This window comes from Artemia sp. Qi Xiang Cuo, chromosome 17 (assembly GCF_049724085.1).
Source record: "Artemia sp. Qi Xiang Cuo chromosome 17, ASM4972408v1, whole genome shotgun sequence".
In the NCBI taxonomy this organism is placed as follows: Eukaryota; Metazoa; Arthropoda; class Branchiopoda; order Anostraca; family Artemiidae; genus Artemia; species Artemia sp. Qi Xiang Cuo.
This window is the reverse complement of record NC_142810.1, coordinates 27,344,324-27,488,502: the sequence shown is the minus strand read 5'-3', so window position 1 is coordinate 27,488,502 and position 144,179 is coordinate 27,344,324. Positions and strand designations below refer to the sequence as shown.

The following is a 144,179-nucleotide window of genomic DNA, read 5'->3' as shown; positions in this document are numbered from 1 at the left end:
TAAATTATCCTCCACCTGTAAACAATTCCGCCCCAGCAAAAAAAAAAAAAAAATAACTTGCTTATTGTCGGATGTAGGCCTTATGAATAAATTACAAGGGGCTTCAATGAAAAGTAAAGAACGACTTTCAAATTTAAAACGAGAAGAAACTAGTTTATATAAGATATTAAATAAAAAAAAAGTTTTTTTTTAACTGAGTAAGGAGCGACATTGAAACTTAAAACTAACAGAAATTATTCCGTATATGAAAGGGGCTGCCCCCTCCTCAACGCCTCACTCTTTACGCTAAAGTTTTTTTTTCTTTTAAAAGTAGAGTTGTAATAAAGAGTCAAACTTTAGTTCCAAGAGCGAGGCGTTGAGGAGGGGACAGCCCCTTTCATGTACGGAATAATTTCTGATCGTTTGAAGTTTTAATGTCGCTCCTTATTTCAGTTAAAAAAAAAACTTGTTTTTCTTTATTTAATTTCTGAACGGTTTTGAATTAATGCAGGTTTTTTTTTGGTTCGCCGTACATGAGTAATTAAAACGAAATTTTCATATTAATTTTACATTTTTTTCGCTAAATGGCTTTCTCGAAAGTTGTTTAATTTTATTTACTAACGTTTTTATTAGTAATAAATATACGTAATAAATAAACTTACGAATTAACTTACGTAACGAACTTCTATATTCGTATGTTTTTATTACGTATATTAGGGCGTTCGCCCCCTAGTCAATACCTCGCCCTTTACGCTAAAGTTTGAATTTCTTTCCAATTCTTTAAGAATGACCACTTAATCATATTGGCCCTTACAACGGTCTTTTACAGTTCTTAGTTTAATTGAGTTGCTAGTGTTTGTTGAGTTCTTTTTTGTTTTTGTTTTTTATTATTATGTTTATATTCCACTTGTACTACTTGTAGTCTAGTAGTTGTGGGTAATAAATAATAGATTGATTGATTGAAAGGTCGTTAATTAGAGTAAATAGCTCTTATGAAAGTACTCAAAAAAACTTTACCGTAAAGAGCGAGGTATTTACTAGGAGTCGAATCCAATCAATAGTTTCTGTTTGTTTTAAGTTTTGATGTTGAAAAGTTTTCAGTTGAAAACTTGTTTTTTTTTTTAATTCGTGATCGTTTTTTTTAAATAATGCTGGGAAATTCGGTACTTCCTTCATAGAAATGTTCCTTCCCCCATGAAAACTTCCTCCATGGAAAGATCCTCCCACATAACCCCCGACCCCCCCCCCCACTACCAGAAAAAATCCCCCCTGAAAACGTCTGTATACTTCCCAATAACCAATACTACATGTAAACATTGGACGAAGTTCATAACTTGCAGCCCTTCCGCCGGGGACTGTGGGGGATTAAGTCATTCTCAAAGGACCATGCTGAACAAAATGGCTATCTCAAAATTTTGATCGGGTGACTTTGGAGAAATAATGAGCGCGGCGGCCTAGTTGCCCTCCATTTTTTTGGAGTCTATGTCTAAAAGTCTATGACTTTTAGGAGGTGTTTCCCTCTTTTTCCGAAAATAAGGCAATTTTTTTCAGGCACGTAACTTTTGATGGGTAAGACTAAACTTGATGAAACTTACATATTTGAAATTAGCATAAAAATTTGATTATTTTGATATATCTATTGGTATCAAAATTCTGTTTTTTAGAGTTTCGGTTACTATTGAGCCGGGTCGCTCTTTACTTACAGTTCGTTACCACGAACTATTTGATTAAACGAAATGTAAACAGAACTTACGGTGAATAAATTCTATAACGAACAAAGGTGACAATGAGAAATGAATCCAAACTTAAAGCAAATAGAAATTACCACAGATAGGGGTGGTATTGCCGTTCCTGTATTCCCCCGAAATACTAGACTGAAAATAAATTAATATTTTTATGAAGTTTTTAGTTTTTCATTGTAGTGTTAAAAATTTAAATGTAGCTCCAACTCGAAGAAGCTCTTTTTTTATAATTTTTTTTTTCAATACTCTTTCATTAGTCCAATATGTAATAATTTTACTTTCGTCTATGGTTTGTTCCTTTCAAAACCAATCCTTCCAAATGTATACATAGTTCAATGCCTAAATTGAACTTTCAATGTAAGATATTCAGGGCCGTATCCAGGATGTTTTTCGTTTTTTCTTTTACTCAATTAATTTTTTCGGGGGGGGGGGGGCTACACAAAAAACCTCAAAATGCGCTAAAAAAATTTGTTCAAATTCATTTTTGTTACGTTTTTACGAGTCAGACAAACACTTTGGGGGGGGGGGGGGGTTAAGCCCCCTAACACCCCCCTGGAGACGGCCTTGAAGATACTTATTCAGTTTATTGTAAAAGTCAAATGACACTCTAGCCTTTCACAGGGTTTGAGGGATGCCAAAACCTCACTTATTTGGGATTAAAAGTTTCAAGATGTAAAACATTTGTAATGATTATCTTAATTCTACGTTTTAAAAGGATCTTATTTTGCATCCAACATAAAAAAAACTATTTTTTTACAAATAAAAATAAAGAGTGACGGTAAAACTTGAACGGATTGAAATTGTCCCCCTTTGAGGATAGCTGTCGTTCTTCTTTATTCTACACTCTGCGCTAAAGTGTCACCATATTATAGATATATTGTACTCTCAACAAACCTAGTTAATACTGTCGCAAGTTAAGAAACAGGAATTTGCTGAGTATATTTAGCTTTCAGTAAAGTGGAAATAATTCTAACCTTCTGGTTGCTTAAGGGAGCGGAAATATTACACATGTCTGTGATAGTATATAGTAGTTCTAGCTTTGGCTTCATTTTTCAAAGTAATCCCCGTCGGTTTTAGATTTCATTTCTGCATTCCTGGTAATTTTTGCTTGTTGTATTTAACGTCTTCTGTATAAGCAAATTGTTGCTCGTTTTAAGTTTTAAATGTGCTTTTTGCTTTTCATGGAAGTTTTTTCTTAATTTAATCAGTGAAATTAAAAGAAGAAAAGTCGGAATCAGTTGATTTTTCAACGAAGCGAGGGGTGACTCACTTCTCGCCATCCGATATACATCTTCGACACCTACGTGTGTGATATAGCTACGTCATGCATGGCAACCCCGCTACTCTCGGCAGAGTTCCGCCACACTTAGCCCATGCAAATCTGCCACGCTTGGCACGTGCCAAATGGTGCAAATGATTTTTGAGAGTGAGTGACCCCTCGCACTGATGGTTAAAACGGAAACATTGTCCTTTTTCTTTGTTGCAGACGGAGGGGACAATTATTCGATCTGCCATGTCCTTTGCGCATGCATTTTTTTCCTCGAATTGGTTTTTTTTTGCGTTGCTATTCTTTTTGAAAATTATATGAAAAATATTACTTTATTTCTAATCAGATATTTTTTGCATGCCAATGTAGCGTATATATTTATCATAAATTGTATAAAATTTAATGCTCCAAGAGTCTGTTTTAATACGAAATATCGCTTAAATACCTTTCTTTGCAAAACCGCCACAAAATGACCACCCCAATAGTGACCACCAACATATTAAACCGTCTAATTTACTAATATTATCACCACTATATTCCAGTCTGCACGATTAAGACAATCTCACAAAACACCAGGTAATGACAGTATCACAGGAGGGGGGTATACGGCCTTTTTTGCTGCGATGAACCCCACCATAATTTCGAATCGGCGGGGTTTACCTGAAGTGTTTTCGAAACAGAATTGAAGGGGTTGTGATAAACGCTTTTAAAATTCCTTTCATTAGTGCGAATGGTAATAGAGATAGAAGGAAGCTTGAGGGGGAGATGGATAGGGAACGTGATGGGAGGAGGAATATGGATATAGAAAAATAAATACTAAATTTTAGCATGAAATAAATCTTACTGCAATAACCATGTTTTAGTTAAACAGAAAATAACCAAACCTAATCGCTTAACCGAACTCTCAAACCAAGCATGGCAGAACTGCGATAAGTGTTGCGGGGACTCTGCCTCCTTAACGTACGCCCTAAAAATATACCAAGCGGCGGAGAGTAGACGACTCTTTGGCTCAAATTTTGCAAAGAAAGGAACATTTATTCTTCGTAGGTTGTATTCTGTCTAATTTCTCAAAAAACAAATCAGCCTACATGAAAAGCTGGAAAAATATGAAAAAATATAGAAATTTTGGAAGGGATTTAAGGCCTAAACTCCCCTCCTCTGGGTAAGTACATAATAGGTGATTTACCGGGTTTGTTTCTGATACATTAGAAAAACGCTGTGATAGCACAGCATATTGATACTCTGCTTGGCAATAAGGAGCCCGAGTTTCGATTCCCTCTACCGCGAAGTTGGGCGACAAGTTTCCTAGGTGTCCATATAAAGAAAAGACTCGGCAACTGAAATGTCGATTCGATGTACAATGCGCCATCACTAGCTCTGGAGGATCTTATTCCGTGTAAATCGGGATTTTATATGTCCCCCCCCCTTCACAGTTTATGTAGGTCGGACGTCCAGTCGCATAGTCGAACCAGTCGTGATGTTTACTTCGATATTAAAAACTGACTTTTTTATTCTTTGAATTGCCACCTTCCTCCCTTGCCTTTCTCATTTTACATAAAAAAAAAAATGGGAAAACAAAACAATGGGAAAATTTAATATAAAACAACCAGAAATTACAAAAATGAAGAAAATGCTAGTTAGAAAATGCAAATTAAAAAATGCTAAGAAAAATGAAGGCAGGCTTAAAAAAATTGCTAAAATCGACTATTGCCGCCTCCTGCAACGGCTCATGTTTTATTTATACTTCACTGAAAACTTAACAGGCATCTTGGATTAAAAATTAGCGTCAATTCGCGAATGTCCGAGGGAGGATCGTATTTTAAACCTAGTGGGCATTTTTTTATTTTCCAATGAAAATACCAAAAAGGTATTATTCAATGAAAATACCCGACAGTCAGGATTACGCAAAATCTAGGGGAGGGGGGACAAATGCCTCCCTCCAATTGACGCGATTGGTAGTAAAACTAAGTTGTTTCTTGCAAATATCCTGAACACTGACATCGAAAAAAAGTCTCCTGGAAGTTTGAGCAGTATTTAATGGTTGTTTTTTTTTATTGTAAAAAATGTCAGGAAATGCATTTTTCTCCTAGAAAACACTGCATACAATTTTAGAAAATTACATATAGTTTGGAGAGCCCTCTTATTTTATTGTTACCATGTTATGTGACTTAATGAAGTTCACCTTTATTTGAATTTTAAGATTCTTTGACAAGCAATTTGAATCAAAATCTATTGTTTTCCGGGCTGAATGGTAAGTATAAATTTCTACTTTTGTTCCAAGCATTTCTAAGAGGAAACGAAACCCCTTGTTCGCGGTATTGCATATTCATAGAGAGAAATTCCGCTGTTTGCCACCCAGAAAGTTTTTCTCTTGTTAAATTTCTTTGGTATATGGCTTATAGTAAATTCAAACGCGCCAGGGAAACTCGTCTTTCACGCTGTAGCTTTACCCAAGAAACAAATTCTCTTCGCCGTTTTTTGTTGCGTTTTTTTTTCCAATTAGAAATAGTTCTAGCTGAATGTTTTGCAGTATTAGTTTTACGTTCATCCCTTTTCTGCTCTAATATTTCTCCTTTCTGTATGTTTGAGCGAAAACCTGATATTCTGAGCACCCTTGAAGACAGCTCTAGATTTTGCACCAACATTGTGTTTATTTAAGTTTTTATTATCCCCTTTTTACGTTTCTCATAACTGAACAAAACTGTGCCCTCTTTCAGTATAATAGACAAACCGATTTGTAGTATTTTCATCCCAATTTTTAATCCTCATATTGCTTATAAACCTTTTTTTAACCGCATTTTATAAACTGCATTTCGCGTTTAAAAAAAATCTTCTGTCAATCCCTTACATGGTGTGTGGGGGATGGGGTATTGTCTCTTGAGATATGCCGGAAAAATTCCGGCTCGGTGAAACAGCGGCCTGAAAAATGAACCTACACTGCTTACGACACTTAGAGGCATATCACTTTTTTTCAGTTGAGTGGCAACGCTATATACTCTACGTACTGGGTGGCCCAGTAATAAACAAACGTTGTAAAAGCTAGTTTCATAAAAAAAAAGTTTGGTACTTGTCTATACATACTCGAGAAGTGAAGTTTGGTTAACGCTAATGAAAAAAAATATGATGAAAATAGAATACTTTATTGGCAAAATTGTCAACGCAGAAATGTCCTCAAGAATTGCGTTAAAATGAACACTTCATGGAGGTAGTTATTCCAATCGACAACTGTTTGTTTACAAATGCCTAGCTCTTGTTGACATCAGGCCACAGCAGTGGCGGTCCAGAGGTGGGAGGGGGGCGCGCGACCCCTAACGTCGTCTAAAGTAGAGTAATTTACTTAATTAACGCAAGTTTGCGTTAATTAAACTTGCTCCTAACGCAAGTTTATCGGATCAGCCTGTTTTGCGCCCCCCTCCTAAAAAAAATCCTGGATCCGCCCCTTGGCCACAGACGACAATTCGTTAACCCAGAAATAAATGAAACGAACTACATTAACAAATGATATTTTACTTTTAGAAAACCACGTACTGACACGCAAATTGACGGTTTTCAAACATGGCCTAGAGTTACAATTCCAAAAATGTTGCTTCTCGTAAGAGTACAAAGTCATGGTGTGTCCATTGACGCAATGTTTTGTTTTGGGCAACAATCCCTTATCCTGGAAAAATATAAATGCCTGTTCTTCAGTCCTTGGCAAACCCCAAATATTAATTTGAATATCTATGGCGATAGACTATATTATATCACGGTACTCTTTTACTAAACGGACTCTTTTGTATACGGCAATGCAAACAGTCACGAAATAGACCGAGACGCGTTATGAACAGCAGGTTTACGCTGCCTTCTGGATATAACAAGGCAAGAACTGTATTTAAATTATTGGTTTGGGGGGGGGGGGGGCGGGACCGAGGTTAGGTTACTTATATAATATATGCTATGCTTTGCCCCCCACCCCCCAAAAAAAAGTGCAAACATATAGCCCAAATTTGTTTCTAAACTATTATATATTCATCCTATTTTATTTTACTTCATTAGCAATAACCAAACTAGCACTATATAAAAGAGTCCGTTTAGTAAAAGAGTACCTTTATCACTGGTCAAAGCAAACTAACCGGTGTCCTGACGAATCGTGTTAATAATGAACTAAAATGAACTAGGTCAAGTATCGCGTAAAAATGAACTTTTCTTTCTCTTTGAGACGGTCAGCCGACGCCGAAGCTCCCAATTGAATAATTCCCAAATGACTTTCGCAGTTTTGTTAATAAAGTGTTCTATTTTCCTCATAGTTTAATGTCACCAAACTTCACTTCTCGAGTGTGTTTTATATAATATACAAGTACCAAAGGTTTTCGTTTTCGTGCTGCGTTCTCCTTCCGTATAAATTTTAACCTGTTATTAGTTTGTTGTCCTTTTTATGGCCATTTACGATTCTTTGGTATATCCTGGTTTGTTCATTTACGATTTTTTTCGTGTGTCCTTTTTACTCTAATCTCATTTTTTTTTTTTTTTTTTCAACAGGCTGTAAAGAAAAGGTAACAAACAACTTCCTAACTCGCTTAACTACTCTGTTACTCCTTTCCCTTATTTTTGTACTCTCTTTTTTGTCACTTTGAAATCTTATTATTTACTCCTGCTTCTTCTTTATCTTTACTAAATAATCTCACTACCTGTTTTGAGTGAAAGACATTGAGACATAAAAATACTCGGGATATGGGTTGACATTTTACAATCCTATAAATCAAGGTTACTTTATGAAATAAGTGAGTTTACCACAATAAAATTCAAGGGCTGGAGGAGGGGTAGTAAATCCTTAAAAGCTCTTTTCGGTTATGTAGATTGTTTAAATCCTAATTGATCTTGGGATAATGGTTTACTTTAACGGAATTCCGCTGGGGAATGCCTTGCAATCGTAAGCAAAGGACAGAATATTTACTGTATTCTAGAATATTCAAATGTAGCGTTGACTCTCGACAAATTTGACACTCGATAATTTCAATCTTGCAATAATTAGAACGTTTTTGCGGTCCCTTGCAAAACACTTGATAAATTTAAAAAGAAACACCTCTATGATTTGAATCTGTAACGTGGACATCTTGGTTGGCAATATTCAATAAAAATATATAAATTCTGCTGGATAGCATTGATAAAAGTGAGAATGTGAAAATAACAGTTTTGACCTCTATTATTATGATTGATACGGCCTGAAAAAGGTCAGTTCGGTACTCTCCCATTATGTGGACACCTCTAAAAAGTCAAGTTTGGTTAATGCTAATAAAATGAACCAGAATAGGATGAATATATAATAGTTTAGAAACAAATTTGGGCTATATATTTGCACATTAGGGGGGGGGGGGGGTAAAACATTGCATATATTAAATACGTAACAAAACCTAGGTACCTTTCCCCCTCTAAACCACAGAAAAACAACAGTTTAAATATAGTTACCAGAGTGAAAAACCCCTGAATAATTGTTTATACAACATCAGGTAGCGTCAAATCTTTGGGCACTTTCGTATTATATGGGCCTTTCTAAAAAGTCAAGTTTGGCTAATGCTAATGCTAATGAAATAAAATAGGATGACTATATAATAGTTTAGAAACAAATTTGGGCTATATATTTGCACATTAGGGGGAGTGGGGGGTAACGCATAGCATTTAATAAATACGTAACCTAACCTAAACTAGGTACCTTCCCCCCCCCCCTCAAAACACAAAAGAACAACACTTTAAATATCTTAAAACCCCGCTATACAATGTATTTCTCTACTGCGGTGCATTGAATCATTTTGTAAAAACAGGTTTTTCATTGTGTCTTTCCCGTTTGACTGTAGCATCTCTTGTTGGACTTCTTTAGAGGGGCCCATATAATGCGAAAGTACCAATCTTTGATTTTGTCGAGGTGATGCCTCAGGTTTTCGTGACTGTTTTTTGGAGGTGTCCACATAATGGGAAAGTACCGCCAATTCTATCACCCTACATAACTGGGGGGGGGGGGGTTGTTTTTTTTCAGTTATATCGTAACGATTCCCGAATCTGATGTACGAGCTCTATAAATGGGACGTTATGGGCTTGTATAGTATTAATCGGGATGGATTTGAATCGCTGGTAATGAATCTTAGAAATGGTTTAATCTAGAGAATAGTAGCATATGGCATTAACTTAGGATGCAGTTCATGGTGCTGCCCTTCCTCTATTTGAAGAGAAGCAAAAGCAGCTACGGTGTTACAGCTGACGTCTCATGCTTGGCGGCCAAGGCATCTGATACTATTGTGTCCAAAAAGGCCTTTTATTATAAACACTTTTATTATAGCCTACTTCGTCTGTCAAGGTAAATAATCTCAGACATTTAGCAATGCTTCGGTAATGTTTGGTCTAAAATTTGTTTTGTTTCATTACATTTTTCTTAATAGTATTTTTTAGTCCTTGTATATATCTGTATATATATATATATATATATATATATATATATATATATATATATATATATATATATATATATATATATATATATATATATCCGCGACCCTTGTTCGTAAGTAATACTAATAAAAAAAAACTATTTAAATGGCAGTGAATTCCTTTTTAATAATCTGTATGACTGTATTCGCTTTTGTAAAATACAGTCAATATCTTCGTTAAGAAACTGTCAAGCTTGTTGTTTTTGCTAAATTTTTCTAAACTTTTACTCAGATTTCCCAGACGCACAAAATCTCTAACAAGTTTAATTTTAGAGAATAGAAATTAGAATTATTTTAGAAATTGTATAGACAGACAGAGATAAGAAGTTCAGCCAAAACTAATCCTGTCATTCTAGTGGGGAATAGTCCCTGTGGAATTTATCATGGCGGATCTTATGGACGCATTTTTCTGGGTTCAGGAAAGCACGCGATGTAATAATTACTTTAAAATTATCCCTGTTTTTTTCAAGTGAGCATTCGACTATTAAAGAGTGAAATGAAACTGATGAATCCCATAAAAAAAAACAAAGAGCGGACAGAGATGAGTAGATTTATTGCTTATTTGAATTTAATGCAGCAATGATTCATTCGACAGATTTTTAAAAATCATTTTGTTTGCTTCTGAACTTGAGCACAGCTCAGTTCAAAACCGGTGCATTCAAAATTTTGTGGATTCTGGAGGTTTGTGAATAAGATAGGCTTTGTGCTGTTTTCTTATAGGTTACTCATATTCCAATTTACCCTCGAAGCTCGTAAATTTTTTGAGCTTGATGCAACTTCGAAATAATTTACATTTTTGCCGTATATAGGCCTATGGTGGGGAGGGGGGGGGGCAAAAAGTCACGATGCGGGATTTCCATGGGTGGAGAGTTGCGCGGGTCTTATGAATCCCTAGGGACCAATGTCTTCTGATGACTATAGCCAATTGGTGCTCACAAGGAGAAGGCCATACCGGTCACTCTCCTTCCTCCTCTTTCCTGGGCGAGACCAAAATGCGTGTAAGGTGCAAAATGCAGTATTATTTGGAGGAAGTGTAATACTTTTCCCGTATTTTTTATTTCCAATATTAGGCTAGTCTTTTTTGGTACTTATGCGCTATATATAACACTTCGCTATAGACTGTACAAGGAAAAATCAATGGAAACCCGTCAAACGAGTATTTGCAAGAGATAAATGGATTGCAAAGCGTGGTTTCTTATTGCGTTTACAATATTTAAACTTTTTTTTTTGGGGGGGGGGCGTTAGGGGGGAAAAGGTACCTAGGTTAGGTTACGTATTTAATATATGATATGCTTTACCCTTCACTCCCCTAATGTTAATGTGCAAATATATAGCCCAAATTTGTTTCTAAACTATCATATTTTCATCCTGTTTTATTAACTTCATATTAGTTCCATCACTTATCATTCCACACTAACAATTGTTTTAGTACCGGGTATCTGTCTCTCCCGTTTGACTAGTTTCCTTGATACAGTCTATAATGGTGTGTTGTATATAATACATAAGTAACTCTTTTTCTTCTTTGATGAGTTAAAGCAGAAATGAAGTAATCATGAATTAATTATGGTAATGAATAATTATAATTAATCAAACTAAATGAGACTGACTTGAAATTATATTAACGAAGTAGACAGAAGTGAAATAATTAAGAGAGTCAAACATGCAAGAAGATTGCGCAGGTGAATAAAGGCAGGTGGTACTGATAGCACGTGTCCAAATACCCAATTAACACTCCGGCTACCAACTGACATTAGCTGATAAAACAGCTGGTCATCGGAATTTTACCCCCCTTAACTTATGCTCCGGTTGAGGTGGCTACCCCGTCTACCAACAGATGATAAGCGGTGATTGGGCATAACCGTGTAATTATCCAACATGTTTTTTGTCATAAATACTTGTATTTTCAATAGAGTATGATGAAATGAAATAAACAAGAAGCAAAAGAAAAAATGTTTAAGGGTCCTACCGTGTGTTGAATAATGAAGATGATATATTTTACAAGTGGTTTTAGGCGTGGAACATCACTTACGTTAAGTCATCGAACACGATATTTAAGTTTCCATTCATTTGTTGTTGTTTTTTTTTTTTTTCAACTAACTTGTTTGTTAAAATATCATACAGCTCTCTTATTTTTTGTGGAGCTGGAACTATTTTATTTTGTACTGCTTTTATACACAGGTTGTTCAAGTCCTAAGATTGAAATGAGATCAGGCAAGAGCTCTTGGAAGGCATAGGGTTTGTTAGTTAGGAAGGTAGGCTTGTATGCAGGATTTATTGGGGTGTGTTTCGAAAGAGTACTTAAATTGGTCAAAATAGTAGAAAAAACTCTTTATGTATAAAATACGATGAAAACTGTAGAATCAAGATACCGCTAGGCACGGCCCAATACACCCTTTGTGTAATTTTCAAGGGTCTGGCTTAGGATTATTTTAGTCAAAGTACGCATATCTAATACAATACTCCTGGCTCTGATTTGTAAGCCTTCTGTAACAACGCGATCTTCTTTTTATTCTTGTTGCTTAAAACACAGTTTTCGAAATGTAGACGCAGATGGGAGAGGGGAGGCTCCGTTTTCTTGGGAATAGGGAATACAATAAGAAAATTCACTTTTGAAGCTGGACCACTGTGTACCCCCCCCCTTCGTCCTTGGATGCATTTAAAATTAAGTTATTTTCATTTATATTGTTATGTGCTATTAGCACATTTATTGTCATTTGATTTATTACTCTCACAACCAAGACCGTATCAGGAGCGGGGCTACCAGGTTTGACCCCCCGCCACGAAAATTTGTCTGATATTTAAAAAATTAAAAATGCATATAAACACATTTTTGACGTGTTTTATAAATTTTTGTACCCTCCCCCCCAAAAAAACACCCCGCGCCTGAACATATATCCTGGATATAGTGTTGCTCACACCTATTCGTTGCAATACAAACCGCATTGATGTGGTAGCTATTATTCGTTATTTGCTACAACGTAAAATTTTGAATAGCTTAGTTTTAATTGATTTTACTGTAACAAACTTTGGGGTTTTTGAATCTATTAGAAAAAGCCCGTTCCACCCACCGAAACAAGTTGAAAAGTCTCCAAAATGAAATTATATTTTGCCCTTGATACTCGTACCTCTGCGTCAACTGATATCGTTTTATTTGCCCCCTCCCCTTATATTTTTACAAATATTTTTTGATGGTATTTTCATTGAAAATGCCTTTTTTTGGTATTTTCTTTGAAGAATTGAATAAAACGATAAATTTGCCCCGCTCCTATATTCTGAAAGATACCCTCCCTTCCCTAAATCTTCGAGAATTGACGCCATTGGCAGACTTTTGAAAATGTGAGAAGGTTTTTCAATCGTTCGACTTATGCTAATGAATTCATCCGTTTTACTGCGCGTCAGCAAAAACTTAGGTTTTTTCACTAGTGCAGTAGTTGTAAACTGTGAAGTGTTATAATCGTGTTATTAATAAGTAAAAAAGTAAAATTCATCGGCAAATGAAATGAGAAGCATTGATGGCATTTGAAACGCAAAACGACGGGCAGTATTTTTAGGGCCAAACAACATAGCTGCAAACAGAGCAAGAGAAGAAATTCTGCCTTCGTAGACTCCTTTTCCGACTGAGATTCTTCTATTTTGATGCGTCTGGTCCCTAGGTATTGGCAGAGGGATCCCCAGATGGATTTGAAGGCAAGAATACATGGCACAGAAAGCTTTAATAATGTAACGATTTATACCATTTTTAGCAGAAGGAAGAAACGTTGCCGCATGATTTAGGGCGTCAAACGCCTGTCTGACATCAACTCCTCAAAAAAATAAGATAAAACCAGAAGCGTCTGGTTTAAGGAGCAAATTGGGAAGAGCACAAAGTGCCTTGGGACAACCAGATCCGCTATGGCCGAACTTATAGGTACATATAGCACTTGCTCTCAAACTCATCTGTGATAACAACTAAGGTCTATACATCTTACACACAGAGTTGCCACCCCTAGTGATTTATCACTATTTTTAGTGATTTTCTTATATTGCCCAAACAAAAAATAACTAATTCAGCACATGAATCACTAGATTGATGCAAATCACTAAATAAACCAAAAATCACTAAAACCTAGTGATTTTTTCCCACCGAGTGGCAACCCTGCTTACACACAGCAGTTGAAACGGTAACAGGCTTGAACGAAGTGAACTTACAGCACTCTTTCCATCTTGAGAACTGGTGTGACACCTCAGAATACAATGGCGAAAGAACATTCCGTGCTTGGGAAGGGTCCCCATGTTTGATACATGCAGACCGTTAATCCTATTAATACCGGGAAGTTGTTTTGACTTTAATCCCCCCCCCCTTCCCTCTCTCTTTGTCTTAGTCTGTATTGTACTATTTATTTTGTTTCTGTTCATTTTTTCTTCCGTATCAGCGAATCATGAATAGCATACATTGAATTACAAATTATACTCGAAAGAGATAAAATATTTTACAAAAATAAACCCGTGATAGTTAGCCTTGTTCGAATTTTGGTTCTTCCTCAGAAATATTTTGGAAAAGTATCGCAGGTAATGAATATAATTACGTAAAAGATAATGCTACAAGGTTCCCAACCTTTCCATAATTGTGACCCCTTTTAGATTTTTGAAAGGCGTTCGTGACCCCCCTCCTTTGTTTCTTATTCGCAATGCTTGGTAAATACAACACAACATAAAGGGTTTGACAATATATTGTGGGACTAAACAAAAGTAATGATATTTCCTTTGAAAACTTTTGGGAGATATTTTTGAATTAATCCATAAAAAAAAGCTTAAATCAAACAAAAATCAAACTAACTACACTGCAGGCAGTGTCCAAATCAATAGCAAAACTAGAGCTATTCAGAAATCAAGGAGAATCCCATTTTCTGTTTTTGCTTCAACTGCAATGTCAGGTTATTAAACTTCTCGAGATTTTCACTATTGTTTTGCTGTCAACATTGCATGTTGTTAATGAATTCCATAAAAATAATAATTGATTCACTAAAAAAGACCAATTATTTGGCCTTTGCCTTTTATTAGTAATTGTAAAGGATAAGCTGAATAGAACCCCCCCCCCCCACTACCCAAGAGATAGCCATTAGTTTAAATATGGGTTGGGTACATGTGCAAATATAGACCACCTCTTGGAGAAAGGTAGTTTCACTAAAAAAGTGAAACAGACTAAAAAAAAAAAAAAAATCGATGTGTCACATAAAAATATTGCCAACATCATGGGCAACGCTTTAGCATTGCCTATAGTAAAGAGTCATAAGGCTTCAATGTATTATTTATTATTCATCATTTTCTCCCCAGAGCCACCACATATGGAAGGGATGGTCGTAGAAACTTCAGGGGGGAGTCATTCGATTGGAAATTGAAAGTTCTAGAGTCCTATGGAAGAGTCAAACGTGATTGGGAAGCAACCATCCTCTTTCCAAGCCTTGTTTATCCTCCTCCTCCTCCTCCCCCCCCCGGACCGCCAACCTTCTAAAGCCTATTTGTCATTTGTGCTTTATCGAAAACAGAACTTATTTTATAAATATTTTATATATTTCAACATTGAAAAGTAAAAAATTACTGTTAAATAAAATCTTTCGTCTTGAATTGCTGGGATTTCTTGGAATTAATATCATTGTATATTAAAAAATTCAGTTTATTTTCATTATTTCTTTCCAGACATTTTGATTATTGTAATGATTTTTTTTTTAGATGTTTTTGAAAAATTAAAGCATACTGTTAAAACTCTGTAATTTTCACTAAAATACAAATGAAGCAGGCTTTAGAAGGTTTACGGATAGGAAGGGGGAGAGGGAGTAGCCAAACTCCTGTTTGTAGTAGTTTTTGTTCTTATAAGTTTGATTCGAATATTCAATTTCATTTTTGCACATTTAATAGTTATAAATTCATCTATGTCAGTTTACGTTATCTTTATGTTGATTATTTAATTTTAATTTCTATTCTTTTTGGGATTCATAATTAGGAGCCCTTTTCAATTAGAATTTTTACACAATTTCTGCTTATTTTAAGTTTTAGTAGGACTACTTTTCTTCGAACAACTTGTTTTCTTAATTTTTTTTTAAATAGTTATTTCATAAATCCTGATGTGTTGTAGCCACTCAATGCGTTTGTGTCTTGTCTTCATTATATTAAAACCAGAAATTTATCATATTTATTAGATTTTTTTCCAATGAGTGAAGAGCTTTGACGAAGGAGTCACTCATGTTATAACTGTCCGAATCAGTTTGTCCATCTTCCTACCAAAAATGTCTTTTATTGAGTTGCGTCACTTTCGAAAGAATATAACCTGTGTTATATTTGTTTCGTATATTTGTTTGCTTATGTATATCTTATGTCAAATATGAAATGTATATTAATTGCTTTAATTATTTGGCACGTGATGAGATCAATTGATGTCAAACTGTTCCCTCTTAGCTAAAATTTCAACCAATCAAAATTTGGCATTAAATTGGGATTAGCCAATCAGAATCAAGCATTTCGCTGAATCGGATCTCAATATTTTGCTACCAATTCAAGGTAGTAGTAATCCGGCTTTGAATGAGGAGATATATGTATCATTTAAGGATTTAATATGAAAACGAATTTGAGTTGAGAAAGATGATTGGTATTTACTTGCTATTTTCTTTACGTTTGACTTCACTGTTTGAATAGTTTCGTTGTATTCAGGGCTTCTTTATAAAAATCATAGCTAGTTTTTGGCAATTAATTTGCTAGTTTATTCATCTGTTATTTGGGTAATCAGTGCGATTGTGGTGAGATTTTAGATGATGGGCTTTTTTTTATCTTAAAAGAGTAGTTGAGGGAGGCTACCTCAGGAATAAACCTATAGCCTCAATGATCCCCCAAACAGGTATTTTGCGGTACCTATATCCATCCTTCCTCCTTCAAAACGCACTGACCCAGGGGCAGATCCAGGATTTATTTTAGGGGGGGGGGGGGGCCAAAATAGGTTGATCTGATAAACTTGCGTTAGGAGCAAGCTTATTTAACGCAAATTTGCGTTAATTAAGTAAATTAGACTACGTTAGGGGGTGCCCCCTCGCCCTCCCCGTGATCTGCCACTGCACTGACCTTTGGTAAACTTTCATGTTTTCCTTGAAATAGAATTGATACCTTGAGGAATAGATGCACTGTTCAAATGAGGCACCACGAAATTATCATGATCCTCATACCTTTGCTCAGTGCTTGTTTATAAGGTTTTAAAGATTTGTAAATTTATTTCTTAAATTTAGAAAAAAAAAACCTTGAAGTCCTGCTGCAACAAAAGCAATTGCAGTTTCAAGAACTAGAGGCAATGAAAAAGAGACTGAAAACCGAACATTAAGGCTAAATGTTTTTCGTGAAAAATTAGAGAGGTATAGACTCGTCATCTATGCGGAGCCGCTCTTAGGGGTTAGTGGTGCCCGGGGAAAAATTAATTAGATTGCCCCCCTCCCCACTCGACTCAAATATAAGGAAAAAACGAATAAAAAATATGATCAAAGTGGGCAATTCCCCAGCCCCCCCCCCAGCCGCATTGCCCTGGGTAACTGCTCCGGTTAATTTTAATTTCCCAAGGAATTTCTCCTGTGAGCTGTGTTAGTAGTGGTATCAACTGTAGAAAATGTGGCAGTTGGGCCAAATATATTTTTCAAATCAAAGGGGGCAAATGCGTTGTTTTTTTTTTTTTTTTTTCAATGAAAATCCACCGAAAAATATATTTTAATGAAAAATACTTTAAAAAATGGTATAGTTTAAAATATTTTGAGGAGGGTAGGACATTTTTGTGAATAACTTTCATAGAAGTTACGACTGAGTGGAGGTCTCGGCCGAAATGTTTCTCTTTTTCATTATCCTGTGTTTTCTCAAATTGTCGTCCGTAGTCAGTGTGGTCCTAAAACTTATTTATTAACCAATTGACGTTTTGCAATAAAAATGATTATGAACTTAGGTGTTTCTTGACACCTTGATTACCAACACTTTTTTGGGTTAATCACAATGTGAATCCTAAGAAGGCGTGTTGAATTTATTTTTATTGTGTATTTTTAGTAATTTACGACCTGTTTCTGAGTCACTCTTGCGTCAGTTGTCGTATTTGGTCATACCCCGTCGGGTTTTCTTAAAATACATTATTCGCCAAACGTAGTCTGTCTGTTACATATTTGTAAGAATAAATTTGTTAATATCCAAGAAATATTGTAATTTTCGTCTTGGATTGATGCCGATAAATTCACTGTTTCGCTATATTATCTTAATATAAAGCAGCTTTACGTAATTTGCATTAAAACTGGTTTGTCTAGAAATAGGCACATACACAAAAAAAATATTTTGAAGGGACACGGCATTGGGTTTGTTAAAACCGAGAATAAACCAGCAAAAACAGATGAATTATGTTTATGAAAAATATTGAGCAACATCATGAAAATCTTCAGATTTGCGGGAGAGGGCATGTGGCCGAATACCCTCTCCCCTCCTCTATGCGTGTCTGCCAGCAATGTTTAACGTATTTTGCTAGGTTGATGCCAGATAACCTATTTAAAAGCATAAAAAAATTGGGAATATGAATTGATTTTACTGGAAATAGCATTTGTTTGTAGCATTATCGTTACTTACGTGTTATAGCAACCACGCCAAAGAAGTGAAGTTAGGTTAATCCTAATGAAATATACTAAAATATGATGAAAATATAATGCTTTATTAACAAAATCATGGAAACTACGACAGAGAATTATGAAAGCAGGTCACCCAGAACGCATTATATTAACTACCTAACCGACTCTATTTATAAAATATTTAACTGTATATTAGTATTAGTTTATCTCACTGAGACGAAGCTAATTATCTCCGAATGCAAACAGAGAAACCGGTTTTACTCAGATCAATAGCTTGAGTGTGGTCGCTATAACACATAAGTACCGCATTATCTAGTAGGCTATGTTAAATTTTTTATACCTTTTATTAAAGAATTTATACTCTTCCCTGCGTGCTGGCCAAAAGCACTTTCCATTGGGATATGACCAACACAACATGTAATGACAAGCAATCATCTTGTATTTGGTTTGTTTAGACGTGATTTGGCAGCGGCTCGATCATGTCTCATCCAGAATTTGAACAAAACTGCTGAAAAAAAGGTTTTAAACCTGGATGTTTTTGTATTATGCACCTGAGACATTCTTCTAGGTAAATTTTAAAGTAATGATTGGTTATCCGTTGGACTGACCGTATCTCAAACAGTACGCTGTACGAAAAATGTGGTTCTGTCCGTCTTTCTAGGGCTATAATGAAAGAAAGGTTGGGATGGCTAGGATACCTTCTGCGGATGAAGCATGACAGATTGCCAAAGTCCTTGTCGGCCAACCGTCTAGGACCAAACGAAAAGCAGGTCGTCCCCGAATCGGGGGGGGGGGGGGCTATGAGATAACAGGGAAGGATTTAAGGGAAATGGGAATTTATTGCGATGGTGTAAAGAGGGGGGCTTTTAATAGATTGTGATGAAGGAGGAGCGTGCGTAACTGTGCTGGCCTGAGGTGGTTGGTGCTGCAGTGAGTTGTTAGTAGTAGTACTAACAGTAATGATAAATCCACGTAGAAGATTTCCCTCTTTGGATTAGTTCTAAAAGATCCGGTACTTGTCTAGTATATAAAATACTCGAGAACCTGCATCGCGAAGATGATACAATACCCGGTTTTGACGTTGTCTATACCAGACAATAACCTTCGGCTCGTTGGGAAACTAAATTATAACTATATTTTAATTAAATATTTAGTTGGCATTTGGTTAGGCTAGAATAGGTTTGTTTAGGGTACGTATTTCATATATGCTCTGCTTTACCCTCACCCCTCCCCCTAATGTGCAAATATATAGCCCAAATTCGTTTCTAAACTATTGCATTTCCATCATAATTTTGCTTTATTTAATTAGCATTCACCAAACTTCACTTCTCGAGTGTGTTTTATGTACTAGACAAGTACCAAAGATCCTCCTTTACGTGCGATTAAAAAAGTCGGCAACCTAATAGGGTTTCTGATGTTACTCTTAGTACTACTAAATTTTTGCTTAACCCCCCCCCCCCACCACCACCACCACCACCAACCCACCTTTAAAATAATTTAGAGTTCTAATCAAGTTTCAAGTTCATCGTAATTCATAGTCAGAATTCAAATGGCTGCTGATCAAGTATTTATGCGGGAAGGGGGAGGGTGGGCTTCGGACCTATAAGGTAGGATCAGTCACCACTTCGTTTTTCATAAATAATCTTAGATAAACTAGAAATAATCTAGATAAAATAGGCTCCTGAACGAAATAAAAAAAAGTTATTACCAGAAAAGAAATAAGCTAAACTAAAAATGGAAAAAAATAAATATATATTCATAATAAATTAAATACATGAACCTTATTACTTTGCTATTTCAATTTCTGTCATGTATGGTAACCATTTTTATTCATAATTGTCAGTTTTCTGTTTGGATAAAAAGGTTACCGGGTCTCCAAGGATTTTGTGTTTTCGTTGGCTTCTTAAATAGAAGTTCTGTCGCAAGAAATTCATCGATCTAACACATCTAAAAATGGAAGCAATAAAATGAGGATTGAATTGTTAAAAAAAGAATGAATGAACAGAGATACGAGTAGTAAGAAAGTCAGTTAAGGGGCTAGACCAGTGGTTCCCAACTGATTTTGGGCCATGCCCCATCTAGACATTTCTAAAATCCTGGTGCCCCCACCTTTTATCCTTTTATACAATTTATAACGTCATTGCAATAATATCATTTATCTTTTTGCTCTTTAAATACATGTGAATTTGACATCAGTCACATTAAAAATATTTTTTCAAAATTGAAGTTCTAAAATACAGTTAACCGAAGGGTCTCGTCCTGCCCATGGCCCACCAAAATATTGCCATGCCCCACTGGCTGGGCCTGCCCCCCCCCCCCCCCCGATGGGAATCACGGGGTTAGACAGACATAACATTTTCTCTGGTTAATTTAGCTTTTGGTACTCCCGTACAATCCAGAACGCACTCGAAAATTTTGCTTAGTTGAATTAGCGAAAACCTGGTTTATAGCTATCTGTATACGGAGACAATTAGCTTAGGTTCACTGAAATAAACTACGTTGTAGTTATTTCTTTAATTAAATATTTAATATATAGAGAATATGTTATTCTATTATATTTTCATCATGTTTTGGTATATTTCCTTATGATTAACCTAACTTCGCTTCTCGAGAGTGTTCTGGATTGTACCTAGCATTCTTTCCCTGAAAAGCCCGCGTGTTCTTAGAAAACATTTTAATTGTGCTAAAGCATAGATGCTCTGCAAGGGAAATGTGTGAAGTCAAGTCAGCTGTCCTCTGCTAAAACCAAATGGAAGACCTATTGACGAAGTTTTGTATCCTCATATATTTCTCCCGTTCCAAAAATTGAGGAAAAGAAATCCTTATTCTGTGGTTTTCTCCAAAATTTGGAAATACAGTTACTAGATTTTGGCAAAAAACGCTTGAATCATGCTTAAGCAGCATTAAGTAAGATTGAATGTGTTAAATAGAGAGCCGACCAAGAAGATTCCTATATTTAAAGTTACATATGATGTTTCCTGAATCAGTTCTCAATGCGACACGACTATTTATGTCCCATTGTATGATTCTAAAGTTCCATTTAAATCGGATTTTGAATGAAATAAAAATATATATATGAAAATCAATTCGTCGGCAAATGTGTGTGCTTTTACATTCTGGATAACCTTCTGCTAAAAATCCCAGAATTCAGCCCCCTCCCATTGCCGACCTAAAAAATATGCGTTTTTGCTGACTTGAACGTTGGCGTTCCATCCTTGTAGCAAAATCTCTGATTATCTTTTATTTTGGATAACAATTGCCATATTTACAGATGAGTGGTAAGCGTAGTCGAAGTTTTAAGTGTGCCGTTCATCATCGAGACAGAGAGATCAGCAGTGAGAAGGATTACCATTTGCTCGCTAAAAATCCTACTTTATTCCAAAAAATGGTGAAGCTCGTCGCTGATGAGTACCTTATTGAAGAAAGGGACAAAAAATATTATGCTGATAATTACCAGTGTTGTCCTCCCCCTTGGTTCATCATATTTATCACCATAGTAGAGGTTAGTAAATACAGTTTTTTTTGCTATTTCTTTTGTAATTTTGGAGGAATTATTGTTTTCGAGAACGGAAATGACATTTTCAAGTTTCGTCAGGGGGGGGGGGGGTTAAACTGCCAATTTGTTGGTGAGGATTAATGATAGTTCCGGAAGTATCAACGCTCGATTCCGATTTGTAGCAATGATTATACATTTTCAGTATGTGTTCTACGAAATTGATGTCATTGGGCTTGGAAGAAATGATACAAATCGTTTATATCCATGAAAGAAACTGCGGAGAAGGGTGAAAATGAATTTGCAGTGTTGGTTCTGTTTATAATGTATCGGTCATTCGATGGAAAAGAATTATTCTGTATTTTCCTTGTTTATAGTAACTGCATTTTAAGTCTTGTTCGAAGTTTTTTAAATTGATTTCTAACTTCTAAATAAATCCTCTTTATTTAGAGAATGTCCTTGTGAACGTTCAAAGTAAATAGTCAATCAACTGCATCGGTGCCAGAATCAAATTCTGTAAAAGCGAAATTAATATTTTTGACTTTTAAACTGCACAATGGCTCAACATTTTGTACAGTTTTGTTTCTTTCGAACAAAAAGTTTCAATTGGATCGCTGTACTGACAATCGAAGGTTTGCCCACTTTAAAAAATCGGGTGGCGGAATTGTGCGATGCTCGATGCGAGAAATTACTGCGTGGTAGAGGTGTACTATGCGTAGTTGAGCATATCACACTCCAAGATGTGCAATAGTTGGTAGCGAGTGGGCAATCCTTCTCTACCCACGCCCTGTACAATTTCCCATATCTTTGAGTTTCGAGCATGTGTACTCGTAAGTATAGACTAGGATATATGTACATAATGTCTTTAAAAAAGGGTTGAGATATTTAGGGGTTTCCAAAATCATTATCGCAAGCATCGACTGTGATCAGATTTCTTTTTTCTTCTTCCGATAAACGGGGGTGAAAAATAAGCCGACTAGACGCCCTTCCTTGTCGGATGGATGACATAAAATAACAAAGATGAAATGATGAACCATATCATCCAGAAATTGATACACATGCCCGATAATGACGTTTGGAAGGAGACACCACCTTGAAGTAAAATAATTTAAAATAGAAAGTGATGAAATGAAAGTCGTTAAGAGCTAAACATTTTAAGAAATCCCATAATTTGATTGAATCAGTTGAATAGTTAGAGGGAGGGAGGTGTTCTGAGGCTCTAGGTTTTCTGCCTGAATTGAATATAATGATTACCTTTGACACATTGGCTATATTTCCTATACATAATTACACAAAGATATGGATACGCACTTTCCTCAAAGACCAGAGTCGCACCAGACAACTAGGTTTGTGGGCTTCCTTGCCCATCCCCGCATCTCCAGGTGTTTATTGGTGCTTGCGTGGAGATCCCTATATCCTAGGATTTTTTGTAATTTTTAACTGCTGTCATATCCATTCGTCTATATCCAGTGCTTAAAAGGTGGTAAAAAAATTATGGCCTATGAAGAATTTTCATGAAATGATATCGGACTATGCTGTATAAACTTGATTTAAAAGGGTTTTACGAGATGCGTATAATGAAAATAAAAACATTGTTTATAATAAAGATATTTGGTTGTCTTATAAATTATCATTTACAGCGCGCAATTCATCTGTGATTTTTCGTCATCACCAAGAATTGATACGTGAGGTGCATATTAGTAGCTGGATTAATTTTTGTTATAATTTTTTTTTCTTTTTCGCTTATGAAAAGAAAAATTACAACATATGTTGCTTTTGCTGTGAATGTAGAATTTTCTGATCTTTCATAGCATTTACACCGAATTCCTCATGTCTTTGTCTCTGTTCAATAAGCTTTCTCTAATTTTTTTTTCAAGTCACTGAATAGCTGTTGAGGTGTAACTACTGTGGATGCCTCCGACACTGACTCTTTGTCTGTATCCAGTTTCATTAGTGCCCAAAGGGGATATAAAGGAGGGAACTTTCCCCCCTAGGAAGACAAAGAACTAAAAAAAAGTGTAAATGAAACTATTTAGTGGCATAATATGCCATCCGTTTAGATTTACTATTTCTAAAACTTGATTGATTGCTTGAGCTTAAATGACTAAAGAAGTCTTATTTATAATAATTATAATGTAAAATGTGTCTTATTTATAATGTAAAAATCTCGATATGCGGGTTATTTTTAAGGTTTATGTAAATTTCAGTGCTTTCATATAGTTTTCCTAGGGGGGGGGCGGGGTGCTCTTTGGGAGCTTATTTTTGCTTTGTGTAAGTTTATTTGTATTAGAAGTACCAATGTCAATTCTTGATTTTTTTTTTTTTTTGCAAACATTTTTGTTTTGTATGGTGATATTTTGTCCTGTGATATTTTGTGGTTTTTCTGGGGGTGGGTGTCTAGCAGGAAATACCCCCCCCCCACCCACTGAGGTAGCAGGCACTTTTATGACACAATATCGATGTTCATTATTGATAGCATAATATTCATCAAAGCTAAAAATGAATTAATCTCAAACAGGAAGTTTAAAATTTCAAATGGGTCTAGAAACGTGATAAAGTAGTTATAAACTAGCGCGTGCCCCTTCCCTACAAAGTGAAATTCTATCCGGACAAAGCCTTCCGGCTATTTTCTATTGTTCGTGGTCCACTTATATACCTGGACTTTCGGCTACAAGTAATTAACTTAAAGAGACTTTAAATTATTTCCGCATTTGAGAGCTGACGGAGATCTGGGAGGTCTAATTAATTAAGAAGAGAAAGATGATTAATAAATATTTATTTAATTTGTTAATTTACTTCTTAGGAGCAATGATATAGCTACCATCTTGGGGAATCAAGGAAAGAGAAGCTTGTTTAAACACTAAAACTGATGTTTAGCATAGACAAGGGCAAAAACGGATTTTTTTAGACAGTTTTTTGGTGTGTTTGTAACAAGGATGCACACACACACACACACATATATATATATATATATATATATATATATATATATATATATATATATATATATATATATATATATATATATATATATAACCAAATTGTTTCATGACAGGTGGTTTTTTTTGCGTTGTGTTCACTCACGTTTATGGAGATTTATTGGGCAAAGAAAATAAAAACACTTACTTAAATTTTCACTTTATAGCATTTCATTAGTCAGCAATAAAAACACAAAATTACAGTTTGTAAAATACGAAGTCTTTCTATAAAGTTAGGGGAAGTTTTCTAAGACATAAGTCTTCCAGGGGGGGGGGGCTGGTTACGCCTCTGGTTGCTAATAGGCTACTTAATATGATAGGTGGGTAAATGATGGGGCTTCATTGCTTTTCCAGTCAATAATCTAAAACAGGTCTAGAGACAAGATGTTAGGCCTAGATCAAATAGAAAACTTTGTGGACGTTGACAGGTGGGCTGCCCAATCCTTGATTTTTACAATCAATAATATTGTGATCTCTACAGCTTCCCCCATATCTTCTTGGAATTTCCCCACATGGCATCCACTTTGCCCTGATCTTTCTGTTTTGGCTAATTTGACCCCATTCCCTTTAGATAAGTTCCTGCTTACTTGCCTAATTTAGTTTTTAAAAATTGAAATAACAACTTGAAACATTTTGTTGGGCCTCTCGTAGCTATTGACTAAATTAGAGTTATAAAGTTTATGTAGAAAACGTAATTTTACAGTTAAAGTTTTGTAGTCCCAGGTAACAGATGGAGTCATATACCTTAAAACCGCAATTTTGATTATTTTTTTTTCGCTGCCTCCTCAAATAGAACAAACTGTCAATATAATTATAAATGATGACCTTATGATGAAATTCCACTTACAATCAGGGAATGACTTTCACTATTTTGTATATGTAGATGTAGGCGGCTGCGAACTCACAATAGTGTCTTTTGCAGAAAACAAAGTTTCTTTTCTGATCCATTGAACAAAAACCTTATTTTTATAACCTTTCAGGGATTTTATAGGATTGGTGGGCCCATTGTCCACTCCTCTGTCCCTATGACAGCTTTAGAGAGTCTTGTTTTGGATTAATTTTTTTTTGTGTTGATGGTGTATGTAATGATGATGGGTTTTCAAAAATTCTCAAAAATCAAAGGATATAGGGGGAAGGGGTGGCTGTACCCCTTGTCCTCTCTTTTAATTCACTACTTACAAGTGTTCTATCAAAAAAGTTACTGAAAGTTACTAGTTACTGAAAATACCTTTATTTGCCTACATTAGAAAAAATATATGACATGACTGACTGTTATAAAACTTTAAAAACAAAATGGTACTTAACGTTCTATCGCATTATCAAAGCGGAAACAGAAATTTTCCTTGAATATTTTCTTCCTCCCCAACCCAAATGATCTTTTAAGTGTCTGATAAAAACTTTTACCAATTTAATCTTTTATGTAAATTTCCTATGTAGATAAACACTATAGTAACTATATGTGTTGTATTTTATAAAATATATGCATCATATAGCCAATGGTAGATATACGTAATGCCACAATCAAGGACGTACACAGGAATTTGTTATGATTTTTTTTTTGTCAAGACAAATCGCGAAATAGGCAAATTGTATCAAAAATATAAGCTACTAATACCCACCCTTAGTACATATCTATGTAAGATATAGTTTTCGGGGGTGAGGTCTCACTTTTTTGGTTTATCTGTCTTATTTGTTCATAACGTAAATTTTTAATCCCTAGGCTTCGGGATTAAAATTGCCTTGCACCTTCTTAGGTTAAGTGTTAGAAGAATCTTGACCATCTTGAAGAATGAATAGATTTGAAGAGGCATCTGCAAAGCTGGTGCTTTTATGGCTGGTGCCTACCTCATCGTCCAATGCCTATTAAACGAAAATCTTGCTGATGATTTTTTTCGTGCCCAAATTAATCATTTCAGTTTTTCCACACTTTTAATTTTAGTGTTAGATACGACTAAGGTCAGATTTTTATTATTTTAAACAGGTTCTAAGGAGAATTTGATGGTATAATTAAATAAATATCAGTAATAAGTTAAATTGAATAGGTTAACGCATAGATACCATTTTATTTTAAAGTCCAGAAAAGTATAGGAACCTTTGTTTTCTGTCTTTTTTATGATGGCAATCCTGTTCACAATGTCATAGTTTTATTGTGCTATCATAAATTCTTTAAGTTAACTGTGTATAAAACAAACACCCAATGCATTTTTGGGTTGATTAATATCTCGTGGATTCCCAGAATAGTTGTGTTTACGTATTCTTTTAGAAAATGGTAGCGGAAGCGTTGGAACGTTTTTAATCCCTGACTACTTTGAGATTTCCGCTAAAAGAAGCATTACTGGTTTTAGCTACGAAAACTTTGTTTAATTCAAAAGGGGATATTGTTACTACGGCAACTGGAAAGCATTTCCATGGGATTTGTTCCTCTCCATCGATTTTCTTTTTATTAATTTGGAATACGAAAATATTTCATGTTTAGATTTTATTTCCGAACAGATTGAGTTATTTATATAAAATTTAATCATTGCGCGATTGTTGTGATTTATTTGTTGTGATTTTGTAGGGGATGACTCAACCTCTAAGGACCACACCAGGTCCCGCAGACGCGCATTGGACACATTTTGGCGTCAAAGAACAAGCATTTGGGGGGGGGGGCAAACTACAGTTGTCAATGGAAAAATTTGTCGTTTTTTTTAATGATAGTATCCAAAAATCATTTTTCATTGAAAATACCACTAAAAGGTTATTTTTCATAGCTAGAAGAGGGGGGGGGGCAAAAATCTTGAGGAAACAGACCCCATAAAATTTTGATAATCAATTATAAAATATAATGTTTATATTTACCACCAGTCATTTTTACAGTCCTTCATAGTTTTTTACTCCACGTTTATTACACCCAACCGGCCTCTTTGTTTACCCATGTATTTACGCTGAACCGAAAGTTAATATAAAGCTATGTGTAGAAATTTATGTTTATTACTGACAACATATTTCAGAGTAGTTTTATCTTCATAAGTTTGAAAATAATGGGTATAATTAGTGGTTTCATACCATGCTAGGCAACACCGACAGTGAATTTCTCTCTTCATGGAATTTGTCAAGAAAGCAGCGTACCTTGTAGAACTAGCGTTTTCAAGAATCTGAAAAGTTTTTTTTTATGATTGTGAATATCAAGTGTATATATATATATATATATATATATATATATATATATATATATATATATATATATATATATATATATATATATATATAAAACATATAGGTTGTATATGGGATTAAATAACAAGAAAAAACCACACCTGGTTGTGAAAGGATTTTGTTTTATTTTGTTCATGGTACGTGGGATAGACCGTCATATTTATGCCAGAACAAGGAGGAAAGTGGGGGTAGGTTAGGTTAGGGTCAGCTCATCTAACCCTAAGGACTGTGGTCATCTTTTGAGGAAATAACTCTAATATTTGATATTGACCAAAAAAGGAAAGTTTGGGGTGGCTAAAATTTTGAGCGCTTATTAGGGAGTTTGGTTGACTATTATTCAATTAGCTTCGTTTGTTTGGCTCTCATTTTTGCCACATTTGAATCTAATTTTTCTATTATCAAAAACTATGCATAAGTTTAATTATTTTGCCTTTTCCCTAAATATTTTCTTTTATTTGGGAGCTTCTATCTCTTCACTCAGTGAGAAAGAATGCAACTTTTGAGTCATTTTATCTGTTTTATCCAAATCCATTGTCTAAGGGGGCTTTCGTATGTTTATCACTGAAACCTTTTTCCGAAGTCGTAAATTTTCGGGAAACGCGGAAGTACAACACCCGGAAAAGTAATCCCGGCGGATTGAATTTCCTTATCTAAACCCTCTTGTTTCAACCCTGTCAAAGATCACGAACTCTGGGACCATATGTCCAACTTGTATCTTTGTTTTAGAAAATTTCCAAGATAGCGTGATGGATTTTCATTCACCCCCCGATTTCATCTGGGATAAACTCCTAAATTCCTCGTTCCAAAATAGTTTTGTTGACGTCTAATCTGTTTCAAAGGTATTTGTTTTTAGTTAAAAGTAATTGATAAATAAAACATTTACATGAAAGCACAAAAGCCGCCATTTAATGGAAGGCCATGGGGCTCGTAACTAAAATTAAATCAAGCGTTCCAGGAAGAAAAATGTCCCTGAAATATGATAAATATTGATATCCTTTATTCTTGCCCCTCCCCAGGAATATTTCTGACTCCTACTAAAGAAGCCACAGGACTAAAATTTCTAATTATTATTATATACTATCAGTATTATTATTACTAATATTAAATTAGTGCTATTGTAGTAACAGTTCACTTTTAGTGTTGTCTATCTTTTCTTGTTCTCTTTACTTTGTGCTATATCTCTCTAAATTACATTTGCATGTCTAATTTAAAGTAAATTAAAATAAAAAAAGTAGATTTCCAATTGTTATTTAAGGTTGCTTATTGACTAAACGCCTCTTTTTTCTTTAACGAATAAAGAAAGTTTTACATGGGTGCTCTTACATCGTCTGGCACGCGAATTCGTCGACGAGACCATTGTAACAATGATTTTTTTTTTCCTGAAAATATATATATATTTTTTTTCTGAAGATGAAGAAAAATGTAGAAAAGACGAAACAAATTCAAAGAATTTAAATTGTTCCAGTGAGTGGGTTTAAGATTAGTTCTGCTTTTCTGTTTTTTCCTTTTTATGCATTGAAGTAGAAATTGCTGTGCAATTAGTTAAGGATTCCGAGTTTGAGCTTGTGTCGGTTCTACCTCGAGACTTTATGAAGCAGGTGCAGTTTTCGGTCCACGGCTTCTTCATTTACTTTGTGGTTACTATCAAACTGGTTTTTGGACATTCACTTTGAGTTATATTAAAGCTCAGTGTCCATGACATAAAATTAGGACTGTAAACTATAAAATACCGTATATAATGTTCACCAACACTTAAATATGACCCTAGTCCTAGGTCCAGAATCTGCTTCGGGACCGGGAATGCAAGGGCTTGACGTGAGCCCCCTAGAGGCTCCATGAGAAAGACTGAGATAAGGGGGAACCATATGAACTACAGAAACCACAATGTTCCCTGAAATATATAATTTATTTAAGAGTTCTTTAAAGACGAAAAAATGAACCACTGGTCTTGAATTCAGGCAAAAAAAGATTTGCTGATATGGAAGGCTTTCAACCTAAAACACAGAGATTTGGTGTAACATAACGTCTTGGCTTTTAATAGTAAGCCTACATCTGTAGGTTTTTGCTTGGAGCTCTGGGATACATGAAAATTTAAAATTTTAAGTGGAAAACAAGAAACTATATATATATATATATATATATATATATATATATATATATATATATATATATATATATATATATATATATATATATATATATATATATATATATATATATATATATAATATATATATATCCTTGTTACAAATACACCAATAAACTGTCAACCTGTTTTTGCCCTTGTCCTGTTTTATTGCTGACTAATGAAATGCTATAAAGTGAAAATTTAAGTAAGTGGTTTTGTTTTCTTTGCCCAATAAATCTCCATAAACGTGAGTGAACACAGCGCAAAAAAAAACCTGTCATGAAAAAATTATATATATATATATATATATATATATATATATATATATATATATATATATATATATATATATATATATATATATATATATATATATATATATATATATATATATATATATATATATATATATATATATATATATATATATATATATTATATATATACTATAAGTAGATGATTCGTGTTGACTATGGCACGACACGTTCAAAAGTGCCTTGGACTTTTAAAATACGTTATTTGCTTTTATCTTTGTTGTAGATCTCATTTTGGATACCATTTGATGTAACTTGAAAAACTGCTAACGTAAAAACCTTTTAGTATTTTTTTAAACCGGTTCATGCTAGGTGGGCTCCTGACAACCCTCTTAAAATGTTTTAGATCTCACCACCGTATAAGCTATCCTTGGACTTACAAATTTGTTAAATAATAAACGTTTCTTCGCTCACTTTTGTCTTTGCCGTTTTTTTTATGGTATAACATTTTTTCAAAAAAAAGGACATTAATAACCGAGAAAATTAACTCTTTTTGCGATCGTATAACTTCTTGACGGGTCGTGGACTTCAGGAATGGTATCAGCTGTAGGAAACGACTTAGCACCTGTTTCAGTGTGAATACTAAAACTTCGATATTCTCAGCCCTAGCAATAAATATTTTCTCTAACTGTTATTGCTGTGACAATTGTTAATTAGGCCCTTGCAGGGCAAAGCACTTGAAGTTTGACCCTTTCCCTACTTTTCGCTAAATGTATAATAAATTAAATACAAGTACGCACTCCTTAACATTCAATAGCTGAAATACCTTTTCAATTAAGAAATTCACTCTCCATCTGAAACGGAATTGTGGATACGGGTCCTTACCTTTAACTGCAAATTTTTATTTATTCTTGTGTTCAGCTACATAGTAATTTGGGAGGACTTGAGCTAAGGAATTGAAATAAATATTGCCCCATCGACGTGATCAAGAAAAATGCGTATATATATATATATATATATATATATATATATATATATATATATATATATATATATATATATATATATATATATATATATATATATATATATATATATATATATATATATATATATATATATATATATATATATATATATATATATTGCGAGTTGCCACGGGACCGGATTCTGCCGCAATTGGTTATGCTATTGACTGAAACTTATCCTTTGCGAGCAATCCATCTTAGCATATTTAGTAATAGATATTTTGAGCTTGAAGTTTTGAATGCACAAACAACAAATATTATGCATATGTGATTTAACTGTTCTAAAAGTGAAAGTGCTGAGGCTTATTACCCTAACATAAATGGAAAAATGTTGTCTTCGCCGCCTTTTACTTATACACGAAGAGAGATGGATGTATTTCTATGTTCAAAGGAAATTTGCGCGCAAGATTTTTGCAATACTCTGTTGCAATTCAGCTGCGGTAACTGATTTCAGGGAGACACACAAATACATACCAACTAACGGAAGTTTGGAAACAGGGGAGGAAGGGTCACTTACACCAGGTAGCCAACGGGACACATTCCCATGTGCTGGGAAACAAAAGGCCAAAGTGACTCATCTTAAAAACGTAGGACGCAAAAAAGGGCACATTTTGTATCCAGGTTTTGCCAGAGATATCGGCAAGACCCAAAAGATTTTCTCCAAAGTAAGCGATTTACATGTTTATACGAGTTTCGTTCTTTGAAACTAAGTTGATTTGTATGAACTTTTGGTATGGATTTTGGTACTTTTGTAGAAAGCGGCAAGTCTAATGCGAAAACAGATACGGATTACCCGGTACTTATATGAGACGCTGTATAAATATAGGCATTGCAAAAGGTTTCTCACTCTGGAACTATATTTAGAATTTAGTTTTTTGGGGGTTTAGAGGGACTAAAAGGTAACTAGGTTGGGTTATGTTAGGTTAGGTTACGTATTTAATATATGCTCTGCGATACCCCCCCCCCTAATGCGCAAATGTATTGCCCAAATTTGTTTACGAGCAATTTTATTTTTAACCTATTTAGTCTTCTTTCATTAGCATTAACGAAACTTCAATTTTCACGCACTTACCGCTTTCTGCAAAAGAACTTGGATTTTTTTTTTTTGCTTTTATTGTACTTGGTGGTAACTAGCCGCTATTAAAGAGGTTTACAAAGCGTCTTTTGGTCAATAATACAAATGGTAAAAAAAACAACCTCTAGTTTGTAAGATTTTAAGATGATCACGTTTTAGCTAAAAATGGCACATTTTTGGCTGCTCAGGGGACACATTCATGGACCAAAAAGGTGGCAACCCTGTAGGTGCATCATCAGAGGCACCAAGTTGTGTACACTTACAAGAGGTAGTGAGCAGCCCCTTCGCTTTAACACAATGTATGTTTCTCAAAATTAACAGTTCACTGGTTAGCATTTGGCTCTCTCAAAAATCTTGGCAAATGCTAGCTTCTTTTTTCCTTTTTTTTTTGACGGAAAAGATTTCGAGACAGGTGAAATGATAAAAATTCGGACTCCTAGACAGAGTTATGTCTAGTAGTATTTTCCTGTCTGTGATTCACGTTTTCTTCAAAGTCATTAACGGAAATGAAACGGAAACTATAATAGATTGAGGTATCTAGAAAAAACATCACTAAATCTATTTAAAACAAAGTAATGATGAAATAAATTCAGAATTAATAAGGATAAGGGGCTGAGAAACATTTCCACTTAATTTGCATTAGGTATCAACATCGATAATGTAAAAATATTTTTTCAAATGTTGATTCAAACAAATATTCCCAATAAAAGCAAATGGAATGTTGCCACAAAGAGATTTCTTTCCTAAATCTCTAAATACATTTTTACGGAGAATGAATTGTATATGGATTTTTTCGAAAAGAATAAAGCCCAATCTCATTCTCTATCTCCATCTCCCCCCGCCTCTATCTCTCTCTCTCTCTTTCTTTTTATATCTCTTTCCCCACACTAGACAAGGTCTTCTGTGTGGAAATTTGATTATCCAGCCCCTCTGATTTGCCTGGGCCTAGAGTTAGAGCCAAAGTTCCTTTGCCTTCTTATTAAGCATGACTGTTTACCTCATTGTCAGCAGTGTCATGCAAATAATTCGTTTAAACCCTGATAGAACGAACCATTTGCATCTTTTTTCAATGCTATCTTTTGCAATTTCACCGTAATCGAAAATAGCTTAGGTGCAGTTAGAGCAGATTCAACAAAAGACAATACCCTATTACTAAATCAATTCTTGGTTTTAATAATGGATTATTATTAAACTGACCTCGCTCTGACTGAAATATGATACTGATTTCATCAGTATCAATACTATTCATTGCGACTTGGACAGACAGATGGTTTAAATCTAGTATTGTAGTGTTTTCATGAATAGGTTGAGACTAGCCCTCTTGTTAGGAACTGAATTTTCTTAGCAAATATGGAAATTATTTCTTTGTCAGAATAGAAAAGATTTCTTCTGTACCGTGAAATTATTGCCCATTCTTGACAGATTTTACGGAAAAGAGATTGAATTAGGTTGAGTAGAACGAAAGTTGGCCACTGTAGCCGGGAATATTTCGTAGGAAGCCAGTAGAGATTAATTGTCAAAATGTATCGAACAAACTGTAAATTAAAAGAGATCATTGGAAGTTCTTACTGACTATAAGAAGCGGGAATTCCTCTCTTCCCCCTAACAAAAATAATCTTGAGTTTTCAGACAGGTAGCATAACGTGAGTCTTCCCGCCTCCCAGTCCTTCTTTTCATGAATGGTGTTTGCAAATTATAACCACTATGGAAGCAAAATTGAACATAGCTCAGTTCTTTTTCTATTAATAGGAATTGGTCCCAATAACTCTCCCACTTATTCTTGCATTAGCGCGTACAAACAGCTCCTCTCATTTGATATGCCATCAGCGGTCCAATTACCATGGAACACGTATTTTGGCAGAAACTTTCTCAAAATGCCTTTGAAACCAACTCGAGACTTCAAAACCTACTTGTAATTCCTAAAAACATCAAATAATAACATTTCACTTCTAATTACCGATTTTCATATATGTATTGAAATACATTAATTTAAAATTAGTTTCTTTAAAATTTAGTGTTTCAACGTTGAAGCCAAGTTTCGCGTTCAAGAGAAATCTGACTTGTCTACCCGTGAAAAGATCCAATGTCGCTTATGTTTTTACGTTCTCCGGAGCACTCGCACATCGGTCCGGGTTTTTATTATGGGTGAGATAGGGAACGATCATACTGTCTATTATTTATATACTGTGATGTAAACCTTGAGCACTTATTAAGGACATGACCCCGGGGTGCAAATAAATAATCTTGTGCGTTCTAAACCAAAATATATTCTGTATAATTTTCAGAATTTTGAGCTAAATAATATCTTCAGGCCTGCTTTATCGATTATTGACGCCTAAGGGACTTCTATATCAACCCTTTCCATCTTCCCTGGCTCTAATATATATTATGTGCCAGTATTTTCACATAATGTATCAACTTCACAATACTGTTGGTTGAATCTTTGCACTTGATATGTCTTTGGTCACTTACCTTACCACCAAAAAGGAGTTACTTACCAGCAGATTACTTGAAATTTTTAGCTGAGCGAAATCAAAGTAGCTAGACGAATTCAAAGGCATAAATCTATAAAATGATAGCCTTCATTCCGAGAGAAAGATGGTGTTTCAGACACTAGCCGGAAAAGTAGAAATTAAAAAAGCATAGGAATAATTATGACTCCATTTATTATATCGACAACCACCTGGCTACCTACCAACCCTCAAAAGAAAGAAAAAAACTTAATAATTAATTCTGAATTAACATCCAAGAGAGACCACACAGCACTAAGGGTTGTCCGAATCCGATAATTAGTCACAGATTTTTTTCTTCGTTTTCTCTGACCATATGGACCATGCCCCAGGATTAGGGTATACTAAATTTGGACTTATAATCATAAGTTTTCACCAAGGGTGAAAATTAGTGTAAGATTACACCCGAATGCCATTTTTTCCTTTAGTTGCTCTATTTTTTAGTTTTTGTAACACCAATAGTTATATTCCTGGGTTGTATAAAAACACTATAATTCAACAGTATGACAAATTGACTGCTTAAGCAAAATCATAACGCATTTTTTGCTGGAATTAAGTGTCGATATGTTAGTTATGGATTTGTGTGGAAACTAATAGAAGGATAAATAAACAAGTAAATGTCTAGCAGTTTCGTTAACTTTAATAATCGATACTGTAAGGACGATATACGTAGATGGTGAGCTTCACTCAAAACTGGTTTATTAAAGGGTGTGTGGTTTAATTTTGGCCATCGAAAGTACACTGCTCTTTATGCTCAGAAAGCGGAATTCAGATTTTTCTGCATAAGCAAATTTCACATAAGACATTTCGCTCTAATTAAACTGTATGGCTAATAAAACAACCCTCGAAGGAATGATACAGGGTTAAGAATCTCATGGGTATTGATAAGTGGATGACTTTCCTAAAATACTATGTATCCGAAATTTCTTAAGATACGTTTTCTAGGTCAGGGGTGTCGATTGGGGGAGGGGTGGCATTCGCACCCTATATTTCGCAAACTTTTTTGGGTGTTTTCATTAAAAATACTTTGTTTGGAATGTTCATTAAATTGCCCTTCCCTCCTGTATTTGGAAAATACAGTTGTATTTTGGAGTCGCACTTTTTTTTTCTCTGAGTCATTTTCCCATTCAATATTTTATTGGAAACTACTATTGCAGACTCTCTCAAATTCTATTCCAGGGCAAAAATGAATTTGTAAATAACAGCAAGCATAACAGATCAGGTACCAATGATAGGGGAGGGGTATTTTAGCCATATACCCCAAATGTCGAGATCTTAACAATTTTTCCAATAATCGCTTATATATTTCCATTCAATTCACACTCCGTTTGGCATTCGTTTGAGTTTTTGTTCTCTCTCAAAAAGCCCTACTTTCGTGCCTGTTTCAGTTAAATAGGAGGCGCTGAAATAATTTTGATTTCAGTCTTGGTTGTCTTCCAGTGACTAGGCATCTTGAAAGGCAACCAACGGATACTGAATCACAAGAAGAATATGAATTTTCTTTAATTTTTTTCTGATAAGTATACTAAATTTGTATAGATATCATTAACTAGAAAATAACCAATAAGCCGTTTTTCCAGTTTGTTCGCAATCCAACAAAATATATGTTTTGTAACTTAACGTCTTTTGAATTTTCTATAGCCGAAGCAAAGGTGTCGGTGCTTTCAAATTATGGACATTTATAGCCAGCTTACATTTCATAAATGGGTAGTTTTATACCCGATTTGTGTATGCCATATTTGGACCCTTTTGGGTTGCGGCCAATGTCCATCCTATATCTTTTGTTCTAGACTTAAAGACTTGCATCTTGTTTAGAAGATAAATGGATTAATGTAGATTCGATTATTGTCATTAATAGGTTTGTTTAATTGCCAGGGTAATTAATGTTCAAGTTAAGCTCTATAGCTTTATTTAGCGTATCTTTTAACATTTATTGTAAGGCCTGTTCAGATAGGGAGAGTTTCCATCTAACCCAGTGGTTTCCTTTGTGAGCATCACCAACATCTGGGCAGAGCCCTTCCTAGGGTTGGTGGTGTCCGGGGACAAATTAATTACAACGCCTCCCTCCCAACTCAAATGCAAGCAAAACAAGCCGAATGAAAGTGAAAATTTGATCAAAGTAGGCAGTCCTCCCGCCGGGGCACCCTGGGCGTCTGACCTGGTTGTCCTCCCCTCCCGCTTGGAACAGCTCTGCATCTGGGGCAGAAGGGCTTCCTTAGCTAATATTAATGTATCTTTGAAAGAACACATACCGTGCGTTTTTGTGTATTACTTCGTTTACCTATTATTAACTCTATTTCTAATTTATTAGCTATTTTATTTGTAACTTTATTACGTAGTTTATCTATTTTCAAGAAGTTAATATTTGAGACCTTGAACTTATAAGGGGTGGCTGGAGAATGGCCAATGATTTAGGCACACGCACGTGCACACAAGGCCGTACCCGGGGGGGGGAGGTTGGGCCCCCCCCCCCTGAAATTTTTGTCTGACTTGTAAAAACGTAACAAAAATGGATATAAAAAAAAATTTTATGCGGTTTTTTAGTTTTTTTTTGTGTTAGACCCCCCCCCCCCCCGAAAAAAATCCTGGGTACGGCCTTGCGTGCACACAAACTAAAACCTGATGGGGGTCAAAGAATTTTTGGTACTTATGTATTATATTAAACACACTCAAGAAGTGAAGTTATGTTAATCATAATGAGCGGTACTTGTGCATTATAATTAAACCAGCGCTATACACGAAAAAAGTCAAGTTTGGTTACTGCTAATGAAATAAAATAGAATGGAAATATAATAGTTTAGAAACAAATTTGGGCTATATATTTGCACATTCGGGGGGGGGGGGGTAAAGCATAGTATATATTAAATACGTAACCTAACCTAGGTACCACCCCCCCCTAAACCCCAAAACAATCATTTAAATATTGTAAACTCAATGAGAAACCACGCTTTGCAATCCATTTATCTCTTGCAGTAGTCGTTTGACGGGTTTCGTGTCTGGTTTCCTTGTACGGTCTATAAAGGTAAAGGTAAAGGATGCGGCACTAGACCCTTAAGGTCCAAACCGGCGGTGCTGATCTCCGTTTCGTGGCCCTTCAGCCAGGAAGTGCAATGGGGGGCTGGGGGCCAGCCAACCTATGCTACGGTCTATAGCGCTGGTTTAATTATAATGCACAAGTACCTAATGAAATATACTAAAACACGATGAAAATATAATACTTTAGTTTATATAATAATATAATTTTGGCTATAGGCTATGTTTGCACATTAGGGGGTGGGGTAAAGTAACCTAAAATTATCCCCACCCCACCCCCTAATGTGCAAATATATAGCCTAAATTATACAAGTCTTAATGCATTCTGTCACCCGCCATTTGTCTTTGGGGCTATGAAACCGGTTTTCTCAGATCTTAAATTCAGCAAACTTCTCGACTGTGTTTGGTATAGGCCTAATGTATAAGTGCCGAATTTTTAACTGACGGAGGGGGAAAAGGTTTACAAGTAACCAGATTTGATTCGCTTTTGTCTTCTTCTTCTTCTTCAAAACAGATTATGACATCCTTCAACCAATCTTAGGGAGAATCGGTCCATCGTACTCCCTAGAGGAACAATATGTATACAAAACTTGAACGGACTAGGATTTGTGTTATTATGTTTTACTTTTAAAAGTGTACGTTTTCAACATAATGATTTTTTAACTTATGCTTATATGCACTATTTATACTGCTTGTACTGTTTATATTTTTATGGATAGATAATACGTGAGCTGCTTCATCCATTCTTTGTAAGATTTATCTTTGCCGGGCAGGGTCCTTATCACCATATTTGTAGTCTAAATATCTGTATATGGTCAATGACTAATACTTCTACTATATCTGGATTAGATTTGCAGCATTACAAACAATTTTGAGCGAATGTCTGTGTGTCACAATGTACTGCTATAGTATTTAATTTCGTCCCATAGACGGATTTTGGCTGATGGAAATAGTTTTTAAATTGTAAATTCGAGGCGAGTAGAAAAAACCTGACTAGAAACTTATCTCATTTAATTGGTCTATTGAAACTGGACCTTTAATTTAGGAAATTTGAATTATGAAAGCAAATCCAAGGTTATTGCTTAGTTGAGAACCATTGAAGATTTCTTACCAGGCACCTATAGCCTACACAAATTTTTGTAACTCATCCTTTAATGAAATCTAAGAGACTGTATGCGATCCCTATGATGAGAAATACTCACCTGACTTAAGGCATCAAGCACAGCAAAAGCTTATGCTCTCTTGAGACAGTCGGAAACCCTTCACTCTGACTCTAAAACCCTTTACTCGTATAACATCACATGATTATTTTCATATTAATGTTTGGCTGGGAGTTATGGACGCTTAGCAATTATATAATGTAAGATTATAGTAAATTATTATGAATTACAATTTTTAAGGGTATGTGAGTGGTGTCCCTCCCACTCCGTGTAAGATGATAAGGTACTTAAGCATTAGATGGTTACTTTTATATATTGTGCAAGGAAAACCCGCCAGACGGGTTAATTGCAAGAGACCGCTATAAAGAAATGCAATGCAAAGCGTGGTTTTCATTGCGTTTACGATATTTAAACTGTTATTTTTTGGAGCTTAGGGGGGGGGGAGGTACCTAGGTTAGGTTAGATTACGTGTTTTATATATACTATGCTTTACCCCTCCCCCCTGAAGTGCAAATATATAGCCAAAATTTGTTTCTAAACTATTATATATTCATCCTATATTATTTTATTTCATTAGCATTAACCAAACTCGACTTCTTTAGCAGTATATAGAAGTGACCATCTAATGCTTAAGTACCAATAATAATAAAAAAATACGTGAAAGAAGAATTTCTAATTTCTAATTCTAGAACCCTAATTTCTGTGTACTTCGGTTTAAGTGTTATTTTTGTGCAATTTAGCATTAACCTTGGTATCTATTCAACTATTTTTCTATTTGTATACTTTTTTTTAGCTTGGATTTTTTACCTACTACACAATATTGAATGGTGAATTAAGTGCCTCTGGTCCCGTGCCTATTGACAGTATATTCTTATATAGGCCGGATAAACGATCTGAAATCTGGAGATTTGTATTCTATATGGTTTTACACTCGGGGTAAGCGTTTTTGATTTTGATGAAATATTAATATGTTAATTTGAGTTCTAGGGTTTTGATCCTGGCCATTTATTGTAGTAGTAGGGGGAATAAGCTATGTTTATTTCATGTTATAACGTAATACTCAAAGATGTATTTTACCCTTAAAATTAATTTGGCCTCTCCTTTTGAGCAAATCGTGTCAAGTTTTTGAAACCTGCCTATTAACAAACATTTTGTAATACCCCGTTCCTCACAATGGAGTCAATTGAGGGACAGGGGAGGTATTTGCCCCCTGCTTAGATCTTTCCCTTGATTTTGAGAAATCCGTTTTTGATGTTCTTATTGAAGAATGCTTTTTTTTTTGGTATTTTCATTGAATTGTATAAGATACCAAGATTTCTCTCCCCCCCCAGATTTTAAAAGTTACGCCCCCCCCCCTACACTTTGTGAATTGACGCTACTGCTTCTGCTAGGATTGAACCTGTGTGGACGTATCCCTAGACGATCAAGAGCCAACCATGACAATTTCGATAGTTTTATATTGTTTATCTTATCCATAGTTTCAATATGTTTTTACTTCACTATATTATTCCATTGTAAATGAAAATGCTCTTATTATTATTTTGTTTATCATCGGTAAGCCATGTTGAGATGACTTGGACAATACTTGGGTGACTTCTGATTCTCAGATTTCTTCAGTTAATTGAAAATCTAAGAATGGTGGAATTTGAACTCCAATTTAAACTGAATTAAAGCGTAACCAGTGGATATAATTGAGGGGTATTATGGGGTTAGATTAAAACTACCGACGTAGGCTACCCGTGTTTCTTAGGTAGGCACGATCCGAAATAAGATTTTTTCAATTCTCCCAAATTATATTGCTATTTAACGGTAAGTCTGGTTTTGTCTGTGGTGCGCTATATTGTTGATATCGACGTATTGACAATCGGGCTTTTTTTATCGATAATGACCATTAAAATGAAGTATACAATAAAAAACAACAAAGTGACTGTAAAGTTTTATGCATGCAATACAGCTTAATTACTTTTAACGAAACATCCCTTAAAGTTCCAAACTCGAGGTTTGCATACTTTCCACCCCTAGAGTACATTTCGGTGCGCAACATAGGGAGCACATTTTTGCCACGTGTGGGATGGTTTCTCCATGCTTGGCACAGTCCTTGCAATTCTTGATCCACTTCCACCACGTTTGGCACGCGCCGTTTGGTATACGTGGTGATTTCTGATAGTTGGAGACCGACTCTTTCTCCGTACCGAACTCATATGCTTGGGGAAGGGTGGGGGTTCAGGTCTTTTCAAAGGTTCATGATTGTTTCCCATGTTCTTTCTTGAGCGTTACTTACTTTGCTGACGGACCTAATTTCCACAACAAGTTTCTTCGTGGGGAGGAATGGGAAGGGGGTCAAATTTCGAGTCTAAATTTGTCAGCAAAGAGCGGGTGATTTGTATAGAAATTATTCAAAATTGCTAAACCAATCGTAAGGATGATGATATTTTCTCGGACACATATTGGCGAATGCCAAGTCTATTTATAAATGCATGTTATGCAAACAGTCGTTGCATGAAAATAGTGTTTGTGATGTAGCGCATGCAATATTGGGCAATGAATTCTTTGATGTCCCCTGCTGTCTTATACCTCTTAACCATTGGTGTACACCTGCTTAACTCTAGATAGCCAAAAGAGAATTTCTCGTGAGGAAAAGGGACGTGCCTCCAAATGGTGCTACGGGGTGGGGGTAATGTTTTTTCTTCATCATTTCAGCAGGTATGTCGGTAAATTGGGTATATAACCTTTAAATAATTAGGCTCTCCATATGAACTATCTGTTACTGTCTTATGCGCCCTTACTTTACTACATCAAATAAATGAGTCAAATAAAAAACACTAATGCACAAAGATCGATTTCTGAACCCCATCACTTGATTCCCATCCTCTCAAAGAGTATGGATACTCCCATTTATAAAGCCCTGCTGTAGATTCATTCGCTTTCTTAGAACGTTACTACAGACAATTTATTTCATTCTCCGCTAATGCTGAAAGATGCGGCATTTCTAAAAGTGCTTTATATGTTGTTTTCTTTTGTTTCAGATGGTTGCATTTAACATTTAATCTATCTGTTCAGTTGTTGGTTGGGTTGCCACTTGAAATGGTCCATGGATCCACTCGTATTGGAATTGTATATATGTCTGGTGTTTTAGCCGGTAATTGAGCTTTTTTAATTCCCATTATTTCATTACTCTTCTTATATATTTTTAATTCTTCTCACCACAAACATAATCAATTTTGCTTTTCTAATTTTCAAAGGAGAAAACAGAAAATATATGTATATAACTTATTTCCCCGTTATTGATTCCTCTAAATGTTAAGTTTACTTGAAATTTAAGAAAGAAAAATTATCACTCCAAAGTTGTCATTTAAAGAAATTTACTTTATGTAATTGGTAAGCGTTCGTAATTCCCACCAAATCACTAATCTTCAGCTTTAAAAGTAATCACATGATGTTATACAGCGGGCATCTGAACTCTAAAGGCGAGCTAATTGCCCATTATAGAGATTGCATAAAGTCAATGGATTTTCTATCCCCAAAAGGGCACCAGATTTCGTATCAGACAGGCTCTGTGACTTGTTGGAACTTTTTTGCCTAGTCGACTGTATGACATAATGTATGACGTTTTTGAGAAGGGAAAGGCGTATGTTATTATTATGCACTGATACCATCCTCTTGGTAAAATGTCCTTTTTATGTCATTTCCTATTTCCTAGAATCAAGAAGACCCCCCTCCCTTAAACAGTGTTGGGACATCAAGTGTTTTCTCATGGTTTCATCGCTAATTATTATTATCGAATCCAATCACTTGCATTAGCGATTGTTAATGACTTATTGAAATTTATTGATGCTGACGTTGAAATTCATATAATTTGGTCAGTTGATCTTGAATAAGTACTTATATGCATAAAATCCTAACATTAACTCAAATTTACATCTCTGATAGTATATTCTAGCGAGAATATATACTGAGATAATTTCGGAGACCACACTGCCTTTCCATGACGATAAATAAAAGTTCAAATAGGGATAAAATCCTTTTAATAGACAGTGTTTTTTATAACAGTGATAGAAATTCACAAAAATACCAGATATTTCGGTCACATATTCAGTGACCGTCATCAGTAGTAAAACTGATGACGGTCACTGTATATGTGACCGAAATATCTGGTATTTTTGTGAATTTCTATCACTGTTATAAAAAACACTGTCTATTAAAAGGATTTTATCCCTATTTGAACTTTTATTTATATACTGAGAATTATTTTCTTAATGGTGCACTAAGGGGGGAGAGGGATAAAAGAGCCCCAGCCTCTCTGGGCGGTGTAGAAAATCAATATCAAAGTGTTATTTCGATTCAGGTTTAGTTATTTGGTTTAGTGTTTTCTGCTCTCTTTGATGAGTCGAAAACCGCTTCTACTCCCTTCTCCTTTATTTCGCTACACCTAGAAATTTTTCCCTCAGGTTTTTCTATCTCAAATACCTCGAGGAGTCAATCATACTTGTTCTTATAACAGAAATACTCCGTTAAGATGATCTTGAAATCAGTGGCGTAATATCGTCCAAATCTTGAGGGTGGGGGGGGGAAAAGTTGGAGCCAATTTTCCCAAGTCAAGTGAAAATGACAGTGACTTTATTTAACATAATAAAAAAAATACAAACCATTAGAAATATAAATGACAGTGAAAAATGAAAATTGAGTCATATAGTAGACCTACCAAAAGGGCAAAGGTGTACTAAATAAAACTGACCTTTTTCTACTTATGCTTGAATTATGTTGGCCTGTCTTAGTTTAAGACCTATTATGTTTTGAAATTGGTCATCCGGCGAGCAGAAAGAGTTACTTGACATGCATTTTTTTTTTAAATTAATAACTAGAAAAGTTTCTAGCTGATTATTTTTCTTAGATTCATTTAAATAACTTTTTTTCAAGATATATAAATTTAGTAAAAATGAGACAGACTAAATGTAATTAATAAAAACATACCTGTAATGCAGAACATACCTGCGGAAAATCCCATTTTAATTTTGGATATCAGACCATTATAATGCGAACAATGCATTGTGTGTCTCCTTGACATTTCTACTGGCCATTTTGCCATTATCCCTAAGTTACCATAAATGCTTTTATTTTTACTTTCTATTATTTTATTGATTTTATTAGATGTGGATGGAAAATTTATTTTTCCCCTGTACTAATATTTCTCTCTCCATTTGTGTTTGTGCGGGGTTTTATTCCTCGGAAACCTCGTGATATAATCTGTCATATTATTTTATAATCAAGATATGATCAGAGATTCAAAAAGAAGAAACCAAAAATGGGGTTTTTTAAGGCCAAACGAAAATACTGGAAAAAAAACACGAATATTTTGAAAAGACAACCGCCTCTCTTCTTCAGTCCGAACAAAAAATATTTGAGGAAAATGCCAAAAAAGAGAAAGAAAATACCAAAAACCAAAACAAGCGTAAAAAGTCAAAGAGAAAAATGAACTAATAAAACCCAATGAAAAATCAAAATTAAAAGATAAATAAAATTAAATAAAACCCAAAATTAAAAGAATTAAAACCAAATACCTAAGACATTAATGTAGTTTAAAAGATTATCTTCGCCGTAATATTTCTTATATATTTTATATAATTTGTCTGTTTTTAGTTTTTTTTTCAATCTGATAATTTCGATGTTTTAAGCTTTTGATCTTTATAGTGAGTTTCAATATTCTGTTTAATTTTTCGTTAATAATCTTGAAATTATTTTTAGCTTATTTGGGCGAAAAGGTCTATTTTGCATCTGATTGTATTGGACAGCAGAAAAAGTTAAATTGAATAAATGATACATTTATTAAATGAGATATCTCGAACACTTATTAGAACTTAAATTAAAGAACTTGTTAGTGATTATCATTGACAAATAATCTACCTCCTCTAATTTGTCTAAAACTCCTTATTTTGCACCCCTTAGACTGGACATCTTAATATAACACCCTCATTATGTTCCAGGCTCCTTAGGAACATCAATTTTCGATAAAGATGTATATTTGGTTGGTGCTTCTGGTGGTGTTTACGCCCTTCTGGCAGCGCATCTGGCTAATGTATTACTTGTAAGTCCCCTTTTTTTATTTATATAGCTAATTAAAAGGAGTAGGTATCTCCATATTTGAAAATCTCCATATAGTTTTAAATTACTGCCCATTTGTCTGGAATCAGCTGAAACCACGGGAAGCGTCGGATGATTTGCCCCCAACCAATCATTGCACTCCCAGCCGAATGCATTGAATCCGAAGATCGGTACCTGCGCAACACAGACCATGGTCGGCAAGCGAAAAAAAGTAAAAAAAATCCCGAAAACCGTTATTTTTGTTTATATGAACAGGGGTGAATATCCTATTTTCTAAGATTTTAGAGGGTAGCAAATTGAAATGAATTGAACTGGCTTGAATCGACATTATGATTTGAAATTGCATCAGTTCTACATTATGGTTTAAACCAGACTTTTTTACTTTTTAATTCATATTAATAATGCTACTGCTACTTATGCTCATCTGCTCAAAATGTTTGCAAATCAAAAATGTATATTTTTTGAACACTATTAGTAATGTATTTTTGATACTTGGTGAAGTTTGGGGGGAAACGATATCTTGTTGTCATGGGGGAGGAAAGTCTTATATTTCAGGTCGGTTGGAGATTCTCTGAGTGCTCTTGTGTTTTTGACTATGCATTAGCATAGTCACAATCACAAATCAATGTATGCTATCACAAAATCACTTGAATGGTATGACAAGATATCTTTGGCGTTAAGCAAAATGGTCGTAAGTCCACTTATTATGATTTTACAGGCGATCAAAATGAAAATGAAAACGCACAATAAAAAAGTCTTTCTCACAAATCCGAATTTAAGAAACTTGAAACTTTAAAGGATGATTTCTAGTGAAATTTTTGCTTGTAATTTGCTAGAAATGTCCAAATTGCTGAATTATTCGTTACTTAGAAAACAAGAGATTTACACTCTTTGTTATGCCCTTTTGGAACAATTTATTACTTGGTCAGCATTGAAGATAAGCCCATTTTCAGTTGACCAATCAATAGATCTCTTCGAGCCCTACTAAACCATTTGCTTATTGCATTTTCGAAAAAAAGGGGACTTACGCCCATTTTGCTTAACGCCATAGATATTTTATCTGCAAATTAATATTAATCTGTTGAAGGAGCAAAGGATAAATTCCATTTCTTCTAAGGGTTTCAAGTGAATGTTCATTCAATCAAGGCTTACAAGAAATTTGAAGATTCTTTTAGTTAACTTAATCGGATCATATAAGCTCTGAAATTTTTTGAGTAGCATTTTTCTGTGGCATACAGTCTTAAAATAGCAACATTTGGGAAGAAACATAACATTTGAAAGTCTGAATCTAAAAACATATTGGAATTTTAACTTCTAGAGGAGATGAACCCCCCCCCCTCCCTCCATAAACAAAACAAATGCTTTTTGTAAGTATTCCAATTATTTAGAACTATTATATTGAGGACCCTCTTGTTGATATTCCGCTAACTGTTTTATTTGAAGATTTTTCGCTAATATTGAAAGCTTCGTCACTGAACTTCTCTCTAAGGCTTCTCCAAAAATGTATTTCCCGTGGTGACAGATTTCTAATGTATTTTGTAGGTTTCAAATGATGTTTTTACACTTGTTTTTTTTTTACACCCTTTCTCTAAAATCCTGCCCACAAGGAACAGCGCATTTCTCCCTTCAATCCAAAAAAGCAGCTTCCATGTCAATAATTTCGAAATTTCAGCCTAAAACGCTCTTTAATAATAATCAACCCTCAAAGGTCATTTTCACCCATGAGAATATATTTCGCATCTTTTAATTTTCTCTCTTTATTACTGTATGTATTTACACGTGGCTATTACTGATATTACGCTAATAAACTGCATGTTGAATTAAAAGGTAAAATTTGTTTTCTTTTCTTTACAGAATTATTATCACATGGAATTTGGTATCCTGCGATTAGTTGGCATCTTAATGGTAGCCAGTGCTGACGTTGGCTTTGCCATTTACGATCGCTATGCTGAGCAGCAGCTGCTGGGGCCATCTGTATCTTATGTGTCTCATTTAACTGGAGCATTAGCTGGTTTAACAATTGGTTATATTGTGTTAAAAAATTTTGAGCAAAAACTGCATGAACAATTAATTTGGTGGGTAGCTTTAGGTGTATACGCGGCTTGTACTATATTTGCAATTTTGTATAATGTTTTTACGCCTTATCCGGATTCGTAAAACCCAGCGTTAGGTCAGGTTGGTTTTCCAATCTTATTCTAGTTCAAAGCCACAGTTTGAACTTATTTCTGTGATGTATTTGTCATTACTATTTTCGATTATGAACCAAGAACTTATCAGAAAATGTTTTAGTGACATATCTGCCAACCAGTATTAAAATCCATCATGTATATTTTGCATGTTTTTTTTCTAGTACAAAATTAGCCCCCCCCCCCCAATTTTAGCCCAAAGAATTCCCCTCCATACTTAGGAAATATTTGGGAACTTTTTGTTCTTAACAGTACATTTTATTTTGTATCTCAGAATCCACCACCTGGAAAAATCACCTAGTCCCCCCCCCCTCTAAATAAGGGGTTACAGGTATGATCTAAAGATAAACTATGAGAAATATGGGCTACTGAAAATCAGGCACGCATGAAGGTATTTATTCTGGAGGTGATTCAACATTTTGCTCGAGGAGCTATTAAAAAAAAAACAAATTATGTAAAAAAACAAGAAATTATGGGGAAAATAGTAGAAATACTGAAAATTCAGAGGGATAAGGGGAGGGGATGCGATTTCGAAGGATGTCCTCCACCATTACGTGCATGTAGTTCTTATGTTACTAATTTACTATATCATTGTTCTTCGCATCTTAAACAGCGTATAAATCTATTATTTCTATTGTTAAGGAACTAGGAATTTAATAATTTGTTTTAATTCTTAAAATTAATTTTTGTCTATATTTTAAGCAAAATTTTATTTATTTTATGTTGCTGCACTCTCGAACAATGTTGTACTCATGAAATTACTCTCTGGCAGTCTCTCAGAAAAATGGGCATGGCACTCTTTATTTGCTTTCATTTCTAAAGTTAATTCTGCTTAATTTCAAGGATTTATAAAACTTTTTTTGTAGATTATAAAATCAACAGAAAGTATATTTCCGTCGAATTTTTTCTCTAGCCGTCCCTCTATCTTTTGAAATCTAGTCTTTTTTTAAGTAAGGTATTGTTATGTATTTTCGTGCTATTTTTCAAATTCTAGTCTAAGTTGTTGACTTTTATTACGTATTCTACCTCTGAAAATGTTTTAATGATGTACCCTCATTTTCCAATCGGCTTTTAAATGATTTGTAGCATATACAGTGGCCCTATATAGAATTTTTTTGAAGATCTCGAACACAAGCTGAGTGACGGGAGTGTAACTAGGAAAAGGATCGTATTACAACCATTATCTCATCAAGTATTTTTCTGTGATTTTCTAACATAATCTAGGGGTTCTTCTCTGGCTATGTCAATGAGCGGAAAATAATGTAAATTTGTAGTTTAAAGCCTTTTCTTCTTCTTTTGGTATTGTCAGCTAGCGAATAGCATGAAAAGTTTGCACAAGAGGTTTCGAAATGTATGGTTCTAGAATAATAAATACTAAGACATTATAAGCTGCAATTAAATTCAATCAAATTTCTGACAGAACTTTTGTTCAAAATGGGAAACGCCCTTAGCTTTCTGGATAAGTATTTTTTTTATTAACTGAAAATGAATATTTTTTATGATTTAATGTTTGTAGTTCTTTTCTCAGTAGTTCGTATCATTTAAAATATTTTTTTGCTTATTAGTATTGTGAGATTGGGATCTACGGGGGGGGGGGTGAGGCACATCTTCCTCTGAATTATAATTTTTTTTTGAATTCCTAGACAATTTTTATTTAAAATACTGTTTTGGTTATTGCTCCTCCCTCCCCCGCGTTCGAAAAATGAATCTTATATACGTGTCTGTCATGAGATAAAGGTTCTAGATATTACGTTATTTTAACTTATTAAAAGTTATAACTTGAAGAGTTAGTTTTAATTAAAAGGTTCTCAACCTTAAATAAAATTTTAATTTTCAATCTTAAATAGAAATTTATTTTTTTTTTATTTCTTAAAAAAGAGGTAATGTTACGTCCACAAAACGTGATTGAAGAATCCGAATCAGAAATCAGAGAAAAGAATTTTCTAGGATTTAAAGATTTTTTAAGAGACCAATTTACTTATGGATGGGGAAGGTCAGAATAAAGGAAGATGTTTTTCTTCTTATAAAAATAAAGTAAAATAAAATTTAAAAAATCTGCATGTTGGGTGGTAAGTACCGGGTCAATATTTATTCGTTTTGTAGAATTTAAACTAATAATAAATATTTTCAGTCTATGAAGAATTAGCGGACTGGTAAGCCTCATATTTTTTAATTTTGAATTATTTATTAATTTAAATATTTCAAAATTGATTTTAAACATTTCTTAGAATACCATAAAACAGAAAAATGAGAGCTGATTTCAACAAAAAAATTTAATCATAATATTTAATAAAATTAAAATTCACACTTCTTTTAGAATAAGTTGGTTTTCCCTTATCAAATTATTTGAATCTTGACCTTGAGAATTCCCTTGTGTCATAGAGTTGTAAAAGTATTTAGTTTCACTAAAAATTACCAAGAGTTCGTTTTTTTCAATTTTTTTAAATATAGTTTTTTTTCAATTTTTTTTTCAATAATTTTTTTAATTATTTAAATTTTTTTTTAGATATTTTTATCAATTTTTTAAATATAGGGGTCCACTGTATATCGTCATGTTGTCCATTAAGAGTCGATTAGATGTAGTTTGCTTATTATATTCTTATCAGTATTAAAACCTACTGTCTTGTCGAATTTTCAAAATTAGTTCGACGAAAAGTAAAACACGGTCTTCTTATAAGAGCTCTTTTTTGTAATCAAGGTATTATGAAATTTTGGTCTGAACTGGTTGCGTTTATTTTGTTCTTTATTTTAGTTTTCCGTCCTGTTTTGTTTTGTTACTTGTGAATTTTGTAAATACGGAAACATTTCGATGTCAATAAAAGTAATACACGGTTTTTTTTTTTATTTCTCTTGATGAATAGGACAGCTTTTTGCCAAAAATGTGTTGGAAAATAGATCCGTAAAATTTGTATTGATTTTTTCTATGCAGTAAGCATCCCAACATGAAAAAATATAGTATTGCACCCTCCCATTCCGTCCCGTTTTTGAATTGAGTCATTATATTCTTTTCTCCAGACACATAGCAAAGAAAGATGGAACTTTTATACAGCAAAAATAAGATCTTTATAAAATGTAATTCTCTATCTATGTAATTCTTACGGCGCTAGTAACTCTGTGGGATTTTTAAGCGAGTCAGCAGTGCTGTTAATATGCGTTTATGCTGCAGCGAACCATAGACTTATTACCTAAATAGATACTAGATAATATAGAATAAATATTGAAATGCGCGGGTGGGCAAAGAGCCATCGCGCATCCAGCCACTCACCATAAAATTAATCGAACCAATGACTTTAGATTATTTCAATTAAAGAACTTGCCATTTTACTACAGTGCACGCTGCTTCAACACCATAAGGCCTATCTACAATGAAATTTTACTAATACTGAAATTTAGCTTGTGCTAATTTGAACCAATCAGAATTTTTCGTATAATTTTTCAACCAACCGGGAAATAGTATGACAATTTGTTTAGCTCAAGCTGGAACTAGCTAAATCTTGGTATTGGTAAAATCTCAGAGCTCATGGGCCCTAAGAAAAATTCACTGGTGGGAAGGATTTAAAAGTGCAAGGAGGTTGGTAAAGCATGCTATCTGTAGTTAATTACAAATTAAAACGTCTACGTGGTCAATATGGACCACTGATGGTCAATGCAAATATATTACAAGATGATGAAAGTAACTAAACCAAATAAAATCTGGATAATTTTGATACGTCGGCATGCTCAAACGCTCAAACGACAGAGTCTCTGATACTTTGAAAAAGAAGTCCAAAGTGAGAAAGATTCCAATAGCTGGTTTTATCCATTATTTTTTTCTGTTCAAAATAGACCAAATTGATATGTTTAATTAATTAACTTTAACAAAAATCTACATACAAAAATCAATATGACCCACCCAAAACCAACAGGTTGACGTGGGGTGAAATAAGTGATTCGTATTCGTTCTTAAGAAGGTGTATTTACTTCGGGGTAGTTTGCATACATCAGACAATGAGATGAGAATGTATGGATACCTCTAGGACAATGGCTACCGGCCCTAATTTTATGTACCATAAAACTATATGAAGCCATATTTAGTTAAACACTTAACATATTTATTGAAATTCCCCACGGATCTGATTTCTTGAAAAGCTCTATTTTGCTTTCTTGTAAAATTATGAAAGTTTCTTCTTTCGATTTGATAAAACGACCTTAACTTTTCTGGAGATTCTTAGGTCTCGTTCATTAAGCCTTATATTTACTAGACTTCGTACGTTAACAAAAATATTCCATAAAAATAAGAATCGATAAAAAATCACACAATTTTGTTTTCATTACCATGGAACAGTTCTTTATAGAAGGCAATTTGACTAATCCTAGGCCGAAGGCACTTAAGGTCTTAAGAATGACGCTTAAAGTGTAATCTTCTAAGAATGCACTTAAGAATGATCAGCATCTCAACCATACATCTATCAATCTTGGCCATTTCACCCACCAAATGATTACTGCTTTACCAACCAGAAATGTATCTTTTCTCATTTTATTTTTTTACATTTTCTCAGCAGTCATTTTATGTACATGTACTCAACTGTTATTACTATTATTATTTAGTTAATTGCCTCAAAATCAAAGAGTCTGGGGAGCTTACGGTTAAACAAATTCCCACAAAGCATGTGAATTTCAGATGCCAGGTGAGGCAAAAACGTCTGGTCCTGCCGCCAGTACAAGTAAGTAAAGGAGATAAGTAAATAAAGTCACAAAAAAACCCAAAAATAAACAAAGCACTGGTTTATGAAAACAAAAAATAGTGTTAGCGGCAGAATATAATGATAATGACAAAGTTTCAATAGCCCTATGTTGTTCCTCAACGAGGTTAAGCACAGAAGCCAAGTCGACCAAGTGATTTTTTTTATGCTTCAGCGTCAAAGCGGTTGAATAACTCTCATATTTGTTGATATTCTCAAAATTAAGGATTAATGCTAAAAAATAACAGAGGTATTTTGGGTTTTTCATTTTCATCAGGAGATTGATAGGCTAAAGTCAAACCCGGAGACATGTCTGGTGATATTTTTTTTCGCTACCTTTATGGACCATTGATTTGATCGCTTAAACATTCGGTTAACAGTTACACAACCTCTCTGATATCTCTGTTCCTCTCGGCCATCCTGGTTTAAATGATATGCTCTATCGTTTATCAAGCTGTTCATAGACAATCCCTTAAATGGGTCATATTTTGCTGTCAATATCCACCGAATAGGTCAAAATCTAGGAGTCCACCCAACGATACAGTTTATGTTTTACAGAGTCAAGTTTATGGCATCATTCTTCACAGTTTGTGTTGCAACCAATGTTACTAGCAACTCGTCGGAGCTCAGAGTTGCCAGAAAAATTTATCTCAACACATCGATCATGTATGCCCCTTCTCTTAGCAATCTGGTTTGCAATTTGTGATCATCACTAACTCTTATGGAAAACTCAAGCTCTTTAATCGCTATAGGCCAAATTTTTCTGGGAAAGGTTAAGGGCTAAGTGACGGTGGTTGAGTCCCCTATACTTAAGATAAGATTCATTCATCATGAATTACACATATACTACTAGATTTTCCTATTCCCCTAAAGGCTCATTGGCCTGTAAAGAAGGGGGAAGACAAACGAGTCACTTACTCAGAAAAAAAGAAAATTAAACAATCACTTATTCACACAGTGAAGAGCGAAAAGGAGAAGAAAAAAATGTAAATAAAATAAAACTATAGAACACAAAACTAAATAGATTGAATAGACTAAACTAATTAAGTAGATTAAATGGATTCCAATAAAATAATAAAGACTAAAGAAATAGATAAAAATAACTTCTAAGAAGCCAAAGAATTTTTAACAATTTTTCGAACAAACCGAATGAATGGTACCTTCGAGCTGATTCAGGCAACTTAATCCATACAATATGACTCGCCATTAAATGATTAAAATCTGACCTTACACAAGGAGTAAAAGGAACAATAACAGAATTTTTTGTATTGTGAAGATTATTATTATTCGAATCAGAGGTAAAAGATGGCGGAACACTTAGGGGCCGGGGGAGGTCACCATGAAGCTGAGAAAAAGTAAAACATGCGCACGAAAGAATATAAAGTGACTCGAGATCAAGTAACGGGATAACTCCTGAACGATTAGTTCCCTGAATGAGGTTTCTTTTCTAGCTTTATTTTAAGCCTTAGAAAGTGGTTTCAACAGTGAACGAAAGGTTGCCATCCATACTATTGGACAGTAAGAAACGTAAAATTAGCTCAAGCAGTGAAAAGGGATTTTCAAATTGATCCAGGAAAAGTATGTAAGTTTCCTTATAATACCGAGACTTCTGCATATCTTCATTTTAACCAAATCAAAGTGACGCTTGAAAGATAGGTTTTCATGAACAAGAATTCCCAAAAAACGAACATATCGATCTTTAAATCTATGAATTATCTTATTTGGCTGGTGAATTTCGGAAAGCTGGATAAATCTGAGAAACAAGTGAAAAAATGAAAATAAACTGAACTTAAAAAATACAGGGTAAGATAATTAGCATCAAGCCATGAAATTACTCTCTCAAACAAATTTTCCAAATTTAATCCAAGCTCTGATTCACAATTTCCCGAAGTGCCAAGCGTGCTGTCATCAGCAAAACAAACAAGGACATCAGAAGAAGGCGAACTACAGTTGCTACTATGGGCAAGGGAAGGCTTAGGATGACAAAGTCTACAGCAGTTACAAAGTTTCTGTATTTTTACTATATAAAAAAGATCACTAAAATAGCACAAAACCAAAAATAGCACAGGCCCTGAAACTGATCCCTGTGGGACGCCGAAATTCACCTGTTAGGGTGAACGGAAAAGTGGATCAACAGAAATTAACCTATCATTCAAATAAGACTGAAACTAAGAAAATACATTTCACCTTATGCCAAAATGAGGCATATCCTATTTATCCTATTTATAGCTACTGGGAAGCTATAAATAGGAAAAGTTGTGTACTGATGGAAAGCTGTAATTTTAACTCACCGACTCTTTAGATATTACTACTATAACATTTTTCGTGGAGTCACTAACAGCTGAGCACATGTACCTACATGCACTGAAATTAATGGAACGTATTACCAGAATTAGTAGCATATTGAGAACAAAGAATAATCATTTAACCCTGTTCATTAATTTTTAATATTTTATTTTATCACTTGAAGTTATTTATACCTGGAAAACATGCACATTTTGTGCTTTGATATTATCGTATTATACTGGTGAATGTGTTCACCTTTAGAATATTGCATCCCATGGATAGAAATTTTTTGCCTAAAAGCGTAATAGCTTAAATATCTTTCTTTTTCCAAAAGTTTAGGAGACAAAAGCAGAAGGCTGATAGAAGAGCTTTGGCAAAGGTCCTATCCTTGTGTGGTATACCAGACAAAGACATTAAAGTGATTAGGGTTATGTACGAGAATAACATTACTTAGGAAATGAGGTAGGAAATGAGGTTAGCAGCTGGTTTCGTAAAAAATCAGGAGTTAAGCAGGGTTGCAATCTAGCTCCATTTATATGGGGCATATTGAACGACTATGTAGTAAGGAGCACAGCAAAGGCAATGGGAGAACAAGGAATCAAACGGGGAATTAGAACTTTCCTAGACTTAGATTATGCTGCTGATTTAGGCATCCCAAATGAAAATGTTTGCAAATGAATGAACTTCTAGAGGTTTTGCGAGTTCAGGGTGCAAGAATAGGCATGAAAATTAATGTCAAGAATACTTGGTCGCTAAGACTGGGAATAAGTAAAGGTGAAAAGGTGATGTTGGGTAACGAAAAGATCAATCAAGTGGATGGTTTCGCTTACCTAGGCAATATTATCAGGTAAAGACGGTGGGTGCAGTGAAGACCTTAAAAGTAGAATAGCCTAGGCCAGGGAGTGTTTTCACAGTTGGGAAAATAGGAAGGTAAGTCTGCGAACCAAGATCAGAACATTGGAAGCTACAGTAATGACATCGGTCAAGTATGGTTCTGAAGCGTTGGCGCTCCAAAACCGAAGGAGGATTTGCTAGATGTTTTCCAGAGAAATTGCCTACGGGTTGTTTTGGGCACCCGACTGACAGTATCTCAAACAGTAAGCTGCACGAAAAATATGGTCCAATCCCGCTTTCTAGGGTTATAATGGCAGAAAGGTTGAAATGGCTAGGAGACGTTCTGCAGATAAAGGATGACAGATTACCAAAGATTGTCCTTGTTGGTCAACCATGTAGGGCTAAACGATAAACAGATTTATACAGTATTTTCGATGGCGAACTGTCGAATCATATTTTATACAGTGACTTGTTTGCGGCAACAATTTGCTGACGAGTTTCTGAATTGTTCTTTATAAGCTCGAATAGAAAGCTCATGGTGCATTAGATGAGGCACATACACATGCATTTAGTTAGAAAAAAAAAAGGAGAGGTCAAGTCTTTCAAAACAGATAGAAAGGCAAATTATGGTGAAAATATTTAAAATATTACACGAAACAATAAAAGTTAGTTTCCTCACGTAAGTGTCAGTATTGGGTAATAAAGTTAATACTCCTGGCCATTATTCCCCAGGTAAGACTAAGTACAAGACGGGTATTTGTGTATAAGATGTCAGGAACGAGTTAAAAATACATGAGATACACTAGAAAAATATAAAGCCTCGTCTTGATCGACATCATTCACCCTTTCAGCAGTACTTTTGGAGGTGGATCATTTTTGGACAGCCGGCTATGATTGGACAGTCAGTATGATATGACAGCATTTAAAAATTTCAATGGCTTTGATTGGCTGTCCAATTCAGGATAAAAATTCAGGATATTGAAAATCAACTAATAAAGTCCCACTAATTTGAAGTAAGCCTAATCAAGGCAGTATTCAGAGGGGAGGGAGTTACCGGGTTTGACCCCCTACCCCCCAAAACAATGTCTGACCCCTAAAAAAGTAGCAAAAATACATTTAAACTAATTTTTGATGCGTTTTATAAAGATTTTTTTGCCCCCCCCCCCACCCCGAGCAAAAATATTGGAAACACCCTTGAGCCTAATACAGTTGATTAACTAAGAACCAGCTTGCCATTTTATCTTAAAATTAAGAACGTTTTGAAAAGAAAATCTATTTACATAGATGAAAAGGCACTAATCTGGTTATAAATAGAATTGATAATTAAGAAATCACACACACATCGTAGTGACGTAGTTTTACTGACGCAGGTATTGTCTTAACATTAAAAAAGAAGTAGCGTTGAAGACTACTTGGGTATTTTATAAATTTTTTTTTTATCCTTTCATAAGTTTTTGGCAAGACACTGATGTAATTGGATTTAATATAATGGTCACTAGCATGATTTTCTTCTTTTTTCTTGCACTTTCGTTTTATACCAATGAAAACAGAGGTGCACCCAGTGCTTTTTTTTTTTGGGGGGGGGGGAAGAAACTTCAAATACAAAAAGTAATTATTAATTCTTTTCAAACTGTTGAATTACATAAAATTACGAATTTTACCAATCCAAATTTGGGAGCAATTCAAACATTGAGCCACCCTAGTCCGATTGTTTTTACTCCATTATTCACAGTAACACTTCAACATCCGTGTGCGGAGCTTGTTTGTTAGTGCCATATAGTCAAAAACGCATTATACGTGCGTAATGTCAAGCCTGTAGCGTAGGGATAAAAATGCCTAAAATACCAACTATAAAATCGGACCTAGTGAAGAAGTATCTGCAGGAGTTCCCCGATGAAACATTTAAAAGCAATTCTTCCGTATTATATTGTTCGTGCTGTGATACAGCGGTATCTACTTCACAGCGTTTTCAAGTTATTCAACATATCGCTACAGCTAAAAATAAGGGGAACAAGGAAAGCCGATCAGACCCTCAACAGACTCTTATATCGGCTTCTCCATCTGGTGCAGCATGTGAGTCTTCATTTAATACAGATTTATGTTACGTATTGATGCAGTACGATATTAATTCTCAAGAGAACAAGTTGCTTTATTCAACAAATGGCTTCAATCTTAAAGGCAAAGTCGGTATGACATTATGGTATCCTCTTTATAAAGTGATACTGCCACTAAAGCCTAGTCTACTACTATTGATTAATATTTTAGCTACTATGAGCTAGCCTTTGTTGTTAATTATAAAACAAAACCAAAATTAATGTTTAAATTTTCGGGCGTTTTTCATGTTTGAATTAAAAATTGTTTATTGTAAAATTTCAGTTACTATGGGCTACAGTTCGTTCTTTATTGTAATACCAAAAACAGATATTGGAGAGGACTTTTAAGATTGTCAAGGGGGAGTTTTCGGAGTAAGGTTCTGAAGAAATGACCCACACCACTTGTCTCTGGTTAAGTAAAGATATGAATGCGGTTTTTTATTTTATGCTCAAAATATTTTCATAATAGAAACAGAGAGCTCTTTATTCACTCAGTGCCAATATTGCATTCTTATTATAAAATTATTCCTCTGTGGCAAGCTCCGTTCCATACTTATTTGAGGTCTTGTCACTGAAAGCTAGAGAATTCAGGCTTAATATTTGCATTTTATTAAGGTCTACCCCCTCCCCCCTCCCCCGAGAGACCCACTGACCTCTTTTCCAACGAATAGTAAGTAAAAATTCAGTGCTTTACAGACTTTAGTAATACTTAAATGAAACAACTCAGCAAATTAAAGCTTTCAAAACTATTTATAATACCGTACATTTTGAAAGGACTGTGTATGGTTATAGACGAATGTGCCGCTGACTGCGCGGTTTACTAAAAACCCGGATAATTCCTAGTTTCTGAATGGCTTCACTTGGACTGTTAAAGTTTACATTATCGAGTTTAATACAGTTCCACTGATACAGCCGGAGTAGTGCGTAACATGCTTTTTTACTGTACCTTTAAAACAAAAGGAAAGCTACCACAATAAAGCTGTTCGTATTTTATTTAGTTATGTAATTCTGGACAAGGCTGTTGTTGGGAAAGGGGGTACGAATGTAGAAATACCCACGTTCATGCTTCTGATGTGCAATGTGTGTTGGAAATTCTTTGAGTTCTAGTAACAGATTCACAGAAGTTCACTCATCTTACCCTTCATTAACACAAATGGTTTGATGTTTTACCTAATAATTTTGTCTTCTTTTCTGAGACTTAAAATCGGTACTTAAAATGAGAAGTTTTTTGAAAATAGTACGTCGCCATTTACTTAAAAATAGACATTGAAGCTGTGTTTAGTAGTCCGTCGCAATGAAAAATATATGGATTGTATATGGACAAAAGCAAAAGAGTCTATACGTATTTTTCGTTTGGATTGGAGCATAATGTGACAATAGAAAGTATACAATTCATGAGCACCATCAGGGTTTAACCGTACGCACGGTGGGGGGAGGGGGGAAAGCACTGCCGGTATTTTCGCGGAGGTTTTTATATAGTTGAATGTTAAAGGAGGTCTAGGCATTTACCTCTCCCCCCGAAAAATACCCCAAAGAAAATTTAGCAGGCAAAGAGAAAGTACAAAATAGGTACCTCAAAATGTCGATCATATTTTCGAAGGGGTTACAAAAGGACCAGATATCAAAAATAGCTTTGGGATAGGGGTTGGTTTGTCTCCAATCACTTTCTACTGATAAAAAAAAGGACTAGAATTCTCAATTTCTGTTTGAATTAACATCCTCCGAAGTTTCTACGACCATTAAGTGGAGGTGGGGATGAGGAAGGGGACCCCCCCCTATACGGAATAAATTCTGATCAATTCGGGGTATAAGGTTACTCTTTACTTTCATAATAATAGCGTAGACCAGAAATATTCCCAGAAATCAAGAGGGATTAAATATCAATTTTTACCTCCCACCCCTTCCTTAGAACTAATTCTGTATTTACCTGAAGGCTCAATGAGGATTGGCAATGTTTGTCCAACAAAGTAAAACTTAATGAAAATGCATAAAGCACAAATTTGGTGTATTTTAGAGTTTTTCACCCCCCTCCCCCGCAAACATACACCCTCCCTCAAACAAAAGTCCTGGATATGGCCCTCGGGATTATATATCAATTTCTACCTCCTCCTCCTTTCATCTCTCCCTTGGAAATATTAACTACTACTACTAACAACTCAGCGCAGCACCAAGTCGCCTGAGGCCAACAGAGCTACACACGCTCCTCCTCCATCCCAATCTATTCAATATCTCCCTCTTTACACCCTCCCAGGAAGTTCCCATTTCCTTTAAATCTTTCTATATGACATCCTCCCACCCCAACCGCAGACGACCTGCTTTCCGTTTAGCCCTAGACGGTTGGCCGAAAAGGACAATCTTCGGTAATCTGTCATCCACAGAACGTGCCCTAGTCATCTCAATCTTTCTCTCATTTTAGCCCTAGAAAGCGGGATTGAACCATTCGTACTGACTACTGTCTGAAATACGGTCAGTCAGCCGGGTACCTAGAACAATCCGCAGGCAATTTCTCTGGAAAACATCTAGCAAATCTTCCTCCGTTTTTCGGAGCGCCCATACATCAGAGCCATATTTGAACACTGTCATCACTATAGCTTCCGATATTCTAAACCTTGGTTTGCAGACTTATCTTCCTATTCTTCCAAAAAAATTTTAACTGTGAAAAAAGACCCTGAGCCTTGGCTATTCTACTTTTAACATTTTCACTGCTCCAACCGTCTCAACTAATAGCTTTTTCAAAATCTTTGTCTACCTTTAATGTGTGTGCTATTTTTTCAACAGATATTTTAGTTTCTCGGATGTAATGCATTTCTTGATTTTTCTTCCGTCTAGCTTGCTCTCTTAACACCATTACGAATTACCAACTTAAACTTGTCAAGGCAACATAACACCCTTTTATATACTTAATCAAAATTAAAAAATATCTTTAGAAAAACTGTCAATTGACAAAAAATTGCCATTTCTAGCTGATTAAGGAATGGTAACAATTTTCACCGTTGGTCTTAAAAGTAATCTTTCATCCACAGAACGTGCCGTAGCCATGTCAATGTCTCTCTCATTATTCCCTTCGCACAGCCTACTGTCTGAAACACGGTCAGTCAGTCGGGTACCCAAAAGCAGCGGTAGGCAATTTCTTTGGACAACTTCTAGCAAATTTCCCTCTGTTTTTCGAAGCACCCATGCTTCAGAACCATATTTGACCACTGGCGTCACTGTAGCTTCCAATAATATAATCTTGGATTGCAGAATTATCTCTCTATTCTTCTAAACTTTTTTCAACTGTGAAAAAAAAACACCCTGGGCCTCGGCTATTCTACTTTTTGGCTATTCTACAAGAAAATTGATCTTCGTTTAATCATAACATTTAAACACTGAGGTAGACTATTCAATACCTTCCCCTTCATATAATCTTTGAGAATCCTCAGTAATGCGTCCATGTTAGGAACGTAGCGATGATTCTGCTTTAAAAGGGGCCCAATCGATTTCAAATGGAGGGGGCAATTATTTGTAGAAAGGGTATTTGTAAAGCATCAGATTAAAGCTTGGTGAAACAAGTAAGCTTGATCAAATGTTAGCATCTGAGGTAAAATTTATATGCCTATGTTTCCTTATTTATATCGTTGGTTCTTCCTTACAGATGTAAGTTAGGACACAGCGATGGTTACAATAATTTTAATAATAGCAGGTATTGCCGCTCCAATGGCGCTCTTTGAGAATTGGAATAGTAAGAGACGACCTGGGTACAACCTACGATTATTACAGCATTGATCAGTCTTTAACATGAAATATGCAGTTTTTCGTAGAAAAATTAATTTTGTTTTAAAAATTGTTCGTTTTAATTACGAAAGGTAATTAAAACAAATAATTTAATTAATAATTTATTTTTTAAATGATTTCCCATTGATTTCCTTTAAAATGATCGATTGAACAACTCTCTACGATGTTCCAGTGCCATACTATCTGTGGAAGAAAAAAAAGATGCCGTTCAGGCAGAATGCTGTAGTAGCTGCCACTTTTCTTGATTTTCAAGTCAATATATTTCCCTTGTTGTTCAAGCCAAAGGACAGAAAGTTTCCTACATAGGGGTTTTAGACAAGGCGGTTCTAATCCTATACTGTTATTCTGATCTGATTCTATTTTTAGGAGTTATGTGTAATTGTATTTCTTAACATTGGACGTGATCGTCTCTTACTAGGTTGCTTTCTACCGCTGCAACCCGGATAACAACTTTTTTATTTCGTAGCAATAATAGGCGTTATGCTTAAAAAATCCCCTTATGAAAATACCATATTTCTACTTGAAATCACGTCTACAGTATGAATCTAGCTCCTGTACTGTGAAGACCAGAATATGAAATAGATAGCTATCCTAATCAAAAATCATTTGAGTGAATGAAAGGATTAAAATTGCGCAATTACTGGATACCTGAACTGTCATTCTGAAGAATTTATTCGACAGAATTTTTCTTTCAACAACACGTTTTTTGGATTTTTCAAGGGGTAGTCAATCACCCCCCTTGCGAGTAAGTCTTGTTTAATGATGTTTAAAAAAAATTGTGTTCAGGCATATCGCCAAATTATATAATGAATATTCCAATATCTCAAGACAAGTTCGACCAAGCTAATGAGCTCCAAAACAAAAAATTAGACCGACTACTTAGTAAGCAGGCTGATTTAATAACTGCAGTAAAAAATTTGTCTTCCGAAATACGGGAGTTAAAGAATGAGGCTTTAGAAAGAGATAGAAAAATAGCCGAACTAGAAAGGTCACTGGAAAAGCAAAAGCAGAAGAAATTGTTGCTCGAGCGTCAAATGCTACAAATTGAAGTAAAAGAAAGAAGTTCGAACTTGATCATACGCGGCTTACCGACAGATATTAATCCGAATCAATCCCTTGAAGCTCACGTGAAAGATCTACTTAAGAATACCTTAAAAATTGAGTCATCTGTGTCAATTAACAAATGTTACCGCTTAGGAGGAAAAACTGTCAATATAGCGAACAGACGCCGTAATCAAAGTCAGACACGTAAATCGGCAGTTAATCCAGTGCTAATTAGGCTCAGGAATGAGGCTGAAGCTTCTCAAATTATCAAAAACATATGCGAGCTTAAGGTCTTTAGAATAAAAATCTTCATAGACTTTCCTCCAGCACTTAACGCTTTGTGCATATGATTCCTCACTAGAGCAAAAGAAATGAAGGAGTCTGGATCGATTAGCCTATTACTTCTCGGGTGAAAAATAAAGGAACCCATGTATGACTTGAGATAAAAAAATGGTTCGGTGATATAGGAGAGAGCTGATCAATAACTGAATTAACTGAATAGGATAGTAGTAATCTTGGTTTAGATTTATAAGATATTGTGGAGTATTTTGTTTATTTTGTGTTTAGTGCTCAAGTTGTTAAGTTAGTTGATAATTTATGATTTTTTGAGGATTATGATTATTTTATTTTTGGAGGCCCATTTGCAAAAGTATCGTAAAGTGTATTATTTGGTTTTTTCTTACTTTGTTTTTTTTTTGTTATCAAAACTGTTATATTTAATTTCTTTACTTTGTGCCACACTGTTCCTGATTTTTTTTAGGTAAGGTTTTCATTCTATAAAGTTCTAGTTTTTTGTTTATGTTTGGCTCTTTCAGATGAAGTTCTGGTAACATTGTCGTCTTCTTTGACTCTCCGTATGGTCGGTAAGTCACCTCATGTCAACAAGCATACCGAGCATAGAGATATTGGATGATAGAATTCGCAATTTCGAGGAGCTCCCCCTAGATTTAGGTAAAATATTTGAGAATTTATGCAAAGATGACAATGTTTTTGATATGATGGTTCATTCTATCCCAAAAAATAAATATCTACTCCCCACCCAAGTTTTAAATAAAGGCGCTAATTTTAGAATGGCATTTTTGAACTTTCGCGGGTTAATAAATATTTTTGATATCCCTGTTTATTTCTCATCATAATATAGATGTCTTCGCCTCTTGTGAAACATTTTTAAATGATTCGACAAAGACATTTATTAATAAACAGGATTATACTTTTTTTTCATAAGAATCGGATTGATAAAAAACAGGGAGGGGTAGGTTTTTTCATTAAATCAACAATTCAGTCAGATCTGGTGAGTGAATTTGATCACCTATATCTTGAAATGGCGTTTGAATTTTTGGCAGTTAAGATAGATGTAAATGGTATGAAAATTTTTTGTTGTGTTTTTAACCGGCCTCCAAGTTCTCCTGCTTCAAAATTCATGGAACTTCTTGATGATTTTGTGCTTGTTGCTTCGAAAAAGTATCTAAAAATAGTTATCATGGGTGACTTTAATATTGATTTATATAATTCCAATAATTCAAGTGGTAATTTCCACGGAATATCTTCTGACGGGGCTGACTTGTTATCAGTTTGCTTATCCGGTGGTCTCTCACCAGCTTATGGAGCCCCAACAAGAATAACGAAAGATTCTGCTTCCCTTATTGATAATTTGTTTACGAATCTGGAACTAAAGTCTAGTGATGCGGTTATTGAAGATTTTTCAGACCATTTGATGCTTGTGACCGACCTTCACTTGATAACAGAGTTTAATAGGCCTACTAAAAGAAAAATGAGGATGACTAATAGAAACTCCTTAAGTAAACTTAAAGTATTGCTTTCTTAAAGTGATTTTTCTTCTTGTTTAGAGTCTTCGGACCCTGATTTTGCTGCTGAATTTTTTTTGAATCAGTTTAAACGTTGTTTCAATAATGCTTCTTTCACTCTCCGCCAAATATCAAGAAGAAATAGTATAAAGCCGATTAAGCCTTGGATATCTCCTGGATTGCTGGTATCAATAAAAAATAAGAATCTGAAAAAATACTTAATGCATCCATCTGAAGTTAAATTAGCTGAATTTCGCAGATACAAAAATTATTCAACAAAAATTTTAAGATCAGGAAAAAGTCATTACTTCGCCGAAGAATTTGTTGAAGCAGAAGGGTCCCCCGAGAAGGCATGGGAAATAATTAATAAGTGCTTAGGAAAGCATAAGACCCATGATCTTCCTGATGAATTAATAGCTGAAGATGGAACTAAACTGGCTACAGGGAAAGTGGAAGTTATCAATGCATTAAATATACACTTTGCGAAAATTGGCGAGGAAACCGCGTCAACTGCTGACAACAACCTGGCGCATCATCTGGATAATGAAACTGGAGAGGACTTTCAATCATATCTACCCCCGTCTCACAATTGCTCCATTTTTCTTACTCCTGTAACCCCAGATGAACTTTTACTTACAACAAACCTTTTAAAGAATGGATCTTCGGAAGGGATCGATGGGTCATCAACTGATTTGATTAAGTGCATAGCACCAAATATTGTAAACCCGCTTTCCCATGTGTTCAACCTCTGTTTTAAAACCGGAAGATTTCCTTCTTGTTTCAAGTCTGCAAGAATTATCTCTTTGTACAAAGAAGGAGACCCGAAGAACCCAACTAACTATCGGCCGATTTCGATCCTGTCTACCTTTGGGAAGTTAATCGAAAAGTGCCTATATAACCGTATAGTCAGCTTTCTAATGAAATCTAAATTTTTTAGTCCGATGCAATTTGGGTTCCAGAAGTCTCACTCTACTGAGCATGCTATTATGGCAATGACTCAGTTTGTTCATGACACCCTCGACAAAGGTGATATTCCTGCTACAATTTTTATTGACATTAAAAAGCTTGCAATAGAATGCTTTGAAAATAGCATATGAAGTTAACCATGACAACCAGGAAATAAGTAAACTGCACACCCCATAAGCTTGGAAAATTTATTCTGTGGAACTATGCTAAGCTGCTGTTTTCTGCTGTACAAAAAATTCAAATTGTTTCAAGAATATTTCACAGATACAACAAAATAGAAGAGAAAGTTGGATATGCTGCAATATCAGAGTAAATTAGCATGACAATTACAAATAGACTTGGAGAAGGCGTGTCGATCTAAGATGCGGCAATGACAGTAATAGAAAAAACCTAATCCATAGAAAATGTCCACAAAACAATTAAGCAGTTCTTTTGCATTGTAAGTTGGAAATCGAAACAATAAAAGGGAATAGTAATAAATCTTTTATGAAAACCATGACCGACGGAAGTGTTAAGTAAATAAAAGAAAGTAGAAATACAGTGGTGTCCCAGCCATCGCAAAATAGACGGAAATAAAAAAGCCGATAAATTAGCGAAAGAGGCTACCCTACTAGGCTCAAGAAGTTAGAGTGCATAAACCTTTATTAAAAGTATAGGAGAGCTAACTGATTAATAAAAAAAAATCAGAAATATCTTTGAATCTTAATAATTCTAGTAATCGATATGTAGAGTATTTAATATTGAACGGTTCGTGGTAATGAAGTGTAAGGAAGGAGCGACACGGGCTAATAGTAACCAAAACTCTAAAAAACAATGATAAAAGTTAAAACATCATAGAATTGGCTTCTTTTTTTTACCATTTTACCGGACCAAAATACAATTTTGCCCCCAAAAAATCAAGTTGCTAAGTATTGAAAATTCTGAAATAAATTCTGAGAATTTCCAAGTTGCAGGTGAAGTATAATACCACCCAATGGCGCACTCATTCCTACAAAGTTACTTAGTCCATAAAAGGTAAATATGACCCTAGATGGACGGCCGAAAATGACAATCTTTGGCAATCTACAGTCCTTCATCCACAAAACATGCCCTAGCCATCCCAACCTTTCTCTCATTATATCCCAAGAAAGCGGGACAGAACCACTTTTTTCGTACAACTTACTGTTTGAATACAGTCAGGCAAACAGGTATTCAAAACAATCCGTAGACATTCTCTCCGGAAAGCATCTAAGACAACCCTCCTCCACTTTTCGGAGCGCCCACGCATCAAAACTATACTGGAACACTGTCATCACTCTAGCTTCCAATATTCTGTGCTTTAGCTATTCTACTTTAACATCTTCACTGCATCCGCCATCTATGCTTTATTAACATTACGTGGCAATAACGTGGGCAATAACATTACCTACGTAAGCAAAGCTACTAACTTGATCAATGTTCTCGTTACCCAACATCACCTCTTCACTTTTATTTACTCTAAGTCAAAGCGTTTTAGTCTTCTCATCATTAATTTTCAGACCTGTTCTTACGCCCTAAATGTCTCAAAACCTTCAAAAAATAATGCCTTCGCTAACATTTTCATCTGGGACATTCAAATTATTAGTATAATCAAAGTTTAGGAGAGTTTTTACCTTCCTATTTGATTCCATGCTCTCTGATACCCTTTGACGTGTTCATTAAGACAAAGTCTATCAAAATGACCCATATAACTGGAGATAGAACGCAACCCAGCTGCAGAAAAGTACAGACAACGAGAAAATCCTTCGGCGAATGAATAAAGTAGACTTTATAAAGAAATTATTTTAAATTCGAATTGGGTAAAAAAAATTTAAAAAAGAAAATTATTCACAGGTCCAACATGCCAACATCAACCAAATGCCTCATCGTCGGTCGGCCATGGGGGCAGTTCTAGAATAAGAAAATAAAATTAGGACAGGAATAAAACTCATTTTTAGACTCAATTCAGAAAGGATTAGCAAGTAAACATAAATTAAATTTATTCATGGAGACGGGGATGGGAAGGAACGCAAATCTAAAGAAAACGGCTAAAAAATCTTATCTGATTCCCCTGGAAATCAATGCTAACAGCTTTTGAATTTTGGCTATTTCAGAGTTGTCACAGTGAAGTTGTCAAAAAACTGTTCCGGCACATTTAACTAATCAAAATTCGGATCAAGCAAGCAGAGGAGGGGCATTTACGTGTTTTAAGCGTCATTTTAATGACTAGAAAATGTCTCCCTTGAACTTCCGGGATCAGATGAAGGGGGATCCTCACCTCCATCACTAATTGAATTTTCCCTTCTTGAAAATGTCAGATGAACAATAGTGGACTGGTCTTTTCCGCTGTCCTGTTTTGATTTTTATCAAGCACAGTAATGACAGCGGGCACGACAGCTGTTCGATCGTTAAATTTACGGTCGAATTTTAGGATAATTATAAAGCTAAAAACCTCTTTACAAGAATAGCTTTCCTTCTGAAGTAATTTCACGACGGAAAGGAGTTAATGCTCATGGCCCGTTTCTGATATTATAGCGAGACTTATACGATCTAGTGCAGAGACAATTAACATACCAACCTTCGTTGTCAAATTACATTCTGAGGTTCCTGTTTTTCCAGCTTCAGCATTTGCGGCTCTTAACACTAAAGCGAGCCAGTGGACCAGACAAAACTCCTGAACAGTGCCTCCTGTCCAGACAGGTCCTTTCCCGGACACAGTAAACAAAAAGTTGCCAATAAGAGCATAGTGAAATCATCATTTGCTGGGGTTCACAAGAATCCTCCATCTGATCTTGGTGACCTTTACGGAAAATAAGGTTGTTTCGCTCCCTATTCATGATGGAATTCTTTCGGCAAAGCACACTCATGATGGTTCGTGCTGGTTTGTCATTACTCGTGATAAAACATCAGCATAATCACCTTTCGCAACCGCCTCGTCTAGCCTACCTAAGAATCGAACAAGACTCATCGACCCGTTCGGGTTTGGTGGAGGTATTCCCAACGGTATCTCGACTCATGGCCCTGAATCTGGTATCCCAGTTAAAGCCTCTCAAATTGGGATATCCCGAGTTTTTTGGTTAGATTCCCTTGAATTTGCTACCCTTGTTGACACCATCACTTGGGTATGGATCCAAGTCTTATCATCCAAGTGTGGATATGGATCTTGGATCACCATTCATCTTGGATATGAGATCTATCGACTTTGTAGTTAACAATAAATATCCAGGATCCATAGACTCATAGACTCATTTGTTTAGTACATTGCATAAAACTGGTCACTGGCGGTTTAAATAACTGACAAAAAAGGCACGAATGAATTGTTGTGACGGGTTGTTCGACACTTTGGCGGCACTAGTTGGTTTTTATGGCGGGTGTTGGCGGTGATAGGCGCGGGTGGGGGATGCAACGAACGGTGTTTCTGGGACGAAAGAAGGCACTGCCCAAAATTGCGCATCAACTGGAAGCGCCTATCACGCAACGTTGGCAGTCGTAAGGTACTAAGGGCAGCCTCATAAGAGTTGTATTTCAGGCCTAGTATCACTTTCAATGCCCGTTTTGAATGGCCTCCAGATCTTCACTTAGGTGGTCAATATTATGATACTGAGGGCCCCACATAGGACACGCATATTCTAGGATAGGGTGCACATATGTGACGTAAACCGTCTTCAGTTGACTTTGTGAGAAACCCAGTCGGCGCAAGGTAATTAGCGACCGTAGTGCGCAACTACCTTTTTTCACCAGACTGGCGATGTGCGCGCTAAATGAACAGTCGACACTAAAAGTAACCCCGAGAATCACTGAGGTTAAGGCGGTAGGGTACCACGGATCCGGGCATGAGAGGTCACGCTTAAGCGGATTAAACCTCATGACTTTTGTTTTATTCACATTAAGCTCGAGGTTATTAATGCTACACTGTTCGAGAAAGGATTTACTGATCTCATTGCTGAACTGGGGATACACGTCTGACTTTTCAGAAAGATATTTCAGAAGTAGGGAGATATCGTCCACGTATTTGAATCTGTCTTCAAACTCGAGGAAAATGTAGTTAATTACCGCTAAAAACAAAAGAGCTGCCAGCTTAGTGCCTTGGGGCGCCCCACACGTCAGTTCAGCCCACTCAGAGTTTAAGTCACTTGGGAAGAGGGCATAGACACACTGGTAGCGGTTACGCAGAAAGTCAACAACTAAGAGCAAAATATGTTTTCTAGCGCCCATCTTTTTGAGGTTATTTGCTGCTGTATAATGGCGGATCAAGTCAAATGCCTTACGATAATCTACTAAAAGCAGGTCAACGAAGCTACTGCCTTTGTCCAACCACTCGGTAATCAAGTGGTAGAGACGTACTAGATAATGCATCGTACTACTCTCTTTCAAGCAGCCGTACTGAAACAGATCATGGGCTGGCTGAACTTGGGCTCGGAGCTCTATAAATTAAGGTGTTGGTCACTTTAGACATTTTAGGCGTAATAGAAATCGGACAAAGCTGATCACTGGAGTTTGGGTCTTTGACTTTGGGTAAGATGCGCACGTAGGCTTTTTTCAGAACACTTGGGAATTTGTGCTCCTTGAACAACTGATTGATCACTGATGAGAGTTGTTTTGCTAGAAACATAGAATATTATCTTAAAAGTTTAACTGGCAATTCTCTTGGATAAGAAGCACAGCTGCTCTTCAACTTTTGAAGTTCTTTATACACTGCGAATTCGGATACCTCAACAATTGTATGAGGGCTTCGGTGAAGCCCTCTGCGAAATCGAAGCCTTCACCAATGAGGGATTCGATTTCGGCTTCTGTGAAGGACGGGTGAGTAGTACAGCTTTAAGTGAAAAAGGCGTTCAGCTCAGCTGATTTTATCCGAGTTCTGTCATCTTTCTGTATCTTAACGTCACTGGTGGTACGTTTACCGGTAAGACGCTTGACTTCAGAGTGCCACTTGCGGGGCTCGCCTTGAAGGAGAGGCGAGACTTTGTCATGAACGTACCATTTCTGCGCTGCTCGTAACAGTTTAACAATGCGGTTACGAAGTTTGTTTGCTTGAACAATATCACCACTGCGATGAAACTGCCAGCGAGTTAAGATAAGCATCATGAGATCTGGTGTTACCCAAGGTTTGTCAGTGTCACTAACAGTTATTTTTTTCTCAGGGAAATGTTCATGATATTTACATAACAGCAAAGAGTTGAAAGTATCAACTTTGTGGTCGATATCTGTCAAAGAGCAAATCTCATCAAAGTCAAACGTCCAAATCCACTGTCCGAAGGAACGAATTGCCTCTTTAGTCATAGGTCGAGTGGCAATTTTTACTGTACGTGGTGCTGGAAGGCCAACTTTGACCTTCCAAAGAAGTGTATTATGGTCAGACTTATGCAACGGACCGAGAAAGCAGGGTACTTCGTAATAATCGGGAATGTTTGTGAAAATAAGGTCTAATATACTACCACTGACGTGCGTTGGGATTGAGACAACTTGCTTGAGGTCAAGTATGCTGGAGACCCATGCCTTATTAGTCTGATTGAAATCGCCAGCGATTACAAAAGCAGGCGCAGCGTGTTTGCGGCGTAGGTCATTAGTACAGTTTTGGATATACTAGATCAGTTCTTTCCTGTTCTTTGCACTTTCGGGGTAGTAAACTGCGGCTACAACCAATCACGAATATCACTTTGATAGGCGCTTTGGTTTGCATCCGACCCATATTACTTCATGGCATGAGTCACTGGGCTGACTTAGTAATTTAAAAGATAAGTCTTCCCGAAAGTACAGGCCGACCCCACCGCCTCGTCGGTTAATCCCTCGGTCGCGTCTCGTATTAAAAAAAACCTTGTACCCTTTGATATGCCCGGTTTCATCGTTAATATCCCAACATTCTGTGATCCCAGCAATGGAGGAACTCGTCTGTTAGAGAACTACTTCAAGTTCGTCGGTTTTGTTGTTTAGCCATCGGGCATTACATACTAGGATATTGGGCAGTCTGCACTTCGCCAAGAAAAACTCAGGTGGTACGGGAGGTGGGGTATTTGACAGCGACTGTACCGTGAGTAAAATGTGATATATTTAAAATACAAAAAATAAAGTTCCTTCTTTCTAAAGATAATTCCGACTTCCATTAATTAAGTTTAAATCTAGTTTCAAAAAAATAAAAGTTCTTAATCAGAAAAAATAGAAATTGCATTTTAGCCTCAGACAAAGAACGGCGCTATTCAGTTTTAGATTTCGCTAAGATAGTGGGCAATAAAAAAGATGCAACACACAATGTTTCTCAGGAAGTTTAAATTATAAGAGCCGTGTGAACGTTTGAATCATCATAAATAATTAAAACAGATTATTGGACGAGAATTTCGAATAAGGTTGTAGGTTTGCAAACATAATTACAAAATAGCAGCCCCTGCCTGAGAACTTGCGCCAATTATGAGTCAGCTCTTAGAGCGCCGGACAAAAACTATGTTCTATACTGTGGTAAAAGTGCTTTTTAGAGGATCATTATGATCAGAATAATTTCGGCGTTCAGGCATTGCAATTCAGTCATTATTATTATCTCTGCTCCTATTTGTCGTCAATTGAAGTGAGCATTGTTGTAAACCTAATATATAAGTTACACCAAAACTATTGTTTTTATATTTGCGTTTACCTAATTTTATATGTCTGTACTTAGCCGCATGACAGACAATTAATTCGCATACCTACGAGGTAGAGCTCCAAAAAATCTTATATCTATATAACATTAGGGGTAATCGATTTTAAGATAACCCAAAGAAAGGACATTATATAATTACATATTTTATTTTCTCGCTTTCAGCGAGTGGCGCGATCGGTACAACGCTTTAAATCATAGTATTACTTTTGCGGCCCCAGACTTCATTGCCACGTTTGGCGCGACTTAATCGCCACAGCCTCAAAGCATAATATTACATTTGACGCGGTCAATCATTATTACCACAACAAAGGCCAGTCATAAATTTTTTATCGCTACACGACGATACTGGGTCATCATACCACAGACGGAATGTAGGAGGGATTTCACTAGGAGGGATGCATTTAACTACTGTCACAATACGTTCCCTTGCCGTTCTGAGATACCTTGCTCTCGTGTTAGAAAGGAGAACAGGGATAGCACAATTTTTATTTCTCTGGCCTCCTCTTTTCCCTCTGTGGCTACGGTTGGATCGCTGTTGACTTGTAGTGGCATCTGGCGGCTTTCTCAACAGTCGAAAGAGCCGTAAGTTAACGAATATAGATGGCGCCACTGCAAGACGAGATGAATTCAGTTCGTATAAGTCAGCTTTTGCGTACTTTAATGCCATCGTTAGTGCACTAATGAAAACTAGGACAGTCAAATTTTAAATTATACGCACCCTCACAGCAGAGAAACCCCGAGAAATTCACAAATCAAGCAATACTTGGACGACGCCTAGGCTGCTATTTGAGCGCTCTGAATCCATTTTTGCTGCCAATCTGCTGCTCGCTTTATAGCTAATTGTCCCCTAAGCTAACCAGCTAAAAGCCCATCAACATGAAGTGCTAGATGCCCCTGCCTCCATGCTAACACTACGGACAATCCATATAACCCTTTGCCAAAATGTGAAAACTGTGGAAAAGACAATATGTCCTAAAGCCTTATATGTGAAGTGCTAAAGAAAGATAAATCCAGTGCCTCAAAATGATGCGTTTTGATATCGCAGATGTCAAAATGATCAAAAAGATATCGCAGAGCTTTCCAGCTCTGTGTTTGAACATTAACGGTACTAAGGATAAAGACCTCCCGCTTGATGAACTGTTATCTCGCGATATTAGTTTTTTTGCAAGAACGCCTTAAGACAAAGTTTGATATTTCTGTCCATAATCTCAGACTTTGTTAACCTGCGAGGTGACTAAAAAAGGTATCCAGAGTTCTAGCGATTTACATCCGCTGGTTATTAATGCCATCTATGTTACATTCTGATGGTTAATATTCTGGAGATTCTGTTGTGTGGAATAATGTGGGAATCTATTCTTTGTAAATTTATGCCTTCTTATTGATCGCCACAAAATGACTCTCTTACTGCAGTCATTAATGTTGTTCTAGAATCCTAGCTAGATCTTAGTCGGTGGCATGTTCTGCGACATCCTTCATGATTCAGACAGATTAACTTTTTTCTTAGGTTCGATTCCCAGTGAATATCATATCACAGAAAAAAATCGATCGTTTACACATATTAACAAAAGATGTGGGTACGAGTCTAATCTTGATTACGTGATCATGTGAAAATTTTATCATGACCATCAGATTCTTAAGTGTAACTTCCTCCGTCCGATGACATTTCGACCTCTTTCATTGACGTCCAAGTGATTCAGCAAACTTAACTTAATTCATTATTATCTTCATTTAAAGTGCCTTACCATTTTTGCTTCAAACTTCTGTTCCTGTCTAAGCAGGTCATACCGATTTAAACTCTGTTATTATCAGACATCTGCGAGTTCAAGAGCTGCTGTCAAAGCCGCTGTGCCTGTTGAAAGAATTTGATCTGGTAAGATAAAGGCTTTAAGGAATAACGATATTGAGATAAAATTTGCTAAATCACAAGAGAAGTTTTGGTTGCACCTTTGGATTACTTCTGATCTTCCTCCCTCTAATGCTGTTTTTAAAATTAAACAGAAATTCAAGCATGACAATAAAGAAAATTGTGCCGTATTTGCTTGATGATGTGGGGCAGACAGAGCAATAAAGCTTCTTGGGGGAATGTAATCAATAGTTAAACGTATAAAAAGTCGCTCATTCGAGTTTGAACAAACCACATTCAACTATCTTCGTACCCCTGTCCCCCATTCATCCCCAAATGTAAAAAAAAATCTGTCAAACACTAAAACTATTTCTTAAAAAAAAAACATGCAATAAACAGTTCAAGATAAGTGATTAAAGAAAACGAGATATTAAAAATAAAATAACAGAGTTTTACTAATTTGAAGTAAGTCAAACCCTTTTTATCATTGACTGCCAATAAATTTAACTGTTTTTTTTTTCACTAGCCCCGTAAGTAGCAATACGTTATTCCGACTATTTCAGAACTAATAGTTAAGTTTGCACATTTATGGAAGGAAATAAATGAAGTTCTGTGAACTTCTGAATTCGCAAATTTAAACATTTAGGCAAAGCACAGTAGCCTTATATCAGTGGCCTCAATCAGAAGTACCAGGGGGCATGGCCCACATCCCCTGGTTTAAGAAAATACCTTGTTATTCCTATTTCATTTTTTGTATATCTTTATTTTTGTGTATGTACTTAATATATATCGCTCTGTTAAAAAAAAAAAAAAATAAAAAGAAATTTTTGCTTCTCCCCTCCCCAGCATATTTTTGTGAATTGACACTATTGCTTTAAATGTAATTTTAAGCATTATTACGTTATGCTCATTTATTATTTATTTTCATTTAAAGCTAAGAATAATACTTAAGATATCACCCATGATTCAATGACAATTTTAAACTGACAACATGCTTCATCAAGTTCAACAGATAATTAGCCTAAAATCCACTTACCCATGGTAGTTGTATCTTTCCCATATGATCAATTAATCGTCTCATATCAGCTGGAGACAAATATTGGCCAATCATGACTGATTTCCGGCAAGCTCGAGACGCTAACATGGTCCTGACTTTAGAAGGCCTCAGAAATTGAGGAGTCGGACAATCTTGGAGAAGAAATAAAAGTTCTTCAATATCGGAAACACCAAATGTAGTCCCTCTTGAATACGGCAAGCTGATCAGCTTAATTTTCTTCGATGAAGGTCCTGAAATTTATCAGAAATTAATAAATCAGATTCCACTATAAGCGATTTTGCGAAACGATACTTTAATCATCGGTATCAGATGTGGCTGAGATCATTCCGGAGAGAATAGACATCCCTTGCATGTCATTGAATCGTACGAAGGTAACATATGTTACTTCACTTTTATTATTTCCGAATTAGGGGATTTTCACATTACGAATAATAATCTATTTGTATTCCACATTTACACCAGAAGAAGCGGAGTAAATTACATTACAAAGGAAAAAAGAAAAATATAAAGCCACAGAAAGCAACCTAAACAGGGCTCATAATCTATAAATGACTTGTGAAAATCTTCAATTGAAGACAGCGCTTGTTGCAAAGTTGGTGCCGGAATAAGAGAAGAAATTTCTGAAAGGGAAAGTGTAAGAATGAAATTTGAAAAGCCCTGAAAAACTATTTACTTCCCAGATTCTATATTAAGGCATCCAGGTTACTTCCAATTACGGAAAATGGAACAATAATTAGGCCAATTGCAGAAACTATTACTCATTGTAGAAAAACACACCTTTTCAGGGTAAGGGAAACTCAGATTATTTTCACATAAATGGTTCATCAGTAGAAAATGAAGGATATTTTCATGCTTTACTAAGGAGGTGAAAAAAGTAGTAAGTAGGCGAAAAAGGAGGCACGAAAATCTTGAGAAACTGTCCCATCCTTGGGAACAAAATCCAGCCCACATAAGACTGGAAATTCAAAAAAAAAAAAAGAAAAGAAAAAGAAGCCAATCACGAAGTAATTACAAGAAAAATGGTCCGTGACGTAAAGAGGGTGAAGCAATTTTCTGGTTTGGCAGAATGAAAATTCTAATACGTCTAACTTATAACCAGGGTCACAATTAAAGCTTTGACGCTTCTAGGCCCAAGCGTTTTTGCCGCTCTTTTTTTACGAGATTTTTTGGGAAATTCGCGAGAATTCCAGGACAGTGGAAGCACTGAACAGAACGTAACTGACAAGTCAAAAGTAATAAAAGAGAGAAATGCTACCGAAATCTCAGCTGCCATTCTTGGGAGCTATCTAACAGTTTATAAGCGGCCACGGAATTCCTATGTTGTTTTCAATCCACTTTTCTGTAAATAGACAGCACAGCGGCGGAGTGCACCTGGCCTTTTGACGAAAAATCACATCAGTCCAGTTTTTGCTAACAAAAAATCACTTACTGTTAATTTATTGCTCCCCCAGCCATTGTGCGGCTCTAGGCCCGGGCCTATTGGTAAATAGGCCTAAAATATGCTCAAGCACACATTGGCCACGTTCTTCAGGAACACTTCATACAGCTCATGCATTTAGAGAGAACAATGGACAAAAAGGAGCGTTGCCGTCCAGATCAGCAATACGTTTGCTTAACCTTTTATAATTGCAGTCTTTTACTTTCACTAACAGAGAAAATATTAGAATTGAAGTTGATCGCTGGTCAATAAATGAAACCTGTTGGTAAACTATCCATAAAGGAAGCGAAAAATTTTTTTGACTCTCGAGGAGAAAGAAAAAGATAACGGAAATAAATTTTTAATCTAAGCTTTCACTTAATCCTCACAGCGTGAAGGAAGACGTAAGCACAAAAGAAATAATTTTATCTTTAATTTAACAATTTATTTTTCTATTAATTTTTAAATTTAGCAGCTAAGCATACAAAGCAAAAATTCTGAATGGTGGGATTGTCATTCTCACTTTACTCGAACCCTGGATCCAAATTGAAAGTTTATGTGCTCTCTTTCGGTCTACATTACGAAAGAAAAAAGCCAGGTAACTAACCCGATTCATCAATGTCGAATTCAAAGCCATTCTTGTTGAAAACTTGAAGGTTTTCCATTAGAAGACTTTCATCTGAACAGGTCAGCTCTAAAGACTTCGGACTAAAATTAAAAACAAATATTAGGTTTATCACAAAAAATTTTCCAGCCCATAAGAATACAGTCCCTGCAGTTGGAAAATCTAGATCGAGACACAAAAAGGACTTGACACCAAAGGTGAATGTTTACCATGAAGATATTAATGGTGGAGACAAAGAGTATGGGTACCTTACAAGAGTGGGAACTTGTGCAAGTGTCGACAAAAAACCTCAACGCCATTTAGCAGTTGGCGACACTTGGCATCTTTTTCAGTGTAATAATAATAATAATTAATTTAATTGGTGCAGTTGGTAAAATTAGAGTAGTAATAAGTGCATTTAGTTTCTGACAGAAGAAATGCCAAGTGCTGCCAAACACTAGATAGCATTGATGGGTTTTGATTGCCGATACTAGCGCCAGTTTCCATTCTTATAAGTTACCAATACTCTATGGGTGGATGGTTATGAGCAGAGATGGCATTGACTAAATAAATTCTTCATGTCTTAAATTAGCATTAAAAGCAGATTCTTTTGGTGGACTTGCTACACTCCCTGTTTCTTTTTACAAGGGCCCTTCCTGAACTACCATTCGTTGTCATGCATTGTTTGATTCGGCATTGCACAGTTCCATACAAACTGTTAAGAGGAGATCAACAGACCTTTTTATTGGGAAACGCGACAGCTGAAGCCTCAAAAAGTGCAAGTGTAGTCCTACACTTCCCAGCTTTTTGTGAAAGTTCCTTCAGATCAATATCCAAGGGTGGGGGGCTACCTCTTAACCCCTAAATACCCATTCATTTGGAGGACTATATTCGGACTAAGCATGGAATATAGACACTGATCAGATGGCACCTTTACTCTTATTGCAGAACTATTTTGTGTATGAAATATAAGTAGCTTGATGTAATTATCTAATCTGAGATAGAAGGGATGAAGGACGGTTGAAGGACATTCCACAGAAAAATTTGTCTGAAAACCAACCGTTATCCGAAAATATCAAAATCATAACTTGAAAAATAATGTTCGACACTTCAGACCAAAAAGTATTTTTGGTATTTAGTAGTAATTTTAATAGCAACAAATTTAATTTTCTGCAAATGAAAGTAAAGTGTCATTAGATACTAAAAGTGAACAGAAGTGATCATATAGCTAAAAGCAGAGCAAAAGACAAGCGTTGCTGGCCAGGTTGACTCTATTCAGCTGCATACGGGTTCAGAACCATATCAGCCTAATTTAAGCGATGCAGACAGTACCAGGTACTGAATTCATAGTCTGCTTATTTCTATCGCCCCCTATCATAGTACTGTCGGCAAAAGTCGAATTGCCAAGAGTAGCAGCATATCATCAAGACTGATTGGCCTTTTTGGCTATTGGGAGGTAGGGGAAGCTGATAACTCAAGATCTTGTTTCTTTGTTCATTTACTCAGGGGGCCTTACTCAGAAGGTGGCCAGTTCCTCTATGGTCACAAGATGAACAAATGCTAAGATTTTTATAATAAAGAAATTTAAAAGGTGAAATTACTCACACAACAAGCCTTTGACTTTGTAGAACTGTGTTGGCCTTTAAATCTTCAAAGTTATAAATCTCATCGGTAGCATGTTGATCAACAATAAAAAGATCATTTTTGAATTTGACTATGATAAATCCTAAGTTGAATTGGCCGATTATTTCCATCTAAAATAAACAAAATAATGAAGGAAAGACGGAAAGGATAAAGCCCTTTGATGAATATCATAATTAAAAAGACTCAAACTGCCGTTAGTTGCATCAGAAGCAACGAGGTGATGCGATTCACGTCTCGTAAATCGATTACAGTTGCAAACTCGCCCCCGGTTCCAGATTCTAGAATAGTCCGAATTCATTTAAAAAAAAGCTAAAGCAATAGGTCATTATTGTCAAACGTCTTCCGCTTCTTTATGAAGGAGTAACTCAGAAGCAGCAGTATCTATAGACTCCGTTACCTAGGATCACAAAAATTGATCACCCATTACAACAAACACACCCACCAGCTGTTCTCCTATATGTCTTCAGAAATCATTGGTACCTTATCTCACAGATCAGCACTTTACGGTAACTTAAAAATAGAACACAATCCGAGAGAGACAGACGGTACCTCTCCCTTTACTTTCTAGTATTAATAAGAGAGGTGTTGAAATTGCTAGAGCAAGTTATGGGAATGAGCGATGAAAGATTACCAAAGATCGTTCTTTTCAGCCATCCATCTAGGGCCAAACGAAAAGCAGGTCGTCCCCAAATAAGGTCAGAAGACGTCGCAAGGAAGGCTTTAAAGGAAGTTGGAACTTCTTGTGAGGGGGGAAATAGTGAAACTTTGTATATATTGGGGTGGAGAAGCATACGCAGCTGTGTTGGCCTCAGGCGGCTTGGTGCTACAGTAGGAGTAGTAGTAGATAATTCTGACTAGTAATATCACACGCAAAGCAATAAATAATATTAACTGTTGGTAACGAATCGCCCAGCTCGCTCTCTCTCTATAATAATCCCATCCCCCTCTTGAGCATACCTGTCCAGAGAGGGCTACAAGGCTGTATGTACTTTAATGAAGTGCTACGTATCAATAGCCCCCTCGAAACATACGCCCTCCATGAACTTCTCCTGACCAAGAGGAGGCGATGTTTTATTATATAAACTTTTTACAATAATGAGATGATTAGCATTATTCAAATCGTAAAGCAAGACCCCGAGGATCCTATAAAACGAATTTACTATTTGATAGAGTACTGACTATTAAAAACATTTTCTATAACTACGTCTCTCCCCCCTTCCCAGAAAGTCGGGAGATTTTCGCTAATCGTGAAAATAGTCCTGATTTACATATATTTATACCAAACGGTTACACAATTTTGGGCAAGATTTTTAGCCGTCTGTAAGCGTTTTTTAAGTGTAATACTTTGTTTACAATCGTGTAATTGCCGGAAAGATAGATTTTTTACATGAATTATTATCTTACTAAAACAAAGTTACTCAATACAAGATTGATCAAGTATTCAAAATATTCTAATGAATAAAAAAATACTTTTAAACTTATTTCTGAATTCCTGAATTTATTTGAGAGTATTAGGTACGTAAATTAATTTTAAATTCCCACAAATGCTGATAATGGTAATGGAAACGAATGACCAATTACATTTTGACATTTTTTTTTTTAATTTACCGTCGACATCTTTAAATTTTATAAGTACACCCTTTAATAATGAACAAACAGAAAATCAAATCAAACACAGATGAAATGTAGTTAAGCACACTCTCTGTACTCTAAAACACAACCTAAATATTGAAAATTTTTACATAATCCTGAATTATGGATAAGATGATAAGGAAAAGGTGAAGGACACGGGCCTGGATAAGGTGAAGCAATATGCTTATAGGAAAAAGATCAGTAGCTTTCAAGATTTTTAAGAGTAGTTTTCACAGTTTTTTAAGGTTTCTTTCAAATGATCCTATGGTCTTAACTATTAAAGTACTTTATGTTTTTAGTATCTACAATTTCTTCTGCTCAATTCTACTATTCCCCCAGCACTGATTTTAAAATACTCCTAAGTGATCAATTTTGTCTGAAAGCGAAATATTTGATTATCATTATCAACTTTTGCCTTGAAAACAAAGGTAATTTGGTACTAAGATTCCTCCTACCAGTGTTGGGAATTACTTGAGTAAAAATTACTTAAGTAATTCCTTAAGTAAACAATCTCAATACTTGTACTATACTTAAATAAAAGATTCCAAATACTCGTATTTAAGTAAAAACTAGAAGTACTTTAGAGTACTTAAGTACTCAAGAAATTTTAGACCAGAGTTCAATTTCAATACCAACAGTGTTGGGAAGACGTTCGCTGCGACGCTTTTGTATCGTCTAATAAGGGATTCTGCTTTTCTGAAATAATGCATAGAAGCTGACACTTTAAACAAGGAAACCATTGAATATGTTGAATTGCCTTTCGTTTTGAAAGGACACTTTTTTTTAGATTAACGGAAAAATAGGCACAGATGGGGCCATTTCAGCTGTGAAGTGCAGAAGGCCATGATTCGTGAGTTTGATAGACTATATGTTCTTCACTGCAGACATTTCGTTTGCTAACAACAAAAGTTACTTGGGAGTGACTGCCCATTTGCTTGACGAAGATCTTAGGCGGAAATAATTTGCTCTCGCATGTTCACGTTTTAAATGCTCACAAACTTACGACAAAATCACTGGACAGCTGAATGGTGTCTTTGCGAGATATAAAATTACGATTGAAAGAATTGTATTTGGATCATTAACTTACAATGCTTTAAACTTCAGTAGAGCATATAGAGAATTTCCAACAATCTCCAGTGACGAGGGTTAAGCAAGTGGCGGTAAGAAGAAGATGAGGCAGGTCAAACTTATTCTCGTTTTTAAATATTGAAATGATTCTTAGTAATTGGATTGAGCAAGAATGATTTGAGTATTTTTCACTTCCTCTTCATTTCAGATTTGTCAGCCATACACTCAATTTGCTTGTACCCCCAAATACTGATAAAGCAATGAACGGTGTTGCATATCAGTTCGAGTCTTTCTACTTTACAGGCAAACATTGGTTCTTTGATTTCTGGCTATAAGCTCCTAGGACTTAATGTTAAGGCTACTAAGACTGAATTTCTTGCTTATAATACCCAAGGTAAAGCTATATCTTCTTTATCTGTTATTATAGCAGGTAAATCTATTATAGTGCCTTCTTTACTGAAACACCTCGGCCTCGTTTATGGTCCAGATAAGCGTAGTACTCGTATTCTTACCGGTGAACATGCCATATCGGGTTTCCGCGCCAGCTATGCCAAACTTGCTGTACTGAAGTACAGTTGTAGTAAGCGTGTACTTACTAAACTATATATTGCTCTAGCTCTGCCTCACGCGCTGCATATTTCACCACTTTGGGATTTGCTGTCTAAAACGGACCAGTTAAAGGTTCGATCGGGGTTTTGTCGCTATCTGAAATTTTTATTAAGATTCCCGCTGTACTACAGGAATAATTTCATTTTGCAAAAATATTGTATTCCTGACCCTTTAGATGTTGTAGAATCAATAGAGTGCGACACGTTGAAGAGAAATTTAAACTGTTTACTTCATTTTCTGCCATTTAATATTATTTATAAGTGCTGTTGGATTAATTTCATATTATCTATCTTCCTTGTTTAGAAGCTGATTTTTCTTTATATATATATATATATATATATATATATATATATATATATATATATATATATATATATATATATATATATATATATATATATATATGTTTTTATTCTCTCTTTCTTTACTCTGCTTCTATTTTTGGATGTTGTAAGAGGGCAAAAATAAACTGATCTTATCTTATATAGCTATGCCGCTTTTGCCAAATGTACAGCTCTCTGGGACGCTGTTAACAGGAGTTCAAAAGCCACAGATGCTGTCAAAAAGGCATACGACACACAGCTAATCAGGCCTGTGATAGCTCGATGGAATTCGAAATATGACACTGTCAAATGTTTGATGGATTGTCAAAAAAACAGAAACTTCATGATGTCTGTAATGATTCACGGAAACCTAGGTTTGGTTCTCGTGACGTAGATTTTCTAGAAGAAATTTCTAGAATTTTTTTTCTAGAAGAAAGTCATGAAGAATTAGTGGTTGGTCGCGATATCCCTCAGGGGGAAGAAAAGTGCTACTTTTGTACATTTTACCCTTCAATTCCATTTTTTGAAAAGAAGTTAAAAACGCTGAAAGATTTAGTGAAGTTTTGCCAACCACTGGTATATGCTCTTTATTTGGGCCTGGAGGAAAGATTTCCAACTATCTTGGACGAAACACTTTTTCATGCCAAAAATTATGTTGTTGCCGCTTCAACTCATCCTTATTTCAAATTTAAGTGGTTCCCTAGCGAGAGTAGGAATGTAGCTGTTATAGTCTTGAAAGAAAAAGCAAGAAAGGTTGAAGATCCCAAAGTTGTTAACGAGGTCAATAGAACTGACAGAGCTAGCAACTTTTCTGATGATGAATATTTTGGTAATATTGACGAAGAAACTACCGCATACAATTCGGAGAATCGAGATCGCGTATAGCAGAGCGACTGTTTTCAACTGGCGGAGGAATCTTTACCCCAAAATGGAAAATGCTTGGAGATGCTATATTTGAAAAGCTAATAACCTTGAATGGAGCATGCAAGAAATCCATTTAAATTGTTATGTAGCATTAAGTGAGGAATGGCGCGTTTAAAATTATTTTTACTATTAAGCATTCTGTTATTTTAAATGGATTGCATTTTTATTATCTAAGAGTTCCTGCATCTGGTAATCGAAGTAGAAAAATTTTTATTGTCTTTGCGAGGTACCTCTTCGATAAGGTTCAGAGTCAGATATCCGAGGAAAAGCATTTTACTTCTGAGGACTAGTACATACCACGATCCCAGTATATATGGTACAACTGCCATGGAAGTTATTCTAACAAATATCAGGACGAACCTTTTTGGTAGTCAACTCTGTGAGATAACTGCAAGTGTTATCCCTCACCGTTTACCTGGCTCGTTTGGTCTTCGTGAGTACCTACCGGGAAACCAAGTAGATACAACAGTGGTCACTTATGGATTATAAGCGGAATCTCAGTATTGTGAAAATACTTGCGTACTTAAGTACTATGAATGATACATTATTTACAAACGAACTTTCACAACATTAAACTGCCGAATTTGTCATTTTTTGTCAGGTACATTAAGAACATATTACGATGGTCCCGACTGGCCTGTCATTTAAAAACACTAACAAACAAACTGACATATTGTAAGATAATAGTAAAATTTTCATTTATTTAGGATTTCAACAAACGCTGGCACAAAGCTCTTTATAACGCTCATTTTCTTGCATTCATACGATTTAGAATCAGAATTTTTTTGTGCTTTGGATCAATGTAAACGGGGCTTTGGTGGGCAATAAGGGACTGAGAGTAGATATTGAAAACCTGGGTTAAGATGCAGATTATTCCCAAAATTAGTGTAAAGTACTAAAGTACTTTTTAAAAAATACATGGTACTCAAGCAGTATTTTGGAGGAATACTTGATACTTATACTTAGGTATCATTATGTTTCCCATTCTATTGTATTTCCTAATACAATGCTTACTCCTATGATGCAATAGCCCTTCCACCTTATAAGGTCAGATATGTCCATCTATATCAAAACCTCAAAACCAGAAATGTTTCTCATTTTAAAATTTTCCCCATTATTAGTTTTATGAACTAAATAAATTTGGACTTTGAAAAAGTTATCTAAAAGCATAGAATAAAATTCACCCAAAAGAATAAAATTACCTTGAAGAAATCTTCTTTCTCAATCTGCTTACTCAATTCTTCCTCTGCTAGTGAATTATCAGATGCACTGATTTTCGCACGAAAATTTCTATAATATCTGTCCTCCTTATTTCTTTGCCTTTCCGAATCCTTTTCTTGGCATTTTTTCTTCATACTTTTAAGTGAAATATCTAACCTCTTTTCAAAGACCTTAGTTCTTGCTTGGTCATCTATTTGGATATGTGTAACAGCAAGATTTGACTGTCCCACCTCTTTTAGTGGCAATAGAGAGGAAACACTAATTGGCAATATAATCTCATTAACAAATGATTGGCCCGCTCGGTCTTTTCTAGCATTATTTTCCAAAGACATACAACTGTGTTCAACAGTTGTCTTGGCATCTATTTTTTGTTCTTGTATCACATGAATTTCAGCTTCTAGCTCTTCAGGTTCTCCTACATCTCCATGATTTACTACATCATCTATCTTCTTTTCAAGTGTTAATATTGTTCTTATTTTCCCATTTTCTATAATTGTTTCTTTATTTCCAGGAACATTTAATTGGGCAAGTTCTCTAGGTTTAAATATATCTCTGTTATCTTGAATAATTGTATGCTCCTTATTTGTGGTATGATGCGATATTTTAGCAGCTCCTTTTTTAACATTTTCACCATCTTTTGATGTTGGAGAGTTTTCTTGAGCTTCGACGGAAGAATCTAGTTTAGGCTGTTTATATTTCTGAAAAAGATCCCCATGCGTAAATGAAACAGTTCTGTTCGGTTCAGGGGGCTCTTCTGTAAGACCTAATAGAGAAAAAATGAAAATCAAGACTTTACATTTTTTAAGAGCCAATTCATATAATGTACAAAGACTAGAAAGATAGAAATGAAAATGTACCCAAAAAACCCTTAAATATATCCAAATGAGCACTGAACTCGTCTAAGTCGAATAAAATCATGCTTGCCACTAATCTTGGCAATTATCTTCGCTTGCGTGTGGAATTGTGTTTCCTTTTTATTCAATCCATGCTTCATACACTTCGTTTTATTGCTCGCGTTGTTGTCTCTCACATTGTTGTTACTATTTATTTTTTAAAGTGACAAATCATACGGCTTTTTCTTGTAGTGAAGTGTTTTTCATGTAAAAAACAGCACCTTTTAGTGCATTTTTTTAATGTGTCTATGACAGCTGTTTTCATTAAACTGATTCTGATCCTACAATACCTTTTGGTAGACTCCATGATACATTGAACTCAGGAACCCTTTCTACCCAGAGAGGTCAAATAAGCCCTACATCTTCAAAAACCCCAACTAGAACATAAGTTAATATCTATGTCCACCACTGGCGGCTTACGCACTCTGACGACGTTTATGCCAGTAACTGTAATAGAGATTAGGGGAATATCGAGGTTTTTAGATGGCACCATATTATATATTCTTAGATGGCACCGTATTACGAACGAAAAACAAAGGTTTCCACGAATACAGAATATTCTTTACAGAAATCAATTCAAATAGGTTCAGCTGACAGTGGCAGCTGGATAAATTTCAATATCAATTAAAATTCTTATAAATTTGTAAACAATATCAATTGACAAAATAGGTACATTGTACGTGTAATTCAAATCAGTAAGACATACGCAGAACTCCTTGTGACTAGATTGCTAAGCAAACTAATAAAAGCCTTTCAGACTTCATGGAAAGATAGCAATCATAAACAAAAAAAAAACTCCTCACTCAATTATCTCTAGATAATAAACAACGCCACAAAAACACGTTTGCTTAGCCTAGATTCATATTGCTGTGTTTTATTTTTATACATTATGTCAAGAAAAACAGATTTGAGATAAATTAGAGGGAATTAAAAAAGTCACAAATTACCTCTGCAGCAGACATCTGGTAAGAATTTTTAGCATTAGTTAACGAAATACCTCGGAACTGGTAAATTTAGCTTTTGCAATTTTTATATTCTAATAAGGAATCTAATAAGCTTGAATTTTTTAGAATTTTCAACTGGGACAATTTCTTACGGCTCATTGAGTTAAATTGCTCATATAAACGATAATCTTTGTGCAAGGCCGTATCCAGGCGGGAGGGTTAAGGTGATTTGACCCCCCCCCACCCCGAAATTTTTGTTCGACTCGTAAAAACATAACAAAAATGAATAAAAAAAATATTCTTTTGTAAACCCCCCCACCCGAAAAAAATCCTGGATACGACCCTGTTGTTGTGACTTATCAACTTGCGACTAAAAACAAGAGGAAAAACAGAAAATGTTCACTATGCTTGAAAACGTCGCCGTATGCGACCATGATTAACAGTTTTTTCTTTGACAACTGTACTGTAGACACAACTGTGCTGTCCCCTAGAGAAGATTGACCAGCCTGGACTAGTCTTCGAACTGAATACAAAATAAAAATGTTATTCATGACTTGCCATCACATTTCCTTTTGAATGAAGAAAGCTTAGTGAAAACACTTTTGATAAGACATGGTGGTTTCGTTTCTGAGCCATTTTCTCTTATGTCTCTGCTTGTTTCAACTATATTTGAAATGAATGAAGAAGGAATCCGCTCATAAAGTTTCAGTAGAGATGTCTGAAAAAACAGTTCAACAAAATTATAATTTGTTTATATATGAAGAACACCACTAAAACAACAAAGAACAAGACAGAGCATGTAAGGAAAAGGGAATAAAAAAAGAAGAAAAAAGGTTCAACGAAACTAACAAAAGAATAAAAAAGGCTACCAAAATTGCCAAAAAAATAGTAATACGCATAATACAAATGGTGTTTAAGTTCACCTAAGCTATGGGAAATTCAAACTTTACGATATGATTTGCAAACAATAATTTCAACGAGACATGTGCCACGTCATCTTCAGGCTTGTGTCAACAGCTAGCTTGAAGTAAAAAAGAAATCTAAGACCACACTGCCTCTTCATTTCAACTTAAAATGAAATACTAAAATATTAACGGTTAAAAATTTTGATTAAAACCGTGGAATTAGAAAATAAATTATGTAAATACTAATAAATTTCTGATTTTTTCGGCTTCACGTCAAAAAACCTTTATCAATGGAAAAAAGAGAAAATAAATCCAAGTGAAAAAATTAACACATAGGCCTACTAGACAACAACATGACGAAAATGAGGAAACACACAAACTATAGAGTTTGTGTGTTGAAGGGACAAAGAAAAAGGAAAAACGAAAAAAACTTGCATGAAATCAATTATACTTCTTGTTTTTAAAATAAGAAAACAATTATGTGACGCCATGCAACGGGTATGTAAAGCAAGCATTTCTCAAATGAATAATCAGTCAGTACGTATCCGATCTTGACAAGAAATAAGTTTTCTTCGTCTTCCATTTTAAATGAAGCTGTTCGACAGGTTCTGCTACTAGTTAGTTATTAGAATGCTTGATTATTGCTATTTATACAATCAACACTTCTCCAACCCCCGTCGAGCCATAACTCCCGTTCAGGGAAATAACTGTTTCGCGAATGACATTTTGTTATGAAATATAAAAATTAGGATCCTCAGAGGCAACGTTGTAGCGTTGCTTTAGTAAAGAGCCATCTGCTTTCAATATAAGTTTTTCCAACCCCTTCGTATGGAAGAGGCCGTCGCAGAAGCTTAGGACAGGGCTTGTTTAATAAAGGGCTAGAAGTTCTAGTGCCCTATTCAAAGGTTAAAACTGATTGAAGGGAAGCCATCCCCTTTTCCCTTGCCCTTTTTTGCCACCACAACCCTGTAGCCCCCCAAGACATGCGATCAAAATTTTGAAGTAGCAATATTTCTCAGAACAATGGGAAGGTTCAATAAACATGTCTCTCAGAATAACATGACCTTTAACACCCCTTTGACCAAGGCAATACATTATGTAAATTGCCAGTTTGTGGATACGTTCTATAGTGAAAAAAGAGACATGTTTCATCTTGGACATATGATTGGCTCGCAACTTCCAAGGATTGTTTACTAGGCCAGGAGGATTGCACAATTTGCTGGGGAGAGCTGGATCGGAGGGGTGTTCCGGGGCCCAGAAATAGGCTGAATAAAATGTTTATCCTTGATCCGTTATAAAGAGACAAGGTCAGAGACAAGAATAACTTCAGGTACAAAAACAATTTTATTTGGGACATGGGCCCCTTAAATGGGGCCGAAAAAGGGCCGGAACAGCTTTTGTTTCCATCTGCCTCCAAACTTATGTTCCTGGGCGGGATAATGGGGCACGAAAATGGTCCAAGAACTTTTTTAGACTGGCTTGGAATTCTCTATAATCAGCGCCTGTGCTAAGAAGACCCAAAATTTTTTAGGAGGGGTGGGGGAAGAAGCGTGCATGCGGCCATATTAATTTAGGGGCACAGTTCCCCAGTAAAATGGGATCCTAAGAGGCGAGAATTTTTTTTTTGTATCGGCTCAAAACTTACATCTTTAAGTCCTTGGGTCAAGCGGACACACAAGAAAACAGGAAACAAAATTTGGTTCCCCCAACAAAGGGCTGAAAACATTTTCGCCCGAACGGCTTGAGGCTTACACCCATAAGTTCATGGGCTAAGGGTACTGTTAGATATCAAATTTATATATGAAGTAACAAGATAACAAAAACCCTTCAGGTACAGTCATGGCAGGTTAATTGGGTTAATTGGAAACAATTAACCCTTCAGATACGGTCATGACACTATGTTTCTTGACGCTACGTTTTGCATGGGTTAGAATAGTAATCATAGGCAGGTCAATTCGTATCGAAGGAGTTGTCGTAGAAACTTCAAAAAGGGCTCATTCGATTGGAGATTGGAGTGGCTTGTGCCCTTTTTGATAGTCGAAAGTGATTGGAAACACCCCTCCCACGCCCACCATTTCCCCAAACACATCCAATCTAAATTTTGAGATAACGATTTTGTTCAGCGTAGTTGATTTCCAGATAGAAATTCTGTTTTTGAGGAGGACACTCCCCCCCAATCCACAGGGCAAGGGTTTTAAGTTATGCCCTGGGGACATATAAGAACGATGTTGACACAATGTATTATTTATTATTTTTTTCCTTTAGACCAGGGCACTTCGTATCGAAAAAGTTGTCGTAGAAACTTCGAAAAGGGCTAATTCAATTCGGAATTGGAGTGGCTTGTGCCCTTTTTGATAGTCGAAAGTGATTGGAAGGCAACTAACACCCCTTCCACGCCCACCATTTCCCAAAACATATCCAATTAAAATTCTGAGATAGCCATTTTGTTCAGCGTAGTTGATTTCCAAACAGGAATTATGTTTTTAAGGAGGATACACCCCCAAAGCCCTCAGGGCAAAGGTTGTAAGTTATGCCCTGTGTGCATATAAGGTTCATATAGAAAGTTGTTGTAGAAATTTCAAAAAGGGCTCATTTGATTCGAAATTGAAAGGGCTAGTGCCCTTTTTAATAGTCGAAAGTGAGTGGAGAGTAATTACCCCCCCCCCTCTCACGCCCAGCATTTCCCCAAACATATTCAATCAAAGTTTAGAGATAGCCATTTTGATTTCCAGATAGAAATTATGTTTTGAGGAGGACACTCCCCCACAACCCACAGGACAAGGGTTTTAAGTTATGCCTTGGGGGCATATAAGAACGATGTTGACAAAATGTAGTATTTATTATTTTTTTCCTTTAGACCACTGCACTTCATATCGAAGAAGTTGTCGTAGAAACTTCAAAAATGGCTCATTCGATTGGAAATTCAAAGGGCTAGTGCCCTTTTTAATAGTCGAAAGAGATTGGAGGGCAACTAACCCCCCTCTCACGCCCACCAATTCCCCAAACACATCCAATCAAAATTTTGAGATATCCATTTTGTTTAACGTAGTTGAAAGTTCTGGAATTAGGTTGTTGATGATGACAACCCACAGCTTTCAGGGAAAGGGTTGTAAGTTATGCCATGGGGGCATATAAGGTTTTTATAGAAAGCGTTGTCGTTAAGCCTTCAAAAAGGGCTCATTCGATTGGAAATTGAAATGGCTAGCGCCCTTTTTGACAGTCAAAAGTCACAGTCACACCTCTTCCACACCCACCATTTCCCCAAACACATCCGATCAAAATTTTGAGATAGCAATTTTGTTCCACGCAGTTGAAAGTTCTGGAAATTATACCTTTGAGCAGGAAACTTCCCCCACGGTCTTCAGGGCAAGGGTTATAAGTTATACCCTGGGGGAATATAAGGTTTTTATCTAAATCTTTGTCGTAGAAACTTGAAAAAAGGGCTCAATCGATTGGAAATTCAAAGTGCTAGTGCCCTTTTTAATAGTCGAAAGTCATCTGAGGGCAACTAACCCCCATCTCACGCCCACCTTTTCCCCAAATACATCCAATCACAATTTTTAGATAGCCATTTATTCAACGTTGAAAGTTTTGAAAATTAGGTCTTTAAGGATGACAACCCCTCCCCCCCCCCCACAGTCGTCAGGGCAAGGGTTGTAAGTTATGCCCTGGGGGCATATAAGGTTTTTTTTTATAGAAAGCGAGGTTGTAGAAACTTCAAAAAAGGCTCATTCGATTTGAAACTGAAAGGGCTAGTGCCCTTTTTAATAGTCGAAAGTGATTGAAGGGCAACTAACCCCCTTCTCACGCCAACCATTTCACTAAACACATCCAATCAAAATTTTGAGATATCCATTTTGTTCAACGTAGTTGAAAGTTCTGGAAATTACGTCTTTTAGGATAATAATCCCCTCAGATCCCTTAGTGCAAGGGTTGTAAGTTATGTTCTGGGGGCATATAAGGTTCATTATAGAAAGTTGTAGACATTTCAAAAAGGGCTCATTTGATTCGAAATTGAAAGGGCTAGTGCCCTTTTTAGTCGAAAGTGAGTGGCGAGTAATTAAACCCCCTCTCACGCCCACCATTTCCCCAAACACATTCAATTAAAGTTTAGAGATAGCCATTTTGTTCAACGTAGTTGAAAGTTCTGGAAATTATGTATTTGAGGATGAGAAACCCCCCAGAGTCCCCAGGGCAAAGGTTGTAAGTTATGCCCTGGGGGCATGTAAGGTTTTCATAGATAGCGTTGTCATAAAAGCATCAAAAGGGGCTCATTCAATTGGAAATTGAGAGAGCTAGTGTCCTTTTTAAAAGTAGAAACTGACTGGAGCGTAACTAACCCCCCTTTACGCCCACCAGTCCCCCAAACACATCCAATAAAATTTTTCAGATAGCCATTTTGTTCAACGTAGTAGGAAGTTCTGGAAATTAGGTCTTTGAGGATGACACTTCCCCCTACCCTCAGGGAAAAGGTTGTAAGTAATGCCCTGGGGGCATATAAGGTTTTTATTGAAAGCGTTGTCGTAGAAATTTCAAAAGGGCTCATTTGATTGGAACTTGAAAGGGCTAGTGCCTTTTTCTTAGTCAAAAGTGATTGAAGGGCAACTAACCCCTCTCTTTCGCCCACCTTTTCCCCAAACACATCCAATCTAAATTTTGAGATAGCCATTTTGTTCCACGCAGTTGAAAGTTCTGGAAATTATACCTTTGAGGACACTTCCCCCACAGTCTTCAGGGCAAGGATTATAAGTTATGCCATGGGGGCACCTACGATTTTTATTGAAATCTTTGTCACAGAAACTTGAAAAAGATTCGATTACGTAGTTGAAAGTTTTGGAAATTGGGTCGTTAAGAATAACAACCCCTCTCCAGCCCTCCGGGCAAGAGTTGTAAGTTATGCCCGGGGGGCATATAAGTTTTTTTTTTATAGAAAACTATGTTGTAAAAACTTCAAAAAGGGCTCATTAAATTGGAAATTGAAAGTGCTAGTGCCCTTTTTAATAGTAGAAAGTGATTGAAGGGCAAAAAACCCCCCTCTCACGCCCACCATTTTCCCAAACACATCCAATCAAAATTTTGACGTATCTATTTCGTTCAACGTAGTTGAAAGTTCTGGAAATTAGGTCTTTTAGGATGATAGCCCCCTCAGAGCCCTTAGTGCAAGGGTTGTAAGTTATGCCCTGGGGGCATATAAGGTTTATATTGAAAGTTGTTGTAGAAATTTCGAAAAGGGCTCATTTAATCGGAAATTGAAAGTGCTAGTGCCCTTTTTAATGATCAAAAGTGAGTGGAGAGTAAGTAACCCCCCTCTAACGCCCACTATTTCCCCAAACACATTCAATCAAAGTTTAGAGATAACCCTTTTGTTCAACGTAGTTCCAGAAAAGTTTTTGAAGAAAAGTAAAGAACTCCATTAAACCAAAAATGAGCAAAAATAAAATCAAATAATCTACCAAGCGTGAAACTACCACAAATCAGCATCGATAAATAAATGAAACTCAAACCGAACAGATATTACATTAAATAACCGAGTCAAACTCAAAACGAGCAGAAATTAACATGAGTTGGGCTCAAAACCCCTATGCCTTCCCAAGGCCTGACAAGGCCTGAACATATTTTGCACTTTACTGAAAAAAATGCAAATGAATGTGCATTGTCAGTTTAATATACGTATACTGATATCTAGTAATCAAAATGTTAATATTATTTGATTTATTAAAGTTATAAAAGTAAAAACATTTATATTTTTTCAGTAAAGTGCAAATTATGTTCTGGCCTTGGGAAGGCATAGGGGTTTTGAGCCCAACTCATATTAATTTCTGCTCGTTTTGAGTTTGACTCGGTTATTTATTGTAATTTCTGTTCGTTTTGGGTTTCCTTTATTTATCAATGCTGATTTATGGTAGTTTTACGCTTGGTAGATTATTTGATATGATTTTTGCTCAATTTTAGTTTAATGGAGTTCTTTACTTTTCTTCAAAAAACTTGTTTTGTGGAAAGTTTTTTTTAATTAATTACAAGGATAGACGGCACTGACCAAAGGAAAACAGTAAAGGTAAGCCTAGTACCTACTGTTGCAGAAGGTGATGGGAGGAATTCCCTAGAAAGTGGGAGGAGGGGAATCTCCTGGAGGTCAGAGATGATAGCAAATCCCGCTCAGTCAACAAATGACTGTAGTTGTGATTGCCTTGTGAAGGCCTAGTCTTACCCAACTATGGTCTCTGGAGGATATTTTCTCCCATTACTTCCTATTCCCTCCAAAAGTCTACCCTGTAGTCAGGTACGAAACACTTATCTTCAACTGGTATCGATATTTGCTGCTTACATCACTGTCCACAGGGGTAGGACTCGGAGAAATTTATTTCATTTTTAGCTCAAATTTGTATCCCGTATCCCATTGCCCCAATTATTCTAGAGACGCTTATACTGGCTCCATCCTACAATGTTACTTTTAAATTATTCCAAGGAGAAAGTTTTATTTTAATTAAAATCTGGATTTGTTTCCAGTAAAGCCAATTTGTTTTGGCTAGTAAAACCAATAGCTCCTGGCACCTGGTAACGTTCCACATACCAGAGCCCCATTCTTCGGCTCTCTCAAATGTAAATTTGAGAAGGCAGGGAAATTCCTTTTTAATCTTGCTACTAGTCCCTCATAAGTGATGACCCAGAACCAATAAGATTTTTTATTCTTTTTGGTTTTTCCGTTTATGTTGGTGGGTAGCTTGGTATATGCATTTCCAATCAAACAACCAAGTGTATCTTCACTAAATATTGACACGATTATTTTCCGTTTGTTCCAAACATTCTCTTCTTCAAAATTCTCATACTTTAATTCCCCTTTAATTTAATGCCTGATTTTTCCCGTCTTACATTCTGAAATAGTAAGTCATTTCATTGAATGTTATTTTAGTGAAAGATAAATCCGTGCGTTAGGAGCTTGCTATTAAAGTTGGTCAATAAGGTTAAAATTGATCCGTTGATTTACCCTTCTTCTTGAATAGTCATATTTTCTGGGTCCGAGGATGACAGCAAATTTAATTTGTTTTGTTTGCGTGATTCTTAACAGTTTTTGCCCTGATTGTGATCAGACAATTAAAAGTGATTTCGCGCATGTAAAAAAAACTCGGTGTAAAGCGGGCACATTTTGCCTTCACAATAACAATGACAAAACTCAAAATCTTGAAGTCTAGTGTTTACTGACAACTTCTACTGATATTCAGGAATCTGTCTATAAAGACAGATGGAATTTTCAGGACCCTGTAGGGATTCTCATATCGCATTCCAGGCTCCATGAGTAACATAAATTTTAAATTATCAAAGCATGCATTATCCTTAGCGTGAAAAACTTAAGGATAAAAAATACAGAAAAGAGTGGGAAAAGCTGACCTTTATTCGACATAGCTCAAGCAGCTCTTTCTGTCTTAAGCTTACCTATCAGCAACCTCTTCGTCGAGAGAGTGTTCCCTGTTATGAATCTTGTCAAGTACAAAATTCGAAACAGGATGCAGCTTAAAATACTTAACTCTACTGTGATCATCCGATTTAGGCTAAATTGCCAGGGAAAGTGCAGCAGGGACTTTGATCCTACACCCGCTATGCTGAATAGATTTACCATTGACATGTGTGACATCAAAAAACCATCCAATGACAATGAAAAATAAACTCTTGAGGAAATTTTTGGCTATACAGAAGGAGGGTTTGCTATTTAACTTTGAAAATGATCTTGAATACTAGTCGAAGATAAATACAACATATGACTAAAAAGTGTACAAAACTAATTCGAAGTTCATTAAAAGGGAAACACAAATAAAATAGCAATCGGAACTGTTGAAGGACCTTGCCAAGTACAATTTTGTCTCATATGTGTGTTTTTGGCTTCTGTTTCATGACATAAATCTCAGAACATTGTCTTTGGCCTGCAATTTTATAGACAGTTGCATTAATAATGACCGGTCTAATTTCTTATCTTTGACTTGGTCGTTTTAATTTATATTTTGAAACCTACGAAACATTTTGTTCTGATAACTAAGTTTGAGAATTTTCATCTTTTTGAATCTTAGAATTGCAATGTCATAAAAACATTGCATAAAGAACTAAACTTTGATGTCACTTACCTAAATGACATTTCGGAGAGATGTGACCTTCAAGGATTATGCTGCTCTTTAGTTCTACATTATAAATTCAATCTATTAGTTATCTTTGTGAAATGCGCGGTTAACTTCCACGTTTTTGTATAACTTTTCAACATTACAAGATGAGTGTACACAATGATCTTCTCTTTCTTTAGTTCTGTAATTACACTTTCCATTGTATGTAGGGTATAATTTAGCATAACCGCCGGAAAGTAAAAAAAAATGCACCCTTAGATATGGCAAGCATTTTTTTTAAGATTTTCTTTAATTCCTGCTTTTATTTAATTCTCTGACATACCAGAGAACTGAGGAAAATATCTTTCCTGTCAAGCCAGAGACTGAGAACAGAAAATTTTGACCACAAAAGCGCATGTAATCAGTCGAACAATGCTTAACTCTTTAAGATTTCGGAATATGGTGCCAAAATCTGTCAATGAAGACTGAATCCTACCAATTTTAAGCTCCAGTATTCTGAAAAGCAAAATTCACACAATTTGCGCCTATCTGGTAACGTTGTCTCTGATTTTTTTTTTTTTTTTTTTTTTGCACTCATCCCTGCCAGATCTGATTTACCCTGAATTTCGAGTTTGATTGAAGATATTTCCCAGAGGATATATATTAGAGTATTAATTTTCTTTTGCCAATGTATGGCCGGGCAATTATGGACTAAACACGTTAGTCTACATGAAGACATAAATTTTAGCCGAGTTCTTAGTTACCTTATTGATTAGATCTTCCTTCAAGGGGCCCCTAACAGCGTCGTACGGCAGTGAATGTGGAATCATGCACCCCGCACTACCAATAGGTACACTCATACACCAACTGGTTTGGGCCCCAGAAACTGAGACCAAAGCATTTTTCGGCTAGAAACTTATAATCAAAAGTCCTTGGGTCAAGTCCATTAAAAAAAAAACCTAAAAAAAAAATGGTTCGCCTGAAAATGGGGCGCTATAAAGGGCCAGAATTTTTTTTTATTTTTGAGGAACAGCTTGAAACTTACAAAACTCAGTCACTGGGGAGGTGGATCTTAATATACGGGAAAAACTCATAGTGCACCCTCTCATTAGAATTAAGGTCTACAAAACTTTTTGATAAATGACTGACTTGAAATTTTCAAAGATCATTTGCCTGGGCTAGTGCTGACCACATTTTATTTTTGAAGGGGGTGTGGATGCCAAGGAGCGTCAAAATGGGCCAAACAACATACTTTTCCTGATCAGTAGGAGCGACAAGGCCCTAAGCTCAAAGGAACCTAATATAAAAAATTAATTTGGGACATCGTATCCTCAAAATGGGAACTGGCAAGGGCCAAAAAAGCTTTTTTTTCTAACCAGCTTAAAACTAGTTTCCATCAGTCTTTGGGCCAAGAAGACCCCCAAAAACAAGAAAAAATAAAAAGAATTTATTCCCCCGAAAAAGGACCAACAACTTTTATTCCGAACAATTTGAAAATTAAACCCGTCAATAACAAGAACAAATCGATTTGGAGGCACGAGTGCCTTAAAAATGGGCCAAAAACTTCTTTTATTAGCGTGACACTTGCGTTGGGCCCTAAAAGGGGCCACCAAACTTTGTTACTCAGAAGTCTCCTGCCAAATGGACCCAAATGTAAAAGAAAATTTTTGTTTTCTGGCAGGGTCCCTTCTCCGAAATTGGATGTTATTGTTGATGTTATGACAAATAAAAAAAATCCTCAATCGAAATACAAAGTAAAGTGCACAGAAAGAAAAATTGGATTAAAGGCACGAGCACCCAAAAAACGGGCCAAAAACTTCTTTGATTGGCTTAATACTTAAGTTCAGCCCCAAGAGATCCAACAAGCTCTGTTATTCTCAAGTCTCTCAGCCAATCGGACTCTAATGTACAAGAAAAATTTAAGTTCGGATTCAGGGTTTCCCCTCCAAAATCGGGTGTCATTATTGATATTATACCAAATAAAAAAACCAATCCTAGAAAAACAAAACCAGTAAAGTGCATATAACGCTCTAGCCTTTAAAGGACTTAGTGGGGCAGTAGCCCTACTCTTATTTCTGGTGATTTCTATTCGTTTGACTTTACTTTCTGTTCGTTTTAGGATTCAACTATTCATCCACAGCAGTGTCTATTATCTTTATGTTTGAAGTGATTATTTATTTTGATTTTTGTTCGATTTACGACTGATCCATTCATCCATAGCTGCATGTGTTATCTTTATTTTTGGTGTGATTAATCATTATAACTTCTGTTCGGTTTGAGTTTTATTTATTTATTCATAGAAAATTCTGTTTGTTTTAGGTTTGAGTTCATAGATAGGTAAGTAATATTTTAAAATCAAAAATACAGCCGTGAACACAAAAAAAGGAACAAATATCATAAACCTCTTTCAACGATCATCATTAAATGCATAAGTAAAACACTGCATTTTACCTAATACTAGTACTTGATACTTAATACTAGAAAATAAAGTCATGTACCCAAAAAAAAAAAATTACAAATATAATAAAATTAAATCAGATAACATCAAAATATACTTAAATGAAACGCTATGTTCACTTAATACTAGGAAATGTTTAGTGAACATAATCTCCAGATACCTCGCTATTCTACAAATAAACTAAGGCGACGTACTATTTAAGACACCTGGAAGTATCAACTCATTTTTTCCAAATATCTCTTCATTATAGTAGAGAGCCCATGGCACTGAATCAAGCAATGCACCAAATCATCCTCTTGAACTTTGCAAAGCGGTCAAGTATACCTGTCTCAATTGCAACAACTTTCTTTTGAGCAATCTTTAAATCTTGCTCTAATTGGAAGACAATTAGCTATGACATTATTTACGCTCGTTTTAAGTCTTAATTTGGATTGCTTTTTCTCCTTTAAAAAAACTTTTTTTGGAAAATTTTTTCGATTAGTCAAGTTAAAAAAAAATACCAAGAATTTTGAACTATTTCTGCAAGATTAAAAAGTGAACACTGTGGTTGGGATATTTAAACACTGTAGACTGTAAGCTCAGAAAAGCATTTGTTCCCAATAAATTTAAAGAATATTACACGTCGGCTTCAATAGGGTGTCGACATTGCTGCCAAAGATTTAAGCATTTTTCATTACTGTCTCTTTATAAGAATATGGCCCGACTTAACCAGAAGCTAGAAGTTTTAAAAAAGGTAGATACAGATTGTGTATTTAGCCACAAAGGTCATTCAAAAGAGGCATAAGCAATACTTCTATAAAACAAACACACACACAAAAAAAAACAACAACTTTAAGCTATAGTGGATAGGAAACCTAGGTGAAAACAAACACTGCCTCTCCTCTATCGCTATCTCAGTAGAGCAGGCTATACCAATAATAGTTATCCTGCAGGTCGTTCCGTATATCAATGGAAAATCCATGGAATTATACATCCCAAAAGGTTTCTCCTCTCTTGATGTTCAAAGTTCAGACCCGTCGTTAAGGGCCTTTAGGAAAATTCCCTGTTCTGGCACTCTCTAAATGGCTGCTAGTGTCTAGTTAGTTAGTCATGGTTGTGTTTCTTTGTTTTGGCTTTGACTACCGAATCAGGGAAGGAATTCCATTCATCTACAGCTCGGAAATTCCAAAAGTCTGTTCCGAGTCTATTTAAAGCTGTTAATTTGAACACCTTTTCGGAGTGGTCTCTTGTGGTTTCAAGTTTTGCAGACTGAAAATACTTTTGAAAGCCGAGGTTTTCCAGTCTATTTTTTACTTTATATGTTTGTATTTGACCCCCTTGTCTGCGTCAGCACTTTAGGATGAATAGGTGTAGCTTTAATAGTCCACCCTTGAAGCTCATTTCTTTAAATGATGGAAGAAGTTTTGTAGCACGTTGTTGGATGTTTTCTATCAGAATTTGTTTTGTAGTGGGATTCCCATATAATGTTACAATGTTCAATAGTAGGCCTCGCAAGTCCTTAGGAGAGCTTTGGAAATATCTGGATGTCTGCCTCATTAGATGATAGAACACCGCCTGATTAGTCCTATAAATTGTAACGCTTTAGTGGTAATTTTTTTTCGGTATTTCCATGGAACTTTAAGCGAGAGTCAATGATGCCAAGATCTCTTTCAGATTATACTTGAGTTAAGGGCATCTTTAGGCCTACCTTATCCTTTGTTGTCTTTTGTGGAGTAGTTTCTCTTGAACACACTTTAGGCCTACCTTATCCTTTGTTGTCTTTTGTGGAGTAGTTTCTCTTGAACACACTTTAGGCCTACCTTATCCTTTGTTGTCTTTTGTGGAGTAGGTGACTCTCATGTGTTTCATTTGCAGATTACCTTGGACTTGCTTGTAGATTAGTTGTTAGCCTCTCAAGGTCACTTTGGAAAATAATGGTGTCTATTGGGGATATCATTTTTCTATATAGTTTAGAATCATCTGTAAAGATATTTATTGTGCTTTCAATGCTCTTGTCGGTTTCGTTGACGAATAAGACGAGTGGACCAATCGCACTATCTTGTACACCTCCACTTATTACGTTTATTTGGTTAAATGGCTTTCTCAAAAGTTGTTTAATTTTATTTACGAACGTTTTTATTAGTAATAAATATACGTAACTAACGAATTAACTTACGTAACGAACTTCTATATTCATATATTTTTAATACGTATATTAGGGGGTTCGCCCCCTTGTCAATACCTCGCTCTTTACGCTAAAGTTCGAATTTTGTTCCAATTCTTTAAAAATGACCCCTTCATCAAAAAGGCCGTTTGCTATTAGAATACAAAGAATGCATCACACAGCTGTTAGAATAAATAGCTCTTATGAAAGCACTAAAAAATCTTTGGCTTAAAGGGCGAATAACAAGAGGGCAAACCCAATCATATACGTAATAATTTCTGTTCGTTTGAAGTTTTGACGTTGCTCCTTACTTTCAGTTGAAAAACTTTTTTTTTTTAAATTTAATTTCCGATCGTTTTTTTTTAAATAATGCTGGGAAATCCGGCGCCCCCTTCATAGCAATGTTCATTCCCCCATGAAAACTCCCACATAAACCCCGACCCACCCACCCCCCACCCCCAGTACCAGGAAAACCCCCCTGAAAACGTCTGTATACTTCCCAATAACCAATAATATATATAAACATTGGGTAAAATTCATAACTTTCAGCCCTCCCCCCGGGGACTTTCGAGGATTAAGTCATCCTAAAAGACATAGTTATTATATTTTCGACCATGCTGAATAAAATGGCTATCCCAAAATTTTGATCGGGTGACGTTGGGAAAAAAATGAGCGTGAGAGGGGGCCTAGTTGCCCTCCATTTTCTTCGGTTAGAATGAGCCCTCTTACGATATTCTAGGACCACTGGGTCGATACGATCACCCCTGAAAAAAAAAAAAAAAAAAAAAAAAAAAAAAAAAAAAAAACGCATCTGTGATCTCTCTTCTGGCAAAAAATACAAAATTCCATATTTTTGCAGATAGGAGCTTGAAACCACTACGGTAGGATCTCTGATATGCTGAATCTGAAGGTGTGGTTTTCATTAAGGTTCTATAGCTTTTAGGGGGTGTTCCCCCTTTTTTCGAAAATCACATGATTTTCTCAGGCGCGTAACTTTTGATGGGTAGGACTAAACTTGATGATTATATATTTGAAATCAGCATTAAAATCTGATTCTTTTGATGTATCTATCGGTATGAAAATTTCGTTTTTTAGAGTTTCGGTTACTATTGAGGCGGGTCGCTCCTTAGTTCGTTACCACAAACTGTTTGAAACAGAACAGCCTACAATTATTTCTTAACTGAAAACTTGCGATTTTTTTTTTATCAGTTTTAAAATATTTCAATCTTGGACTCAGATTCCATCGGAAATTTCTTTCCAACGTTATTTCAGTTGCTGATATTTATCAGCAATTGTTAGACGAACAAATAAGCTTTCAAATGGGGATAAATCCATTAATTTAGACAGTGAAAAAAAGGTACAAAGGTCCAGATATTTCGATCACATATTCAGCGACCGTCTTCAGTAGAAATACTAAAATATCAAAATTGAAACTAGCATGTTTATACAGAGCAAAATAAATAACTTTTCGGGTCATTCACAAAATAATGAACTTCCGGATTATTCACTAGATTATTTTCAGAGAGTTCATTGACAAAGTTCATTCAAAGTCTTGATGTAAATTTGTTTCTTTAATCTTGCCCAAATGTAAAACAAATTTTCAATGAAGGTGGCAAAGCCTTCCGTGTCTTCAAATTGCAAACCAAATGTTGAGTTTATAGCTGTTTACTGGGTTGGTCTCATTTCCCATACCTACGATGTATTTTCGACATAACACCTTTAATTAGATTTCTGAGACCACACTGGCTAATTATGACAAATAAAAAGCGCCAAGAAGAGAGAAACGAGGACAATAACAGGCAGTGAAAACAGAAGAAAAAGTTATGCAAATATTTCGATTGAGACCTCCGCTTAACCGTCCTCAGCGCGGAATAATAAAAAAAAAATGCAGATAAAAGTCCAAAGGACAATACAAAGTTCCAGCTTCAGTGTTTATTTTGAGGTTTTACTGGTTTTTATATTGTAACAACTTTTTCTAGTAACAACTCTTAATTTGCGATAATTTTATGCTTACAAGTGTTCGATTCCAAGCACATTTCATCGGAAACGTTTGTTGCCTAGCTTGAATTCTTCTGTTTTTTTATATTATGTAAGATTTTTTTTATATTACATAAGATTTTATATTATATATAAAACCTTGGCCCCCTTGTTACACATCCTCAAAACGTACAAGGTATGTTCGATTTGATGATCTAATTAAAGGTATTACGTCGAAAATAGCAATTGTTAGAAATAACTTTCTGTAGGTCAGAGAAACACTTTTGTTTTACGAAAACTGTTATCTATAATGTTTCTTAAGGCAGTGAAAACCTTAGATACACAGCGAGAAAAATCTTGTCAAAATTGGAATAAGTGTTAATATGCGTGATTTAAAACTTAATAGCAAGGTTAAAGGCCCATCAATTTACCAAAAGATTTGACAGCGTCGTGATGGCTCAGTTTACCAATGAGGGATGAATGAGATGACTTTGTCTTCATAATACATTCAGTGTACGGAGCTTTTACTTAAATATCTCAATTTTGACATCGCAATATGTTATAGTGACCAATATTAAATATCCCTCTTCATGGATAGCAATTGCAGATAGAAGGAGGGGGGGGGGTTAAACCCTCCTCCTCCCTCAAATATAAACTACAACCCAAATATCTCACTTTAAACAGGCCGAAATACGTCATGAATGAAGTGGCAGATTCTCACTCTTTATGAATAATAGTTGTGGACAAAGAGACGGATTCCTCCCCATCTCCGAGGCTGATCCAACGAATTTTCTAGTTCCGAAAAATATGGCCACGCCTTTTAGAGAAATCTAGTCCCTCCATCTGAAAGGTTCAAATATGTGTGCATCTCTGCTTACAAATATCAAATATGCAACTCCGATTATTAATATGGTGTTTTTTTTTGCCAAGGTGCTTACGATAAATTGTGGGATTGGAAATAAAAGCTATACCTTGACTTTAGCGAGGAGTACATTTTCATTTTCCAACATGAGCTGGCGTTTGTCTGGTGTAACATTGACATCGACACTCTTTGACTCCGTTTTGACATCAAGGAAGAGGAACGGATATTGGTGACGATTATACTGGTGATACATTTCATTTACCAATCGAGTTACCTACAAAAATATCAAATAAACTTTCATCCATTTAACTGTTTGTGTGTTTGATAAATCCACACAAAAAAAAAGTTTTAAGAACCGAACTAGGATTTAATTCCCTACTATAACTGTAAAGACGAAAAAGAGAAAAAAGAAGGAAAATATCTTATCCGGCAAGAAATAGTGACAGGATTCGATATGAGAATATTGATAATGTAAAATTAGCCAAATACAGATAAAAAACAGACTGAATCGTAAATATCCTATCTATTTAATTAAATTTTCTTAAAAAAAAAAAAAAATCTTAAATCGTGTTTCTGAATAATAGTCATAGCTTAAACTTTGCCAAGAGCATCCGCAGTTATTAACAGTGATTTCTACGCTTGTTTTGCCAGTGCAGGGCTGCCCCTCCTTAGTACTTTTCCGAACACTTCGGGACTTCGGCCCTGAACTTGAGATTGTGGGAAATGCTTTTATAATTGCTCAGCTTTTTAGGACTTCTTATACTATATAAGTATAAATTCACATACTGTTTCCGCTACCAAGAAGAATCATCAGAAATTTATTCAGTCTGCATGAACTGTTACTTATAATATCAAAAGCATCCAGGCAAACCCTTGTGAAACCGGTTGTGATATATTCTTACATGTTCAATTCATGGCTGGCGCACAAGTTGCAGGGCTTCAAGGGGTGGTTTTAAGATTTATTTATGATGGGTTTAGAAAAAAATACAACATCAATTTCAGTATTTGTAGCTTCGCTAGTTCGTGAATGGCTTTTATTGTGTTCTAAAGTAAAAAGGCTCAGTTTACAAACAACTCTTCAGTTAACAGGATAATTTTTTCCGTAATATCATGAGCATTAAAATTCTACACAAGAGTAAAGTTTAACTAGTGCTTATATTAAAACCTGTTAGCAAAGATATTTGAATACCCAATCCGGAGCTTAAATTTAGTTTCTGGACCTTGAAGTCTATAACATTTGTTGAATTCATTCGGTTGGACATTTCGATTACAAGTAATCTCGATTCTCAATCATTTAATGGATTCAAGAGAAAGTATAGATTTTAAGCTCCAGAAACACATCATGCATTTGTCATACTTAGGAACTTTAAATTAGGTATTACCATCCCTTACTCAAACTTGTATAGAACACTAAATGTAAATTCTTAAGCTATATAAACAACATATCACCTATGATAGTTTACACTGTGACGAACAGAATGTGCTGTGACATCAAAGTCACTAGATTAAAGAGAAAATTATCAGTGCAAATTCCGGACCGGATGGTACCAAATCAAAAATGGCTAACTAGTAGCTTCAAGGAGTTCACCAATTGATCCGGCAGGGGCGACATCAAACAAACTCAGGACTATTACAGTGCAAGGAATTCCGCTTCATATTGGACAGCCTAGCGGCAATGAATTACTGCTAAAAATCATGTAGAAGGAAAAACTTACAGGCTTAAAATCGCAAGGCCGCTTATTTACAAAAATGAACTGTCGATCAGTTGAGCTTCTTCCAAATCCATGGCTGCACGTTGATATAAAACCAGAAATTGTTATTTTCGCTGAAGTACTTCTTTTCTTGGCGTTGAATTCCTCTAGCGCTTCTTCCGTTGGAGATAAGTCAGGAATTTCTAGCAGAGTTGTCACCTGATAAAAGAGAACACGTTTTTATTCACTTTTAAAGCCTAAGGGGCCCTAGTAGCGATTTAGAATCTATCATTGGCCAAAAAGACTATTACATAAAGAAGAAGAGAATCATACAAGGAAAAGCAATTTAGTTATTTTAGTTTTTAATGGTCATTAAAACTTCATTAGATTTTATTATTCTCTTTGTTTATAATTTTGCCTATTACTGGCTCTCAAGGAAAACTCTGTCTTTTCCTTCACGCGCGCCCACAAGAGAACGTTTGGGTAGATTTCAAGGAGGGAGGAGGGGCTCGGAACTGCAAACCTACTTCTAGTAGGTTCGGAGTGAAATCAGAAATAAAGTATTCTTGTGTTTTGTTCTCGTTTCATTTTAGTGGATTCTTTTCAAAGGAACACAGCAAAGGCTATGGCAGGACCTGATATTAAGTGGGAAGATAAAACATCCCAAAACTTTAATTACACGGATTATTTGAATGTCCTGGATAAAAATGGAAGCAAAATGGATGAATTTTTTGAGGTTTTGAGAGCGACTGGGAGGAAATTAAGGCTTGTAAATTAACATTTAGAACACTATGCTGCTTAAATAGGGGTAAGGAAACCAAAGAGCTGATAATAGTTACTGGTAAAATTGACTGTGTGATTAGCTTCACTTACAAAGGTAGCATATTTCGTAAGGAGGGTGGATACGATGAAGATACAGCAGAAGAGCCAATGCTAATGGTGTTTCCCTACAGTTGAAAAAAAGTTTAGAAGACTAGGAACAGCAGAATAGGAAGAATAAGAAAAACAGTCTTAGTATTAAGATTGGAATGCAAGAAGCAATGGTAACAACATGTGCCAATTATGGCTCTGAAACTTGGTGTACCAACAGACTGAGAAAGCTATCTCAGATTATTTCCAAAAGAAGTAGCTAAGGATAGCTTTAGGTACTCACAAGAACAATATGTATATAAAACAACCTGCTGTACGAAAATATGGTTCGATCCCAATGCCTAGGGCTATAACAAAAGAAACTTGAAGATAGCTAGGTCATGTTTTATTGATGAGCGCGTTTTTTTGGCAATCCAGCTGCAGTAAAAAAAAAATACCGAACTTCCACGAATAGGCAAAAGGGAGCAAAAAAAAAAAAAATTTAATGACAAAGGAACATAAAGAACGAAACAAGAGTATAAATTCCAAAATATGTATAAAGAAAAAAAATATTAAATCAACAGCCTGGCCATATATAATACAACATAAAATATAAATTTAAAAACTGGCTAAAATACGAAAATCTAAATTATCCTCATAATACATTATTATATTTGTTTAATAGCATCATAAATCTTAAGCAAAATAAAACCTAAAATTCAAAAAATTTAGAAAATCTCGATTTAGGATATAATGAAAATTAGAGAATATACCACCAAACTAGAAGAAGAAATTTCAACAAGTTACAAATTAAAAAAATTCCAGAGCATAGATAACGAGAAATCAACCACCGAGAAACTGAAGTACATTTGCGTCGTGTCTTATTCATTATCATAATGGAATTTTTCATACCATCTCACAGAAGAACTTAGGTAGGGCTGCAGAATAAAAAAAAAAAAAAAAAAAAAAAAAAAAAAAAAAAAAAAAAAAAATTAGTCTGCATTATAAACAGAATAAAAAATCTGGTACCAAAATTAGCCGTATTTTCTAAAAAAAAAACTCCTGAGCTGCTTACCTGTTTTGCTCCAAATATAGCTGTCAAATTTTCTCGAAGAGATCCTCCACTGTTCTTCAGCATTACATTTTTCCTTCCTTGATCGGAGACACCAATACAGGTTATCCTATGTAATAGAATGGAAACTAAATTGCAATTAAAAATACGCTGTATTTTATTGGAAATGAAAAGAAGATGGACTTTTGACAAAATTGCGAAGTTTCAAAACATATGGTTTTCTTTTAAGATAAAGACAAGATATTTATTTAAAAAAACGTCTATCACAAGCCCCGAAGGGCCGAATTCGCATTTCGGAGTCATTAAACCAAAAAATAAAAAATCATAAAAAAGCACAAAAACTAAAAAAAAAACTGGCAAACCAATGCCAAAAACAACAATATCCGAATGGCAAAACCATTCGTTAGTCAAAAAAAAAAAAAAAAAAAAAAAAAAAAAAAATTAAGTGGCAAAATGTGAGAAACTTGAAAAGGTAAAAAGTAAAAAAGAGTGAGATAAAATTAACGTTACAAAGGTTTAAAAGATAATACATAAAAGGAGGGAGGTGACAAAAAAAAATCGAACAAACAAAAACTTGGGCATCACCAGTACCAAAGAGAGAGAGAGAAAAAAAAAAGAACACTAGCGGTTTATTTTTTCCGTAATGAAGGGTACAAAGTTTTTTTCGTACCTGGAGGTCAAGCATCGGATAGGGGACAAGATAGGAACGGGTTCAGAAACAGCACGTGGCAGGCGGTGTCTGGATGGGGAGTGTCTTTTGGGAAAAATGTTTTCCGTGCGAGGGTTTATTATTGCATTTTTTGCAAAACGGAGGCACAAAGTTCCTTTCCTGTGCTCAAGAGTTTCCAAGTTGGCAATTTTTAGAAGGAGCGAGTATGGTACCTTACCTTCTTTAAAAATAATTCTCAGGGCTCTTTTCTGAATGGATTCAATTTTTTCCGATTCAACACGGGAGATACCAGGATGCCAAACTCTACAAGCATATTCAAGATGCGGGCGGACAAAGGAAGTATAGATCCTTAAGTAATGGGATGGGGGAACATTATATTTATTCAAGGGGTTAAGAAGAGGCAAGACAGCATTAGCTCTGTGAACAATATCATTCGCATTGATATCCCACTTTAAATTAGAGGAAATCATAACCCAAAATAATTTATAGGAAGACACAAGAATGTTTGGAGGGATAGAGTTGAGGAAAATGGGTATTGTTTGAAGGAAACAAATTGACATTATCAAGGATTCAGATGGGTTTACTCTCATGTCTATGTGTGCAGCGTCATCTGCAATATCATTGAGGATGCTCATAGGGTTGCTTACTAAGTTTCTGTAGCAGGTTTCAACAACCGTTAGGTCATCCACAAATTTCCATCTGTCGGGAAATTCCTTATCGAGGCTATTTATCATAACAGAAAACAGGAGGGGACCTAGGAGAGTACCTTGGGGAACTTCATTGTGGACATTGAGGAGGCTGGAATAATAATTCTAATATTTGACTCCTTGTGATCTATTTGAAAAAAAGGAGGCAACCAATTTAACCAGAAAAGAATCAATATTAAAATCAGTTATAAGTTTCTTAACTAAAATATTGTGGTTAAAAAGGTCAAATGCTTTTTGAAGGTCAATGGAAATTAAATTTAGCCAGCAATTAGATTTTTCGAGAATTTTCCCAATTGGGTCAATAAGAAAAACAATGTAATGGGAACTAGAAGCGGAATTGATGTTCCCGAACTGTCTCATGTCAGTGAGAGGTAGGATTTTTCCTTTAGCCAGTCTGCAAGGAATCCTTCATGTAGTTTAGAGAATATAGGAGTGAGTGAAATAGGACGAACACCTTCAAAACCAGGTTTTCCGTCTTTCTTTTTTAAGGGGGTTATGAAACCTTGTTTCCAAATTTGCAGATATTGGCCAGACTCAGTAATTTCATTGAAAATAACAGACAAGGGCTTTGAAAGGAAGTCACTGAAAGCATTAATTAAAAGAAAAGGGATATCTAAAGGGCAGGCACTTGTTTTTCGTAGTTTCCCAATTCTTCTTTCGATCTCAGACGGAGATATGGAGGGGAAAGCAGGTGGGAGATCATCAGTAGGTAATTGATAGGACAATGCCAAAAGGCTCTGGACAATGGAGGCAAGGAACTTGTTTAGATTATTAGCAGTAACTTCTCGGGATTCTGGTAGGTTGAAATCAAACTGGTCTAGACTTCTACGATATAACTTCTTTATTTCAGAATACCATTTTTTTGGTTTATTGGTAAACAATTCTTTGACCTTATTCTTGTAGTAGGATCGGACAGATTTACGTATTTCCTTTTTAATTGATTTTCTTATCGATCCTTTTTAATTGCATCGATCCTGGCGGTCTTTGATTACTTTAATACAAGCAATAAGGTTAGCCGTCTTACCATTACGCGAGCATAACTTCGAATAATTTTACGACCAAATTTCTTATATTGGCACACCCCTAGTAACACCGCTCGGGGGGAGAGCTCCCTTCAAGAAAGGACTGTACGGCATAAATTCCCCAAAGGTTTTCAAGAAACAAATAGAACGACTCAAATAAATTGCTCGTGATACAGTCACCAACTAATTTTTATCGAAGATAAATCAGGTTGTTTAAAATGACATTTAAAATGCCAAGTTTAATAATTAGAGGGAAATTGGTTGCTTATGCTAAGAGGAAAACACATTTGATGGATTGCATGTTTGACTTCTTTCCTTTATTGGATCAGATTTAATGTATAATTAGACTTTTTAAGCTAAGTGGAGGCCTTCGAATCTACTCCCTTTAAACGAGCAACTTTGCATTTATGCTGAAGTTTTTTCTTGAAAGCGGATCCATATATATATTTTTTTTTGAAAATTGGCACCCTGGAATTTTCTGGACAGAAAAAAAAAATATCTATATAAGTCAAGAGCTTGCGAAAAGTCGTTTCGAGCCCTTTTTAACAGAATTCACATGAGTGACGGCATATTTATGGGCACATTTCAAGAACATAAATCCCTCCATTTTCCCCTCAGGAGGGTTCGTATCGTTTTCAGTACCCATGGCACACGCAAAATTACGAAAGATGACAAATGAATATGAATAGCCAAAGAAACAAAAAACAGCAAAATTTACGATAGAATCACTTAATTAAATTGAAATCACGGATTTTTCGCCCTAGAATGAATAAGTGTTATTTTAGCGTCTGCAAAGATACACAGGAAGGAGAAAATTTACGCTTGCATTTCTTAACCACCCTGGAATAGAATAAAGTTAATTTATTGTCAGTGAAGGATAAACAGGAAAGCGGAATTGAATTCATGCCAGAGAAAAATACATGTGAGCGACGCTATATTTATATACATTCAAAGAGCAAAAATTACAACATTTTTCCCCAGGGGTGGTTGCATCATTTTTTGTATCTATGACGCATGCCAAATTACCAAAGATAACAAATGACTCTGAACAGCCAAAGAAAAAGGCATGGAACAAGAAACAGCAAAGATCACATAGAATTGCAAACGAAAATGTTGCACAACGAAAATTTGCGGTTAGAACACAAAGCAAAACTACAATAGAATGATGGAACGTGTTTGTTTAGGGTGTGAGCTGGTGAAAGATAAACAGGAAGAAAGAACTAATTTTTAAAATCTAAGACACGTGTAAAATTACACAAGATGAAAATGACTCTGAACAGCTAAAAAAAAAGGTATGGCACAAGAAACAACAAGAATCACATTGAATTGCAAACGAAAATGTAATTTAAAGCTAAAGAATAACACGATAGTTATGCTGTTGCGTAATTTAGATATTTCAGAAGTTACAAGGGAATAAAGAGCAGGTTATTTTAGCGTCGGTAAAAGATAAACAGGAAGGAGGAATTGCATTCATGTCAAAATTTCAATGCGCAATTTGAAAATTAAAGCAAAAATATAACAACTGGGGAAAAGTTTGAGAAAGAGGTGTTTTTGGTATCTATAACGTCATACGAAATTACACATGATTTTAAGTGAATCTGATCAGCTAAAGCAAAAGGCAATGATGCACAAAAATAAAGCGCAACAAAATCTGCGGCTAGAAAACTTGCGACCACAAGCCTCACCACAAATCCTAAATTAAAATAATGGACAAAGAAATCTGCGTGCAGAATATAAGCGACAGGGATGATCATATCGAATCGTAAATGAAAGAAGCAACAGTGAGAATTACAACGAGTCCCAAAAGAAAACAAATCATATAGAATAGATGATTCTTTCATGCATTAACAGGAAGAAAGAATCAAATTGATGCCAAAATTTCTTAATTCAATTGCAATTTTACATCTCATATCCTAAAACTAAAGAATAACGCGATGATTACACTATTGCATAATTAGAGAATCAAAAATGTATATATTGATTGCCACGTGTCCAGTGCCGGGGCCCGGGCTTCTGGTACTACCTTTTACAACCTACTAAAAAGTAGCCAGCCTAAATACTTATCAGAAATTTAGTACAAAAATATTATTATTCATGGCTTGGTGCGTGAAAGAACAATAATCAGTGGCGTCAATTGAGATGGAGGGGCATTCGCCACCTAAATTCCCCCAAGATTTTGAAAATTACCTTATTTGGTTTTTTTTCATTGCAAATTTCCTGGTTTTTTTTTAGTTTTTACATAAAAAAAAACGACAAAATTGCCCCCCCCCCCTCTATATAAATTTTCCCCTCCCCCTAAATATGCTTGAATTTTGACGAAATTTTACCACTGGGCCCTGCTCTAGGCAGGAATATTGGCTCGGGCTTCAATTCCATTCAAAATTTGAAAAATGGCATAAAATCATATCATTTGTGGCTAATTAACGTCCAAAAAAGACTTCAAACGGACTTTGAACCTTCGCAAAGACTCTTTTCAACGTTAAACAGCCTAAAATAAAGTTTTTCTGATGAAAATGAAGAGAAAATTAAAATTTCAATAACGAAAAATCATCACTTTTAAGACAGCCTATATCTCTATAAAATAAAAAAAGACTTTCCATATACTAAACTTCTTGTGTTGTAAGCTGCTAGTTTTCTTGCGTAAACGACAGGTCCAGTCTCTGCTTTTGGATTTTCAACAGCTCTTTGAAATTCCATATTTATCATTTCACACGCAGTAACATTGCGTTTCCTAATCCTTCTTCACTATGCATAATACCATTTTTTTTCCTTTTTTTTTCAAGTAGGCATCGACGTAAATCTTAAGCCTCTTGGACTGTTTGAAATCGGAGCTCAACGGCAGACATGATTTAACTAAGCCCGAGCATCATTTATCGCTTTTTGTACCAACCGGGGCATTACAGTTTCCTAATAAAAATACCGTATTCGCCCTAGGATCTTGTCTATTCGTTCCTGTAGTCACTACCGTCACCGTCCATCAGAATGGACAAAAATTTGCTTTGACTGAAAACCATTCACTTTTTGGCCATAAAGTGAGTAACTAGAATTATGTGTTTAATGCCTTCCCAAACGAAGGAAGACCTAGAAGCTTCCTTACTCGTCATCAGCACCCCTCCTTGCCAATGTATTCCATCCTTCTAACCGGCAGGTAAGAAGGCGAGGCCGTGATTCTCAACGTGGAGCGTATGCCCCATCCGTGAGACATACACTCAATGCTAATATTAGCATTGCAGTACATGATAGTATATCAGTGATACATGATACAAGGTACCTGATGTCTTGCAGTGACGTTATGCATTGTATAAAAAGTGTTGTATTCAGTCAATATTCTTCATTAGTGTAAAATATGCCTAGGGGAAGACTCAGAAAAAGATACCAAGCTGGTGGAACTTTAGTGGCGCCAAATCACGAAACGTAGGGAGGGGGGGGGACAAGAATTTTTTTTTTCTCATTTTGAATAACGATGCGAACAACAGAACAAGACTGAGCAAACATGCATAAAAAGGGGGTAGCGGCGACTTCGCTCTTTGGATAAATCACCGACTAATCGAATCAAATCCAGTGTCTCCTCTTTTTCAATGACCATAATCATAAGATTACTGAATCTGTTATTTCCCATTGTCGATCGCAGATAACCCTTCACAAGCACTATTGCGGAGAAGAATCGCTTATTACTGGCAGTGGTCACAGGTAAAGTAGTTAATAGTTTTATCAGTTTTAGCACCGCAGAATAGGCAATTGGGAGGTCAGATAAAATTTCGATAGCTCGAAGTAGGTTCGTTCTAAATTAAAAAAAAAAATTCAAATGAGAAAGTAAGGAGCAACATTAAAGCTTAAAACAGAATTAATAAAAACTTAAACATAAATTATTACGTATACGAGGGGGGGGGTGTCGCCCTCTCCTCAATACCTCACTCTTAACGCTAAAGTTTTAATTTTGTTCCAGTTATTTACGAAGGACTCCTGAATCACAAAGTCCGTTTAATTAGAATAATAAGGTCTTTTCAAAGTTATAAAAAAAACTTTAGCGTAAAGAGCAAGGTATTGAAGAGAGGGCACCCCCCCCTCATATACGTAATAATTTTCTGTTGGTTTTAAGTTTTAATGTTGCTCCTTACTTTCACTTGAAAAAATTGTCTTTTATTTAATTTCGGATCGTTTTTTTGAATAATGCTGGGAAGTCCGGCTCCTCCTCCATGAAAAATTCCCTCCCCCACAAAAAATTCCTCCATGGAAACATTCTTCCACTCTCCCCCCTCCCCACAGTCACCATAAAAATCCCCCTGAAAACTTCTACTTCCAGATAACCACTACTATATGCAAACAATGGGTATAGTTCATAGCTTGCAGCTTGTCCCCCAAGGACTGTGGGGTGTTAAGTCTTTCTCAAAGACATGGTTATTAGATTTTCGACTTTGTTGAAAAAATGGCTAGCTTAAAACTTTGATCGGACGAATTTGGGAAAAAATAAGCGTGGGAGGGGGGGGGGGACAAGCTTTGAGACGAGAGGAAATGGATTGCTTCTCTTGTTCCGAGCACTGGTTTAGGATTTTGCAGATTTTGATTTCTGGATATTGCTTAAAGCCAAGAATTCGTTTTTTTTGCTGAAGTTTTTATTTGTTATTGTTTCTCAGCTTTTGGAGTGTCTCTTTGTCCCAGAAATCAGCACAAGTGCCTTATAAATCAGCCAAGTTTATGTTTGAAGTCAGACAAACAATTTACAATGACCAACACTTTTTCCAGCATTCGCAAAGTTGAGACAAAAAAAGGTGAGTTGATTTTTTCCAGTAGTCATTTTGCTTCACAAGCTGACTCACCGTCAGAACTATCAGAGACTGCTGCTAGCACAGCAACAATACAATCAAATCAGCCCTTTATCTTGGAAACAGAGCGGCATGCGTAAAACCAGCGAATTTGGACGGTCCTCTCAAGCTCCAAGACTTTTTGCTCGCTAATACACTGGGATTCCACAAATAGTTCATTTCAAGTGTTGCTGCATGATATAAATACGTAAAGTCTTTACACTACACATAAAAATTCCCAAAGTTCGCTGGTATTTTTCAGGCAATCAGTCAGAACCAAGTGTAATCTGTGGGCGTGACAATGTAAAAAAAAAATGCATGAGACATCTTCTCTCCAGGCTTTGCTTGAACTCCGTTGAATTCCCCACTCATAGCAGAAACACCGTTATAACATTGGGCAACACACAACATAAAATATACAAAATCTTTTCTTCAGTTTCACAAATCGAGGTGGATAAGCTTTCGGCATCTAATATTTGCATGCGATAGCAACCGTTTAGTCACTCCACTACATTTCCATTTGATATGTACCTGGGTAGGATCGCTAATTGTTCTTTTCAAGAAACATCTTTTGTCTTGTCAACAAGAATAGCGCATTAATTGGCAAAGTTTACTTCTGATACAATGTCTTGCCGCAAGGCATTTCTTATCAGTGTAACTCCGTTGTCTTGGTACTCGCTCTACCTTGGCCTTCAGCTTTTTGTTGCCTTTAGATATTTCCTCCATAATTCAATGTTGCTTCAATAAACCAGAACTGTCTTTCCACTAACAAAATTCTGTTTTGATGAGAGCCCTTTTTCCAGCAGCTTTCCAAATCCTTAGAACTCCACTAGATAAATGGCATCAAGCATAAAAAAAAACACAGAATCCAAGTTTTTTTAGTACTCAATCCATTCGTATGTCTTAAAGTAATGCGCACTGAATTTCCTTCCGTTAGAAGAGGGATATCTCTCAAGAATAGGTTGAGCTCGTTTGTCGCGACGCGTCGTAGATACCTGAGAGAGATTCTCAACTGCTAATGGAACCTGCAACGGGTTTGGGAATACAGACCACTATTTCATTTTGACCTGGATCACTTATTGTTTCGCTTGTTTCTGAAAGATTGTCACAGGTAGGGAAAATCATGTCCAGCAACTTGACACTCTGAGCACTGACATTATTGCCAATTTCTTGTGCTGAAGTTTCTTCATTATTCTTCCGGAATTTCATAGAGTCAAAAGTCCAAAAAGTCCAAAATTTGTTGTCACTTTTTGATCACAACAACAAAAGAGACAAACTGACGAGCTGACGCCTGGTTTCTGATTGAACACTAGTCAGAGATCAAGACAGCGGAGAGGAACTATCGGTGTATTTGAATCCTCCAGGATGAGGACAGAAGTAACATTTCAAAACAAAATTAATTGAAAAGTAACTGTAAAAAGTAACTATTTAATGGGTCTCAAAAAATAAAACCGGGGGGTGAACAATACAAGCGACCGGTCATTCAGTCTTGCTAGTTCATAGCACATAGCTAAAATACAAAACAGCCATTAAATGGAAGCAACTAATTCTTTTTCCAAATCTAGGGGGCGTGCCCCTGCCCCTCTTAAGCTTCCTTCAGGTGAATAGAAGCAACATTTTCAATAACAAATTTTAAAAATCACGAGGGGGGCGTGAGGATTTTTGAAATGCCTAGATGGGGCATGACCAAACATTTGTTGGGAACCACTGTTCTAAGGCAAAAGTGAATAGGTTATTTTGGATACCGAGAAAATCCATCAAGTGAATAGCTTCGCTTACATTGGTAGTAATATCAGTGAAGACATGGATGCAGTACGGGAACTTGCATACAAGTCCAGTGGAAACTGTCCGTCATAAGTCAATCCAAAAATCTCAATCATCCCCATTGCAACATTTCCAGTTGGCAAAGCTCATATAATGAGAACGATCTCAATCCCCAAACTGTATTCAAAGTCTTGTGGACATCGTCAGTCATAAATCTTTGAAAACATTTTATTTGGGGTTCCCAATTGCCTTCAAATGGCTCATAGAAACTCGGAGACTATTTTAATTACACTTATTCCATGAATATCTACCTTAGTTGACTATCTTGACTATCTACCTAAGGATGGATGGATGGATGAATCCAACCAACTTGACTTTAATTCAAAAATTCAACTGCGAAAGCAAGGTGTTGTTTTCGCAGTTGAAAAAAAGACGAGAAGAATAGCAAAATTAGTCTACAGACTAAGACTAGAATATTAGAAGCCATGTTTATGAAAATAACCAAATATGGCTCTGGAACACGAGCTCTTCGAAAGGCTGAGGATGATTCGTTATATGCTTTCTACAGGAAATGTTTAATGATAGTTTTATGTCCTCGTTTGACTAACTACATATCAAACAACAAGCTGTGCAAAAAATATTAATAACCCAGGGGCTATAAGAGTTTCCTGTACTGTCAGGAACATATTTTTCTTTTTATGTAAAAATAAAACCTAAAAAATACAATTTTTAGTGATGTTGACGGACAAATCTTTAAGAAGAAACCAACAACGTAGCAGACCTGCATCAAATATTTGCAGAGAAAGGTCAAGAATTTTTGCTATAGAGGAAGTGGTGCTTAACAGAATATCTACAAAAAGTTACAAGTATTCTAAATTATAACCATTTAGTATCTGCTATTTTTTTTAGTTGCACCAGAATATTTAATTTTTTACTTAGCATTATTGTCTTCTTCATGGAAGACCCTCCCTGGACCGACATTTTATGGATTACACCTTAATTGCATAGACTAGCTCACAATCTCAATGTTGGGCAATCAGTTCAAAAATTTAAGTAAAAAGAAAACCATTCTAAAAAACGTCCAAACATAAACGGAGGCACAAGAGATACGTTCTAGCTTTCAAAGCATGCTAAAAGGCCAGTATTAAATAACAAAACACAAACAGACAAAGATAAAACTGAAAATTCTACTAGCTGTGAGCTCTGAGAAAATACGGAGGGTGGCTTGTGCCCATCCCTTCCTGTCCATTTCTATATTTGGTTGTTTTTATTCTGTTTTTTGTAATTTGATGTTATACCGGTTTTACGGTTGTTTTTATTTCTTCAAGGATTTCATCACACTGAAGACAGCAGTGCCAAAGTCTCTGTTAAAATTGCTTAAGAGTAGTTTTACCTTGCGTTTTCAACAGCAACAGCATACCCAGTGAGAATATTCAGCATCTTTTGCAATTCTTTTTTAATGTTCTTAACAAACTCTTTGTGTCGAACTGGCAACGTAGAAAACAAATTAGATATAGTTACTGTGGTGCCAACCTAAAATAAAAACTGATGATACAATGTAGCCTAAGCAGAAACTGGCAAAAAAAATATATGTAGCAAAACACCTAAACAACCATAAAAAAATAATAATAAAAATAAAAAACAAAAAAACAAATAGATCAAAACTTATTCTTAAAGTACAAATTCCAAGAGTTATTTATCAATCGCAAGTTTGTATCAAATCATAAAAAATTATGGGAATTCTGAGGAAGTTTCCCATTCCTATCTGAGTTAGGACTACGAGAGTAACATGCCCCACGAGGGGGGCATGATGATTTTAGAAATGCCTAGGTGGGGTATGACCTAAACTTAGTTGGGAGCCACTGTTCTAAGGCAAAAGTGATTAGGTGATTCTGGATACCGAGAAAATCCGTCAAGTGAATAGCTTGACTTACATTGGTAGTGATATCAGTGAAGACATGGATGCAGAACGGAGACTTGCTTACAAGTCCAGTGGAAACTGTCCGTCATGAGTCAACCCATTGCAACATTTCCAGTAGGCAAAGCTCATATAATGAGAACGATCTCAATCCCCCAATTGTCTTCAAAGTCTTGTGGACATCGTCAGTCATAACTCTTTGAAAACATTTTATTTGGGGTTCCCAATTGCCTTCAAATGGCTCATAGAAACTCAGACTATTTTAATTACACTTATTCCATGACTATCTACCTTAGTTGACTGTCATGACTATCTATTGACTATCATGTCCAACAGCTTGATCCAGCAGTCAATTATAGGTGCTACTAAATATCAGCAAAGGTAGTCCCCGAAAGGGTACCTTTTTTAAAGTTGATAGCCTAATTGCCAAGGCCAATGATGGGCCGGGGAATTAGCCCCCCGGCTCACGGGTAGTTGGCTTTTACATGGTTTTGAAATAGAATTAAAAATGTGTCTAACAAAAAAAGGGAAAGAATGAGACACAACAATTCCATAAAGGAACACTTTAAAGTTACAGAGCTAAATTACAATTAATTTAACATTTGCAAAACTAATGAGCCCAAAAAACATATTCATTAACCTCTTCTCCCCCTCACAGAATCTTGGATCCACTACTGACCACTAGACAAAATTACCGGCCCGAGTGCGTCCAATATCCCCTGTAAATTGGGGATATCGAAATTCCTCGATTTCCCTAAAAGAAAACTATTCTACCTAGAAATCAGAAATTTAATATGACATTTCATTAAAACTTGTTGGGTTGGTTGAAAAAAAAAAAAAAAAATGAACCTGTCGGCTCAACTAAAGAAAACTTCTTTTTATTCAGAAACTCAATACCTAGAGTCTTTCAGCTCCAAAATGGCTTTCGGGGTGAATTCTTTGCTTTACGCATCCCTCTTGCCAGGTATAGTTAACAAAAGTGTAGTGAATATTAGGGTTGTATTGGCCACATTACACTTAATTATTATACCTCTAAAAAAGGATAAAGTTTCACCAAAACAGAACAAAGCTTATTTATTGTGCATGGTAAAGGTAATGAAATAATAACAAAGTCCGTTTTTGGAGACTTAATTTGTAGAAACTTGTTTTAAATATTAAGATAAACTCCTGCGCATCTCTTAAAGCTGAAAGATATCCATAAACTTTCGTAGTGTTCAACGGCATTCCAGTATTTCCACGAAGATCTCCCATCATTTTTCTTCTGGCATGTTTTACAGTGTAAGTTAAATCAGCCATATGCAGTTCGAAATAGGGAGCATATACTGGCACCCTAGGATTTTCTGGCCTGAAACAACAATCTCAGTAGGTAAAGAGTTTGAGAAAATTCGTTTAGAGGCTTAATTTCGAAAAAAAAAATTTATGTGAGTTACGCAACATTTACATATATTTTAGGACCATAAATTACGTTATTAAGTCACAAGAAAGAGGAATTGAATTCATGCCAGAAAAAAAAGTATGCGAGTGACGTTACATTTATATACATTCAAAAAGCAAGATTACAACATTTTTTCCCCAGGGGTAGTAGTATCGTATTTAGTATCTATGATATCACACTGAATTGCAAACGAAAATTATGCACAATGAAATCTGTGGTTAGAAGACAAAGCACACACGAATGGAGAAACGTGTTACTTTAGCGGGTGTGAGTCTGTGAAGGATAAACAGGAAGGCGGAATTAATTTTTAGTAGGTATCTATGATACGTGCAAAATTACACAGCATGACAAATGAATTTGAACAGCTAAAGAAGAAGGCATGGAACCGGAAACAGCAAGAATCATTATGAATTGCAGAGGAAAACGTTGCAAACGTTGCAGAACGACCATGGGTGGTCGTATCATTTTTAGCATCTATGATGTATACAAAATTACAAAAGACGACAAAAGACTCCGAACAGCTAAGGAAATTGCATGGAACAAAAACAGCAAAAATCACACTGAATTGCAAACGAAAATTATGCACAATGAAATCTGCTGTTAGATGACAAAGCAAAAGTACAATGGAATGAAGGAGTGTGTTAGTTTAGCGTACGTGAGTCTGTAAAGGATAAACAGGAAGAAGGAATCAAATTCACGCCAGAATTGATCAATCCAACTGAAATTGCTGATTTTTCACCCTATGACTTGAAACTACAGAATAAAACAAATTGGCGAATAAGTCAAAGACCAATAAAATACGGGGATAAACTATTTTAGGTGCCAGTGAGGGAAAGAGAATGGGATTAATATTAGCTCTAACATGTTGTTAAAAGCATTTCCGCTAGACAACAGGGAAAAAAAAGTCAGATAAAATAGAATAAATTTGTCGAAAAAAAGAGTATGAATAGACAATAGAAATACCGGTCTGGAACAATGCGTTTTTGATACAAGTTTGCCATGCCGATCATAAACCAATCTTGTGGCAGATTCAGATTCTTTGCATCGAGTGACCACGACCATGTCAGACAATGCACAAAGAGAACTAAGAGCTTCACCACGAAATCCGAATGTCTCAACAGATGCAACATCCTCAAAATTTGAAATCTTGGATGTGTAATGCTTCAAAGCTAAAATAAAGAAAAAAGTTTGAAAATCACAAAATAAATGCAGAAAAAACTTAAGCTTTAACATGTAGTGAATTTTCTCCCGTCAAAACTATATACATATATATATATATATATATATATATATATATATATATATATATATATATATATATATATGTATATATATATATATTCCCCAAGAAATCTAAACGTTTCAGTAGATACCACATCCTCAAAATCTGATGTCTCTAGAGTAAAAGCCTTTAAGGCTAAAAATAGTTAACTAAATCTGCTTAATTGTTATAATTTAAAACAAAATAAGGAACAAAACTAATCTTTAACTTGTCCTGTTTTTCTCTTTTTCTTACCAGTAGATCAGAAATTATACGTAACGAAATACGTATATGCTTATGTATTATTGCTAAAAAAAAACAAAACAATAGCGATCTAGCGGCGGTTGTCCGAACCATCTCGTAAATGTTATCACATAAAGATATTTCACTAATTACCATGACTTTCCTCTGAGAAATGTACAGAAACAATTTAATAAAAAAAGATTACAAATCGAATCGCTAAAACTGAATTTATTTTCCAAAACAGTTTGTGCTTAAGTATGTCCAGACTCAACACTTAGTTTTTTAGAGAGCTAGCATTTGGTAAAATTATCAGTTTTTTTGGCACATTTTAACGTTTACTAGCGGATTTTCCTTGGGTTGGATTCCCATACAGCCCTTATGAGGGACAAAGGCACGTTCACTAGGGGGTTAAGAGGGATAAAGCTATTGGAGACCTCTCCTGCCATCAGAGACTTGTTTAAATACTAAAGACAAATTTGTCATTTTGCCACGTACTTTGTTTTAGACCAAATATATTCAGACATAGAAGAAAAAACAATGTGATCTCAGGCTTAGGCTCAAATATCCTTAAATACCAAAATAAAACTCTACATTTTCTACTATAATTGGCTATTTACATAACTGTGAAACCCTTGTCCTTGGGACAAGGGCTCAAACTGAGTGAGAATTTTATTCTAATACACATACCTAATGTGTTTTGATCTGGGACTTTCATGGTCCCGTATTGTCTCCAGATGTGTCAGCAAAAACCTCAGAGATAATTAAACACCAACTTATTAAGAAATCGAATACCATTTGTCAAACATGTACTTAGCAAGTTTTGATTTTGGACGATCAAACTGAAATTTAAGATACTGTTTAATGTTTAGCGGTTGTTCTTTTAGCCCCTCTACCCTAAATACTCCATAATTCGAATGTATTTGAATTCTCGAAAGAGATCAAATTCTAGCGTCAAAATGTGTTTTCACTTGAAATGTTTAAATTCGAACATTGGTTTCTGATTTAACACCAATGATTGCAAAACCACTAAATACCAACTTTGGTAAAAAATTAAATAATATTTTTTTAAATACCCAGAAACAGATATTAATTTCGGATTTTCTGTTATGAATACCTCTGAAATCCTTAAATATCAACTGTGACGATTTTAGAGAGCGATTTTTTTTTAAAATATGCATTTGATTTGGGAGTCAGATTTTAAGCAAATAAGCTCAAAAATTCTCAAACACCAGCTTTGGTAGAAATTAAACACTTTTTTTTAACATTTACTGGATAAATTTTGATTTAGGACATTCACGCGGCAATTTTGATGATTTAGAAATTTACAACGATTTAATTCAATAGTTTACAACAATTCCATAAATAATCCCTGAATGTTCAGGAGTCGGAAGAGGTATGACGTGTTTATCTATGGGAAGTAAGGGGGGGGGGAGGATTTGAACAGGGCACGGGTCCTGCTGCGACCTCAATTACACATGTTATGACTGGTATTATTTTTATCAGTCTTGTCAAACGACAGTCCTGCCTAAAATTCAAAGAATGATTGTTCATTTTTTGTTGCTACATATGAATGTATTCTTTGGCTAATTTTTCGCATGTGAATTTCCGTTTTAAACTCTTTAATGTTTTGATGTCAAATTATTGGCTTTTTTGGGTTTTTTTGTTGCATGTTTTTTAAACTTTGACTCAGTAAATGTCGCGCATCTTGGCTCTTGATAGCTTGCATGACTCTGATTTCAACGAGGCATAAAATTTCCCCGAATTGTGTAATATGTTCTGAAAGAGTTTCGATTCTAGGTTCCTATAATCAAATAGAAAGTATAACCTTAGACGAATAGACAAATCATAAAGCAGTATCACCTTGCAGAATGACTTGTACTGCAAAACTGCTTATCCACAAAGCCATGGAGTAAGTTTGCATCCCATCAGACACTATAAGTCTTTGCCCGAGACAAGCCTTGGTTCCATGCCGACTGTAGAAAGGCAAGTAATAAATTAGCAAAGCTAATCTACAATAAATTTCAAGAAATCACATTTGGCCATACAAGTGATGCACTATATCAGGTGATAGACTACAGGAGAGAAATACACAAATAAAATACTTGTATAAAATGTGTGTTACAGTAAAATTAATAGAATTAATGAAAACTAAACTAAAAAATCCTTGCCCTGTATGTTGCTTCATTTCCTTAAAAATCTCAACAATATACTTTTCACTAATCATCAGCTTGATTTGGGCTAAGGTACTGAACATTTTTTTTTGGACACCAACCAAATCTTTCAAAAATGTTTGTCGTCCTTAAGGCTCTCTTGTCCCTGTTTTACATCTAACTTTAAATCAGTCAGGAAATGCCAATCTCTGGTTTTCCGAATCAGTATTCATAAAAAATAGCTTTTTATCCTCATTGGGCCCCATTGCCCCAATTTTTTTCACATTAAGTTCTAATTGGTCCAGGGACTAAGGGATGTCAGCTTCAAACTGATCGGCGAGAAAAAGTATCTTGGTCTATTAGCGGGCTTCTAACAACCCCCCCCCCCCCTCTCCCCACAAAAATTTGTAATCTCCTTAGCCCAACTATAACCCTTGAAAGTCCCAAGCTAATAACAAAAACAAGTTATTTTGCCCTTACTGGGCCCTATTTTCAGAGGAGAGCATGTCGAATTTTTTGTAACATTAGGGTCCACTTCCTCTGCACTTACAGTTTCAAGTTTCAGTATGTTCAGAAAAACAAGGAGCTTGCTGGCCTTTTTTACCCAATCCTTTTTAAAAAATTTCATTTTTTTTAATCAGGTTCCCCTTGGTCCAAGGAATATCTGGCATAAGTTTCAAGACAATCAAAATAAAAGTTTTTTTGCCCATTTTTAGGGGCCCCTTGCCCCCAATCTGATCTTTCGGCTGATTACCCTCTGATCCCTTTTGACACTAAAAAAAAGCACTACAATTTTCAATGTCTAATTTATTAAGACCACTCTCAAGTCCCTGCAACTTTCACATGAAGTGACCAGGTGAAAAACAATACAGCGATAAATAAACAAAACATAGAAGACACATGAAGTTTTGTTAAGGACACATTAGAGTGGTGTCTCTGACATTATTATCGAATTGACGTTGACAAGGTGACAAGGTAGTCTTCTTTAATGGAGTACTTTAAATTCTAATCGAAAAAATTGTTCAGACGAGATGGTTCTGAAAAAATTATGTAACAATTAAGTGGCTGACTATCAAGACAATTACCAAGTACTTCGTAGTCTTCCTTTTTAATTCCACAGCCATTATCTGAAACCTCAATAAAATCTATTCCTGAATTTTTCAACTTTATTTCAATATTGGTAGCTCCACCATCTAGACTGTTTTCCAGCAATTCCTTTACAGCAACAGCTAGTGATAAAACAACCTAAAAGAGAATAAGAATAAAAAAGCAAAGTAACAAATTCTTCTGTGGGTACAAAAGATTGACAAAAAGTAATTAGTTCTGATAAATTGAATAGTGATATCATAATTAGCAATTGTCTTGCACCATCTGCTTGGTGTAAAAATTATTCTTATGATTGATTATTCCATGCATCCTTCATATACCCCCCTTCCTTCCCTCCTTTTAAAACCACCCTTTTGCAATATAATACCATACTGAAATCTCTTTCATTTCTTATTGATGGAGTAAAAAGGAATTTGAATCCACTGATAATGATGGTATTTTGAGGTTTCAAGTGCCATTTGATTAAACTTCCATTATTCATGCCTTCAGCTTCTTTTTTGAATGTGTTTATGTACTTCTATCATAGCTGAGCATGTTCTGTGAGGTAGTTTTTTTTTAATTTTAGCAAAAAGTTAAATGACCCCTCAAATGTTCTTTGCATGGATCTACTGCTATTTCTAGCAATATTAACAAGCTTTTTGAGCATATTTTTCTACCATCTTTGACTAAAAATATAAATGTGGGTAAGAACCAATTTGGTTTTAGGCAAAAGGTGAGCTGTCAGCAAATGCATAGGATTCTGTAATATTTACTACTTCATAACCCTTCCAATGAAAATGATGTTTATACTTTTACTTTGATTTTTCAAAAGCATTAAATATTGTGGTTTGTAGTCACCATCTTTTTTCTCTTTATAGTTCTAGGGTTAATCTTTCTTTTATAAAGCTCCTTAGAGATTGGTATTTGAATTTTTTCTTCAACTAAAATATGCACCAGGTACTATTTATATTATACAAGTACAAATAAGAATTGGACAGGGAAGTCCTTTATCCCCCGCCCTTTTTTAAAATTTGTATTTCTAGTGTTTATACTGCAATCTTGGGTGGTTGCTTTTCTGGTTTGGCTGATGTTTCTTACATTGCATATGCAGACAACCAGCTTCTGACCAGCCTTTTGAAATGGTTTCTCCTATTTCTGCTGTTCTTTCTGATATTGGTCTTGTGTTTAATGTAAATGAATTTGAGTTTCTACCCTATCATTGCTCTACTGTTGCTCCCTTAATTGTCACATTTCCATTATCCCTTTTGTAGATTGTAGCCAGTGGCTTGGTATCTCTATTCCTAAAAGTCTTCAAATTCTTCTGTGACAGTCCATTAACAAAAGTTTGTGTCAATGGACTGTCGTCAATATTAGTAAGAAACTCTAAGTTGTTTCAAACTGAGGACAAAATGATAGATGTACTCATACCTAACTTATTCTATTTTCTGAGACCAATCTACCCTTTATGCTTCAAGTCTTTTCAATATTATTAAGAAAGGTAATCTAGAAAGAACCTGTTTGAATCGCCTAAAATTTTATAAACTTTCTTCTTTATCTCCCACCTTAGACAAGAAAACAGTTTCTTGTGAGTAATTTTGGAATTTCTGACATAATTTTAAAGTTAGAGGTATGGCACAGAAAACTATCAGGCATTGAACATGTACAATTATCCTCTCATCATTGTCTAACCTGATTTTTTGATGATTACCTTTTATACTCTTTTATATGTTTGAGTTATAAACAAATATGTTAAAATACAGGTGCCTTTCATTCACTTAACCAAATCTAGCGATCTTGTTTTTTTTCAAAACCAAAAAAATAAAACCAAAAAAAAAAAAAAATGGTGGGGCACAGACCTTTTCTAATCCAGCAACCCGAAAGTCTGTTACAGTACAACTAATGGAAATTAAACTGGAAAAAACCCTTACCCTGTATGTTGCTTCATTTCCTTAAAAATCTCAACAATAAGCCTTTCACTAACCATCAGCTTGATTTGTCCTAAGGTACAGAACAGTTCTTTTTTATAATAGAACAACTTCTTTTTTTCAAATGTTCAGATAAGCATGTTAGAATCTTAAAATATTACTTTATTTTGAAAGACAATTAAAAAATAATAGACATTTAGAAATTTAATTAGAAAATGACACATGGGTGCCATGAATGTTATAAAAAACTTCTGTATACAGTCTAGGGCAGGGCTATATCTGGCTCAATTAAGGCTGGGGCGCTAGGATGCTACTGTAGCAGTAGTGAATATTATTTTTGGAAAGAGCATTGAGTCAAAATGTGTTTTTTTTCCTCCTGGATTTCTGTCCTATAATGTAAATTTACACAATATCTTCACTAAAAAGAAAATGACTTGGTTTTACATAAATCCAAGGCCAAAGGGGGCCAAATACACAGCAGCTTAGACCCAAAGGCAAATTTGTTATGGTTTTTCTATTCCCTAGCAGGGAAGGGGAATTGCAACCATGCTAACATCTATGCCTATTTCTGTTCCATCTTTCTATAAAAGGCAGTGATCTCTGATGAATTTTTGAGCCTTGTACCCTTGCTAAATCCTTACTTAGAGGATTTTAAAGAATTAATGTCTTGAAGCAATAAAGTGTCTTACATTTGATGAGGCAGAAAACACCTCCTTTGAACCTCATTTGTGCTGAAGCCTTGATCTATTCTGAAAATTTCACTTTTACAGAAAAATATGTGTTCAGCCTTGTAACCTTGCTAAATCCTTACTTAGAGGATTTTAAAGAATTAATGTCTTAAAGCAATAAAGTGTCTTACATTTTATGAGGCAGAAAACACCTCCTTTGTGCTGAAGCCTTGATCTATTCTGAAAATTTCACTTTTACAGAAAAATATGTGTTCAGCCATGTACCCTTGCTAAATCCTTACTTAGAAGATTTTAAAGAATTAATGTCTTGAAGCAATAAAGTGTCTTACATTTGATGAGGTAGAAAACACCTCCTTTGAACCTCATTTGTGTCGAAGCCTTGATCTACGAGGGCTATTCAGAAACTAGGGAACGTTTTGTTATAAAACAAAAACTAGGTACAGGAAAAATATTTTATTATATACATCTGAAAAAGTGACTAAAATTTTACTTTTCTAAATAGTCACCATACAAATTAAGCCACTTATCGTAGTGGTGGACAGGCTTCGAAATTCCTTCATCATAGAAATCCGCCGCCTGCGATCTCAGCCACTCAGTGACACAAGCCCGAAGCTCGTTGTCGTCATCAAAACGCTGTGTCGCTAGCCAGTTCTTCATCTTCCGGAACAAGTGAAAATCACTCGGTGCTAGGTCGGGACTGTAGGGTGGATATGGGAAAATCTCCCATTTGAATGAGTCCCACGAATCCTCTCATCAACTTTGGTGAGAAGATCGTCTGTCATAATGCTCGAGCGTCCACTCCTGTCTTCATCATGCACGTTGGTTCTTCTATTTTTAAACCGGATACACCATTTTTGCACTGAACTTTCATTCATTACGTCGTTGCCATACCCTTTGCACAGTTGCCGATGATTTCTATCGGTTTTTTGCTAAAAAAAAACATATTACGGACCGCACTTCACAACTGGCGGGATTTGAAATTGCAGCGAACATTTTAAATTGGAATATTGGGAAAACGGCCAGTGCGGAGATGTTCTCGTTCTCACAGCTGGATGCTGACTGAAGCTACGAGCACGCGCATACCAAAACATACGTGATCGCCGCATGTCTAGCGGCGTCAGACGGAAACGTTCCCTAGTTTCTGAATAGCCCTCGTAGTCTGAAAATTTCACTTTTACAGAAAAATATGTGTTCAGGTTCATCAAAGGTCAGGGACTTTTAGAGGGGGGTGGTGGTAGACCCTAGGGCAGAATATAAATAAGAAAAGTAATAAATATACCATTAGATTCTTTATTCCATGCTATTTCCTAATATTGTAACTTACTGTTTTTGCAATTGCATTCTAGCCACCCCCACCAATGGGACCAAACATAACCTTAAGATAGGTACAGAGTTTGCTGGCCTTTTTTCAAATTAGCTTTTTTGATATTTTGGACCAACTGTTGATGAGAAATGAGCAAAAAAAGATATGACAAGGCTACAAAATCAGCAATATTTTGCGTTTAGCTTAGGACTAAGTCTGTCCTGATGGGGAAAGGAGGCTGAAGTACAATTAGGCTGATGAAACATTGACTATTACAATTGGAAAGAGTATCGAGTAAAGAATCTGATGGTATATATATTTTTCCATTTGATTTCTGTCCTATAAATCACCTTAACCAACACTTCAAAAGACATTTCCTGGTTTTAATTTAAACTTTGTGGCCACACCTGAAATTTTCATTTACATAACTCAACTACTTTCCAAGATATAAAAAAGGCCTTCATCCAGAGTTTTCCAAAAAAGAGAAGTAGATATAGAAGCTTGAAAACACCTTTCCAGGAAAATTTATGCTCTGAAATATTTTCCAAAATTTTTTTCTCTAAGTGTAACTACTTTCCAAGACAGCAAAAAACCACTCATCTAGAATTTTACTCAAAGCAGCATTTGCCTAGGCCATAGAATACCGATTTTTTTTTATCACTAGGCATAGGCTTGCCATGTAAGATAATACCTTATTTGCTGGAAAATGTAATTTAAGGTAAGGCAATTACAGGGTAGAAATTCAAAAGTAAAAAAAGAAATACACCTTAGATTCTCTATTCAATATCGATTCCAAACGTAGGCCCAATAGTTGGAGAAAAAAAGAAAATACCACAAGATTCTCCCTTTAATGTTCTTTGTAAATGTAATCATCACTGCTATCACAATTACACCCAAGATCCCCTCTATGGGCCAAATGTGGCCCAAAGCTATCTACAAAAACTTGCGAATTTGGTCTTTTTTAAAATTTGTTTTAGTTGGCATTGACCAACCAAAAGTGAGAAATAAGCAGAGAAGATAATAGCAAACATACAAATGGCCAAATAAGGAGGAGGGAGCTGGGATGCAAGCTGGCATGCAATTGGCAATAAAATAAATTGGGAATATATATATATATATATATATATATATATATATATATATATATATATATATATATATATATATATATATTACACTGTATATTTGTCTATTGTTCAAATGAGCTCTGTGCTTCATAATTACTAATATTGTATTTGGAACTAACACCAAATTGATAGTGTAAAACCATATTTCTCATTTTCTATCTGATTTCTGCCTTATGCCTAAATAAACCTCAACTGGCTAGCTATATCCAAGGCCTACTTCTTGAATTTGAGTAGACTGTAAGTCAGAATATCTTCCTTTCATATCAAGAACACATTTTCAGAACAGTTACATCTCTTTGCAGACCTCTGAACCTAGTGTCACAGAGAAAACACTACACGTAGAGTTTGATGCCCAGTAGTTGAATGGCCAATTGCCACTTAAAATTATTCAATTACTGTAAAATCTCCATCATACCACACAGAAAGTGGATTGTTTCACCCTTAAATGTGTCTAATTTTCTTTAAAAATATGGAATTATCTTGAATATTTTAACCATATACAACACTAACAATTTTATATTCACTGATAGTCAGCAATAGAGCCTAATCATGGACATGCACTTATACTTAAGCCTAAACTATGAAAATGCTACCTAATCTTGGATGTGGGATCTTAAAGTTGGTACAATGTATCTCAATCATAGCTCAACTCTATCATGAATACATTCAATCTAAGGCAAGTGTGGTGAAGCAGAATATTTAATTAGGCTAGGATTTAAGGACAACCTTTGTTTAAGTTTAAATGATAAACAAGTTTTCCTAAATTGTACTCGGCCATTCCTAATTAAAATAATAATAATAACTTATTTATAACCCACTGTACGAACATGTGACAAAAAGTCGAGTAAAGAGAAAAAAGAAGAAAAATAAACACACACAGTACTTAAAGTAAAATAATGAATAAAAAGAACATTCAGTGAAACAAACGAATAATAATAATATATTTATTACCACTTGCAAAAGGGAAAAAAGTGAAATACCAGGAAAGAAAACAAAAAAACTACAAATAAGGAAAAAATACACAAAAAAGAAAGCTAAACAGGCAGATAAGACGATGGTTAGGACCAAGACGGATTGGCACATCATCAACTAATTTCGAACTCAAATTTTCCACTGAAAGAACAATATCTGTGGTCTGATACTGACTAATTAACCTCCGGTTCCGGAACGATTGCGGTAAATAAAGTAAAAACTTGCAATAGCGATAGTAATCAGTCTTGGCTCTTTTTACGTCACCTTTATTCAGACGCATATATGCACCAGAGCAAAATAACACGGAATGGTCGCAAAAACTCGAGGATAGCTTTGTTAGCGATTGCTGGAAATGTCCACGATTTTTTAGAATATCCCACTTTAAGCTTATTCTTAACATCACGAATTGTCTGAAACCGAAAAGAACTTAGTGAATTGCAGACAGAGATCCCGAGCCATCAAAAGGAGGTGACTTGAGGTATAGAAAAAGAGCTTCAATTCAAAGGATGATACGAACTAATCCCATTAAAAATAAGATATTCACATTTATCAACATTAAGGAATAACCCAATACTTGCAAATAAAGCGGCGACGGATCGGACAGAACGCGCTAAACCAAACTCAGTTCGGCTAAAAAGAAGCAAGTCGTCAGCATAAGCTAAGTATGATACGTCTGTGAATCCCGTAAGGCAAGAACTACGTATACCAGACAAAACATGTTCAATGGAAGCAATAAAGATATGGGGGGAGAGAACTCCCCCCTGCCTAACTCCACACTTAACTGGTATATGTCAGAAAAAATCCTAACTTCCTGACTTTAATCTTAGATATGAATTTGAATACCAAAACTTTAGAACAAGAATCACAGACGCATTCACACCGAGCTGACTGAGAGCATAAAAAGCTTGGGCACGGCAAATACTGTCGAATGCTTTAGATATATCAAGGGTACAAAAATGAAGACTATAACTATTTCGAGCGGCTTCCTTAATAAGCTGCGCTAAAACGCAGTGAGCATGTTGACAACTCAAACCTGAAACCAAACTGGTTAGCCTCATAATTTGCAAATTCATCAATGTGTGGAAGCAATACATACTCAAATAATCTACTTAGAGTACAGGCGACAGTAATCAGCCCATAGGAATTGCATGAATGTAGATCTTTTCCTTTTTTTAGTATAGAAGTAACGCTTCCACATAAAAATGAATGAGGGACAATAGACCTAGAAAGGCACATTTGAAATAATAACTGGAGATGCAATACAAGTTCAGCGGAACGTGGATCAAGATGAGCCGCACAAATATTATCAGGTTAGGTCACAAGCCTTTGACTTCAACTGTCAAAGAGATTTATCAATATTAGATTTTTCAACAGGAATAATATGTCTTTGGCTCAATAGTGGAGAACCTTTAGGAAGTGGAAATTAGGAAGAACCTTTGCCAGTAAAGCAGAAAAACAGCTATGAACAGCATAATTAATCCCGGAAAAGATGTGTGTATAGTGATTAATCCACGAAAATCTTGGAATAATATCACTGGAGAAAGAATCTTCGAGTTTTGACGCATTCAGCACACTTTTCCACTGTTTACCATTAGACGGGAATTCAGCACCCGAAAACCGAACTGCACGACGATGATGCTTAAACTCTGTCCTAATCATCAATCAACCACAATTACATTAAACACCACTGGAAAAAAAGAAGGAAAAACCAGGTCACAAAGAAAAATATGAAAACACTTGAACTAGATTAAGGGACTTTATTAAACAACTGTAGGTCTACAATAATTTTTAAACAAGACTTGCTGATCAACCTAAAATAAATCCCAAGAAATTTTGTAACTAAAAGTCCAGAACCAGAAACAAACAAAACCCCTAATCACAGGCCTAATCAAAGTGTCGCAACGCCACCGGCACGCCACACGCGCGCCGAAGCCAGCAGAGGCGGCGGCGTTTGGTTAACTTTGAATTAATTTTGCGGCTATCTCTATTGTGTCAACCGCAAAGTTGGAGCTTTTCTTTTCTTGTGTGGTTAAGTATTTCGATTTTCCTGATTAGGAATAAAGCAGGGCTTGCACTATCCCCAAAAATCTATGTGTCACCCCAAAAAAATTTGGCTCCCCAAATCCCCAAAAATCACCCAATGACAGTGCCAAATATTATCCCTGCCAAATATTACTTTATATACCATAATTCTTCACTACTCTCTTGTTCATTAATTTTTGTCTCTTGTGTAACTTTGCATATAAACCAGACTGATACAATTGCAATATACATAGTTCTTCATATGTTGACAAAAGTATCGTCTTTATGAAATTAAATAAAAAAAAAAACAAGATTTTTAACTGAAAGCAAGATGCAACATTAAAACTTAAAACGAACAGCAATTATTCCATATATGAAAGGGGCTGTCCCCTCCTCAATGCCTCATTCTTTACGCTAAAGTTTTTTATTGTTTTAGAGTGGTGAAAAAGAGTCAAACTTTAGTGTAAAGAGCGAGGCGTTGAGGAGGGGACAGCCCTTTTCATATACGGAATAATTGCTGTTAGTTTTAAGTTTTATTGTTGCTCCTTACTTTCAGTAAAAAAAAAACTTGTTTTTTGTTTAATTTCTGAACGTTTTTTAACTAATGCAGCTTCGATTTTGGCTCACCGTGGATGAAAATTAAAACACAATTTGCATATTAATTTTGGCAGATTTAATCCAAATATGAAGGGTCACCCCTTTTTCAATACCTTGCTCTTTGCACTAAAGCTGTTAACAAGAATAAGGTATTGAAGAGGGGGCAACCCTTCATATATGGCATAATTTCTGTTCGTTTTTCAAATAACGCTGCTAAATCTGGCTCACCCTCTATGAAACATACCCCTCACCCTCTAGGAACTCTTCTGTGGAAATTTTATCCAACATAAAGTGCACCTTCCCCCCATCAAATTCCCTCCAGACAGTTCCTCCCTTGCTGAGACCCCCCCCCCCCCTCTATGTAAAATTGCTTGTGGACGATTCACCCTGAAAAATTCTCCTTAGCATTTTTTCATTGGAATAAGACTTTAATCTGTAATTGGTTTCTTGGCCACTCCAGAAATGCCCTCTTCCATGGAAATTATTTCCCAGAAAAAAAACATATGAAAAAGAAGCCCCTGGATAATCCCCCTGGAACATCTCCATATAAAAAATTTGGCAATTAAAAAGAATTTTGTATAGTAATTCTGTCTAACCATCCCAGTGTAACCTTTTCCCTAGAATATTCACTCATCAGAAATTTCCCTCCCAAAGGAACATTCTCTCATTAGAAATATATCCCAAAGCACCTCCCCCCCCCACCCCAAAAAATGGCTGTATACTTCCCAATAACAAATACTATATGTAAACAATGGGCAAAGCTCACAACTTGCAGCCCTTCTACCAGGGACTGTGGAGGGTCATGTTACACCTAAAGACATAGCTATTAGATTTATCGACTATACTGAACAAAATGGCTATCTTAAAATTTTGATCTGGTGACTTTGGGGAAAAAATGAGCATGAAAGTTGTCCTCCTGTTTTTTGGTCACTTAAAAAGGGCACTAGAACTTTTGATTTCCATTTGAATGAGCCCTCCCACAATATTTTAGGACCACTCGGTGAATATGATCACCCCTGGGAAGAAAAAAAACAAAAGAAAATGCATCCGTGATGTTTCTTCTGGCAGAAACAAAAATAATACAAAATTCCACATTTTTGCATATAGGAGCTTTAAGTCTCTACAATTGGGTTATCTGATACATTGAATCTGATGGTGTGATTTTCATTAAGATTCTATGACTTTAGGAGGTGTTTCCCCCCTTTTTCAAAAATAAGGCAAATATTCTCAGGCTTGTATCTTTTGATGGGTAACACTAAACTTGATGGAATTTATATATTTGAAATCAGCATAAAAATCCAATCTGATTTGTGTGTGCTCCTTTTTAATTGGAGTCCTTGGATCTTATTGAATGCCACAGCGAATCTATTATCTATTATTTCAACTATTATGCAAGGGGTCTGAAACACCACAGCCATTTTGTTTCTAGCAGATTTCTACTTCTCTTGATGAATAACAAAGAAGACCAGTGTCCAGCCAGAGACTTGCAAAGTTTTTAACTCATGAATAGGCCTGAATCTTTTGTAAATTCAAGCTGGGATTTGAAAAAGACTGATGAAAACATTAATGTTCGCAGTCAACAATTCCGCTGGCGGCGCGCCGCCGACATCTCACCGGTGGCAGCACGGAAAAATCACCGGCGGCGCACCGCTGCTGCTATTTTTGGCCCTGCTGCCACCAGTCTTCCCTTATTGGCGCAGCGCTGGGGTCTAAACAGGGCTAAGGCATAAATGTATGATCATTCCAGTATATAAGGAGGCATGTTAAGAAAATAATTCTTACTTCATAATATGCAAAATAATCCTAGTTAACATATTTTCCAGGGGAAGAACATTTATCATCACTTTTTTCACTGTTGTATAATCTTTTTTTTTAACAAAATTGTGAAAAATCAACAGATTTGACTGCACTTATCCGTTTTCAAATATTCTATATATGAAAGTTAAACACCATCACTACCATCTACCAAAAAGATATAAGTAGGCAAATATTGATAAATTTAGGTTAAGTTAGGTTTGGTTAGAATAGCTAGATGGCTCTTGGGTCTTTGTTTAATAAACAATTTTCAAGACTTGGAGAATAGATATAAATATTGAAAAATGTGATTGAAAAATTGAAAAAAGAGGAAAATAGTAAGGATAAAGGTTCTCTCCCTGGAAAATATGTTAACTAGGATTATTTCACACATTATGAAGTAATTTTTTTTTTTCTTAACATATCTCCTTATGTACTGAAATGGTCATACATTTACACCCAGGGATAAACCTAGAGTTAGTGGATATCCCAATGGAGTTCCTGGTTAATGAAACACAAATGTTAAAATTCATCACAATGAATGACCTTTGTGTCAACTCAAAACCTAGCCAAGTCCTAAGTGGTATTCTTCAGGGAACTGTTCTTGGCCCAACATTGTTTCTTCTCTATATCAACATATTTGTATTTTTCAGTTTTCTTCTGATTTATTTCCTATACTCCTAAAGGGCATAAATAAAAAAAAATTATTATTATTTTTATTATTATATCAACAATTTGATATTGGAAATCAGCAACCCCCTCTACATTAATAATGCAAAATTGTTCAATGTCTGCTACAGATCATCTCTAAAAGCCGACCTCAATTGTATATAGACATGGGTTGATAGATGGCTTCTCTCCTTTAATATATCAAAATGTATCACCATTAGCTTTGGTGGTAAATTTCTAGTGGGCCACATAATTTAGGTAAGATGAAAGGGAAAATGGCATTTGATGCCTTTTTTATTCTTCTTTCATAATTCAATAATTGCTTCTGGGGCTAAATACATCTTTACCCCTTAAAAGGGCCCCAAAGATATTTCATTTTTGTAACCAGACAAAGAAGTTATCAACACTAGTTAAGTTATTGAAAAGTGGTTAAAAAGATATCAGTAGTTTATAAATAAGTTGTTCACAAGTAACATATTCCAAAAATACTTATAGATAACAATTCAAACTTCATTTACTAGGCAACTCAAATATAAACCATTTTCCTACTGTTTCAAGTTTTTCAAAGCTGTTGACAAAAATGGTGCTGAATTTGATAAATATCTTGGTGGCACAACAACTTAGCTAGGATGAAAGTGAAAATGTCATTTGAGGCCTTTTTTATGCTCTTTCATAATTGAAGAATTGGTTCTGAGGCTAGTTACATCTTGAGCCCTTAAAGGGGCCCCAAAAGTATTTATTTATGTAACCACACAAATAAGTTATCAACACTAGTTAAGTTATTGAAAAGTGCAAAAACATATTACAAGTTTAAAGATAAGTTATAGATAGTGCACTACTTTTGAAAACAGGGGGATTTCAAAAAAATATTTCCATAACATAACATAATTTGTAGCGCTCTATGTCTTAGCACTTTAGAAATATTTAAAAAAGTGTCTAAAGTAGAATTTTGGAAAATTTTGAGTTTGGGGGGAAGGAGGATTTCAAAAACATTTTCCCATTAAGTAGTGCTCTATGTCTAAGCACTTTAGAAATATTTAAAAAAGCTTGTATAGTAGAATATTTGAAAATTTTGATTTTGGGGCGAAGGGGGATTTGAAAAACATCTTCCCATCACATAACTTGTCCTCTAAAGTCAATTCTGATGTTTGTAGTGCTCTATCAATTAGTGCTTTAGAAATATTTTAAAAAGCTTCTAAAGTAGAATTTTGGAAAATTTTGAGTTTGTGGGGAAGGGGGATTTCAAAAATATTTTCCCATAACATAACTTGTCCTCTAAACTTAATCCTGATGTTTGTTATGCTCTACATCATAGTACCTTAGAAATATTTAAAAAGCCTCTAAAGTAGATATTATGAAAATTTAGAGTTTAGGGGGAAGGGGGATTTAAAAGATATCTTCACATTACACAACTTGTCTTATAAAGTAGATTTAGATATGAGTTGCGCTCTATGTCATAGCTCTTTAGAAATAATTAAAAAAACTTCTAAAGTAGAATTTTGGAAATTTTTGAGTTTGGGGCAAAGGAGGATTTCAAAAACATCTTCCCATGACATAACTTATCCTTTAAAGTCAATTCTGATGTTTGTACTGCTCTATGTCTTAGTGCTTTAGAAATATTTAAAAAAGTATCTTAAGTAGAATTTCGGAAAATTTTGAGTTTGGGGGGAAGGGGGATTTCAAAAACATCTTCCCATGACATAACTTGTCCTCTAAAGTTAATTCTGATGTTTGTAGCGCTCTATGTCTTAGCGCTTTAGAAATATTTAAAGAAGCGTCTATAGACAAATTTTGGAAAATTTTGAGTTTGTGGGGAAGGGGGATTTCAAAAACATCTTCCCATGACATAACTTGTCCTCTAAAGTCTATTCTGTTGTTTGTAGCGCTCTATCAATTAGTGCTTTAGAAATATTTAATAAAGCTTCTAAAGTAGAATTTTAGAAAATTTTGTGTTTGTGGCAAAGGGGGATTTCAAAATTATCGTCCCATAACATAATTTGTCCTCTAAATTCAATTCTGATGTCTGTAACGCTCCATCTATTAGTGCTTTAAAAATATTTAACAAGCTTCTAAAGTAGAATTTTAGAAAATTTCATATTTAAAAAGCTTCTACAGTAGAATTTTAGAAATTCCCAAATTTTCAGGGATTTCCCCAAAAATCTATGTGCCACCCCAAAAAAATTTGGTTTCCCAAATCCCCAAAAATCATCCAATCATGTTGCCACCCCTATTGATTTATCACTAGTGACTATCCCTGCCAAATATTACTTTGTATACCATAATTCTTCACTACTCTTCTTCTTCTTCTTCTATTTAACAGCAGGCGGGCTTTTCAGTAGCACTATTTAGCCCTTTTCCTTTTGCTTCACTCTGTGGGCTACAGAGCTACTGGCTTGAATGCCTCATATTTATTAGATATATTCAGATATCTTTCAGCAGATCTTTTGACTCTAGGAGCTCAAATATAAGATGATAGATGTCGATTTCTATACTCTGTGTGCAGGTATAGTTGGCTAGGCTCTTGGCTGATAGTGGGAATTTATGGTGTTTAAAGTATTTTAACATTTTACAAAGCAAGGTATGTTGTGCAGACGTCAGCATATTACATTCAAATAGGCAATGGTCAATTGTTTCATTATTCATATTACAATGCCTGCAAAGAGGGGACAGGGGAATTGAACCACTTGAATTAGAAAGCTTATATGAGAATGCAAGGAAATTTAGTCCATTTGTTCCAGAACGAATTCTATGATAAATTTTAGAAAGATACTTATTGGGAAAGGGGGAAAGGATAGGATTAATCTTATTAAAATTAATATCTGATAGCCTCCATCGGTAAATATCTCTAATTGGGATTGGTCTCCCACTTGGCTGGTCAATATTTACAGCATTTTTTGCTATTTCATCAACCTGATGATTACCACTTTTGCCAGAGTGGCTAGGAATGTACTGAAAGTAAGTTTTTATGCCACTTGAAGCAAGATTATCAATAATGCTGAGACAATGATAGGTGTCAATGTCCAACTTATATTGAGGAGCTGAGGCCAGCAACTCAAGGCTTGATAAAGAGTTGGACTAGATGATAATATTGTTCGAATTTTTAATTAAAGATTGGTTTTGCTTAAGGTGTTCTAATGCCATGATTATGGCATTTAACTCAGCAGACATTATAGATAAATTATTAAATAATCTCTCGCCCATTGCAATTTTCAGGTGAGGAAGGAAAACACCACTTGCAACCTTCTCATTCATTTTTGACCCATCAACAAATATTTGGAAGTGATTTTTATAGGTAATTGTATTAAGTTCTGCAAATTTTTTCTGAACAAAAGCAATGGGGGTTAAATCTTTATTCCATTTTGAAAATTCAGTATTTATTATGGGAGATGACCAATTCCATGGAGGGGATTGGGGGAAAGTAGGTGCAATAGACTTTGCTGGTACAGGGAACTTCTTTTGAATATTGGCATACTCATCTGCAATACCTCTATACATGGCTGGATTTCTTAACCAATTATGTAATGTGTGTGAGCTATTTCATTCAATTTTTGTAAGATGTTTTGTCAAGAGAAAGCTACGTCTCTCCCTTATTGTTGTTAATCCACTCTCCATAAGCAGAAACTTGGTGCTTGTGGGTTTCCTAAGACCAAATATGAGACGTATAATATCATTTTGTGTTGTTTCAATTTTTTGCATCTGGGTCTTTGCATATGCACCATAGACAATGAGCCCATAGTCAATATGGGGTCTTATATGTGATTTATAAAACTGGAGTAAGGTTTTCCCCTTACAACCCCAGGGTGTGGAAAGAAGTCTTTTTAGTATATTTGCTTTTCTATAACATTTTTTTATTGTGTTTGAAATGTGGAGGCGGAAATTAAGTTTTTGGTCAAGCATGAGACCTAGGTAATTAATATTATTATCTTCTGGAATAGTTGTTTAATTTAGAGTTAGTTTTGCATTAACATGGTTTCGCTTCCTGTGAAATTGGATTATTTTTGACTTGGTGGGTGCAATGGGTAAATCTGAATGCTGAGAGAATTTTTCAAACTGGAAAAGTGACTTTTGCAGATTTGACTGTGCTATCTGAAAGGTGTTGCCAGATGACCATAGCACCAGATCATCAGCATATTGTAGATTCGTGTGGGGTAAGTTCATGTCCCAGAGATATAGGGTAAATAGGAGGCAACTGAGGACTGCTCCCTGAGGTAGGCCTTTGGATATTGTCTTTTGGGGTGAAGAGGCTGAACCAACACAGACAATGAAACTTCGCACTTCTATGAAGGATTTAATAAAGGATACTAGCTTAGGAGGTACTCCAAGGTTTGCAAGTTTATTTAAAAGGATTTGGTGGTTCACATTGTCATATGCTCCTTCAAAATCTAGGAAAGCTGCCACTAAGATATTATTTTTTAAGAAAGATTAATTTATTGGATTTGTTAGCAAAATGAAAGCATCTGTTGAGGAGTGGTATTTCCTGAATCCAGTTTGAGTGTGTGTGATCATGTTATTTTTCTCAACAAACCAGAGAAGTCTGTGATAAATCATTTTCTCCATTATTTTACCCATCACAGGTTTAATCATTATGGGCCTATAAGACTCAGGGTTATCTTTTGGTTTATTTTTCTTTAGGATTGGTAAAAGAGACGAACATTTCCATATATTGGGGAACCTAGAAGATGCCCAAGCGTGATTATAACAATTTAGCAGTTCTTGTTTGTATGAAGGTGTGAGATTCTTTATCCATGTAGGGTGTATATTGTCATAGCTGCTGCTAGTTTTGGACCTAATATGATGTATTGCATTATTCAATTCCTGGATTGAAAATGGATTAGTTATGTACTCGGATCCTGGGTGTGGTTGGTAGCTAGGGTTCATAGGAATTGTGTACAGTTTGCTTTGATTATTTAATGTTAGCTTATTAACAAAAGGAATTGCAAATAGGTTAGCCTTTTCAATATCATTGTCATAATGGGTATTATTATGTTTAAGCTCATACAGGATTGGGTTGGGAGAAGTCTTTTTCCCACATATGTGGCTTATGACTTTATGTATAATTGGCTCATGCGTTTCTCTGGAGAGATAATTTGCAAAATTATTCCAGTATTTATATTTAGCATCTATTATAGTCCTTCTTAGATTAGATTCTGCTTGTAATTTTTTTAAATATGTAGTAGGTGTTTGTTTTTTTATGAATTCTGTCCTAGCTACATTTTTTATACTCAATTTATTTAGGAACTCATTTGTCCACCATGATTTAGGAATTTGTTTAGGGAATGTTTTCTTAGGTGTTGTCCTGGTGATATCATGATTAGCTGTATTTATTAGTAAAGATGTCAAGGCTTCAGCATGTGTGTCAACTGTTGTGTTAGAAATGCATGAACTTTGGGTGAAACTAGTAATTTCATCATTTAGCTTATTTTGGAAAATAGACCAATTTGCTTTAGTGTTGATATATTTGGAGGTATGAGATGAAGTTTCAGTAGGTTCATTAAGGAAGCAAACTATAGCAAAGTGGTCTGTACATAGACTATCAGTTTTATTTATGTAAATTTTGTTCAAAAAATTTAAAGACACAATTTGTAGGTCAATTGTGGAGAATTTGCCACTTTTGGGGTTAAAATATGTATTCAGGTTTGGAGGGGTAGCAACAGCTAATTCATTATTATTTGAAGTCATATGCTCAATAAATTTACCAGCTTTATTTGCTGGTTTATTCCCCCACAAAAGGCTGTGGGCATTGAAATCACCACAAATAATGATATTTTTTAACATATTAGAATTGTTTAAATAATTAAAGAAATCCTTGGCATCTGTAGTTTGGCCATTAGGGTTATAAAAGCTTATTATGTAGGTTTTTAAATTATTCAGCCAAACACTTATACCAATTACATAAACATCATTTTCAAAATCTGGAAAATTGATGCCACAGAATTTTATATTATTATTAACTAATAAAGCTACACCACCTCCTTTTCTCTCTGAAGATCTATCCTTTCTCAGGATAGTATATCTCAGAGACTTAATTTGTTGATTTTGGGTTAAATGAGTTTCCTGGAGGCAAGCAATATTAATGGAATTATTATTTATAAATGATATTAGTTCATTTAACTTATTTTCTGTGAGTGATCTTACATTCCATTGGAGTATTGATAAATGTTGTGTTGTTGATTTATTCTTCATATGACCGTGTATCAATGTTCAGCTTTGTTAAAAGTAAAGCAAGATCTTTTTTTGCTTGAATGAGCATATCATCTGGGATGTAGATTTTTGCCAATTCTGCAATAATTTTTGTTTTATGTAGTTGATGTATGTTCATGGCCTGAACTGCATTACAGTTTAGAATGAATAAGCAAATATTTGGGGATTGCATTTTTGGTAGTGCATCCTGTTTGTTGGTTAAGGGATTGATTCCTGGTAGTGTTTCTGGTTTGTTTCTTCTTGGGAGGGAGGGCCAGGCTGGCCTCATCTCACTGGAAAACAAGGCTTGCTGGCTTGGTGATTCCTTCTGATAGGGATTTGAGCTAGGGGGCTTAGAAGATGTTGTTTTATATGGGGTGCTTGATGCATTGGGAGCATTTGACTTAGGGGTTTCGGTTGGTTTCATTACAGGCTTTATTTGGTATTGTTGGGCAGCATTTGCTTCCATTGCTGCAAAGGGGTATGGGATGGCCTTTTCTGTTGATATTTGGAGTGTTAGAGCTCTTTTCTTGTATGTAGGGCATAATGATTTATTTATAGATTCATGTGGGCCTTTGCAATTGATGCATGTAGGCTGGGTGTTGTTGCAGGTTGTCAGCTCTTTAGGATGGAAAGATTTACAATTACTACACTCTTGGAGAATTTCATTGCATTTGTTTGTCGTGTGTCCCAGTTTGAAACACTTCTGACACTGATTAGGCTTAGGTTTGTATTCCTTGTGTGGTTTGATTTGCCCAAATAGGAATAATTTTTCTGGGATATCAATTTTATCCTTTAGTGTGAAAAAGATGGATGTACGAGTTTTTAGGAGAGTAGAGATAGGTTTTTATATTTGGGTTACATCCTCAACTAGGATTTTTTTTCTAACCCAATCTGAGAAGCATTCTTTTAACTCCTGAGTAGATATCTCTGGGGGACCATTAAACTACAATTTTTGTTGGTCATTGTTTTGGGTTCCAATTAGATGCAATAATTGGGATATTCAGAAGGGATTTAAGGTTAATTATTGTATCTGCTGATTTCTGATCTTCTACACCTATTAGCAGACATCCATCACGGTTAATGTTAAGAGAGAACATTGATTTTAGCAATTTAAAAATTTCAACTCTTATTGCAGTGATAATTTTTATTTCAAAGGGGGTAGTGGGAGTAATTTTAATGTTAATTCCTAAGTTTTTGGAGGGAGGATCCTTGGCAGGGAGAGGGAAAATGCTTTTAATTTGGGAGATTTTTTTTCTTTTTTCTAGAGCTTCTAGAGGGGACCTCTTGAAACCCATTATCATCATTTATGTTTTCATTAGGATCTACAGTTATCATTGTCCTATTCTCCGAATTGGAGCTATCATTAGAACTTTCAGATAATGTGCTTGACCAGCCAGGATGGGTATCTTTCACTATGGACTTTGATTTGGGATCTTGAGGGACGTTTTTTTTTGGAGGGCTTCTAAACAATTCCTATTTGAAAAAGCTTTAAGCACAAATATAAAACTAAAACAAGAAGGGAAAATAGATGATATCAAACCCTCTGCACTATACTATGGAGAGGATAAACACCACAGTATAGCCCTGAGGATGACTTGAGCAGGATAGGTTTGGTACAACTGCTGATTAGAAGCAATAATAATCACAAGAAAATATATTTCGATTTTCTTATAAGGTTGCTGTTGTTGATCTCTCTCTTGTTCGTTAATTTTTGTCTCTTGTGTTACTTTACATATAAATCAGACACATACAATTGCAATATACATGGTTCTTCATATGTTGACAAAAGTATCGTCTTTATGAGATTAAATAAAAAAAACAAGTTGTTTTTTTTAAATGAAAGTAAGGAGCAACATTAAAACTTAAAACAAACAGCAATTATTCTGTATATGAAAGGGACTGTCCCCTCCTCAACGCCTTGCTCTTTATGCTACTTTAGCGTAAAGAGCAAGGGGTTGAGGAGGAGACAGCCCCTTTCATATATGGAATAATTATTGTTCGTTTTAAGTTTTAACGTTGCTACTTACTTTCAGTTAAAAAAAACTTGTTTTTTATTTAATTTCTGAACATTTTTCAAATAATGCCGGTAAATCTGGCTTACCCTCTATGAAATATACCCCTCCCCCCACGGAAAACTTCCGTGGAAATTTCATGCAACATAAAGTGCACCTTCTGCTGTCAAATTCCCTCCAGACAATTCTTTCCTTGCTGAGAATCCAGCCTTTGTAAAATTGCTTGCAGACAATTCACCCTCAAAAATTCTCCTTAGCATTTTTTCATTGGAATAAGACTTAATCTATATATTGGTTTGTTGGTCACTCTAGAAACGCCCCCTTCTGTGGAAATTATTTCCCAGAAGACAAAACGCATGGAAAAAAACCCCTGGATATTTCCCTGGAACATCTCCATATAAAAAATTTGGCAAAGAGAATGTAAAACAGTTAAAAAGAATTTTCTAGGCCTATAGTAATTCTGTCAAAACCCCCAGTGTAACATTTTCCCCAGAATATTCACTCATCAGAAATTTCCCTCCCAAAGGAAGATTCTCCCCTTAGAAATCCACCCCAAGCACAACTTCCCCCATGGCTAAGGTACATCTTCATACTTTTAAACGTTTTAAGGAGAGTCTGTAATTACAGAAAGTCTGTGTTAGTGTTTCAATAAACTCAACAGAAACTTCATGACTGGATGGACCTGTAAAAATAAAAACATCTTTCCATGACATAATTTGTCCTCTAAAAACGATTTGGATATTTTTACTGGTCTATCTCTTGTCAAATCCTTTCCCTAATCAATAGAGTTTAAATGGCTTATCAACACCAATGTTGTCTTCTACCGCCTGGCACCTGCATGCTACCCTTAAAGGGGTTATGATAAGCAAGTTATGACATCACAAACAGGGTTCCATAAGCAATGTCAGCTAGATAGTAAGGTAAAATTCTACTTTAGTTACTTTTGGTTATCTTGGAAAGGGGTTGGGTTAGGAAAATGAAACTTTCAAGGATGGGTCTATATGCTAAGGTATGTCCTGGGAAGGTGAAACTTTCTTGGAAAGGGGTTGGGTTAGGAAAATGAAACTTTCAAGGATGGGTCTATATGGTAAGGTATGTCCCAGGAAGGTACTTTGAAGTACCTACCTCCACTCCTCCCCCTCTCTATACATTGCAAATTATTGCATATTACTAGTTGTTTTTGGCTCACATTTCATCCTATATTACTATCATAATTATAAATCACTGCTTACCTTACACAGCTTCAGCTTTTAACCTTGTTCACTAAAATATATTCCAAAATCTTATTTCCATTTAATAGTCATCCCTTTAACTTATTTACTATCGGTAAAATTCTACTTTAGTTACTTTTGGCTATCTTGGAAAGGGGTTGGGTTAGAAAAATGAAACTTTCAGGGATGGGTCTACAGACTAAAGTATGTCCTGGGAAGGTATTTTGAAGTACTGAAACCTTGCAAAATAGATCTTCTGCTTAAATGAAGTTCAAAAAAATTGTTTTCAGCTTCACAACTTTGCTCTGTCCCAATTTATAAGGTTTTAAAGATATATAAATACATTTCCTAATTTTGAAAAAAAACATTGATATGACTTAAAATTCTGCTCAAATAATAGAAGTTGCATTTTCAGAACTAAAACCAGAGAAAAAGGGTCAATATATACCAAATCATATTATTGAGTAACTAAAGTAGCTAAAGTAGAATTTTACCGAAAATTGAAGCTTTGGACTTATCAGAAAACAATCACCAGCTGTAAATGTCGAATCTTCCTATAGCTTAGTCTACAAGGGGTTATATCCTAGGTAAGCCCCTGGCCTACATAACCAAATAGGTCTAATAAAAATATTTACTTGACCAGAGCAAATCCTATGGACTGTTGATTTATCAATTTGTTGAACTTTTGCCATCATAAAAAATTCCCGTGACACCTTTGTCACATTGCCTTATGAATCCAAAATTTTGCTTTGCTACAAAATGTGAAATCCTTAATGAAAAGCTCTGTTTTTCGGCACCCGGCGACACTGTGCAGTGCCGCATTCACATTTCCACTTAATTGCTTATCTTGAGTTAGTTACACTACTAGCTTAAGGAATTTGCTTTCACATTTTTTTCACATTGGAACTTTGCAAATCACATTGAAGCTTCCATAAGCTCCTGCAACATAAGCTTTTGTATGCCTTATTTAACTCTCATAAGAGAAGATGAAAACACATTTTCTACCATATATTTTGGGTAACAAAAAAAAACGTTGAAGAAAGAAA

At 35.5% G+C, this 144,179-nt stretch overlaps 2 protein-coding genes across 3 annotated transcripts in view; one reads left to right on the top strand and one right to left on the bottom strand.

Moving 5' to 3' along the window:
- The window catches only part of LOC148942066 (protein rhomboid-like), a 235,541-nt gene extending 185,516 nt beyond the window's left edge, over positions 1-50,025 (top strand). Inside the window, exons 6-10 of the mRNA XM_089103114.1 lie at positions 21,327-21,557; positions 39,706-39,848; positions 41,939-42,051; positions 44,894-44,994; positions 46,866-50,025. Of these exons, the coding sequence (XP_088959240.1) occupies positions 21,327-21,557; positions 39,706-39,848; positions 41,939-42,051; positions 44,894-44,994; positions 46,866-47,168 (891 nt within the window). The 3' untranslated portion in view covers positions 47,169-50,025. The remainder of the gene's footprint in view (positions 1-21,326; positions 21,558-39,705; positions 39,849-41,938; positions 42,052-44,893; positions 44,995-46,865) is intronic.
- A 16,480-nt stretch (positions 50,026-66,505) lies between these two features.
- Positions 66,506-143,861, bottom strand: Pms2 (mismatch repair endonuclease PMS2). Of its 2 annotated transcripts, none has more exons than XM_089103552.1 (13): positions 143,769-143,861; positions 122,629-122,788; positions 118,853-119,058; positions 115,930-116,069; positions 105,575-105,680; positions 103,675-103,869; positions 102,069-102,233; positions 86,086-86,245; positions 83,672-84,453; positions 77,875-78,023; positions 76,273-76,373; positions 74,228-74,478; positions 66,506-66,628 (listed from the first exon to the last, which is right to left on the bottom strand). In XM_089103552.1, the coding sequence occupies exons 1-13, from the start codon at positions 143,826-143,828 to the stop codon at positions 66,566-66,568; spliced, it is 2,538 nt and encodes an 845-aa protein (XP_088959678.1). In that variant the 5' UTR covers positions 143,829-143,861; the 3' UTR covers positions 66,506-66,565. The 2 variants fall into 2 exon arrangements, with proteins under 2 accessions (XP_088959678.1, XP_088959680.1); XM_089103554.1 differs by lacking the exon at positions 66,506-66,628 and adding an exon at positions 73,136-73,197.
- Between the last annotated feature and the right edge of the window lie 318 nt (positions 143,862-144,179).

Bases quoted from the DNA above. Each gene is read 5' to 3' on its own strand.
- Pms2 (XM_089103552.1), bottom strand. From the start codon at position 143,828: ATGATGGCAAAAGTTCAACAAATTGATAAATCAACAGTCCATAGGATT. The intron at 116,070-118,852 runs GTATTTCTATTG...TTTTTATTTTAG, and splicing joins AAACGCATTGTTCCAGACCG to GTTGGCACCACAGTAACTAT. The intron at 76,374-77,874 runs GTGAGTAATTTC...TTTTAATTTTAG, and splicing joins CAAAGTCAAAGGCTTGTTGT to TCCGAAGTCTTTAGAGCTGA.